At 37.6% G+C, this 144,179-nt stretch overlaps 6 protein-coding genes and 1 long non-coding RNA gene across 7 annotated transcripts; 5 read left to right on the plus strand and 2 right to left on the minus strand.

The window, feature by feature from the left end:
* Positions 1–27,717: 27,717 nt before the first annotated feature.
* eif3f (eukaryotic translation initiation factor 3, subunit F) lies at positions 27,718–32,383 on the plus strand. The gene is made up of 8 exons (XM_036557757.1): positions 27,718–27,858; positions 28,071–28,141; positions 29,785–29,864; positions 30,010–30,147; positions 30,264–30,355; positions 31,792–31,928; positions 32,071–32,184; positions 32,271–32,383. The coding sequence occupies exons 1-8, from the start codon at positions 27,747–27,749 to the stop codon at positions 32,346–32,348; spliced, it is 822 nt and encodes a 273-aa protein (XP_036413650.1). The 5' UTR covers positions 27,718–27,746; the 3' UTR covers positions 32,349–32,383.
* A 1,321-nt stretch (positions 32,384–33,704) lies between these two features.
* zgc:77880 (zf-DHHC domain-containing protein) lies at positions 33,705–45,049 on the plus strand. The gene is made up of 9 exons (XM_036557725.1): positions 33,705–33,844; positions 36,966–37,054; positions 38,552–38,625; positions 40,005–40,117; positions 40,256–40,317; positions 40,972–41,092; positions 42,217–42,289; positions 42,396–42,540; positions 43,614–45,049. Exons 1-9 carry the CDS (start codon positions 33,720–33,722, stop codon positions 43,703–43,705), a joined length of 894 nt encoding a protein of 297 aa, XP_036413618.1. The 5' UTR covers positions 33,705–33,719; the 3' UTR covers positions 43,706–45,049.
* A 1,155-nt stretch (positions 45,050–46,204) lies between these two features.
* Positions 46,205–56,933, plus strand: pip4p1b (phosphatidylinositol-4,5-bisphosphate 4-phosphatase 1b). Its single transcript, XM_036557380.1, has 7 exons — positions 46,205–46,449; positions 46,849–47,042; positions 48,636–48,742; positions 50,331–50,436; positions 52,012–52,064; positions 52,260–52,350; positions 54,469–56,933. Exons 1-7 carry the CDS (start codon positions 46,362–46,364, stop codon positions 54,610–54,612), a joined length of 783 nt encoding a protein of 260 aa, XP_036413273.1. The 5' UTR covers positions 46,205–46,361; the 3' UTR covers positions 54,613–56,933.
* Positions 56,934–59,858: 2,925 nt separating this feature from the next.
* LOC118798058 (FERM domain-containing protein 7) lies at positions 59,859–76,172 on the minus strand. Its single transcript, XM_036557379.1, has 12 exons — positions 76,047–76,172; positions 68,903–69,007; positions 68,063–68,105; positions 67,813–67,891; positions 67,382–67,479; positions 66,535–66,649; positions 64,525–64,672; positions 64,342–64,437; positions 63,000–63,163; positions 62,569–62,637; positions 62,368–62,443; positions 59,859–61,147 (listed from the first exon to the last, which is right to left on the minus strand). The coding sequence occupies exons 1-12, from the start codon at positions 76,170–76,172 to the stop codon at positions 60,122–60,124; spliced, it is 2,145 nt and encodes a 714-aa protein (XP_036413272.1). The 3' UTR covers positions 59,859–60,121.
* An 18,553-nt stretch (positions 76,173–94,725) lies between these two features.
* dachb (dachshund b) lies at positions 94,726–129,767 on the plus strand. The gene is made up of 11 exons (XM_036557744.1): positions 94,726–95,332; positions 102,431–102,549; positions 108,645–108,770; positions 118,271–118,440; positions 119,255–119,396; positions 120,256–120,309; positions 123,375–123,472; positions 124,332–124,479; positions 128,436–128,570; positions 128,669–128,746; positions 129,478–129,767. Exons 1-11 carry the CDS (start codon positions 94,896–94,898, stop codon positions 129,510–129,512), a joined length of 1,542 nt encoding a protein of 513 aa, XP_036413637.1. The 5' UTR covers positions 94,726–94,895; the 3' UTR covers positions 129,513–129,767.
* On the plus strand, positions 111,955–116,453 carry LOC118798316. Its single transcript, XR_005005991.1, has 5 exons — positions 111,955–113,618; positions 114,195–114,232; positions 114,933–115,108; positions 115,415–115,596; positions 115,797–116,453. It is a non-coding gene; the product is annotated as an uncharacterized LOC118798316 (long non-coding RNA).
* A 5,398-nt stretch (positions 129,768–135,165) lies between the features above and the next one.
* Positions 135,166–141,283, minus strand: cnpy3 (canopy FGF signaling regulator 3). The gene is made up of 6 exons (XM_036557692.1): positions 141,058–141,283; positions 140,593–140,719; positions 140,044–140,140; positions 139,174–139,296; positions 138,913–139,030; positions 135,166–136,917 (listed from the first exon to the last, which is right to left on the minus strand). Exons 1-6 carry the CDS (start codon positions 141,152–141,154, stop codon positions 136,679–136,681), a joined length of 801 nt encoding a protein of 266 aa, XP_036413585.1. The 5' UTR covers positions 141,155–141,283; the 3' UTR covers positions 135,166–136,678.
* Between the last annotated feature and the right edge of the window lie 2,896 nt (positions 141,284–144,179).

Here is a 144,179-nt window from a genome sequence, read left to right on the forward strand (position 1 = left end):
ATTGTTTTTTCATGTTTTGGTTGGAAAAAAAAATGGGTTAAAACTTTGAAACGCCCAACAGAAAATGATCCGGGTTTTTTTCTTCACAGTATGTAGGTAGATAAAAAACACGCTCGCACATTGGTTGGAACTTCAGGAGCTGGACTGAAGGCCTAATGCATTGGATTTACTACCAACATAGTTAGGAAATGACCAGTCATGTTTTGAATTATAATGGTGGGACCAATTTAGTGAGGAAAAAAATGTCACTCTAGGCCTTCTGGAAATCCTAGATACATCACTGACTGTGAATAGGAGTGGAATCCTAACAGGTTATTACAAATGGAAAACAGTGGCAGCTCAATGCCAGGGCTCTTGACTGAAAGAGTCACTGTATAGCTGCTACATACAAGGTCAAATTTATGTTAATATGTTCGTTACAAGATTCAAATAAAACACTCTTTTACATGGTTCAAATATCTGTGGTTAATTTTAGAAAAGCCAAGAATGTTCATGTGCACGTACACTAGTTTAGTGCTAACATAGTACTAGAATCTCATAGAAGCACAAAATTTAGCAGAAATTAGTATTGCTGTTTCGACAGTTAAGGCCCAAACTGAAGGTCTACCTCTAATAGTAATGGGTCACCTAATATATCCATAGAACATTAAAATTAGCTTATTTTATCAGCCACACCATAGACAGAAAATGGACCAAGATGAGAGACAAGCACTCCATGTGTAAATGCTGTTATAGTGTTTCCAGTCAGGTTTTCAAAACTTAAGCCAATGGGTTAGCGTGACACAGAGGTTCAGTAGCCATTATTTTGAATGGAGACACAATCGATCTGCAGGTAATGAGAAAACAAGCCTCTTTTAACTCAGGACGGGGGCTCGGAAAGGCAAAGCAGAGCTAATGTATACACTGTGGAGCTCATGGGAGACTGAACAAAAGAGAAAGTAAACAAACCACATCACAAGAACAGTGAAAAATGACAAACAGCAAGTTCTTAGATCTGACTCCATTGCTCACCACCTCTCTCTCTCTCTCTTTGTATAATTTTGATCATCAGCTGTGACTTTGTTTCATGCCATTTTTAAAAATTCTCCACAAGCTCCTGACGTCTAGCAATCAGTTCATTATATAGTTATCAAAGCTTGATCATCTAAAGCAGATTCCTTTCAAAAGCCACCCTGGAGATTAATTAGTTCCACATACGGCACTCTGCTTCCTTCCTCTGATTGAAAATCATACATTTTTTGATTTTATTTATGCTGCCTGCAGAAAAAAAATGATCCCAAACCATGCATATGCCCATTTATTCATTGTGTGTGCCCATTAATGGACCCCCGCATACATATACACGCACTCACTTTGCATAAGATTGTGTTCTGAAAATAAATAGTACTTGTAATTATAAGTATTGTAGGAACAAAGTAGCTGTATTTCATTTAAGCGAACACTCATAATAAAGATTGATATCACTTTGATGGGGACAGACTGTCAGGAATAGTCATTGAAACACATTATACTTAATAGCTTATCTGGAGTTTCGTAAAGCAACACAATAATAAAAGTAATACTCAGCCAAATCTGTATTATATTCATACGACTTGATTGTGAATGAAGTACCATCAGTCTGTTCACACGATGTGCTCCATATACCCTAAGATGCCAGTTTATTAGGCACAAATACCATACAGCTACACTCATCCGGTATATATCTACAACATACACTCTTAAAAAGGGTTCTTTGGAGCAATGACATAGCAGAACAAGTTTTAGTTCCCTAAATAACCTTTCAATTGATTTTTCTTTAATGAACCATTTTTGTCAATAAGATCTGCAAGTGAGTGGAGCCTTTTTAAAGTTTAAAGATAATGTAAAGTTTCTATACCAATAAAAGAGCCCCTGTCCTTTTTGGCTTGTATATATTTTTTTTACCTGAGGTCCATTTATAACATTTGTATGGTTTTACCCAGAACAGCCATCATTTATTTAGCATGACCTTCTTCCACCTCTCTTTATGCCTTAGTAATAAACAGGCTGTTACTGTGCCTGATATATGTAAATTACCCCTGCTCTGTTTGGCCTCCCTTTCTTGCACCTCACACGAAAAACAATCCAGGCTGAAACACTCATTATGTCTTCAATGTGAATGAGTGGGGCTAAATTTATATTTGAATTTTTGTAGGTTTGCCATTACTGTGTGAAGATTAGCTGGAAAGGACCACCACATGACCACCACTGGCCAGATGGAAATGATAGTGCTGTGCTGGTACGAGTGTATCAGGCACAGCAATGTTGCTGAGGTTATACCCAACACACATTGAACCCTGACAAATAATGCATGGACCAATATGAGCTACAGTCTCCAACTATACACCTACAAGGTGTACCAATGAAGTTGAGGTTTCTAATAAAGTGGCAGTAAGTGTACAACAGCAGGTGATGAGGCAGGAGTCCAGAAAGTAAAGATATAAAAGCTCTATTGTTCTTCCCAGCAGGGGAAATAGAGAATGTTTAAAGTGTCTGGCGTCTTATAAGTGACTCAGCGGGGTTCGTGTTGAGCTGAGGGAGAATGCCAGGAGGTATGCTACAGCAGGAAGAATTTGTCAAAGCTGCTTCACTCCTCTACACATCTCCTTAGAGAGACACAACACTGCTGCTGCAGCCTGGAGGCGGATCATCCTCACTAACTCTATGAGACAAACACATTTGCAAATAAACGTGCACACACCATCTTTGTTTTACTGTCAGGCTGTAAGTGCTATTAAAATCAAGTTCTTAGCAACAAGCACATGCATTCACATGTGAATGCGTGCTCCACTATGCACATATGCACAGTTAATGTATTAGACAGGTGCTTGGATAGTTACACTCCATTAAAGTTCAACATTCAGGACATGATGCACTAAGCCTTTGCAGCAGTTTCAGGTGCAAATCAGATGCGTTCTGCCTATGTGTTCTGCATGAAACCAGCGCACAAACCTAAGCATAGTTTATAGGCCAAAATGCACTTCTCTGGGTGGAGTGGAGATATTACACCTGCGGCTGATTACATATTCTGCTTGATTTACTAAAACTTGAGCAGCCAGTGGCAGTTGGTTTTGTGTTGATTTTCATGTGCTCTTTAAGATAGGCATGAATTTAAGCCAAGGTCTCAAAAGACATGTTGTCGAGAGACTTCCTTTAACAATGCCTCAAACACGTTTTACAATCAGAATTACACTGTTTTATCCCTTAGGATCAGATGTACTTATGTGAGAAGACTCACAAATTTATTTGTAAAATAAAATCCCTGTAGAATGTAAGGGCTGGAAACTTTTTCGGTTGTCTGCAGCTTGTTGATGGCTTCATTATTTGGCTTCACTGCCTCACTTAAAAGGGACCTATTATACTTTTCCTGTTTTTCCCTTTCTTTTAGTGTGTTGTATAGCTTTTTGTGCATGTACAGTCACAAAGTTTAAAGTACACTCCAGAGGAAGTAACTCTCTCCCATAGAAACTACTTTTCTCAGCTGCCTGAAATGCCTCATTGGGATTCCAGCCCTTTTCCTTTGTTACATGATAACATAATCTTGTAACAAAATCCTTATTGCCCACCTACCAGCAAGCTTGGTAGGCCTTCACACAATGCATAGCAACTACTGGAGACCGGGAAGCGCCTGTTCAGTTTTGTAGCTGTGTTGAGAAGACGCTGACCTGCCTTTCAGTATAGGGCTCTGGCTCAAACTGCCACTGGGCTCACTGGGAGGAGGGGCTTAAAGACACAGGAGCTCTGGATATTGCAGTTGCATCAAGGACAATTCTTCTCAGGCACACACATCTTACATGTACTTGGTTTTTAAAGCCGTAGAAAAAGAATCCATGCAAAACCTGCAACCGCTGGTTGTTTTAGTATATTGAGCAGAATATGTAATCAGCCACACGTCCAATGTCTCCAATTTTTTCCTGTGTTCCTCTCTCAAATGCATATTAGGCAAAAGGGTCTTAACTTTAACTGTAAGTTCATGTAAAGATGTTTTATTCCCAGTGGTTTTGGAGCATTTCTATTGCCCCACTCTAGAGGTTGTTACCTCTAGATGCTTCCATTTCACAAAAATAGCACTTATAGTTGACAGGGGCAGATCTAGCTGGACAGAAATTTCACAAACAGACTTGTGGCAGAGGTGGCAACCTATGACAGTGCCATGTTTAAAGTCACTGAGCTCATCAGCACAACTCATTCTACTGCCAGTGTTTGCCAAGACTGCATGGCTCTGTGCTTAATGTGATCCACCTGTTAGCAAGGGGTGTGGCTGAAACACCTAAACTCAATAATTAGGAGGTGTGTCCCAGTGCTTTTGTCCCTGTGGTGTACGATCCAGAGAGCTGAAATAACATTCTGTTGATAAATATTCTTTCATGTGTTGAAGGTGTGTCCCTCTGTCTAGCCCTTATGGTTGCTGCTATTGTCACAGGAAGTATCCGAATAACGCGCCTTTGAAAGTGCAAATTTACACTTTATTTTAAAAGGTGGACAAAAAAGCCATCCAAAACCGACCACTGCTGTCCAATATGTCCACCCATTTTCTGCACAACTCTTCATTTTTCCAAGCACATAGCTAATAAACTGTGCATTAAGACTCGCCCAACTCATAAAAATACAGTCAGAATGCATCCAATATGCACTTCAAACTGGCGCAACAGGTTTTTGGGCTGTTATGATTACAGTGTTTGCTTTTCTTTGATATATTCATTCAAGACATATCCTCTGGTAACATATATTTCGATCGAACCTAATGACCTTAGATATGTTTATACTGATTTTATATATCAATATTTACACAGATCAGGCATACCATTATGACCACCTCTTTGTTTCTATGTCATTATCCATTTTGTCAGCTCCACTTACTATATAGGTGCACTTTGTAGTTCTACAATTACAGTCCATCTGTTTCTCTGCATACTTTGTTAGCCCTCTTTTACCCCGTTCTTCAGTGGTCAGGACCCCCATGGACCCTCACAGAGCAGGTACTTTTTGGGTGGTGGATCATTCTCAGCACTGCAGTAACACTGATGTGGTGGTGGTGTGTTACTGTGTGTTGCACTGGTACGAGTCAGACACAGCAGTGCTGCTGGAGTTTTTAAACACCTCAGTGTCACTGCTGGACTGAGAATAGTCCACCAACCAATAATATTCAGCCAACAGTGTCCTGTGGGCAGCGTCCTGTAACCACTGATGAAGGACTAGAGGATGACCAACACAAACTGTGCAGCAGCAGATGAGCTATTGTCTCTGACTTTACATCTACAAGGTGGACTGACAAGGTAGGAGTGTCTAATAGAGTGGACAGTGAGTGGACACAGTGTTTAAAAACTCCAGCAGCACTGCTGTGTCTGATCCACTCGTACCAGCACAACACACACTAACACACACTAACACATCAGTGTTACTGCAGTGCTGAAGAACAGGGTAAAAGGGGACTAACAAAGTATGCAGAGAAACAGATGAACTACAGTCTGTAATTGTAGAACTATAAAGTGCACCTATATAGTAAGTAGAGCTGATAAAATGGACAATGAGCATAGAAACAAGGAGGTGGTCATATCGTTACGCCTGATCGGTATATATTGACATATTGAACTAATACTGACCCTTTTTACTAAACTCATGTTGCTAATATGTAGTTATATCTCTATATTTATTATTTTCATTTAATCTGTGTGAATATAAAAATATAACAGTGAGCATTGAGTTTATTTTTTTCCTCCTGGCTGATCACAGACCACAGGAGTGAGAACTTATTTATTAGCAGAGACAGCATCCTCATAGTCATAGCTCATAAATGTTGCATGTTGTTAGAGTCATTATCACAGCCATTTTGAGCTCCTTAATGACATCAGAATCCAATACACTTTCACTTTGGAGTGCATTGTTTGCAGTGGCATCTGGATAGTTTTCATGAAAAGAGAAACAAAGGAATAACTGTGCTTTTATGTAGAAGATTACCTTAAAGTAGAGTGTACTTGTAAATTGTAAAAGAAATAGGCTCTGAAGGCAGAATACGATAGAACAGAACGATGAAACAAAATATAACAAAATGGCTAAAATGATAAGGAAAATGGCTGTTCTTTCCTTTCATGTCTCTTTCAGCACTTCCTCTTGCCATTTTCTGAAATGCCCTCCAAATCCCACGTTACTGATCAGGATGAGTAGAAAATGCAAATTAAACAGAAACTTTTCATAACCAGGCTCTGCTTTGTGAATTTGTTGAACTTCAAAGGGAATCCTGTCTTATTTGTGGGATTCTCCAAGAAAACAAAGTGTAAAGAGATTTATGCAACTTCATATTCATATCTGTATATTTTAACAACTGTGCATTGTTAAAAAAAAAAAGGCTACTTGTTACATCAACCTGCTACAGCAGCTGTCAATGGCAGCTGATGCTTTGGTTACCAACCAGGGCTGGGTTTCCCAAAAGCATCTTAGCACAAAGATCATCTTAACTGGTAGAGACAGAGTTCAATGCGATACTCACTTTACCATCTAAGAATCATCTTTCCGCTAAGAAACTTAGCCCTGCATGTTACACGGGTAAAATCTTGGGCAATATATCGTCCTGCGGTGTACCAATATTGGTGACAAAATAATGCTGATCTGATGGTGGGCGAAACAATTGGTCATTGATTTAACAGAACTCACTGATAGTTGAATAGCTGCTGAACTAATTTAGTAGGGTTAGCTGCAGTGGCCTACCACTGTAAATTGCTCTGGGTTAGAGTGCCTGAGAAATGTTTGACATGATGACTTTGCCAACATTGAATTGATGGTTATGTCCGACATTGTTTCAATTAAAGTTTGCGATCTGGGTAGTTTTATGTCCATGATAACTTCCTCCTCCATAAAATGACAGCGTCCCTGTTGTAAAGACAGTAGAAATACATATTTACCCAGTGTTGGATAACTCTAACACAACTGAAAAGCAATTTTCACCTCTGATTTTGTGAATATTCCTAGCAAAAGCCCCCAGTACCTCAATAATTTTACTGGGGGCTTTTGCTATCAAATAAGCTGCAACCTTTCTAAAGATGTTCTAAAGAGAGTTAGTTCCAAAACAAAATATAACATTTGTTTGTTGGTCCTGATTTATACTTAAAAGCACCAACATCAAATCAATGAGATTTGTAAAATGTGCAAAAAAAGGTGGCAATGCAACATCTTTACATGTTTAAAGATTAGCTAATGCTAACGACTACAGTAAAGTCAAATCATCACCTTTATTTATACAGCAAATTTAAGGTCAACCAAAGTACTGTACAATAAAATCTAGTATATATTCAAACAATATAGAAGTAAAAATAATCAAATGAAATAAATGAATAATAAATGAATGAGTGAATAAAAAGATATGTTTCAATAAAAGACAAAAACACAGGTGATGAGATGAGACAGACCAACAAACAACAAGTTAGTAGACCTTAAATAGCCTGGGAGAAGATATATCTTTTTAAACTGGGTTTAAAAATGTCTAATGTGCATGAATGTCTTAACAAAAAGGGTAAGAAGGTTAGAAACATGCCATAAAAAGGTTTACAAATCAATAAATTTAAACCTGATTCCGTATCTGACTGGTAACCTGTGGAGGGAGGGACAAACTGCAGTACTTTCACATGTTGATGATAACCAACACACAAAACTGAACACAAACAAAACCTGATTAGACATATGACTAAAAATGGTCCTGTAGATGCTGGATCAAATTATGAATGCAATAATGAGGAAAGCAGTGAAAAAATTAAGTTAAAGATCGAGTCAATAGGCCACTTCAGTTACGCGACAGATCTGTCTAGTCACACATCAGAACCATATTTTAGCCTGACCTCGCACAATGACTGGAAGCTAATGACTACGTGCATGCAAGTCTCATACTTCCTGACAATCATACAAATGAGCCGCTGGCCTTGGGACTTGGGATGTTTTTTTAAGAACTGTTCAAAATATAAAACTGTAGAATTGGAGGTAGTTTCCTTTCATAAATCTGGTTAATGTTTACACTACTTTAAAGATTCCTTTTGGTGTCATTAGTTTTACACAGAACAAAACAGTCCAGTCCAAATAAGCTACGTAAGGCAAGACATTCGGCATTAAGAACCAGCACTTAGGAAGCACGGGTTCATCATCTTTTTTAATGCATCTGATACCATAATATACTTGAAAAATATTGTAATAATCAGTGCAGCCTAGTTTTAAGTAAAGAGTAAAGATAAAGTGTTTACACTAAGAAATGTTCACCATTTGATTAAACAGTGCAGTATAGCTAAAAGAATGGTGACTACCACTCTTGCCTTTCCTGTCACTGGCTGGTGAACCATAGGTTTCCCATACTGTGTTCATGATGAACAAACCATGAAGATCATGAAGCCCTCACATATGTAAACGTAGTAAGTACAAGACTTAGCATTCAACATAGACACCATGCATTTCCAATAGGCAGTCAGTGGTCCTTTGAAGTACTTTGAGCCTTGCTGCCTGGGAGCAGCAAGCCAGCTGGTGTGGTCATGGACACTGCAACGGTACTTCATCTCAGGCTTTCATACATTATAACAGCCATGCCATCAGCTATTGTATTGATGAAATAGAACATTGAAATGTACTGATGTAGTTCACTTAAAAATGAGAAGACAAAAATAACATTTAATAGGTTTAAAAAATAAAAGAATGCTCCTCCTTGCTGACCACAGGTTTGGATGTTTCAAGTACATGTGATTTCAACTTGGCTAAGCCTGTCCCTGTCCATACAGCCCTCCTCTCCATGGCCTTTCCACTGCTGAGCCAATATCAATTGAATTTGTAAGAATGTTGTAGCTGACCTCCTCTCATGGTTCTACATTGATGCTTATGAGTCATACGTGGAGGGGAATTTAATCCACCTGCCGCAATCACACAACTCCTTTTTGCTCCAGGTGCTCAAAAAATACAACACCGTCAGTAATATACATATGCACAGTTTCTAACTCAATTACTAAGGAGGACTGGTCTGCCAATGTTCCACTAGAGCTAGAGCACTACTCTTGAGTAATTTGCTGGAAAGACCAATATCCACAGCACTATATGCCAGCCAATAGTGTTACAAAAGGCACGTGAAGGTCACCTTGGAGTAATTTTGCAGGGAGCAACAAGTATGGAGTAGTTCAAAGTCTACACTGACCTATGTTTATGCAGCACACATTAAAATGTGCATTAATTAAAATTGTTAATAATCTAATTAAATGCAAGGGGGCACTTGAGAATTTCCATCCCCTTTTTGCTGAAACTCTCACTGCATTACTGAGATAAATTACTGTTTGTGCTGAAAATGCTTTCTTTTCAACTAGCCCAAGTTTCTGGATTGTCCATTATATCATAAAGAACAATTGACAGGTTGTAAGGAAAAGCCACACTGACATAAATTGTTGTTGCATTTTACACAAGCGCTTTTTTCTTGTCAAATGATGGAAACACATGGCTTCATTTCATTTTCATGAGAGTAGCCTCTTTCTTCTTCAAGCCACGTTGTAACCATTTCATTGGTGTAATGAAATGAACTTAGATATTTTTTATTAATATAATCAAATAAAATATTTTCCCCGTAACTCTGTTATCAGATTGACTAGGACACTGTTGGTTCTCTCTGTGTGAAATGTTGTGTGTCTGTGTTGAGTAACTAGCGAGCAAGGAGGGGTGAAATGGGTGGGGTGAGAACCCCCTGCTGTGAAAACAATCCACACTTCTTCACAAAGACGGCCATGGCAATATAAAATGGACATCATTCATTGAAAAGGGTTTCATCAATGCCAGGGTGGGTAATTGGGAGAAATGGGAGAATTCCCATTGGGCCGGTTTTGGGCCATTTGCTGCATATATAAACTCACTCATATTAATGTATAAACTAACTTATATAAAAACAAGACTATAAATGTTCTATCCAAGTGTGTATCTGTAGTAATTTAGGAGTTAAACCAGTGGTCTCACCTCAAGTTGTACAGCCCTTGTTAGCTGATTGTTTTTTGTAACTGTTCTCCTACAGTGGATAGAGATTAAATGAAACTGAAGTTAGCACTTACATTCAGACATCTGTTTGGGTGTTAGCGTGTAACTGCTGCACTATTTGAGGTGGAACAGAAAATCCAATAAGAAGCTAAGATCAGCCTTGAGAGATTATCAAATTAAGCGTGATGATGTGGTACTGGCTAACACAACAGACAGCACTCCACGGAGTTTATTACTGTTTTCACAGTTTTCATACATGAATCATATGAAGATGGACTGCAGCGGAAAGAACTAAGAAAACCAAGGTATGAGTTAAGGAGGATTAGGAGCAGTCCGAGCATGTGGGGAGTGAAAAATGTTGATAGGACATTAATTTAAGTTACTTAGCTTAACTTTAGTATTGATTGTAGCATATTGACTGTGATGATTATCACATTTAAGACAAAAACTTTTGTCTGTTTTTAATTCATCAACATCATTGAAGTAAATAATGCAAATGCTGAAAATGTTCAACTTAGGGACAAAAACAAGCCGAAGTATAATGAGAAGCATTGAAGAAGCATTTTATGGCTGCTGTGAAATTTCTTATACCCGAAGAAAACCTCCAAATGTATGCATTTCCAATTCAAGTCACTCTATTTCTAGATTCTTATTGTCTTTGCTATGGAAGTGCTTAGAGGGCATGCCAAATATAGCAGACATAATAAGACGGTACAATCAAATAATACTTTTGTAGCTTGTGTGACTTCTGAGCTGCTTAAATGAACAATAATAACATATTTAAGAGCAGGATGTCAGCATTGTTGCCTTTGTAAACTTGTGTATTTGTGTCTATAGGTTGCCAAAGAATAACTATTGTATTAGAATACTGTTTGGCAAGGAAAACTAGGATGGAGTCAATCAAGAAATGCAAATATATTAACACAGGCACTAAAATTATAGACCATAAATCATTAATTATGATCATCCATTACTCCTCATTACTGCTGAAGTCTTTAATTACACAGCACAAGAGCTGCAATCAGTTATACCAAAAGGCGACCAGGCTCTGTCATGAAAGTGGTACTGTTCTTTAAGTAACATTATCTCTCAGCATTATGATGAGGCTATTAAGCACTGACTGTAATACAAAGCAAACAAAATCTCATAAAAAAGCCTTTCAAGCCTTTGTTGTTGGCTTCTTATCAGAACAATTTTAGACATGCTCTGTTGTATTTTTTCATTACTCATTTCTGAGATGGAACACATGCTATCAAAAATAATTTGTTTTTTAACACCATTTAATGCTCAAGCTTGTTTAGTTACTGAGCACATCCAGCAATAAACAGAAAGATCTTTTATCTTACAGGCATTGCAGTGGTGCACTAAAAGCTCATGTAGAACATTAGTGTGGTTTTAATGAGGATGTTCTTTCCCGTGGAAAATTAAGTGCACTATTTTAGCTGATTATAAATGATGGTGTCAAAACCAGTAGGTACCCTGTATGAAGAGACTTCAGAATGAATTTGACTTGTTTAATTATGGATTAGACTTCAGCTGTGCAGTTAAGATAGTACACTCCTTCAATCTAGCAAGTGAAGGACTCACTCTGGCTAAATTGGAAAAATTGCGGTAAAATTTTACCACCAACATGCATACTTGCATCCTACAGTGGTGCTGCAGTAATCTCTAGAATGACATTTTTTGGTTTAAAAACAAGGAAAACCCCTTTTACAACAAAGGTGGGCTTTGGGGTGGGCCTTGAGATGGGCTTTGGGTGGGCTTTGGGGTGGGCTTCGGAGTTGTTTTTTTCGGGGGGCTGATTTTCGTTAGTTGGTGATTGATATCAGATAGCTAACAATACTGCTAAGAAGCTGAATATCTTATCATAGAACTCTAGTGACTGTTTTCAAATCATCATTATATTAAAGAGAACGGATTCCACAAATGACAGAAATGACTTGTCAGATGAACAAAACAACAAATTAAAAACTTAAGTTAGCAAGGTAGCTGTGTATCTAGATATCTTATGTGCCCACGAATGGCCCCCACTCTTGAGCTTCAAGCCACCGAAGAGTTAACGTAGTACCAGAAAATGATTAACAGCGAGCGGAAGAGATGTCCATTAACCTTTCCTGAACCGTTTCGCTTTCCATAGTTCCAGGGTTTCTAGCCGTTGATATCTGTTCAGTGAGTGCCCGTGCCCGAGAGTTGTAAAGGGAAACGTGAATCATATGCAACACCTGCAGCTTAATGGAGACTTGCAAGAATTCATACTTAATCAGTCCAACATCTTTATTACAAAGTAAGCTTAGATTAATTGAGTTATTTACAGTTGGTACGTAAGGCATATCGCAGCCTTTTGAGGTGGTGCTGGGGGTATTTAGGTCAGCACATGAGTGTGGTTATCTCCTTGCCCTAGCCTATGCTTTCATATTTATGAGTGCGGCACGAGTAGGGCATCATCGGGGACGGTAACGCTGTTTGACTGATTTGCATACTGTGACGTGTCTTCGTACTTCGGTACAAAGACACGTCATCTGCGCCTATAGCAGAGTTGAACCAGAGGGGCGCTGCAGAGGCGGAACTGACCCTGATAAAAATTATATTTTTATCATTTAGAAAGATGTGTCCACATTTTAAGCAAGGCTGGTACATTTTATTATTACAGAGCAGTGCATTTCAGCTGTTAATGAAAAAAAGGTCTTAGGGTGTAGTTACTCTTTAAGCTAGCAGTCAGGATTGATTGAGCGGCGCAGGGATTCCAAGTGTTTTTATGATCTATTTGCATATTTTATATGCTGTAATTTTGTAATTGCAGCAAATAACATATTAAATGTTAATTTTGCCCGGAATGGCTATTTAAAAACCGAAATCATAAAAGTATTCTTTCTTACATACTTACTTTGCCATTTTTCCCAAAACTGAAGGCCTAGCTTTTACTATGCTATATCATATACATTTGCTCTCCTGTTCTCTTATTTCTCCATGTAGTGTCAGTATTACATAGTAGTGGATGATACTACAGATGGATCACTTTCCCCTCTGCAGTGACCCTGAATCCAGCTGCCCCATTTGACTTCTTCTGAGAAGTGCTTGCATTTGCGGCAAAGTGTTTCAAGGCTAATGAGCAGTTTGTTGATATTGTGTCTGCCTGAAACTCTGAGTGTGTTTTGTCTGGCATTGACTTTCTAAGTTGTCATCCTAATTGAAGTAGGCCTTGTGCATCTACAATAGGGGCAACATCTGCTGGGTATCAGCCTGCGACAGCTGTGACAGGCACTTTTTGGGAGTTAATGAGGATCCATGTAAACTAATAAGAACTATATTCGCCTTTCATGTTGCTGTAAAAATGTCTAGAGGTTACAGCAGGTTTCCTGCTTCTACTTGCTAACAAGCTACTAGAATTCTGTGGGGATGCTAGCAGAAGTTAGCATTATAGTTGAGGTGGTTTTTTCCTCATGTTTTCACTTTGAGTCTTGACATTTAAGGCCCAAATTGAAACCGTGGTCTAGTAGTTTACTTCAGATAGTAGCCTACTGCCAGACTTTAATAACTAGCATTACTAGCATAACAGTATAAACAAGATATGCTCAGGCAAAAAGGCTCACATAATGTATACATTCTACAGTTTGATAGTTTGTGACAAGATACAGACCAGGCTCACGTTAATGCAAGACGATCTTGTAAAAACCATCGGATCATCAAGCACTATATGATCGTAAAAAGAATCAATTCTTTGAGAAATGAAATAATTCTAATTAAAAATAAGCTGAAAAACAGAGAAAAAGGCCTTAACATGATCTTATCTGAGGTGTGTCATAATGTTAAGATCACTTTGGAGTGTTTGAGTCAATTGTGCTCTGACATTATACAATGGTATTTGTTCCATTGGTGGAATATCCATGTAAGTAAGTACTCTGCCCCATGCCTTTACAGGATATTATGGGGCTCATGGTTGGACAGCAGATTAAAAGAAGCCTTTGCTATCATATTTTCATGACATCTGGGATTTTGAGGAGATACTGCATATTGACACCCTCAAAAGTAAACCAAAGCCAGGGTAAAGAATTCAGAGGCTGTTATCTAGACTGATAAATATCAACCAGTCACACAGACATATGACATTTAATATGCAAGATAGGCAGGCAGATTTTGACGGGCAGTATCAAACCTTCAAAATCTAGAAAGCTAATTAAAAAAACATGGTTGTCATACATATAAAATTTGGTATCTCGTCTCTGTAGATTTCAGCAGTGATGGCATGATGGTCCTAAACTTTACATGTCATTTGACTGGGGGTGTTTATAACTACTGCTCACATCTTGAGGTATACATATTATACATATTTTCACACTGAAGTTATAATAATACTTATAACTGTACCTGGCACCCATTGCACATTTTATATTACTTTGATTATTTTGTTTATTGTATATTTATTTTTTTCTTATATTTTATTAGAATATACACACCAAGATACATTCTTTGTACATCTACTACTTTGCAAAAAAGATTCTGATTCTGTTTCTTGTTTATATGCACATGGATAATGGATGCACATGGATTCTCCAATAGAGGGTAACCATCTGGGCCCCATTAAGTGGAAGCGTAGATTGGCCAAATGGTTTGTGTCTCTCTGCACTGTAGTATGATATTGCTCACTTCAGGTCTGCAGGCAAATGTTTTATTTGGCAGTCTGGCCCAAAACATGTCCACTACGGTTCCTATAGATAGCATATGGTGTAAAGCCTCCTAGTATATCTACATTTTCACTGGTGTGGGTCTCTGGATTTTTTTTTGCAGAGATTCTACATAAGATGTGTTCCTGAACACAAAAAAAGGATTCATTTTGGGGAATATTTCATTAGGCAAGAGTTTAAAATGAATTTAAAACTTTATAGACGGTTCTTCAAGGGGTCTTCAGTAAAGGCAATGGATCTATTTAGAACCATGAGTTCTATATTTCCTAAATGTTCTTTGCCTGGTGAAATGGCTCATCATATTGATGGAGAAAATGTTGTGTATGGTACTGTATATAACTTTTTTGAAAACAGTATATAACAGGTTCTGTATAGCACCAAAAAGGATTTTACTATTGCTGCAATGTTACACTTTGCTAAAAGAATTGGTGGTCTAGCACAGTGGTTCTCAAACCAGTCCCAGATGGACAACCAAATGGTCAAGATTTTTGCTCCAACCTAACTTGCAACACATAAGGATAGAGCAAAAACATGTACTGTCTGGGGGCCCTGAGGACTGGTTTGAGAACCACTGGTCTACCAAATGAATCTGTTGAATGTGAGAGTGCTCTAAAAACCAATTGAGGTTGGAGAGAAAATGGGAAAATCAGTGCTTCAAAAACATCTATACCTCAGAGATGCAAATATTTTATGTATAACAGTGTAGTGAAAATATAATCAGTTAAAGAACTGCTAAGGAACGAACATTAAAGCCACACAAACATAAAAAGTACACCTCAATGGAAAAGATCACATAAAAGAAAAAAATAGGATATGGGCTCTTTAAGCTCTTGTTCTTTGTTCAGTAAAACGTAAATTAGACACATAATTAATGATAATAATTCATGAGACATAGTTAATGATAATAATGAACTTGGAATCCATGAGTCACTTTGTCAATTGATGAAGGAGTCATTATCATATTAATACAATCTGCAGCTTCATGCACAAGAAATCTGCTTTGCTTACAAAAACAAAAAAGCTCTTATGCATGTCCAAATGGCTCTATTCTGACTCAGTTTATAGTCAGCCTTTGTTAGAGGTTCAGAGAGACCAATTTGAACCCATGAGCCAATGCAAGCAAGTGGACTGAGCCAAGGAGTAGCTTGGGGACTCTGTGCCATTAAAACTACATTACACTCCAATCTGTAAATCTCCAGGGATTCAGTGGGCTGTTGCTAGGCTGCCATTGAGAGTCTAAACAGAGGAGCAACACTTGCATGCTGCACACTGCAAATCTGTGCTCAGACAGCTAACCACAAAAAGTCATATGAGTTTGACACCCTCAGACTGACGTGTTGCCCTTTACAAAGGCGCTGGTAATTACAGCCTGTATTACACTATGAACTTTTATTTTGTTGTATAATACTGTTTTCGTATGGAAATTAAAAATAATGAGACGTTCAGCATCAATGGCTCTCAACATCCACTGCTATGGTCTGTGGAACGCTGCTGCTTGTGGCGGCAGAATTTTCTGTCGTGGCTCCTTAGAAAACAATGGAATATTTAGTTTGCCGTAGTCTGTCTACTGCAAAATGTGAATGCAGCATAACTTGCAGTCTATGAACTGTTCTCAATTCAGTATTTAGTATTACTTGTGAGCACATATTAGGGCCTTATTAAAGGGCCCGTATTTTGGAAAACTAACATTTTTTTGATGTAGGGTATTAACACTTTTTACACACAGTTTTAAAACATACTGGTTACTTCTCTCTCCATACAGCTGCAAAAACAGTCCATTTTGAATACACTGTTTCTGTGATGTCATGGAAAACCCTCTGATTCACACTGAAGTTATAACAAGTGTATCATCCCAGATAGCTTTTTGAGTGAGGCATGATACAGGGCAGCTAAAGGCACAGTACCAAACCAGCTTGTTTAATTGTAAGTGACAAAGAGTTGGAAAGTGGTCATGAAAAAATTAATTACAGCTGTTTTGGCAGATAAAGCCACACAAACATTAAAAGTACACCTCAGTGGAAAAGATCACATACATGAAAATGAGGATATGGGCTCAGATGACAGCATTTGATTCCTTCTTCTTTTACAGAACTCATGTATGGAAAACAAACTGACATATTAGTAAAATACTTTGAATAGGTATTGACATTTTGATGCAAACTGAATTACTGACACTTTAACACTGTAAATTGTTCTGTGCTTACCAAGATTTAAAATCTTAGATCTGGAAATATGAGATTAATTATCTTGTTTTAAAAGTCATTCACTAGTTTCTTTGAATTCATGGTATATTCTGAGTAATTTACTGGAAATTGAATAAAACTCTTGCTACAATAGCAAGAGTACTAAAATGTACTATTCTCATTACAAAAAAATAGTGTTTTAAGATTCAGTGACACAAACTCAAGTTCAATTCCTTGATGTTTTTTCATTCCCTGTTATCAGGTATAGTTTTATTTCACTCAGAAATATTTGTTCAAACAGTATAGCCTTTTTTGTTCTTCAGTGGTCCAATGTCATCTCTCTCTGTCCCTCTCTGACTCTCTCTCTCTCTCTCTCTCTCTCTCTCTCTCTCTGTTCAGTTGTCAATAAATGTTGACAGAAATTTCACTTGCTGTCCTGATGGTGATTTCAGTTAAAATAGTCTCCTGTTTTAAGATTAGATTAAGGACTATTTTTGAATGAGTTTAGGCCTACCTACTTCAAGATGATTGAACTTGTTTAAAGTAACAGCATAATCATTTATTTATTTACAGCATAATCATTTATTATTTTCTTGTTCCTTGGCCTTCATTTTTTCAGTGTGCTAAAATGAAAAATGTAAAAAACTGAATTAAGAATTATCTGCTAGTATTCAGTGTATTTCACTTTTTACTGTGGTGTAGCAAGTCCAGTCTCAAGTATTAGAGCCTATTCTTATTTCTAGACTTACTTCATTGAATATTTCTTGTCAAGTAAAATTATCTTACTGGGATAGATACTTCACTTGTAGTCATTTTCTCATGAAATTCACAATTTATTTCTTGTATTTTAGCCAACCTTTTTTGCAGTGTAGTCTGTAATTAGGAAGACTAAGGTGTCTCGATTCACTCACTAGTTCTGTATGTAGTGAATCAGTACATAGGAATTCAGGCACTGGCAGGTTTTGGCAGTATCTATTATAACGCTTTTTGCCATCTTGTCTGGCATTTTTTCAATATTGAAAAAACTAGTTCACTTCACATGGTTAATAAGTGAACACAGTGCACAATTTTCAAGCTATCATTCATGTCAAACCATCTATCGAACAATTGATAAATGTTAAATAGTGCTGCTAACTAGGAGAAAAGAGCTGGTTAGCATTAGCTTCACTACCATGCTAACAGCTCTGCCCACCACAGAACATGTTCCATTCTGGATAACTAAAGCACTGACACAAGTTTAGATTATTAAAATAATGACTACAATATAAGAGAGTGACATTGAGCAGCCGCTGACGGGACAGAAAGCAAAATTAAACTGTTCTGTGGAGATCTGTAACCTGATATGCTACCGTAATGTTAGCTTAGTGAGCAGCTATGGGCCTAGTGCCATCCTTTACAGTACAGGCCTGATTCTGAAAATTGGTGCTCTGTTGACAATTTAGATGATAAAAATGTTTGAGAGAGCAAAAGTAAAGGGACAGTAAGCCAAAATCAAACCTGTTTTGTGGTAGCTAACTGATACTAAATTAACACCCATTAGAGCACAATAGCACAAAGTCAAGTTAATGGTGTTGGAGTAAAATCTGAAATCGAATTGATTGTTCAGTGGTCCTAAGAAACACCCAGCAGCAGAGCAAACAAACAGACATCTCTCATTGTGCTTGTTTTGGCCACCAGAGGGGGGCTGGCTGCTGCCATCTACTAACCACTTCTACCACTTGCCCATCTAGTTTTAGACAATATTGCTGTGTAAAACTCAACCAAAGCTAGCAAGTGTCAAGTGAATCCACAACATCACCACAAATGTCTTTTCAAGACACGAGGTGACCCATGGATTAAAAGCAGGGCTGGGATTATGGGACTTAAATCAAACTAGCAGGTGATAGACAGGGTATCTGACTTGTATCGGCATACAAACTACTTGAATGCAGCTACCATTTGATCTACAAATAGTGTATAATTTTTTTTTAATTGTGTCACTTTTTCAGCCATCCATATATGACATATGGCATATGTTGATTGCAGCCATGTCTGATATAAATCTTTTATAGGACTGCTGTAATATATTTTCATGTTTGCTGACCATTTTCTTCATTCAGTGTTCCATAGTTTACCATAGCATATGTTAGTCTACTGTATTATTTTCTGACAGAGTTTACAAAGTTACTTAATTAATACCCACTTTTTTCAGTCAGCCTTCACCACAGGTTATTACAGTGCAAAAGCTGCCAAAAAAGCCCCACAGAAACCATTTAGTGTTTCTGTTGGTTCTTGATGGTTTTGCTATGTGCTAACCATGGTTCAGCAGCTGTAACTAAAACACAGTCGACTGATGACTAAACAGACATTCGGTTAACATTTCAGTAACAATATATCTGTAAAGATTTATGCTTAAAGTCCATAACTGAATATTTCTGAAGGGTGTTATGTGTCAAGCAAACCCTATCACTTAAGACATGGCATTAATTTAATCTCACACTCTTACACTTTACCTGCACTTAATGATTATTCTATTTCGGATCTACAAAAAAGACTTTAGATGTTGGGTTTGTTGAAAGAGAAAAAAGGCTTCAGTCTTTATTTAAACTCAGCACAAGACCTTGCTTAGCCATAAGGTCTCTGGAAACCAAATGTGAATACAATGTACAAAATTCCATGTTTTTTTACACTTTTCTCTTTTAATGTGTCATGACCTGTTTTGCCCATCATTAAATTCACTTTTTTGGACCCAATTAAATTCGACCCATTAAAAAGGTCAAGTTGTCTTATTTGTATCTGAATCAAGGGCAAGCTGCATCTTTGGTACCCAGCACCTTCCTTGGTGCTTATCAAACACCTGTTTATACAATTGCCTACTTGTGGCTTTAAGTTCAAAGGGTTCCTATGCCTATGTAATTTTCACATAACAGACTGTGATGATGTCAGTGGCCAGGACACATCACCAAGACTGTTTAAGACATTACACCTCAAAAGAGAGAGAGACTTTGTAAGACATGGTGGTACAGGGGCCTCTGTCCTCTTATAGGAGCTGGGTGACGTCACAGCTATCCTGTAGAGGGGGAGCAAAGCTGGAGTAAACCTGCAGAGAGAAAAGAGTGTTAATTAAAGCTATAGCTAAATGTGAATGTACTAATTGGTGTAGAAATGAGATGCTGTGCAGAATGTAAATAAAGATAGAATGCAATGATATGAAAATCGTGTGAACCCTATTTTTAATTGAAAACTGTACAAAGACAACATACCACATGTTGAAACTGAGAAACGGATGCTGGCTTTTGAACTGTGCATTGATAACAAGCCTGGTGGTGGTTTAGCCTGGATGATGCAGTGTCCATGATTTCCAAAAGGAATCTCAAATTTTGATTTATCTGACCCCAGGACACTTTTCTCCTTCACCTCAGGCCATCTTGAGATGAGAGTAGAGTTTAAACATGCATTTGGGGGTGCAGCGATGAACTGTGTTCAAAGACAATGGTTTTTGGAAGTGTTCCTGAGCCCATGCAGTGATTTCCATAAAAAATGGGCTTATACACTAATCAGGCATAACATTATGACCACCTCCTTGTTTCTACGCTCATTGTCCACTTTATCAGCTCCACTTACTATATAGGTGCACTTTGTAGTTCTACAATTACAGACCATCCATCTGTTTCTCTGCATACTTTGTTAGCCCCCTTTTACCCTCTTCTTCAGTGGTCAGGAGCCCATGGACCCTCACAGAGCAGGTACTATTTGGGTGGTGGATCATTCTCAGCACATGCTTAATTTGTGTTTTACTGAACAAACAGAACAAGAACTTAGTAAAGCTGCAGTATGTGTTCCTTTGAAAAAAGTGATACCATTTACCTTTTGATGTATATCATTCTCAATGTAGGGCGCTCACAGGATGAATCTATTCAGAGACACATAAATAGCCACACACACTAGAGACTATGCTTGATGTGTGACTTGATTGTGTGTGTGTGTTGCTGGGGTGGATGTGCAGGTGATCCTGCTTTGAACTAGCACAGCTGTAGCACAGCTGTGCACCTCAATTGGTCTAAGAGGACGCTTGGGAATATAGAGTGAGCTATCTTTGTGGAGTACCCCAAGATTCGATCTATCATATGAGATGTGGAGAAAGGAATAGACTTTTACAGTGTACAGTGATGGAGAGAAACATTTTTTACACTGGCAATTTAGCCTTAATGTTACCAAAAAACATGTTGCCGAATTGAAGCTGTAATAATATACTTCCCTGTATTGTCAGTACAGTAAGGATGGGACCTATCTTTTGGTGACTTAGCATGTCAGCAGCACTGCTTCATAATGCCTGGTGAAAATGCTCCTAATGAATAACTGTGTGACTTGTTTTGTCAATCTATGCTGCCTGGACAATTAGTGCAAATGCATTTCAGTATGCCTTGGGCACAAACCGAGCTCCCTTTTTTATTTTCTGTTTGCACTGAACTTGCTCCAATCTGCTAAAATGGAGTTGAATACCAGAGAAATATTTGATGCTTCCCTTCTTTGGATTCAATTTGCTTCACTGAATTTGTGTTCCCTGCACAAGAGGTGGGGGGACTTTTCAGCCATGCTAGCTTGCATTACATGCATGTACTAACAACAGGCGTCTTGTCACTGCACTGCTTCACACGTTTTCAGCTGTTCTCCTGTTTCTGGGAACTTGATCGAGTTTTGTGCCAAGCTAGAGAAGCACTCCAGGTGAATAATGGAATAAAACAGACAGCATGAGACCCACTGTATGTAACTATATGTGACAACACTGATGCAGTTCTCAGTACAATAGTTAACGCTATGCAAAACTGATGTTGAATCCATGGGTCCTGCTGACAGTTTCACACCCACTGGACAAGACACAGTCAAGGCAACAGACAATTTTGTTGCTGCCTCACCCCACCCTTTGGGATGTAGGCCTCGGGATTGTACAGACTCAGTCAGGCCAGGGCACAGGCAGCATTGAAATAGACCCAGCTGTTCACTTTAAAGAATTTTATTCAATTTAATTGTTGACCATAGGAAAATAACAGGTCCTATCACATACTTCATATTTGCAGGCTCAATGAGTTCCTAAAACACCAATATTCTCTGGCTATACATCTAAAGGGTGCTTATTTTATGCCCTCTTTACCACAGACAACCTTCCTAGGAGAAGCATGTCAGTTCAGTTCTTCTCTTCAGCTTTATTGCCCAAGGGTATTCACCAGATGTGTGCAGGCTGCATCAGGGCCCCTAAGAACATATAGCATAATAATTCTTCCCTCCCTGAAAGACCTTCATTCAAGGTAATAAATGATTGGGCAGCAGCTACTTGGTCATTGTCCTGGGTCTACAAGAGTAATTGTCACTTCTCATCACTCAGTGACCTCAAAACTGCTACCTGGGGCTACTTAAGCTTCACTCTAGGTAAGTCTCATTTGTCATGACACTTCTATTATCCACTGTACCTGTGAACTGGAAGAAAAACTCTTTTGCTGGCTCAGAAAATTCATTCATAGGACTATCTCTGGACCAAACCACTCTTATTACATGTCAGTGCATGGCCCCTCTAGTGCCATGACGATAAAAACAATTTCTTCTTGCCCATATGCCTCTGGGGTAAGTTTGATGCCATTAGAACGCATGAACATACTCTAGTTACTTAATGTTCATCTGGTATTTAAATAATTTCAGCACCACCATAGTACCATAACTCCACTGTGGCATAAAAATCATAAAGGTGGCACTAACCAGGATCATGTTGCTGCTGCTCGGAGCTGTAAGTGATGAACTGTGAGTTGTCTGACACTCAGGCATGTGAATCTCTTTTTAATGCAGGACATGTCTTTTGAAAATGTTTTTGACAGGTGTGCAGATAATTGGTGCAACCTGGTGTTAAATTCATATTAATGTTTACATGGCTGCTGTTTATATATATGGGATAACCCGTGGTGAAAAAGGCTTTGCTTAAGGGCGGACATGTGGTACCTACAGCTCATGAACTCACCTAAATGTATGCCATGGGCTTTGCCCTAGGGCTAGGACAAGAGTGTCAAATTCAGATCTTTTGGGGCTACAGCCCTGCAGACAATGTTTTTCATCTTCTAACACTATAAGTTCAACTCACAAATGCATTTTTCAGCTGAGGCAGAATGCTGAACTCTATAGTGGGCCTCCAGGACTGGAGTCTGAAGGCCATTGCTCACCAGACAAGCCATGCAGTGCCATATAGCATTGCATATCAGATGCAGTGTTGCAGTGAGAGCACTGATAAATATCAAGCTCAAGTTCAGTTTGCCCTCTTCTCATATAGATCTAATGGAGTAAACTTTTAAAATCATTTGGTGAACTCAACTTGTTTGGTGTTAACAAACTTCATACATTTATTGTTTTCAAGCTAAAAGATACAAGGTTAAAAAAGATTAGGCTAGTAATGTTATCTGAGCTAACAGATGATTAGCATTTGTCTGTTTATCTTAAACATTTTGTACTGACTGCCTTTCTCTGCATAAATTTCAAGCTTCAGGTCACCTAACATCAATTTATGTGGTCTTGTTCTGTTTAATTTTGTGCAGTAATAGCAAAATGCTAAATGGTACACTTTGGTGGTCAGAGAAATTGAGCAGTACTGGAAGTCACAGAGTGTTGAACCTAAATGTAGGCTTTGATGTGTGCAACTCCATTAAAAATAATTGTTTTAAATTTCTGGATTCTAATTCAGCCCCCTCGTTGTCTCAAGCAGGCCTCAAGTGGATCTCACAAAGGACTCTTATCTACTGATGATTACCTCAGCCAGCATGTAGGGAAGCTGCATGCATCATCTGTAAGCCTGCTATGTCTGCAATCAGTGGCTGTGGCATCATGCTATGGATCCATCTGGTATTTCTCTCTAAGGTCTTATGCCCACAATATGTAAATTGATGTATTGCTTTGGCTTCATGATCAGGACGTTTGACATTGCCTGTAATCTTCACCAGTGCACTTTAGTGCTTGTTGATATCTGCCAAACAGACCAATTACTGTTTGCTTCAGTTATAGAAATACAGAGAATCTTCTGCCACAACAAAGGCCTTTACACTGGGAGGTTGGTGGAGGTCATTTATGTCAGGTCTATCTCTTGTCACTCTGCCTGGATTACAGCACTGAAAAGTGTCTCTGATTGATGGTTTTTACAGCAGCTACTTGGTCATTGTCCTCCTTCTACAGAGTTAATGTCACTTCTCATCATGCAATGACCTCAGCACTGCTACCTGGGGCTATTTCAGCTTCAATCTAGGTAAAGTCCCATTTGTCATGACACTTGTATCAGTCATCCACTATACCTAGATATTTGTCATCTAGGTTCACAACCTCAGAGAGAATGGGCTGAAATTCGTTTTGAGGCTGTGAGCCATGAGGAACCTGGAAATCTTTGTGTTTACAGCAGAGGTGGTAAGTAACGAAGTACAAGTACTTTGTTAGTGTACTTAAGTAATTTTTTAAGTATCTGTATTTGAGCATTTCTGTCATTCAGTAATTATTTCTTTTAACTCACTATGTTTCAAAGGAAAAATCTGTACTTGTTACTTTACTTCTTACTTTAGTTGTAACAATCTATTTATTTATTTATTTTATGTATTTTGGGGTTATCGGGAGAGTCAGGAGAATTCCCAGTAAACTGGTAGAGTTTCAGGTCAGTTACTGCAAGTTAATGAATAAACTCACAGCACAAGAATCCTCGAACTGTTAATATTGCATCCAAATTTATATCTGTTGTGATGTAGGCAGCCCCTGTCTCGAGTGATACAGCCCCAGGACTGTAACTGAGACTCATACAGTGGATAGAGATTAAATGAAGCTGAAGTTAACTTAATTTCCCATTCCACTTTAAATAATCTAGCAGTTATGTTCAGACACCTGAACAGACGTTACTTCAGTGCATTGAGTCAAGACATAAATAGACCAATAAACATGTTTTATGTTTGCCGTGGCAATATGCTTTAGCCTACAATGACTAGATTAAGGTTTTTAAGATTGCTGTGTCGTTTTCCTTGTAATTACACATTAGCTCTGTGATGTCTTCATTTGGGTCTGCCCAGTTGCTACTGTTTTGTGGGGTGGAAGTGTTGGAATATGTAGAATGATGCATGCATGGCTGTTAGGAATAGGCTATAGCCAGATGCAATGACACTGCAGGACATTAGCACGCTTTGTGTGTGTGTAACTCCAGGTCTGAAAACAAGTCCCACTCCCGTCCTGGTCTTACTTAAAGGATTCATTTGGTCTGGTGTTCAGCCTTCACTGCTGAAGTAAAAACAGACTGTTTTTTCTTAGGAGATGTTGCAACAATATCCAGCTCAAATTCTTGTAAAGAAAATCTAATATGTAAACATGTTTAGGTGCTCAAGATGTGTGGATTTTTGTGGATGATGATGCATGCAGTTCTAGTATAAACCATTATGTACACACTGTTTGATTGATGTGCACCTCTAACTCTCAGTATAAAGATATCCTATTCCAAAAATTTAATTGGAGATGATTTTTAAAGATATACTTTTACTTTTTTACTTTACGTACAATTATAAATATGTACTTTTATACTTTTACTTGAGTACAAAATCTGTTATACTTCAACTTTTACTTCAATATTTTTTTTTACAAAAAAAGTACTTTTACCTAAGTAGTACTTACTCATCTTTCTTGAGGTCTTGAACAACTGTGTAAGGAAAGTATTGTCTTATATAGTTAATGTCCTGTCTATGTATACATTGTACAGCTGCCACTTCTTTATTACTTTGCAAAGACGGACACTGCCCTCTACTGGACTCCCATTCTTAATGTTATACAACAGCATACCACAAGCCACAACTAAATTTATTTTTTAGATTCAAACGTCACAAATCCATAGATTTTTCAAAAGTTAAACAATTAAATCAATAAGATCTGGACAAAGTCATTCAGAGTGGTTTAATGCAAAATGCGTCACTCTAGTGTCAGAACTGTTCAAAGCGGTGATGATTGAAAACAGACATCTGAAGCACTTACAGGGCAATCTGCATAATTCAGTTTTTAAGATGTAAATAAAGACATTCAGAGTGGTTTGATGTGAAACGACCCATTCTAAAAAACTTTTTGTGTGAGAATTGTTTAGTGGTGGGACTATTTAAGGACTATTTTGCTTGACAATGCCCTCTATGCACCTCTCCACCAAAAATGGATATAAAAATTAGGTTTCAGGCCAAAACCTTCTCTCAAAAGAAACATAAAACAATGTCATCAGGCATATGATTTTATGTAATAACGTTCCATGAGGGAGCTTTAGGAAGCATTCAAATCTTCAGATGCCCATCACCACCTCTGTAAACAGTAAACAGTTACTGACTCTATAGGTTTCTCTAGACCGGAACATTTCACACTGAACCACTCTGAATTACTTTATTTACATTTTAGCATTTGAATTATTGTGAGTGGAATTACCCTTTAATGTATCTAATAGCTACCTCACAGGAAGTTATTACATAAAATGTCCATTGTAAAATTTTGGCCAAAAACAAACATATATATATATATATATATATATATATATATATATATATATATATATATATATTTGTTGTAAACACAAGCAGGAGGAGGTACATGCAGCAAATTGTAAGGAAAAATAGTATCATAATAAAGCCTATTTAAAAACAAAAGTAGGTTCATTGGTTATTTTATAAAGTAAGAAAATGGCCATATTTGTAATGTAGACATTGTGACTCCTGGTTATCATCACTGTTGTAATGAAATCTGAATTGGTGAGTTTCTCTACAGTGCACCATTTCACATAAAACCACTCTGAATAGTAGTTCTGAGATATATACAGATTAGCCATAACAGTAAAAGCACCTCCTCGTTTCCACACTTACTGTCCATTTCATCAGCTTCACTGACCATAGAGGAGCACTTTGTAGTTCTAAAATACAAAAATACAGACTGTAGGCCATTTGTTTCTCTGCATACTTTGTTATTCCCCTTTTACCCTGTTCTTCAGTGGTCAGGACCCATACAGGACCACCACAGAGCAGGTATTATTTTAATGGTGGATCATTCTCAGCACTGCGGTAACACTGATGTTGTGGTGGTGTGTTAGTGTGTGTTGCGCTGGTACGAGTGGATCAGACACAGCAGTGCTGCTGGAGTTTTAAACACCTCAGTGTCACTGCTGGGCTGAGAATAGTCCTGTGGGCAGCATCCTGTGACCACTGATGAAGAACTAGAAGATGACCAACTGTGCAGCAACAGATGAGCTACTGTCTCTGACTTTACATCTACAAGGTGGACCAACAAGATACGAGTGTCTAATAGAGTGGACAGTTAGTGGTCAGTGTTTAAAAACTCCAGCAGCACTGCTGTGTCTGATCCACTCATAGCAGCACAACACACACTAACACATCACCACAATGCCAGTGATCCACAACCCAAATAATACCGCTATGTGGTGGTCCTGTGGATGTCATGACCATTAAAGAAAAGGTAAAAGGGGCTAACAAAGTATTCAGAGAAACAGATGGACTACAGTTTGTAAATGTTGAACTACAAAGTGCTCCTGTATGGTAAGTGGAGCTGATAAAATGGACAATGAGTGTAGAGACAAGGAGGTGGTTTTAGTGTTGGCTGCAGATCAACACTGTAAATCTGAGGTAGGTACTTTGTCACACATTCTGATTACAGTATACAAATATAGAATCTGGAAGCAGGTACGAATCAAACTGAACGAATTCGCATGGAGCAAAGCCTGCACTGCGAAGTCAGCCAAGCTGAACACACACGTACAGCTCCTGCTTGCCTGGTATAACGGTGTGTGACCACAGCGGGGCAGAAGTAGACTTATTGCGATATTTTTCTTCTGTTTCCCGACAGCACTCTCTCACTTCCTCTGCTAAAGATGGCGGTCCACGGCCCCGTTGTGAAAATCCACCCGGTGGTTCTGGCTTCTATTGTTGACTCTTACGAGCGGAGGAACGAAGGAGCCAGTCGTGTGATCGGCACATTATTAGGTGAGGTGTTTAATTTCGGGAGAGAATTTAGGGAGAAAGATGTTTGTTACAGAAACCTGCCTTTGTTCGTCTCCAGCGTGCTGTGCCGGCTAATGCTAGTGCGCATGTCTCCTGATTAGATGGCGCAAAGGGTCCTGACGCAGCGAGCATATGTAGAAATTCAGCGTTACTATTTTGACATCATAACGAGAAATATTTTTTTTTGTCCACAGGAACGATAGATAAACACTCTGTCGAGGTCACCAACTGCTTCTCTGTTCCTCACAATGAGTCAGAAGACGAGGTAAGAAAATATCGTAGGCTGGTGTAGATAATTTAGCCTTAGCCTTTTTGAGGGCTTAAACGGGGAAATCCACCGATTTCTCAAAACAGTCTGCATAAATCAATAATTAAGATGTAAACGAAGTCATTCAGAGTGGTCTGCTATGAAATGCTCCATTGTAGAAAAACTTCAGAATTGCTCACAGTGGTCGTGATAGGAACCAGATCTCTGAAGAGTTTGTCCCTAAAATCTGTCTCACAAAAAGTTATTACATGTGAAATGGTTATGAATACGCTGCCTGATGTCTGAGACACTTTTTTGTGATACCTTTGGCTTAAAAAGTATTTCAGTCCATTTATAGCAGGGGGTTACATGCAGAGTGTTGTAAGGCAAAATAGTCCTTAAAGAAAACTTATGATGTTCAGATTTATGACCGTTTTACCATCATCAACGTTGCATATAAAAACTTAGTAAACACAAGTAGGTTCATTGGTTGTTTTTGGTAATAAATACAACGGCTATGTTGTTGTAGACATCTTGGTCCCTTTTTCCGATCACCACTACTGTAAGAAAAAGGAGCCTCAAAGTTTTTCTGCAATTAACTATTTTATGTCAAACCATTCTGAATGACTTTGTTTACATGTCAAGGACTGAATTATTCAGAAATTTGAAAATTGGTGCAATTCCCTTTCAGTGTTATTCAATGCTTACCAGCCCTGCTCCTGGTATTCAGCCTTCCTTCATAATTCAGTTTCACCACACATCTAACATATTTAGACTGATGATTTGGATAAAGATTTGTTTAATGAGGGTTGAAAGTGAACTTTCCAGCAAGGTTGTTGCATCTCCAGGAGCATGGCTGGTAACCACTGCATTAATTGTAACGTTAATATTATTGTTGCATGTCAGACATAATGTCTTAAGTTTCACGTGTTCCTGTTGATGTCTGTATTGTAGACAGCCTGTCTCTTCCTCTAGCTGTGATCCCATTAGAGAGTGCTGCTTGCATTTCATTGTGCTGACATGGGCTTGGTTCCTGTGCTCATTTAACGGCAGAAACAGGAAACACAGGAGTGCACACACCTGCATGTCCACAGGAGCGTGTTATTACATATCCCACACTAATCCCAAAATAATAATAACCTTGCTATAGGTAATGTTACTTAGGGGCCCTTGAGCCACCAGAAAGAAAGTATGTACTCCTTAAACTGTTATTTTAGGAACCCTAGTCAGCTGTCTGAACCAGTTTTTCCTAATCAAATCAACTGTTCATCATTTTTCTGTCTTTGCATACAAGAGGTGTGCCAAAATAGAATGCCGCTCAGGGCCTGACTAGCCAAATGACCTAAATTTTTCACATTGTGAATTTAGAATTGTTTCTCCTCTGCCCGTTTAGGTACAAATTGAGTTGAAAAAAGTTGTTTTTTTATCGTATAGAATGGACACCTAATGTTTTCTGACCCAGAGGTTTGATTTGAAATTTAGAAAGTATTTACTGCCAGTAACTATGCGGTTGTTGCATGTGCCTAGTGGTATAGCTCAGTAGAGCAGGTATAATACTAAACTACAATGCTATGGCATTTAAAGACTGGATTTTAGACATACTAGTGTACAGTGATGGGTGATTTGTAAGGTCATGATTTTCTTCCTTTAAAATATTGTAGGTGGCAGTGGACATGGAGTTTGCAAAAAACATGTACGAACTTCATAAAAAGGTTTCACCCAGTGAAGTCATCATCGGCTGGTAGGTGGCTACTCAGTTTTTCCTAGTTTTATCATTTCAATAGCTTAATTTGTTCATTTCACTGTAGTATATTTAAATGTTTTGTCATATGGCTTTGCTTGCATTTTCTGTTTGTTTTGAGAGTGTTACATGTTCTGTCTTCCAGGTATGCTACAGGATATGACATCACAGAGCACTCTGTTCTAATCCATGAGTATTACAGTCGGGAAGCTCAGAACCCCATCCACCTCACTGTGGACACGGCACTGCAGAGCAACAAAATGAACATTCGTGCTTATGTCAGGTCAGCCTGCTTGCTCATTTGCTCTCCTACAGCTGAACTGCAGCATTGACTTCACTATTTTTTGCTTCTTGATTTTTCTTGATTTTGTTTTGCTGATTGATTATTTGATCTCTCAGTGCACAGATGGGTGTTCCAGGAAAGACTGTTGGCGTGATGTTCACACCCTTAACAGTAAAATATGTTTACTACGACACAGAGCGCATTGGAGGTTAGCCACTACTGCTTCTTGTACATGCATAGATTTTCAGAGGTTCTCAGTCAGGTCCATTCTGTCAACAAACACGTATGTTAAAAAAAGAGCAGCATAACTTTGCTTACATGGCTCAAATATTCAGAACATCATAGTTCTATTTAGGGTTCCTACAGACTTTAAAAAGATGGCTCTTCAACAGTTCTTTAGTGAAGAAAATGATTCCATATAGAACCATTAACACTCAAACAACCCTTTGCATGATTAAAGGGTTCTTTGCATCATGAAAGTTTCTTCTGATTGATGAAGAATGTGCTGTAGATGGTTTTATATAGCACCTTTTTGAAAAGGGTTCCATATAACACCAAAAAGTGTTCTTCTATTGATACAACCCTGACACTGTAACAACACCAAAAGGGTTCTGCTGTTATATAGAATCCTTTTTAAGTAGGTGCTGTATAGAACCATCTAGAGTGCATTCTCCATCAATCTAAAGAATGTTTTCACGATGCAAAGAACAGTTTAATTCAAGTTATTTAATGTTGTGTTTCTGCCAATATTGAGTCCAATCTCATGTACTCATAGATAATACAGCTACAAGTTGAATATATTTGTTATGCATAGCTTACTGCTTAAAATTGATGTTTTGTTTTTTGGGACTACTTTTCAAAATAACTTTTAAAGGTTGCACTAAGATCACTTCAATTTTAGCATGTGCATACATTTGGTGCTGCCTTTGAACTTGCATACTCTCATCATAACCTTTTTATAGTGTCTTGAGAAAGCTACTTTTGTATTTTAAGTTTCTATAGTGTCCTCCTTTTACCACCAAGTGTTTAAGCGTCAGGCACGCTTACACCTGTGGTTAGTTTAATAGTTTAGCTGTGTTTTTGATTAAGGTGATTAATACAGTTGAAGAAATTTCAAGTGGCTGCTGGAGAATTCTAATTTTCCACTTTAATGTAGGTCTACGCTGCAGAACGTTAAACCATTCTGCTTATGTCACCTCTGTGACTGTGGCATACATAGAGCATAATGTGGTAATATAGTCTAAACAAAGGATCAACATTTTACTTGGTTCAAAGTGCCCATATAATTTTTTTTTTTTTTTAATACAAGGTTGGTCTAGTATGTAACCTTCAAGGTTTTAAAATGTACATTTGACATACCAGTCCACACGGTCAGTACATGAAAACTAAGCCACAAAATGGCCCGTTTTGAATTTGCCATTTGTCAACAAATATCTGTCTTTTTAGCTTCAGCAGTTTGTTCCACCCATTCACACTGAAGTTATTATGAGTGTTTTAGCCTTTACTGCTTTTTGAGTGAACAACCGAACAGAGCTTATGTATGCAGTCTTAAAGGCACAGTAACAATAACAAACTGTAATTTTAAGGAATAAATTTTACATTATGTAGTTCTGTTTCTCATGTGTGATCTGTTTTGCCTCCTAGTTGATCTCCTACAAAGGACTCGTGCATCTCCCAGTCGCACCAATGGCTTGACCTCAGACTTGGCTCAGGTGGGAAGTGCAGCAGGACGCATACAGGAAATGCTAACCACAGTGCTCTCGTACATAGAAGATGTCCTGGTAAGTGTATTCGGAGTAGAAAATTGCTGGAGATTCTTGTTTAATTATTGGACAGTGCTGAGGCACTTTGTCAGTTCACTTACATTTTGTAAACAACAGTACTCCATTGTTGAATTTATTTGTCATGTGTCTCCATCCCCAGTCTGGCAAGGTGATGGCAGATAACAGCGTTGGGCGATACCTAATGGATCTGGTTAACAAAGTCCCCAAAATCTCTGCAGAGGACTTTGAGAGCATGCTGAACTCCAACATTAATGTGAGTGATTTAAGCTGTTTGCCTCTTGTTTGTGCACTTTTGGCATTTTAGTTTTACTTACGTTTTATTTATGATGTTTCTCACAGGACCTACTGATGGTGACATACCTGGCAAATCTCACCCAAGCTCAGATTGCTCTTAATGAAAAACTGGTCGTTCTGTGATTTGGAAAAATAAAGACATGTTTATCATTCCAATAGTATGTGTGTGTTTCAGTTGGCTTTGAAACCAGGTCAGAGATTTGCTGTTTTCCCAGGTGATCTGTGCTGTCCTAGTAGGTGGTGCATAGTGTTCTCTGGAGTCTGAACTCCAATTATAGCCATTTTACTTACCATCCAAAATGACCATTGAAGCTACATGTGTCTGTTTTATATGTAATGATGCTAAAATAGTGGTAAATACATACTTTTTGGGGACTGTTTTGACTTGTTGCATTCCGTGTGTTCTTTTATACCATGAATGGATAAAATGTTATCTCAAAACTATCATAAAACTGTTTTAGGTAACGTATTCACAACCATTTCATGTGGTAACTTTTTGTGAGGGAGCTTTTAGAGGCATTAAATGCTTCAGACTTCTGGTAACCATCACCACCGCTGTGAGATAATTTTCTCTGTAATGTGTCATTTCACATCAAACCACACTGAATGACTTTGACCTCTTGACAATTTGAATTATGCAGACATTTAGAAAAGTTTGTGGAATTACTGTTTAATGTGGCCTTTTCTCACTAAGCAGTCTGAATTGGGCCTAAACGTTCATTGTTTTTTAGGCATTTCTATGGCAAAATTCATAATGTTTATATGATCAAACTATTCTGGGTTAGAGCTATTGTCTTTAATTTCTCAGCAGACTCATTAAATGTCTTAAGCTGTGATTTTGGGACCCTAATTCCAGCAGTGCCAAGAGAGTGGAGCATGAACGCAAGATGATAAGGGAAGTCTCTGACAAATTTTTGCACAAATTTTATCCTGGAAAACTTTTTTGGGCTAAATTCAAAGATGATATGAGCATAAATAGTTCCTTTTGCACAACAAAACCAGAAACTGCACCGTACTGACCGTCATGCTAAAAAAAAGATGTCACCAAGGTTATCATTGAGAAAATCTATTCTGGCTTTATTTTGTTATATGAACATGTTCTGTTTGGTTACTTTAGATATGACAAGCGTGGAAATGCATATATATGAAAAACCTAAAACTTATTCTAGTTTAAGTTTCATGTACATAAATATTTTTCTACGTGAACCCGAAGAATATGTTAAAATCAGTTTTCTCTGTGACAGTGAGAAAACCAAAAAAATGTCAGTGGAACCATAAAATGTAATGTTTTTCTGATGCTCGAGGCCTTTTTTTTTATTTTATTTTATCTATCTCTTTGTTCTATATATATTTTATTATCACCCTGACATATGTATTTTGCGTTACTGTTTGTAACATCTGCAAATGATAAATATTTGAGAGAAAAAAGGAGAGAGAATCACATCACGCTGCCAGCCTCCCCGTGACGTCACCCGGAAGACAGGGGATCCGAAGATGGCGTCGTTTCGCTGCCGGCGAGACCCGTGCGGTTTCATTTGTCTTATTTTGACATATTTTAGCGTATTTTACGCCGACTACGTGGTTATTCAGTACGTGCTGATCCCCGCCTACTCCGGAAGGTAAGTCTCAGCGCTGGTGTGGTGTGTTAAAAGCGGTGTTGGGCTTCGTGAAGACGGTGAGAGCCGCGTTCATGACGACATCAGTTTATTTACTCCGGTTTTGTGAAAGCAAACCGCACTGCAGCATCGGGCTTCACTGGCTTCATTTACCCCCTAATATAATACGAACAAACTTCACTTTAGCTTGTCGCTAAAGCGCTGTTCCACGACTCCAAACAACACTCGCACTGCACGATACATCGTTTGTTTATAGCTACATCTGCCGATATTGCTGAATGATGCGATGCAGCTACTAGCCAAGAGTGAGAACCTGCAGGCACCTCTCGATCTGAGTCGGTTTCGATACAGGATGTAGTTATAAAACGATTTCAGCCTGCATTATGATTTTTTACTATATTTGTCAACAGGCTTTAGCTTAGTAGAGTCTGAATGTGCATACTTAAAATGTTGGTTCTTTAAGGGTTCTTTAGTAAAGGCAGTGATTCCATTTAGAACTATAAGTTCTAAACAGAAACATTTCGTGCTTAAATGGTTCTTTACATGGTGAAATGGTTCTTCAGGTTGATGGAGAATGTGTTGGATATGGTTCTATATGGAGCCAAAAATGGCTCTTCTATTGTTACAAGCTTGACATCGTAGCCACAGCAGAACCCTTTTTGGTGTTATATAGAACCATTTTCAAAAAGGTTCTATATAGAACTGTATGCAACACTTTCTCCATTAATCTGAAGAACAATTTCACCATGCAAAGAACTGTTTAAGCATGAAAAGTGCTTAGATCTCATGGTTCTAAATAAAACCATGGCCTTTACAAAAGAACCCTTGAAGAACCATCTTTTTAAGTGTGTAGTCGATTTACAAAACTACATTTTTATGTCATGTTGTATACAAAATAATTCATAGTGTTTATATTAATTATCCAAAATGTTAAGTACACATTAAATGTTTCAATAAAAAAACTAAACCTAAAACACACTAAAAGGGGTACCCAAACATAAAACGGTAATTTTCATGAGCCTTTTTGAAATATATTGCAAGGCTAAGCAATATAATAGTAATAAAATGGTATTTTATCCATATTGTTCAGTCTAGATTAAGATGTGATATTTTCTGAGGTGTACAGGGTAGCCTGGTCCATTACTCCCAAGTACAAGTTTTGTTATTTCAATGAAATAATGGCACAGCTAAAACAAAAGGAACTTTTCCAAAATACAGCTTGAGTAAATACACAGAAATAGCAGGTCAAACAACTACTTAAGAGGTAATTCCACTAAATTTTCTAAATTTCTGCATAATGAAATCGTTAAGATGTAGGCAAAGTGGTCTGACATGAGGGGTGTTTAAAGTCTAGCCCCAGGGCCAAATGCAGCCTGCAGACAGATTTTGATTGGCCCGTGGCTTCTGTTTAAGAGTGTCTCATAAGTGGCCCGCCAGCCAGTACAATACAATACTTAGTAGAGAAGAGGGCAGAGAAATGCTTGAATATGAATATACTTAATATGTTAGACGTGTTTTATTGTTACTCCTATTAAGCAATTTAAGTACTTGTTATAAGCACTTACTGATCCAAATTGCTCCGAGCAATCCAACAATAAAAGAAGCCTTGTGTGTCTTTTTACACTGATAGGAAACGTGGTGGCACACAGAAAGCTCTGATTGTATGCGATTAGATTGTGAAAATATAATATTTTGCATAAATTTTGAATGATATATGGGCTCTCGTGGCCTCACAGCAAAAAGGGCCTGGGTTCGATTCCCGGCCGGGCGACCGGGGTCCTTTCTGTGTGGAGTTTGCATGTTCTCCCTGTGTCTGCGTGGGTTTCCTCCGGGTACTCCGGTTTCCTCCCATAGTCCAAAAACATGCAGTCAGGCTGGTTGGACATGCTGAACTCACATGGTGTGAGTGTGTGTGTGAATGTGTGTGTCTGTCTGTCTGCCCTGTGATGGACTGGCGACCTGTCCAGGGTGTATCCTGCCTTCTGCCCAATGACGGCTGGGATAGGCTCCAGCACCCCACCGCGACCCAGAAGGATAAGCGGTTTAGATGATGTATGTATGTATATGGGCTTTTGGGTATTTTGACCTGGTACGATTAGGCCTTCTTTGAAAAAAGTTTGGACACCCCTGTTCTAGAGAAACAGAGTCTGAATAGTTAACAGTTGTGGTGGTAGGAATCATATATGGCTAATGCATCTAAAAGCTACTACAAGTAAATTATTACATAAAATGGTTATGATACAGCCTTCCGCCCAATGACAGCTGGGATAGGCTCCAGCACCCCACCGCGACCCAGAAGGATAAGCGGTTTGGATGATGGATGGATGGATGGTTATGATACACTGACTGATGCTTGAGACATTATGTGTTGATTATTTTGATATAATGTTTTGTACTAAATCATTTTTTAAATTCATTCAAAGTGGAAAGATACATGCAGGGTATTATAAGGCAAAATAGTCAAAATAGTTTTTTAAAGGGTTTTTTTTTTTTTAAGATTTATCTCTATTTTACCATTATCAACATTATATCCAAAACTCAAAGGATATGTGTAGGTTCACTTGTTGTTAAATAAAATGGAAATATTTGTGTTGGTTCCAGTTGGTCCCTGTCACCACCACTGTAAAGAAATCTCAGTTAGTATGTTTCTTCTACAGTGCTCCATTTCACATGAAACTAATATGAATGACTTTGTTTACATCTCAATGACTGAATTATGCTCATAATTGGTGGGCTTTCCCTTTGAGTACTATGTTCTCTATAGACCTGCTGTGGAACTTCTTAGTACATCCAGCATCTTCTATCATAGGAACTGAAGTTTGTTAGGAAGTTTTTCTAAATAAATGATAAACCTCAAAAGTCAGAGTGTGACTAATTGCAAAGCACTTTAGATGATGTCACAAATGTAACATAATGAAATTATACACAAAAAGGGAACTAGTAATTTCTTTGTTAATGACTATAGAGGACCTGAGTAAAAAGTAGATTACTTTTCTAACAAATGTGTTTGAGTACAAGTTTTAAAAGTTTTGTCATTTGAAAATACATTTTAAGTACAAATCTATCAGAATGTAACTTTTTCACATTTTGCATTAAACCTTTCTTCATCTCTTTTTGTCAACAGTATATGGTGCACTTTTCATGGATCAATATTTAATATTTTATTGTTACTGCTTCTGGCATGTCATTCAAAAGCAGTCTTCTCTGACCCAGGTGAGTGTGCTTAAGCCATAGCAAAGTATTTTGTATGATAGAAATTTTGTATTCTGCTGAAATCAGATTATAAGATCATAATCTTTGACACCACTCTGATGATCCTGGAAGCACCCTACTTCAGAATTGACATTCAGAAATGAACCAGATTAAACCAGTCAGGAAGGCTGCTGAAACCAAAGAAAGGAAAATCATATTAGTTTGTTTTCTGCTGCTCATTGTCAGAACACTTAGCTCTTCACTAGTCATCACTTTCCATTTTAACTTCTTTGAGTTTAGCAGTCTTCTGGATCTTATATTTTACATATATTCATCAACCATGCAATTCTGAGGACAAGTGGGTCAACCTTGCAGAAATTTGGGTTGTCTGATTTTTTTGCGTTTTATGCTATATGTTAAGACAGGGCCTGAATCTTAAATGGCTCCCTGCTCTCTATGCAGTGCATGACACTGGTCAGTAAGGCTTTTGCAGCCAAATGGTGCACTCAGTGTCCAACAGGGAGAGATTCAGCCTATGGCTAAATCCCAAATATATCTATTGGACATTTAATACACAATTTGGATTTAGAAGCCGTTATTTCAAGACCTATGCAGAAGTAGGGAGCCAATTGAGATTCATCCAGGGATAGTCCTGATCTCTTATTGGGCGTGGGATGTCATTATGCAGTGTCTTATGGGTAATCCGCCATTTTGGGAGGGTTATTCAGTCATTGAGGCTGGTTCCTACCTGCTTTGCTTGATTTTTACCTGATCTGTAGCCCTTGGAATGACTAAATTCACTGGCAGAGCTGGCTAGCATTTGGATTCACGTGGCTACCAGATTAGGCAAAATCAAGGACGTAGCCCTAGTCAGATAGCACATAGGAAGCATTGCCATCAGAGTGCTGATAAACATCAGGTTTATGCTCATTTTAGACTCATATAGATTCAATTAAATAAAAAATTTAAGTATGCAAATTATATGTACATAAAACATTAATGTAGTGAATTTATCGGGTTTTGTATCAGTACACTATTCACAAATTCACAGTTTTCCAGCTAAAAATGTTGTGAACATTTCACTGTAGTTCGCCTTTGAGCCAGTGTTGTCTTAAAATCTGTGAATGAAAGAGGAGGTAGCATATTTAGATAATTACTCCACTTTTTGTTTGGGAGTTTGTATGGATCCACCCCGTCAGTAAGGCTAATTTTATGCTTATAACATTGTTTGTCATTCCTCTGGATTTGGTTAAGATACACTGAAATACACTGAGTATTTGTTCATGTAAACAAGCAAACTAACCATGCCAATATAATGGAACAATCCCACAATGCTATGTTGATTCCCAAGCCCTACATAGATCAAATACCTATGGCCCTTTTCATGTGATAATTAAAAAAAAAAGAAGAAAAATACTCTTACAAAGCGTAGAACGATGCAAAGCCTAAAAATAGATGGATGTTTTTGTTTTTCTATGTATATTTGCCTAGATAAGTCAAGCACTGTGTGTTTTGCAGGTATGGTGCCTCTCCCTGAGACAGCCATCGACTTTTCAGACCTGAGGTCTCAATCCAACCGTATGAATGACAGGGTGAGCTTATATGTCAAACGATATTTCTTCAGCTTTTGTTCATATATGTTTTTGCACAGCCTTTGTTTAAGACTATTTTGTCAAATAGTCAATTACACTAAATGTAACAGAGCCCATGGTTTACTAATAAAAACTAATAAAAAAAATCTCCTGCCTGTCAGAGGGCATGAGTTATTTTTTCTTCCTTAGCTTGATTATTTTCCATGTTGTGATTATTATCCATTATCTCTGTTACTATCTCTTGATAAATATCTCAAGATGATTGTCTTGCCATAATTATGTCAATTATCTCAATATAATTATCTCAAGATCATTTTCACAGGGTGATTTCAGAATAATTATCTCAAAATTTTTAGAGAAAACTTAAGAGTATTCCCCACTCTGCCCTGTAGATGGCACCAATACACCGTTCCGGCTGCATTCAATTCACTGTTATCTCCCCAAGCCCATTGTCCATTTTTCATGGGTGCTGAGTTGTTGTGTATTCATGATTGGATTTATTTTAATGGAGGTTGACCTATAGCACTTTGAACTCTGTCTCAAATACAAAGATGTTGCTTGAGTGCTTATCAGCAGTTTTAACCAGAATGAACTCCAAACACTAGGGCCTGGTATCAGATGAACAGTGCTCCCCAAACAGCGTATTGCTGCTGTCCAGAGTGGGTGTAACACCCTTACATTTTCTTGAGAAAAATATCTTCAGATGAATATCCCAAGAAAATTGTCTTGAGATAATTATACGGAGAAGATAATTTTGAGACAAGTATTTTGAGAAAACTTTCTCAAGATAATTAACTTGAGAAAACCATTGAGAAAACTACTGAGAAACTGAGGCTAATGTAACTAACAAGTAGTGAAAACTGCTGTACACCAGTTAGCACTGTACAAACTGCCCGCAAGCTTCTCAAACAGCATCTGCTTGTTCAGTAAAACAGACTTATATGGCTTCTTGCCCTGTGTGACACTGCTGTCTACTAAAATAGAAGTTTGTTGCATAGCTAAAACTAGTAATAGCAGCCACCTTGATATCTGAGTGTTGTTCGCACTTTTGTCTGTTTTATACATAAAAATATGTCATATAGTGTCCGAAGTAAGTCTTTTTGAGATCAAGGCTGTTTGAGCTGGGAGGATTTAGGAATGCGTTTTTGCATAGTTCTATTTGGTGCGATATAGACTTCCAATACATATTAGCTACATTAGCTTTGGAACTTAAGAGCAAAACTAAAGAAGCACACATGGCTAATTGACTACTACTACTATTTATGGTAGGATGTTTAATTGGCTTTAAGCTGACTGTGTTTGTTGTGTTTAAGTTGTGAGTTTAGGGTTTGCTTTTAGGGTTTGTGGTGCAGGCTTCAAATTATCTGCTGTGTTAGCAGGGCTGCGAGGGCTGGACCGTATGCAGTCGCTGTGAAACATATCGCCCCCCCCGTGCACATCACTGCCGAGTGTGTCAGCGCTGCATCAGACGCATGGACCACCACTGCCCATGGTAAGTCTCCTGGCCACTCTCTGCAGTTATCTCCACATGATTGTTCCATATCCATGCTATCACATTACTATCTTTTTTTATTTTCTCATATTTCTACAATGTTAACTTGCCTGGGTTGTGTGTGTCACCAATTATTAGGATTAACAACTGTGTTGGGGAGCTCAACCAGAAATATTTCATCCAGTTTCTCTTCTATACTGGTGAGTGGAAAGAACCTGCTGAATGGGTCTGAATTGCGATCAGCTTAAATAATTCAGATCAGGCGATTATGTAATAATTGGACAGGTCTTCTGTTGAATGTTAGTTTACATTACTTCAGTAAAACTACATGATACTACATCTGACTACTCCTGACTACTAGCTAAGGCAACATAACATTCAGAATGTGCTGATCAAAACATATTATTATTATTATTATTATTATTATTCAGTGTAATTGAATTTAATAAAACTAATGAAATCAAGTTAATGAAATTGTCTGTATGCAGGTATTGCTAACTAATACAAATAAACTTTTTTGTTAATCGATATTTGTGTGTTCAGTGTTGTTGAAGCTAATAATTAATATCAACTAAATATCAGTGAAACTGTGGTATAATCACAAAATACACAAGCGTTACACTATTTCATCCTGGAAACGGAAATAGATTGTTGTCAGGCCACAGTTTAACATGCTTTTAAAGTGCTGGGTATTGCAGAGACTGTAATGGATTTGTGGATTCTGAGGAGCTAAAGTTAAGTCCCATATAGTTACTACACTCTTAGCAATGAGTAGCACTACTGTTGAAAACTGATGCAGTCTTGTCCTCTCTCTCATCCTCTCTTGTCCTCTCTCTCCCTCTCTTTCTCTCAAGGCATGGCCAGTCTGTACTCCATGGCACTAGTGGTGTCTGCATGGGTGTGGAGGATACGGAGTGAAAGAGAAGGGGATGGAGAAAAAGAAGGAGAAGAATCTCCCAGCAAGCATCTGATAGTGTAAGTATGAACAGAAAATCTGAAGAGGAGAATGATTCATGTTGATGCACTGAAATAAAAATTCCTGGCCAAAAGAAAAAACAAAATTTAAGATACATCTGGCTAAAAGAAAGGCCAAAACAAAGACCAAAAAAAGTTGATTTGGTTTTTATTTGCTTATTTGATAATAAAGAATGCTTATTTGCTGATAATGGAAGTATTATTATTATTGATAAAACCTGCTTTCAGTAGGAAAATAATGAGCTGACAATAAATAAAAACAGTTTACATGAAATAGACATAGTAAAATTATTATATAATTATTACAGTATGTAGGCTACAGAATGTAACATGAAATCCAACATTCTCGTCAGCAGAGAATGGACGCCATTGAAGGCAACTTTATTATATTTTAGTTATACTTTGCACTTTGGCACAAATACTGTGGCTACAGATGGCATTAGTGTGCTAGCAGGGACTTCCTTTCTGCTTCTGTTGTTCTGCTGTACATGCATATGGAGCAGGATGTCATGTTTTTAAGTGCTATCAAACTTGTAATGGAAACGCTCTAGGGCATTGAGTTACCTCTTGATACTTGACATGAACAGAGATTATAAATTGCTAATTGTCTAATTTTTATCATAGAAATAACTCCACATGCCTGACATTTTTCCCACTGTTGATCTGCTACTGCTCAAACATGTTTTTACTGGAAAAACAAAGCAAAACTATTTACTATTCTTAATTTTCATTAGCATTCAAATACCAAGTGTTAGATTATGACATTTTGTTGTAGTCCTAGTTAGTGTTTAATTTTTTTTTTTCTTTTTGGCCAAAATTTTTTATGTTTTACCTTCAGATGAAAACCTAAAGTGCCACTTTTGACCATTGTTGGCTGAAATGTTTCAGTGGTAGAAATTTCAGTGCATCACTAATAATAATTGTAAAAATTAATACATTGAAATACAGCTAATTAATACTTTTATTTCTATTTCTGTTTAACTTGATGCCACTGTAGAGAACAAAAAAAAGCTAAAAACATTTGTAAAACAAAAAGCACTCTACAGAACTAATGATATATACAGCACATCATTTCTATATAACTTTTATGTTGTTCTGCATCTGTTGTTTCTTCACTATGGCAGGGCACACTACATCATTCTGTTAGTGGAGTCCATTCTGTTTGGTGTTTTCGTCTTGGTGATATTTTATGACCAGGTGCGTATCTAACTTGATGGAAAGCACACACCTGCAATGCAGCAGTTTACTGTTGAAACGACAAAAGCAATGACTGGACACAGGCACTGTCTTGTTTTCCCTCCAGCTGGTGTCTATCATAACAGATGAGACACCCATTGAGCAGATGAAGAACAGACTGATGAAGGACAGACCCAACAGTGGACAGCTGACACACACCACACACACACGAAAGCCCAAAATTGCACTGCTTCGTGAAGTGTTCGGACGAGGTGAGTGTCTGTGGTCAAATGACTGATATTGACATTTTTTGCTATTTTATACACAATAATAACTTATACAGTGTGGATTCAAATATTACAAAACATATTTTTAGATGTTTAATTCAATATTTCAAGAACTATGTGAACAAGATGTGAGGAAAGGGATAAATTATTTGAGCTACTATGATTGTCTATTTCTGTTCATTTTTTGGTCGAGTTATCTGCATCAAGATTTGGTCTCCACTTTTAAATATAATGAATTCTGAATTTAATTATATTATAATACAGTATTCAGTGCTGTGGATTCAGTGCTGTGGGTCCATTCATTATCCCAAATGCATGTAACATTTCTATATTTTTATTTACAACTTTGTAGTGTCCTACTAATTACTTGAAATCTTTGAAGCTGTACAAGCCTAATCTATTACAATTACTTTATATATTTTATACATCAAATTTGTTTAATATTGTTATGAACATATTGTAAACATTCAAAGCGCAATTCCTGCTCATTTGGAATGAAAACTCAGAGCCACACAGGCCCTTTGCAGATACAACCCTGCTCTACACTGTCTGTCAGTAGAAAGGGACCATCATAGGACCACCGCTAGCTAAATATGTAGATTATTCTCAACACAGCAGTGACACTGACATGGTAGTGACATTTTGTGTGTGGTGTCAGTGGTCACCACAAGGCCACTGTTGGCTGGAATCTTTTGTTTGGTGGACTATTTTGAACCCATTAGTGACACTGAGGTGTGTTCAAACTTCAGCAACACTGCTGTGCCTGATACACTCATAACAAGCCACACTAACATGCCAGAACCATTTAGGTGTCACCCAAATAATGTGTGGTTGGTGGTGGTTCTGTGGTGGTGTCTTTCCATTGACAGATAGAGTCGAGGGTGGCTGATTTACCTGTGCAGCAACAGGCTATACTCAGTGATTGTAAACCTTAAAAAGTGTACCTAGATAGTAAGCGTTTCTGATAAAATGGCCAGTGAGTGAAGATACAAGGCAGGTGTATGTCACAAACTGTCAACTCTGTCTAGGTGTTTGTTAAATCTCTCCTGTGTTTGCAGGCTCTGTGCTGTGTTGGCTGTTCCCGCTCCACTCCTCTCCTCCCTCTGCTGGAGGAATAAGTTACTCAGCTGTACCTGATTATGATGTCTAGAGCTGATCATCATTACAGTGTTACATTATGGTTCAGGTGATGGACAGGTGACTGTGTTAATGAGCTCCAGCAAAGTGTTACATTGAAGAAGGATGGAGGAGCGTATGAAGGCTGATGTGTCTGAATTCTGGAACTTATCATAATCTGTGTACACGCCACTTATTCACACAGTGTGCTGAAGTGGTAAGCAGGAAATGTTGTTTCTGATTTTTTTTCTTTCTTTGAGTGTTTCTGCTAACTTGTCTCATTGGGATAGTATTGGCTTGTTTTTGCATTATTAATGCACTAATTAGCCGTAAAAAAAAAACATTGATTTATATGAATAACTGCTTACCTGGTTAAGGGGTAAGCTAACGCAGACTGGCCAGTTATCCACGTAGTAGGATGCCTTAGTCACAGTGAAGTCATCTGTCACAATGACATCTGGACTTGACACAGTTTCAGTGTGGAATCGAGTGGATTGGTTCTGATATCTGACACAAATGAAGAAGCCAGTATCTTATGTTCCTGTGTTTTACCTGATTTTGCTACATGGAAATGACTACCTTAAGATATGCATTGCTTCCCCAAATACAAAGCAGGCATATCTAGTTAGAAGGTAAATGCTGCTAGGTAAAAGAGCATGAGAACCATAAATATAGATGATATTGTGTTTTCATAGACTTCCACAGCATAAGCTGTAATCATGCACTGAAATGCAGTATAATTGCAGTTGACTGCACAATCAACTTTAGAGTAGTCAGTCATAACTGTGCAGTCACTGAATTGATGTGCAATACTTACAACTATGTGCACTCTGTGCTGGTCCTGGAGGCCTGTGGTACATTTGGCAGTACCTGTTGGGCCTTTAACACTAACCTGCTGAAGGCTTTACAAAATCTGACTTCATACATTTAGGCACATACAAACATACACATACAGGATGACATTGTTTGACTTACATTGAAGTGGTGTTTTTTTCTTTTTTTTCCTCCTCATGAACATATTATTGTTATTTATTCATACATTTTCATTTTGTGATGTTTTTTGTAGTAGTTGTTGTTTGGGTTTTTGAATGCATAGACTTTATATTATATATCATAACTGTACATAAAATATGTATTTTATAAACATACATTGCAGAGAAAATGTTGCAATATTTCCAGGGTACAGGCTTTGTTTCAGTTTTCTTTTTTTTTTATTTGTACTGAATTTGTTTTGCTGCTTGTTGACAGCTTGAGGGATGTGTGTACATAGCTAATGATGTCTGATGATAATGTTTACATTGATATTTATTGTAATTTCTCTGTGAAACTGTCTAAATGCTGCTCTGACTTGTGAAGTAAAAGACATCTTTTGACATGACTGTATTTTGCCTCTTTGAACGTTGAAATTTTTATTCTAATCAACAGTGGTAATAAAATCAGGCTCAGCAAACTGGCATAAAATGAAAAAATATTTCAGCTAATGGTTAAGCTAAAAAGTGAAAACTAAACAGGTATTCTGAGTGAATAAAAATTGCATTACCCCATTTAATAAACAGATTCAAAATGTTAAAACATTAAAAATTTATCTTAGGGAATGACAATTTTTTTAGCAAAGTGAACATGAAAGACATTTATTAAAAAAACATTTTATGAAGATTTAACCTTGACCTTTTCATTCAAAGAGAAAAATGATTCCAAGTCATTTTTACTTTTCACATTTAGACAAATCTGTACATGAAAGGGTCAAAACAACATGAAAACACTTTAACGATAAGCAATTAAGGACATATTAATCATTTAAGTAAAACTTAACCGCCAGTTTTACAGCTAGACCATTATAGCTGACAAATGAAAAAATAACATTCTAATGTATCTTTTATTAACAGTAGGCTTGTGTTTTCTGATTAAAACATTTTTCACCAGCTTTGTTGAATGTCATAATATGAGGGAGGACTACTGCAATGTGCTAAATGACAACATAAATATTTTTTAACTAAGAAAATAACATACATTACACTATGCAATAAACAAGTTTAAACTAATATTAGGTGATTTTGAATTTGTGACTTCACTATTTTAAGAAAAAATAAAAAAAACTGTAGAGTGAAGAACCCTGGTAGGCAGGGTAGGCAAATTAGAATTTGAAAACTTACTATATTGAGGCCTCAAATTAAATATTGACGACACAAATTAATATATTAACGCCTTAAATTACTATGCTGACGCCACACTTTGCTATATTGAGGCCACAAATGACTATTGACGCCACAATTTACTGTATGGCTACAAATTAAACATTGAGGCCACGAATTACTATATTTAGGCCACGAATTAATTTATTGAGGCCTAAAATTAACATTTCGAGGCCACAAGTTATGAGAAACTTAACTCATGGCCTGAAGGTATCAATTCGTAGACAACTCTTTTCCGATTTTTTTGCTTGTTCGCGAGGCTTCAGAAGGATCAACCCTCAAAAAACCTAACTGCTGAGGTCACCCAGTCACCCAGTGAGCGGCGGTGTCGCGGTCACGTGACCATGTTGTTATTTTTGTTCCTATTTCCTGCTGCCAGAATTCATGTGATCTCTGTGGCGCTTCCTGGAGTGTTGCATTTCGCTGTAGTCCGAGCATATTTCTCTCCAGTAGAAACGCCACGACCCTCGAAGAGACCCCGGCCGCATCGCCCACGGTATGGCGGACGGAGAGAGGTCGCCGTTGCTGTCAGATGTAAACGGGGCGAACGGGCTGTTAGCAGGAGATGAGCCGAAGAGACCCCACAGTGAGTAAGCGGTTAACTAGCTTAAGTGGACCGACCGTGGACAAAATGTGAAAAGAGGATGTGGGCAGCATGCGTGTTGACAGGGCAAAGTGTAGCGCCATGTGTTCCGGTGAATAATATGTGTTAAGAGTCAGGCTCAAACTACGCACCTGTGTCACTGTCCCAAAAGCCAGCAGAGCTAGGTTAACTGCTCACGTCACTCCCAGGCTTGTCTGTTCAGCCTGTTAGTTTCAGATACAGCCACTCTAAGCTCCTGTCTGTTCTGCTAAGCCTGTTTAGTAGTAATGTGCGTTGTTGTGAACTTTTATAATATTAAAAAATGTGGTCGGTGCACTTTTTAAGCCGCCTATCTTTCTCTGTGTCACTCTCTCCATCATCTCCCTCTCAACCGTCCCCAAGGTTTCCCAGCATTTTCCAATCCTCCACCACCACCTGGGTTGCTGGGTGAGGCCCCGCCACCGTACTCCCCGCTGGCCTCTCCTGATAGCAGCAGTGCCCCTGTCATCAGCTGCCGAGTGTGCCAGTCCCTCATCAGCGTGGAGGGCAAGATGCACCAACATGTAGTCAAGTGTGGCGTCTGCAGCGAGGCTACGGTGGGTGACCTTGCTCACCTTACTTTACCTTAAGATACATGGGCGTGTGTAATGACATTAAGGGCCAATCCATCGATTTTTCAGCGTTTCCACATAGGTGAATCATTGAGATGTGAATAAAAGTCATTCAGAGTGGTGTGATGTAAAATGCCACGTTCCAGAGAAACTTAACTAGTCAGAAGTATTTACAGCTGTGGTGACCAGAACCAGATGTCTAAAGAGTTTAATGCTTCTAAACAGAGCTACGGAGCTGTATTTATATGGTTATGAATATGCTGTCTTTTGCCCAAATCATTGCTTTAAGATAGATTTGAAAACATATTTTTTAAAATCCATTCTTGGTGGAGAGGTACATGCAGGGCGTTGTAATGCAAAATGGTCCCCAAAGAAAACATTTTTTTTTTACTTAAACAGTAGTTTATCACGGTCAACATTACATATAAAACCTTGTCATTTTAGAAAGTAAATAAAATGGCTATATTTTTGCATTGTAGACTTTGTGACCCTTGTATGTATGTATATCACCACCACTGTAAAGAAGTCCATTAGGTTTTCTTCAGTGCACCATTTTGAATCAAACCACTCTGAATGACTTTGTTTACATCTCAATCATTGAATTATGCTGAAATTAAAAATATCTGTTTTTTTATTTCCCTTTAAGGCAATTCCCTTTAAAGGAATACTACAGCATTTTAAATCCAGTCTTTATATGCTGCATCTGTAGCATACATTCGATTACCATAGATAAACATGGACATTCAAACACTAGCAATACAGGTCTTAGTATGAGACAGACATTATCAAATGGTCATATCTTACTTTTGAGCACATAATAGAAAACCACTTCCTGTTACTTTCACTTTCTCTTAGGTTTTCTTGTATTCACTTGTAATCAGGTAGGTGCCTGTGAGAACTTCTGCCATGCTCTGGTCCCATCTCTGATGAGGACATTTTACACACTTACAGCTTGCAGAAGAATTCATAAAAGTGTTTTGCATAAAAGTTTATTAACTAATGCAGAAACTGCCCTTTGACTTTCATTATAAGTGTGTTTTAAGTCAATGAGTTTTCTGTTCATTTATAAGTACATGTTAAAAGTAATCATCCATACACACGGATGTGGCAGATGAAGTTTAGATTAGAGTTTGAAAAACCCTGGAATATTTCATTAATTCAGGGGTGGAGAATTGTTTTGCCTTAAATTCTTCTGCATGTACCTCTCTGCTATGAATGGATTTTAAAAGATAGATTTTAGATCAAAACATTGTCTTACAACTATTGTATAATAATGTCTCAGGCATCAGACAGTGTACTAACTATTTTGTTTAGTTGCTGGTTCCTATTACCACCACTAATTCAGGAAGTTTCTGTACAATACAGTGTGAGCATTTTGCATCAGACTTCTCTGAATGACTTTATGTACAGCTTAATCATTCAATATAGAGAAATAGAGAAATTATGAAAAGCAGTGAAATTCTTCATATTTCTGTGAAGGTGGACATGCCATATTTTTAACAAATAATGGACACTGTTATTCTCAGTCAGATAGAGAGAACAATACTCAAGTATGCCTTTCTTTTTCCCTCCCACCAGCCTATAAAGAACGCCCCTGCTGGGAAGAAGTATGTGCGCTGTCCTTGCAACTGTCTCCTGATCTGCAAAGTCACCTCGCAGAGGATTGCCTGCCCTCGGCCTTACTGGTGAGGAAAAAAAAAGAGATTGGAAAAGTAGAAACAAAAGAGAGATGACGTTGTATCTTTCATTTAATTTAGCTATATTTAGCTAATTAAGCAATATTTGTTATCCTAATTATTATAGAGTTGTTCTCCATTATTACTTTAGCAGATGCTTAACATACTTCTGAAAATGTTTTAAGTTCACATCAAGTTCTTACATATTAGGGGTGGGAATCATTAGGCACCTCATGATTCGATTTGATTACGATTCAGAGGGCTGCGATGCGATTATAAAATGATTATCGATGCATCTCGATGCATCTTTCTTCTCTATACAGGATTTCTATCTTCCTACTGTCTGAGGACTTGGTAGTTTTAAAGCAAAGTATTTGTAATGATCCATAATGTAAATGTATTATGGAACATTACAAATACTTTGCTTTACATATCTAAAATATCTTTTATTAATAAATCAAATGGAAGTGATGTGGCAAGTGAACTAGAAGGCTCTCATTCAGAGACGCTGCTGCCACTCATCTGCGATAAAATGCGCTGTTACAGAGATTAAGACGAACATTTGGAGGACTATTCGCATTTATAAGCAGCGCGGTTGGTTAAATCTGCAATGAGAGACTGTCTTTCTTTAAAAAGCTGCGAAAATGAACTCGCTTCTCTTTCGAATTTTTCGAACGTTCCACCTTAAATGGTGCAGCAGTTACATTCGACGCCTAAGGCAGAATTTAAGGTGGACCGGGAAAATTAGAACGAGAAGCTGGCGAATGAGAAGCGACTTCAGCCTCGTAAAACAGCCGGATGCTGAGATATTTCACAAGAAACTCTTCTAGTTTTGAAGAAAAGTTTTCTGCCGGAGATGGGAGGAAAGTGGCTAACGCTAAAACTTAAAGCAGAGCAAAGTAAATCTGCACTCGTTTATATTGTTTAGTCTATACTAGGACATTAACACATACTGAGACATACTGGACATAACATGTTGTGGCTCCCAAGGTGATTTTACTTACAAAATGGCTCTTCTGAACATTTGTGCTGTGACTCCTGACCTAACCTGGCTTTCATGCAGAGGGAGCCGGTCGGATTTCTCGCTCATCCAGCAGTGTTTTTGTTATGTGCCGTCACAGACTGTCCGGGCGCTGCACTTACCCACTTCCTGTTCCGCCTTGCATTCCGTCAACATTACGTTATAAATTAAATATTTAGAAAATCGATTTTTGACATTAATGAATCGATTCAGAATCGTTCACGTCCGCATCGCGATGCATCTAAGAATCGAGTTTTTCCCTCACCCCTATTACATATAGTCCCTTCATTCTCCCAACAAATAAATAAGCACATTTGTAAACGTTGTATGTGAATTTAATATCCATTCACATCTTTACTGATGATTTTTATTCCAAAGTCCCTCTGATTTTTCACTACGGTGTATTTACATTGGCCAAAACTTTATTATTGTTGGGTATTGTAAAAATGTGCATAAATGACCATGTAAAGGAAAATAATTTGTAAAGCAAGATTAATGAGATTAATGGGAATTATGAGAGAAAACTGAGAATCAAGTCAGAATGTCTGTACTCACAAAACTGCGTGTCTGGCGCAGTAAGCGCATTATTAATTTAGGTCCTGTCCATCCTGGTGCAGGGAGTCCAACTCCCCAACCTACTGGAGCGAGAGTGTCCTGTGGCCACTGTGGAAACACCTTTCTGGTAATCATAATCATTATCTACTCTAATTATGTTGTTTTTAAATGTAAAAAAGCAAACACCATCACAGGCATTGTACCCTGTACCACTACAACCCCCTTCTGCCCATCCCCAAACCCATCCCACCCAAGTGAGAATAGAAAACAAGGAAAAGGAAGGAAGGGGAGAAAGTAGTAGTAGTAATAATAATAATAATACATTAATTAATAAAATTCTATCAAGTAAAATGAAAATATTATGGGGAACTGATAATAAAGGGGGAATGCCAAATGTTCTGGCCTTTTTCTGGGATTTTCACAAACAGTCTCTAGAGTTTACTCAGAATGGTACAATAAAAAAAACATCCAGTGAGCAGCAGGTCTGCAGATGAAAAAGCCTTGTTGATGAAAAGCATCTCAGAATGCACAAAATGTCAAACCATCAGGCAGCTGGGCTACAACAGCAGAAGACCACGTCGAGTTCCACTTCTGTCAGTCAAGAACAGAAAGCTATGGCTGCAGTGTGCACAGGCTCACCAAAACAGGACAGTTGAAGACTGGTAAAATTAGTCTGGTGTGATAAATCTTGATTCAGATGAGGTACACAGTTAGGGTCAGAATTTGGTATCAACAGCATGAATCCACTCATGCAACTTGCCTTGTGTCAACAGTCCAGGCTGGTGGATGTGGTGTAATGTTGTTTTTTTGGCATATTTTGGCTTCATTAATACCAATCAATCATTGGAATACCATAGCCTATTTGAGGATTGTTGCTGACCATGTGCATCCCTTGATGGCCACGATCAAGATGTCTTTTAATGGCTACTTCCAGCATGATATGAACCATATCACAAAGGAAAAGTAATCCCAAACTGGTTTCAGGAACATGATAATGTCATAGTGTTCTTCACTGGCCTTCTCATTCACCGGATCTGAATCCAGTAAAACACCTTTGGGATGTGGGAGAACAGGAGATTCACAGAATGAAAATGCACCTGAAAATTCTGCAGAAATTGCATGATGCAATCATGTCAGCAATGCCAGGAGAATGTGACCTGCCTGACTGCATTGTGCCAACTGTAAAGTTTAGTAGAGGAGGGATAATGCTATAGGGTTGTTTTTCAGGGGTGGGCCTAGGCCTCTTAGTTCAAGTAAAGGGAAATCTTAATGCTTCTGCATACCAAGACATTTTGGACAATTGTATGCTTTTAACTTTGTGGGAACAGTTTTGGGAAGGCCCTTTTCTGTTCCAGTGTGACTGTGCCCCACTGCACAAAGCAAGGTTCATAAAGTCATGGCTGGGTGAGTTTAGTGTGGAAGAACTTGACTGGTCCTCACAGAGCCCTGACCTCAACCCCATCAAACACCTTTGGGATGAACTAGAATGGAGATTGCGAGCCAGGCCCTCAGGCTTTTGCGCATAGGATGGATACTATGTTCAATACATTTTGAACTGGTGAACAAAAAAAACTAATTTATTTCTTCATTTCATTTTTTACTTACTAATGATTGAATTATGTATCTGTGATTGATATGACTAATAACTTGGTGTGGCAACATAAATTTAGTTTTACTCAAATCATATTCTTGTTTGTTTTAGTGGACAGAGTTTACAAACCGCACATTAGCCCGCTGTCCTCACTGCAGAAAAGTGTAAGTATAGATAAATTTTATGTTTTATGTGTCTGTTGTTGCTCTCTGTTACCTCTCTTGATCTCGTGTGAATGGTTACAATTACAAAGTTCATTAAATGACAAAACTTCTATATTTCAGTAATTAGTCTCATATAATAGACACCTAACATGAAGTATTGATCCCTTCTCATATCCTACTTCACCCCTTTTATAGCTCATCGATTGGCCAGAGGTACCCAAGGAGGCGGAGTTTGATCTGGTTTGTCTTGTGTTCGCTCTTCATCATTTCAACTGCTGGACTGATGGTGAGTGCTATGAAAATAAAAAGTGAAAAATTGGGTAGTCTTAAGTGTTTGCAACAATTTCAATGTAAAATGAGTCATATTTATCAAAGTTTACAATAGCCTGTATCTGGGATGTAAGAACTGTTTTTGCTTTTGACATTCTTCGACACAGTCATGTGGGTGAGGGGAAGGGATATAGATCAGCATTTTAGGATAAATGTTCACTATCTTGTTTAATTGCAGTTCACCAGTTCACAAAAAGTACAGTAAGCTCTACACCTAACTGCCCATTGATGAAGTTTGTTATTGTTATTTTAGTTGCCTACCACAGCATATTGAGTTGAAATTAAATAATGAATATGATTAATTTTAGGTTATTTCCATCCAAATCAGTTGAGCAGTGTAGGAATTACAGCGTTTTTTTATACATAGCCCCCCCATTTTTAGGGGCTCAAAAATTATTGGACAACTGTCCGCTTAGCTGTTTCATGGTCAGGGTTTGTTATTTTCTTATTTTTTGCCTGTAAGTGAGTGGAAGGTCTAGAATTGATTTCAAGTGTGGCATTTGCATTTGGAATCTGTTGTTCTCAATATGAAGTTTAACAAGCTTCCGGTGAAGCAAGCCATCATTGGACTGACAGTTCAAAACAAAACAGTCAGAGAGAGCAAAAACAATGGGTGGGGCCAAATCAACTATTTGGTACATTCTTAAAAAGAAAGAATGCACTGGTGAGTACAGAAACAGCAAAAAGCCCAGAAGATCATAGAAATCAGCTGTGTTGGATGACAAGAATTTTTTCCCTGGCGTATTTGGTTCAAAGTCAACAAACAAGAGAAGACTTCACCAGAGGGTTTACCACAAGATGTAAACCATTGGTAAGCTATAAAAACAGGAAGACCAGATTAGAGCTTGCCAAAAACATTTTAAAAGCCTGTACGGTTCTGGAACATCTTTTGGACAAATGAGACGAAGATCAGTTTGTACCAGAATGATGGGAAGAGATGAGAATGGTAAAGGATGGAGCTGCTCATGATCCAAAGCAAACCTCTTTATCTGGACGTAGTGTTACAGCATAGGTATGTATGGCTGCTATGGAACTGGTTCATTTGTATGTATTGATGATGTGACTGCTGACAAAAACAGCAGGATGAATTCTGAAGTGTGTAGCACTACTGTCTGTTCCATCTGAGCCGAATGCTTTAAAACTCATTGGACAGTGCTTCACAGTGCAGATGGATAAGGACTCGAAGCATACTGTGAAAGCAACCCAAGAATTTTAAGACAAAAAAGTGGAACATTCTGCAGTGGCCAGTCCAGTGCATTTCACTTACCAAGGAAGCATCAGCAGGGAAGAAACCCAGCTTCTGGTGATGTCTGTGAGTCCCAGACTTTGCGCTGTCATTGACTGCATCCAGATTTTTGATGGAAATACTCTCAAATTAAAGCTGAATGTCTGCACTTTGAGCTCATTCATTATTTAGTGTCAACACCAGTATGCTGTGGTAGAAAGGTAGGTAACTTTAATGTCCAAATTTATGGACTTAACTGTATCTTCGTTGTTGCATCAAAACACAACCTCACTCTCTCACATTAGTGTCTCATGCACAAAATTTTCTTAAGGGGCACAGATTCATAACTTCAGACCATGTATGATATTGCCCCAATGCTAAGCTAAGCAAGCCTAGATCAGATAAAAGCACAAGATAAAACATCTACCGTACACGTTTCAATATTGGTGTCAGAAAAGAAAAAGTGTAATCTCTAATAAAAACTAACAATGTAAGTGTAACACTTTAGTTTGTCACTTTCGCTTTAGAGTACATTCAAAGTGGTTAGCTTTATCCAGTAGAGTCATGGTGTGCTTTTCAGATTGTTTATTGAGTACCATCAAATGTCGTTTTATATGGAAGGAGCCATGTCGCCACATCCAAAGGGGTTGCTACTAGAATCTTTCATTGTCAGGAAAAAGTACAGCAGCTGCTGAGTAAGCGTGTTGTTATTACTTTTAATCGAAATATGGCTTAGTTACAGCCTTAAACCTAAGATCTAAAATATTTGGGGGACACATGTCCCTGTCACCTTGAATAGGCATTTTCATTTTCACACTCTCTCCCTCTCCCTCTCCTGTCTCTCTCTAGGCTGGTACATGGGTAAAAGCCCAACACAACCAGAGGCTCTACGTGCTCTGGGCTTTTTTCATTCTTCTAGTACTAATCAGCCTGGCCAGGGCTTTACACTGGGCTTGCCTGAAGATCAGCGAACCATTGCACAACTACTCATAAACAGAGAAACAGAGAGAGAGTAAGACAAATGAAGGATTATGGAAGGATGACAAATGATGGAAATTTTATTGTTTGAAATAATGGCATGTTTTGTGTTCAGCTTCCCCCTTTTTTAGGTGAGCATGGGGACAAATATTTAAAAAAAAAAAAAAACAGTTAAAAAGTGTAAAAGATTTTTTGTTGTGTTTATCGTGCAAACCTTCAACACATTGACAGATTTCCCATAATAGATTCTATAGTAATAGGTTCTATAGTTTCTGAAAACATGCCTGAGACATGAAACTACCTCTACCATGTTTCAGACATGCCTCGAAATGAATTTTGGTGTTTTTTTGTAACCTCCTCTATAGTTTTCCAAAGCCACAATTATCACTAATCATTATGTATAGCAGTGCGTTTTTCTTGTTTTCAATCTACTGCAAAGCAGTCCTGTATTTACCTTTGAAAGAAAATTTCAATTTGGAATTCTTCTATTTTTACATCCAAATTCCAAAGGCAGAAGCTTGTTGATACCTATGTTGAAGGTTCAATAAATTTATTTTGTGCAATATGCAAGAGGCATACATCAATACTAACTTTCAGCTGTAGAGTTGAAATGAGGGTAACAGGACACAAAAATGCCATTATTCCTAAACACCAAAGACTAATGTGACATTCTCTACTCTTGCCTAATATATGTCAAAGAAAGCAATTTGACTTTACTGTTGCAGTACATTTGTGGGACGCTATTATACTGTATCATCTCGCCTATTGCAAATTTACTAGTAGGACAAATTTTTATGTTGTTTATTTTGATAACACAGATGCCCCTTAAACCATGTCCTAAGAAACGTTCTAGCGTAGTTTTGAATGTCATGGTTTTATAATGGTACAGCCTTTAATATGAGGAATCTGTTGAATTAGGCAGAAAATAGGAATCGAAAGAAAAGCAAAGAAAAAAGCAGGTAGGAATTATTTCAGATGAACTATTAGTCTTACCCTTCTACAAATTTTAATGCAAAATCCCCATCTAATTATAGCCACAGTGAAACTGAAGCATATTAACATTACTTGAAAATAGAATTTGAGACAGTTGTTCTTGCATAGAAGGCCTTACATATAAGGCACTGCTCCCAAGCATTTTAAAGCATAAATAATCACTGTTTAATAGATACAAATATTACATTTTATATCCGAGGGTAAATAAACACAAAGACATACACTGCCTGTCAAAAATCTAGGGACACATTGTGTTTTTTTGAAAATCTTCAGCTTTTTTTTTTTTTTAGCATTTTTCAGTTGATGAAGAAAAAAATACCTGCAAAGAATTGTTTACTGACATTCAACAGATATTTATTAATAATTTGTTATTTTGCACTCATTTATGAGTATGAAGTAGAGATTGCCTAAATGATGATTAGACTGTGATCTTTAAAAAATGTTGCTAAAAGCATGCATTGAAAATCCTTTCCAAAGGTGAATAAATACCTGAAAGGGGTTGAGTGCTAAAGGGTGCTGGCCTCATAAAAAGGGAATAAAATGCCTGAGGTACTATTTGTAATGATTTGTAATGATATTATGTTATTTACATTTTGAAAAGATAGTTGTCCCCAAATTTTTGAGGGTAGAGTAAAAATGACAACAAATATGCAAATGTGCAAAATTGAATCTTAAGTTACCTTCTTTCTGGACCTTTTTTAATGAAGCACCAAAGCACATGTCACTTCTTACAATTAATCTGACATGGAAGTTGAATCACAGTGCCTATATTTATGTTTAATTCTCTGCTGTACTTGCAGTCAGTCTTAATGTGGCAGTGGCACAGACTGAGGTAATGATATTTAATGCTGTATGGTAACATGAAGTTCTTTCCTTTTTTATTCCATGTCTTAATACAGCACTGCAATTAATTTGCTGTGCAAAGTGAATATTCCTGGACTGTATAATCAAAATAATTCCATCAGTCAGCTAATCAGTCAGCATAGTCACTCCTACAACAACTGGACAACCACTTTCAATGTTTTTCTTTGAACTGGAACTTAATATTGTGTACACTACAGTCTCATATAGAAAATTAAACCTGTACCTTTTATTCTAAATGCAGAAACAACCAGTAGTTTTTTGTTTTTTGTTTTTTTGTTTTTTTTTTGGGATATAATTTGTTTACAGTGTGCAATTGTACTGTGTTGTGTTTTTTTTTTTTGTTAATAAAGATGCACTACGTTTTTGCTGTATAGCTAACACAATCCACTCTGCTCAGTGTTGATTTATTGTTGATTTGTTTTTGTACATTCCTTTGTGACTAAAAACTTTTAATAAACCCATTGCTCTGTTCTAAGAAATACACGAAAAGGAACCATTCTTTTGATTTACGCTGATGAGCCAAAACATTATAACCACTTGCCTCATATGCTGTTGTATCCACAAGACTCCACAAAGACCTCTGAAGGTGGCGTGTTGTATTTGAGACCAAGACGTTATCATCGGATCCTTAAGTCCTGTAAGTTGTGAGGTGGAGCCGCTGTGGATTAGACTTCCAGCACATCCTGCAAGCCAGGGCAACACCTTGAACTCTTCATGTTCCTCACTGCTGACCACGAGCACCCCGCAAGCCTTGCTGTTTTGGAGATGCTCTGACCTGGTCATCTGGCCCTTGTCAAAGTTGCTCTGGCATTTACACCTGTCCATTCCTCCCATATCCAACACCGCATCTAATATTTCTAAGTATATGCACATTCTGGGCACTTTTTCAAATAAGGACTTGAACTATGCATTAGCATTTTAACATTTGCATAAGATAATATCGATCTCTATCATTAGCTTGCATGCTTCAATGGGAGGAAGCAGTTGACATTTTGTGTAATAATATATTTATATACAGTTGAATGAAACGCAGATCAATAATCAGAAATCTTGTTTATTGACTATAAATAAATGCACGTGTGAGGGAAAAAAAGTACACTGTATTGCCAAAAGTATTCGCTCGTCTGCCTTCACATGCATATGAACTTGAGTGACATCCCATTCTTAATCCATAGGGTTTAATATGATGTCGGCCCACCCTTTGCAGCTATAACAGTTTCAACTCTTCTGGGAAGGCTTTCCACAAGGTTTAGGAGTGTGTTTATGGGAATTTTTGCCAATTCTTCCAGAAGCGCATTTGTAAGGTCAGACACTGTTGTTGGACGAGAAGGCCTGGCTTGCAGGTGAGTGAATGCTTTTGGCAATATAGTGTATATCTATCACTACAGAAAAACAGATATCAAGGAATAAAATACTCATTTGCAATTTTTATCACAAAATTCCAAATGTTTGATTGACGGATGGGTTATTCCACACCAACACATTGTGGATTTCCATGGAAGAATTAAAGCAAAAACATGTTCAAAATATGTAGTTCATGTAACCATGCAAAATTTCAAAACTGATCCCAAAGGTTTTTAGTTTAGAATTTTTTTTTTAGAATTTCTGTTTGTCTCAACAAATTCGAAATCATGTCTAAAATATTGAGTTCAACTGCTTACAGAATAACTGAACTAGGATTTGTTTATAAATACAACACAAAGAATTATTTTTCATTTGGGAGTTCATGTTAATAAATTCACACAGCAGATTAATACATTGAAAGTACATTACAAAATTTAAGTTCGTATATTTCTATCAAAACAGTTAATTATTCATCTGCATGCAGTATTTGAAGTCAGTGCAAAGTAGCATAATGTAACAACTAAATATCCATTTTACAAGCCTTTTTGACTATTTCGAAAAGGGACTATTTTCTTCATTTTTTTCCTGAATAAGGACCGTAAGGTCTCATTACCATATAAAAAATACAGATGTACAGATCTGTTTCATGGTTTAATAATATTTTGCAACAAAGTATAGGTAATATATTCTTCCATTTCTAGTTTTTGCATATTATTCACATTATCCAAGTAATTCTTTTATACATATGCAACATTTCAACTGCCCCTGGTCAAATAATATTTCCTAAGTGAAAATAACACATCCCTTCAGCGAACACACATATGCACACTGTATTGCACAATTACTGTTTATTTACTGAATTTAACATATTGGAAGAAATTTTTGTTCCCAATGTACTGAGCAAATAAATAGACATTGCTCACTAATGTTGTATATATTGCCATATTTGAGTTTGTTCTCTGTATAGGACTTTATTCATACAGCTGTACATTAATGGGACATACCTGTACTGATTAAAGCAGAAAGGAAAATAGGATTAGTTTCTTGAGAAAAATAGAATCAAAATATATGTTTAGTTGTGAAACCGTGTTGAATTTGTAGTGTAGCTTCAGATATTGCATACAGAAATTAATCATTCCTAGGTGTGATAGAAATGTAGGAGTATTACATACAATGTACAAGTATAATAATAAAATAAAGAAAATTGAAACCTGGCAAATATTAAATTTTAATTTTGATGCAAAAAAGTATACTCTCCATATATATATAAATACTTGGCATTGTTTTGAAATTTTGCACGGTTGCATAGATCAAATGAACAGTTTTGCTCAAATTATTACATGGACATCCATGATGCAACTTGCCAGGTCCAAGGTGGGTTGGCATAGACTAATCATAAGTTCAGCTTTTCAATAAGTCACATTAGTTACTGTACATTACTGGCTCAATGCTGCAGGAGGGCTGTACTCATACTCTCTGGTTTGATTAACCTTATGTAGTTTTTTAAATTTGATGTATCTTGAATAAAACTAAGGACTGATCACTCTGAAAAAATCCTTTTCCTTTCAATTCCCCTAACAATGCAATAAAAAAAAGAGTTCAGGTTTGCTTTTAAAGTTGAGTTTCAATCTAATTTCAGTCACAAACAAAAACAATCATTGTGTTACATTGTCCCCAAGCATATTAATATTCAGATTATAATCAGATTATGGCAATATTCAGATAAGGCACATGTGATCAAACACCCGATCTTGTCTTCTGAATATACAGCATTGCTTCCGTTGCAGTAAAAAGTAAATTGTTATAAAAGCTTGATAGTCCAACATAATGATGTCAATATATTTAAATAAGAGCCCAGTTTTATCATAGATATTCATTTGTTGTATATAATTCAGTCAATATGATTTTACTGTTCACTGTCATTTTGGAGATGCAGTAAGAGCAGGGCACATGGAATAATACCACTCTTTTACTCAGCTTAGTCCTAATACTGGCACTAAAATGCACCCACACCTCTTGTGGGGAAAGGAGAGAGTGCTTCCAATACAAGACAGTCACTTGCAAAACAAATAACTAGAAACATAAGATGAGGCAGAAATTGCTGACATAATCTTTTACACATGGTTTGTACATACAAGCAGAAAATGATACTGAAATTATACGATTCCAGACATTTTAGAAATCATGGTGACTGGATTTGTTGAGAACAGGCTAGGCCTATTGACTATTGCCCAAGAAAATATTATCAGAATATTATCTTACTCTGACTATAGTTCAATAACTATGTGCAAGTTGTGAAAGTAAGTTGCCCTAACGAGTAGAGCTACAGTTTCATTACCTTGACAGAAGTGAGGGCACTGTTCTCCCCCTCACTCTGATTGTCCACATCTTCGTCCTCCTCCCCTTCTTCCTCATCTAGTTGCAGGCTTCCAGAAGAGAAGCGCATGCGTGCTAGTGGGCCGGAATGTACCACTTTGCCCAGAGCAGGGCAGTAATAGGGATAGAAGGGGTCAGAGTCTGAATCGCTGTAATTCCCTGTGCCAAGTACACACAAAGAGGTGGGCCTTTCTGGCAAGGGGGTGGTGCTTAGAGGGAGGTAGGTGGGTCTAGAAGGAACCTGGTGACGTGAAAGATGAGGATAATACCCCAGAGGCCGGAACTCTGAAGCATGGGCCGCAGCAGAGGAAGCAAGTGTAGGTCTCTGGAATTTCACGTTTGGTTGGCTTGAGGCTCGACGAGGTAATCCAGTTTGAAAGGTGGAGTCATCACTGTAGTGCCCTGCTTCCGTCCTTCCCGTGTTGAGCCTTCTGTTCAAGCCCACCCCCTCATCTCCTCCTGATAGGGGGTATGGCCTTGATCCGGCCAATCCCAGTCCAGAAAGACGGAGCCTCTCTAGATGATGCTGCCGTCGTGGTGGTGAAAGAGAAGAAGCAGGTGAAGAAGAGTGGCCTGTCTGCCTGGACAAATGCTTCAGAGGAGTGAGGCTCTGATGAGCTTGTGTTAGGCGGTCCAGAGAAGAAGAAGTGTGGTCTTGAAGCAGGTATGGGTAAGCTGGAAGAGGAAATGTTGGCAGGACTGGGTGGAATTGCAGATGGGGGCTGTTGGGATACAGGAGGACCAGGTGCTGAGCGCTGGGGGACTGGCGTCTCTTTGCCCGCGGTCTTTGGGACCCCCTGCCTCGACGCTCCACTCCCGAAGTGGACAATGAACGCAGCTTCGGAGATGCAGACTTGCTTGAGAAGGCAGGGTTTCTTGACAAGGGCCGTGATCTCTCAAGCTCATCAGAAAACACATCCATGTGGTGCTCAGAAACAGCAAAGTGGGGAAATGGATAGGCCTGCTCATAGAGCTGCAGAAACACACATAAAGGTCCTTAGACAAATATATATATATATATATATATATATATATATATATATATATATATATATATATGTATATATATATATATATATATCAAAGGGTTGTCAACACTCAAACTGGAGACTCAAGGACTATTGTTACGGTGATACGCTTCTAACAGTAGTCACTGGTTTTCATAGATCTATTTGTCATTTGTTACTCTGATAGACCTCTAAAAGTAGTCAGGAACAGTCACTGTAACACTAACACTGTAACACTGCTACTGGCCAGTAACTGACTTTTTCATTGATCTAATTTGTTACTCTGACAGGCCTCTAACAGTAGTTATCAGTTATCATTGGTTAATCTAAATACTTCTGTCCAGTGCCAGGCTCATCTATTTTCTTTTTTCTGAATTTTGACTAACAAAATTACAAAAAGATGGTTGAGATTCTTTGTGGTTTTAATTTTTAAAAAACAATGGGAATAAAACTAGACTAACATATATTAAAAGGAACATTGTAACATTTTTAGTGTTAGAATGTGCTGTGACCATGAAGGATCTGAACCCATTTCCTTCTCTTTCACTTATATACAATTGCATGTGAAAGTTTAGACACCCCTGATTTTGTTGATTTTTTGTTGAGTGCAAAGAAGTTAATGCTACTTCTGCATGGAACAAACTTAAATATGACAAATTTCTACAAATTTTAATGTACAATTACTATTTTTTGCTGAATTTAACATAGAAACATCAGAAAAAATAAACAAGTCTGTTCCATGCAGAGGTGACGTTAACTTCTATTCATGTGTATTTTGACTAGGAGTGCCCAAAGTTTTGTATACAACTGTAGGTCTTATATGGATAGCAAGCCACACCCAAGTATGCATTTGGTTTTTATGCGTTTGGCAGAAGCTCTTATTTGAATCAACTTACAATTTTAAGCATGTTACTGTGGTAGGCAAATGCAGGGTTGGATGCAGACTTTTACTTCCCAATATGTTACATCAATTGCTTTTAGCCACTTTTCACTCTAAACCAACAGAAAACCAGCTGACTTGAAATTCTCTTATAATATAACAATTATAATATAATATAACAGATGTAGTGCCAGTTTAACAGCTATGCAGCCCCAGATGTCCCAGATTACTGTTGGAAGGAGTTGGCAAACCTACACATATGTAAAATGTAAAAGCTTGTTTCCACAGTTGCCATTCATGTCATACCTGTTTGGAAACGTCGGTGAGTAAGTCAGGGGATGATTTGCATTGCCTAGATTTGTGGTCAGATTTGCAGTGTGGTCTGAAAATGACATAACAAACATAGAGGAAAGGCACACATTCATTATTATACTAAACTAACAAAGGCTTTGCTGAAATCAGGCTTTGCAAATAGATGCCATAGTCAAACAATACTGTACTGCTTACCTCTCAAACGGTAAGTGTTTGTGATCTCCAGTTCCTACACATTCTAGGAGCTGCTTCTGTGTCCTGCCACTGAAGCAAACCAAGTATTCTTGAGAAGACAAGCTTACTTGAAAAAGAGTGAAAAACTTTCCTCACAGCTTTTAAATTAAAGAGAGCAAAGGACATCAACATAAAAAATATGAGTATTTTGTTTTATGTCTTATAGTTCATTTAGCCACTAACAAGGCCAGTTATGTTCTTTTCGATTCCCGGCCATGTGATCTCACAACAATAAGGTCATTGCTTAGATGGTTCTTTAAGTGATCAATGTGTAGACCACTAGGGGGCCTGCATGAAGAGGCTACAGATTTCAACACCTCACTTAATGTTGAAATATGAAAAATATAATATGTTACCTTGTTTTTTTTCTCTTTTGTTCTCTTTTACTGTACCTGTATCTGAAGCTGGATCCCTTGCTGGAGAGGAGGGACTTTTGATGTGGCTTGGGCTCTTCAGCCAGACGGAAGAAAGCATGGTATTCCACACACATCTTCCAGAAGGTTTTGCAAACGTCTCTACTCGCCATGGTGAACTCAACCATGTCCCTCCGTGAAGGCTGTGACACAGAGACAAATATTCACACCGAATTGAGATTATTTCGATGTCATAGAAAGTTACTTAACATCAACGGACCCACTGGTGGGTCCAGACTTTGGTATCATCATATAAATCATTTTGGTTTTTTCCATGTACCAAATAATAAGGGATGTGGATGCTGATGAACAATTGAAACTGTATTCTGTATATAAAACACACTACTGTGGAATCTAGGTATGGTTAAAATACATTATTTATATCATCATAAAGAGAATGAGGTTAGAATTATTAAACCTAAGTGCAGATGCTTTCAGACAGGTGTACTGCATGATATACTTAAGCAGTTAACATCCTGGCATGCTTTGTGGCATGTATAAAATGCTGAACAGGCTCTGTTCACCTTGAATTTGGATCATAATGGAAAGAGGAAAAGATCTAAGAGACTTTGAAAGAGGTTCATTATTAGGTCATGGATGGAAGGAGCTTTAGTGACAAAGACTGCTCAGCTGACTAGTAGTGTTTAAACAGAAACATTCACTAAAGTGACATCTCCATTCACATATATGGGAAAAACATGAGTATATAGGGCTGAAATTATGGTCAAAAGCATACATTCAGTGACTGTGATGCTCACGTAATTGTAAGCAGATCAGTGGTGCAAAAACCATAAATACTGGTCTACAGAAATGTGGAAAAAATATATTGTTATATGAGTCATATTCTCCACAAGTGGATGAATGGTATGCTGTGCACCAAGAGAATGGTACAGGTCTGAATGCTTGACCCCAACAGTGGAGGAATTGGGGCAGTGGCTCTGTTATGCTGTGAGGGGGCATTTTTGCTGGCATGGTTTGGGTCCACTTTGAGTCTCTGTAGAGAGAAGGGTCACTGCAAATAAATAAAAGGTCATCTGATCACCTTTATCCTATCATGAAACATTGCTATCCTGATAGGAGTGGTCCCTTTCAGGATAACAGTGACCCCCTCCACAGGGCTCAAGGGTTCCCTGATGGTTTGATTAGCATAAAAATGATGTAAATCAAATGCTATGGCCTTTGCATTCACCAGATTTCAATCAAATGCCTCTAGGAGATGTTGGACTGTCCTGTTGGACAGAGCTCTGTACCACCATCATGAAAACATCAACTGAGGGAATATCTTTTGGAAAAATGAAAAACATATCCCTTTGACTCTTACCCCAGCCTCAGTGTGAAGTTTGATAAGGAAGTGTCTCCTCTTGAAGCTCAGCTTGCGGATCTTGGCCCAGCTGAAGGTATTGATCTTTGTGTTACCCTAGTCAAATTGCAATAGTAAGCAGCAGCTCCAGCTTTGGAAAAAAATGGATGATCTCAGTGACGAGTAATTATTTATGCTTTTTACCTGAAACACAAGTACACCCATGTGAGTGACAGCCAGATTGATCCTCATGCCTTCCCCGTCGTGGGCAGGATGTGGTCGAATGCCATACATGTCCAGCTTCCGCGCAACTTCCAGCAAATGCACATCCGACTGGGCAGGAGTGTGACCTCTGGTCATGAAAACAGAATCATTCCTTTCAATAGCTCCAAGTTTGTTACTTTGTACATAAAATATCTCTTCAGGTTGCAGCCCAGCCTCTAGGTATGATCATATTCCTGATCCCTCTAACATTTAAATGTATCATTCTAATATACAGAGTATATTATGATACTGGCCAAACTTCAGACTTCTCTTAAAATTATAATGGCCCAAAGGGAGGAAGTGATATGTAAGGGGAAGGTAAATTTGCATATAGCACACATTGGACTAAGCAGACACTTTCAGTCAGGGATGTCTAATCTTATCTGCAAATGGCCAGTGTGGCTTTTATTTCAACCAAGCTGAAGCACACCAGATTTAACTCCTCAAAGCTGGTCTCAGTTTTCAAACAGTTGATCATGTGTTCTCTTGCTTTGTTAAAGTGAAAACCTGAGGCCACACTGTCTCTTATAAGATTGGACACTCCTTTATTTCCTTGAAGTGGTATTTCCAAGTATTTATCTGTACAACAGAAGTACTCAAAGTCTGGCCCCAGGGCCAAATGCAGTGTACAGACAGATTTCAATTGTCCCATGGCTTCTGTTTTAAAGTGTGTTAAAATTGGCCCGACAGCCTGTACGCTGCAGTTTTTCCTTTCACCTGATGGTGGCAGCAGCAGCATAAATTACAGTTTAATGCACCTCATTATGGTAACGAAGTTTACTAAAGTTTAAGAGTCTTTCTTCTCTGATTTGACCTGCAATTTCATTTACTTAATGACATTTAGTCAAGACTACAGCTATAAAGCACAAACTTAAGAACACAAACTTGAGAACTGGCGATTTTGGCGAGATTGAAATTTGAATTTTTTTTTTCATCAAGAGCCACAGCAAATGCGTGTGATTCATATTTCAACAGACTATAATGAATTTAATATAAATAAACATGAAACAAAGAATGGGCATTACAATAAATATTCAGGAGAGAAACTACTGCAGGTACCCAAGTTTTTGGCCCTCAGGTATTCTGACCATGGTATGATCCAGCCCGCTTTGAAAACAGTTTGGACAACCCTGCTGTAAGAGGTCATGGTAAATCTATCCCAAATGTTTGTTCCTGTATAAAAATTGAAGTACTTTTGGTCCTCTGTATTTGAATCCATTTTTGGTTTCTTAGAACAAACAGCTAGCGCTTGTGCAAAATTAGCAATCTTTGAAATTGTCCCTGACACGTGCAACTGGACAGCAGTACAGTCTTACTGTTTGGTTTTTCTTACCCTGTTTGGCATAATACTGCTTAAGATGAAGCATCCTAAACTACTAGCCTTGAAACACTGGGTCCAAAATAGCCCTCGGTTTGTAAAATTGGAAAAAATAAAATACTTCTTAAGAAGCTCCACAGAGAAGCAGTCAAAGATATGGGGTCTTTTGTGCTATATGAACGAGGACATACATGTATACCACCTTTAATAATTAACTGTAAGCTTTTGCCTCATTTATTTGTACATAGTATACAATCGTATGCAAAAGTTTGAACAGCTCTGGTCAAATTTCATGTTCTGATGATTTTCCAAGTGAAAATATGTTAACACATCCTCTACAGGAAACAAACATATGTCCCAAATCTTAGTGAACAATTTCTATTTATTTGCAGTTTAACAAATTAGACAAAAAATAAACAGAAATCTTAAAATGCAAAATGTGCCATAGCTGTTGCAAATACTTGCCTTCTCTCAAGATTTCCTTCTCATGAGGGTTTTTCCTGCCACTCTTGTCCCTTACTTTGCTCAATAGTGGTCTGGATGTGAATTTCTGGAAAGCTTCACACTTTTACCTCCAGAACACACACAGCGATCAGAGTATCTGCTTTGCTTGTGAAAGTGGTAATGTGTACCTGTGTTTCTTATGAAAGCGAATGATCTTATGGTCCAGGTACTCCTGGTTTGGCACATATTGCTTGTTCTCTAAGTGATGAGCATCCAATTCTTCATCATAATCCCCAATTTCTGCTGCAAAGACAAAAGAGAGAAAAGGGAGAGAGAGAGAGAGAGAGGGAGGGACAGAATATAAAACAGTGTAGTCTTCAAAACTAACCCTATTATTATTTAAAATATTTTAAATGAACCACAAATTCTTGAATGACATTTAAGTTAGCGTTAATGAACTTCCTGAGCGCTGCTACTCTATGATTTTGTTCAGCTCTGCTTCGCTTCACCAGACAGAGAATGAAAGGGACCTTACTATTTCATTTTTTATGTATTTTTAATTGGTATTTCAAAACAATGGGCATTATTCGCCAAGTGTTCTTAAGAAGAAATTTCTTCTGTAAACCCACTTGTGCAGTTTTCACAAAGATTCTGACATTCACCAGTGTTCTCTTATTTGAGATTTGTTCTTATGTAAGAACAGAATCTACACACACTCAAGAGTACAAAGGTGTGAACAATTCTTGAACAAATTTAAAATTGTGAACAAATTTAAGAAAAATGGAAGATATTGGTGAATAAGGGCCAATCTGAGGCACCCAGCAAATGACATCAATTGCATTTACTGTTTCCATCAATAAACACCATGTGACACCAATATCATTACAGACAATATATCTTCCATCACTATTATAACTGCTGTTATAAAGAACTGGGGAAATGCTGTCCTTTGCTTTATTGTACCTATACGGGCCAAAACCTGACTTAGCCCAAGTTGGAATTCAGCCTGATAGTAAAAGTGAATAAATAGCTTACCTTGCAATATATGAGAGACCAGCAGTGCAGCACTATTGTCATTACATGTGAGGCTCCCATTAGATAAATCCTGTTTTATCTGAAGGGCAAATAGATACCTACAGGAAAGTACAAGAATTAGCAGATACATGCCTCCCCTGGAAGCTCTGCAATATAACAATCAAATGATTTGTGTTTCTCAACCCTGTTCCTGCAGGCCCACAGCTCTGCACATTTTTGTGCTTTTTCTGCTTTAACACACCCACTTTAACTCAATAATCAGCTGCTAATGGGGTAATTAGTTGCATCAGGTGTGCTGGGAGCAGAGAAAACACTAAAAAGTGCAGGGCAGTGGGCCTCCAGGACCAGGGTTGAGAAACACTGCATTAGACGTCATATATAAACATCAAATATCCATCTTCATGAAAAGACCCCCCCACACACACATGTACCTGGTCAAGCTTTTCTGCAACTGGCCTGGGTCCGGTGGGAAGAACTTCACAATAAAACGGAATGCCGGATCACTGGTGTCTAACAGGATCAGACAGAAAGTTACCTAAACCTCACAAAGTGACCAATACCTAATTACCACTGCCCATAATATCTCCTCATAATTTTTCCTTTTTCAGCCTCAGGTTTCCAGTTCAATTTATTTTATTATTTAATTTGGGAGCACATAGACAAAACATACAGCATACTCACTCTTGATCTGTTTAGCCAGTGGCTTCAGAAGTTCCAGCCACACCTAAAAGGATAAATAAGTCAAATAAAAATTAAATCTATTTTTTTTCCTGTGTCAACTATATAGTCTTGACAGTTGATCTGTATGTTGAACACTTTCCACTATGTTATGGCTGAAAATGTAAAAATGTATGTAAAAATTGTTGTGATGAAACTGCACTACAGGTAATGACAACAAATAGGGCCACCTTAATATCTAGGATTATAGAACATGGGTGAATACAGGCCTTTTGTTATGATTTTGGTCCAGTCATGTATAGCACTTTGCAAGTTTTTTTTATTTCCTATCTAAGCAATAAGCCTAAGCAATAAATTAGGCTCAACTGAACAATAACATTTCATAATAAGCCTTTGTGTATGTAAGTACAACTGCTATGATAATGCTGTGTCTGCTCCTATGGGGTTTGCAATGATATTTTGGCACCAAGCTGTACACATGGAGTACATTCACTTCACACACTGGGTTTATTATCATTTATGGCAGTTTTAACTTTAACACACTTGTGAGGTATCTAAAGGAAAATATTTAGTGAGTCCTTCAGTAAATATTTCAAGTTAAAATCAATGCTAATTTGTATTGCAAATATACTGTACGTATATTCATGAAATCCTGCTGCTATGGGTTTCCTCTCTTTCAGTGAGGAACGCTAATGGTGTCGAATGCCCCCTAGTGGAGAAGCTTCATCCCACTACATGTCTATTTCTGATTATTAAATTCATATTAGTCACACTAACAAGAGTGGTAGTGAAGAAGCTGATTCCAAGTGGGCATTCATTCTGTGGTCATATGGATCAACTCACATAGCTGCCGTTGTGGTGACGGAATTCCAGGCCAAAGTATTCTTTCTCCAAGAGCTTTAGGTGACCACAGACCTTATTGAAGAAATCACAGCCCAGGATCTTTTGCTGCAGGACAGTCAGGCATGGAACATGGAGAGGTCAAACATCTTTACATTTGCAGCAAGTAAAACTAAACAACAACGACAACACTCCTGCTACAACTACATCAGTCATAAAGAAAAATAAAAATGGAAAATGGAACAAAAATAATGCCAATGGCAATGGTTTTTAATCCTGGTCCTGGAGAACCACCATCCTGCATGTTGTAATATTCTCACTGCTCTGAAGAGCTTGTTTCTAAGTTCTTTAGTTTCTTTTATATTACATATAAATAATTATACACAAAATCCTGATGTAATCCGAGTAGTAAAGCGTTGATCTTTGGTCTTTGATCTTTCTCACAAAACCAAGTCAGCAGTGACTGCCCACACAAAATCAAATGTGACGCTCAACCCCCTTTTAAATATAGGGTTGTTATCTGATGAGTGTGTGTACTTGTTTGTGTGTGTGTATGTGTGTGTGTGTGTGAGGGAGAGAGAGAGAGAGGAAACATTCCTGAACCCTATATTTACTGTCACAGTATGGAATAGAACATTGATATTATCTTGTCACAGACGAAATTAGAGATGAGGATGGAAAAAAAGAGTTTGGAGCGAGAAGAACTAGAATAAGGTCAGTTGAAGGAGGAATAAAACTAAAGTACAGTGCATAGAATGAATATAGAGTATTCACAGAGTATGACAAACGAAAAAGACAACAAAATCAAAGTGGATGACAGATGAAACAGTAAAAAGTGTTGATGTCAGCTACACAGAGGGATTTCAAATATAAGATGAAGTCAGGCCCTGAGATTATTTCCAAAAAAGAAAGCCTCTGATTGCATCAAAAATATTTCAAGATTCTGAAGAAAAGTGGTTGAAGTGCTGTCAAAATTATCCCAAATTATAAGTGGTAGGATAAGCTTATTGCTTTATTCTACCGCTTGTACGCCTAGTTTTAGACAATATTGCTGTGTAAAACTTGACCAGAAGCCAGCAAGTGTCAAATCCGAGTCCACATCAACCCCAAATGTCTTTTCAAGACATGAGGTGATCCAGGGATTAAAAGCAAGGGTGTGGTTACAGGACCGAATCATACTACCAGGTGATAGGTAGGTTATTTGATTTGTATAGGCATATAATCAACTTGAATGTAGGCTACTATACCACAAATAGCACATCATGTTTTTTAAACTTCATATGGTAGGTTACTATATGATTTTCTCACATGGTTTACAAAGTTACTTAGTTAGTCCTTTATTTTATCAGTCAGTCTTCACAATAGTTTATTACAGTACTACAGTTACCATGGTCAAAATACATGAAACCAGAACTGTCCCCCCTTTTTTATTTCATAGATAAAAAAATTGGATATTTTAATGATACATTGACTGCTGAACTGTAAATGAAATGTTTTCATTTCAGAAATCTGGTCACCTTATTCTTAACATCTCCAGTTGTTTTAAATTTCTTAATTATTGCCCTGACAGTGGACATGAGCATGTTCTTGTAGCCATTTCCTGATTCATGCAGCTTAACAGCCTTTTGTTGTACATCATTGCTGTATTCTCAGGTCTTTCTCATAATGATGGATGGGTGAGGGAATATGGCCTGTGTTTTATCTCATATATATTCCCCAGTGAATCCGGATGTCATGTCTGACCACTAAGTGTTCCTAATAACTCAGGAGAACTTAAAAACATTAAATATGAATGGGAATATACAGTACAGTTCACTCTTAAGAATTTCTAGGTGAGCCAACAATTGTGGCATGAATTGAAAATTTTTAATAACAATATAGACAGACACTACTGTGCAAAACACAATGCAGGCAACTTACAACCTTAGCATAGGCTAAGAAGTCGCTGAACGGATAAACAATTGGTTCTTGGCTGCTGCATAATGATCGTATTTGCATATTCCATCCCACATAGCAATTGGATTATAGTCCGATAAACCAGAGAAGCATTTGCCTACCATGTGTAAATGCTTGTGTCTAAAATCTTATCAGGATACAGTCCAGATACTAGTCACATTAAGTGACCAGGTGTAAATGGGGGCTTTGACTGTGTTGATCACATATTGTCATGTCAAGAATCAAGTCCACCCTGTGAAAAGTTAAGACTTTTTCAGCATGTTTGGACATACAGATATGTAGTCTTCATTTAAACAGTGTTGATAGATAAAGGTGATAATTTAACAAGTGATACTTAAAATTAACATTTTTGTCATCTTTTATATAATTGAAATAAACTGAAACACAATTTTCTTATGTGGAAAAAGTAAGTATACCCCATTTATATATTTCAGTTAATTTGGTCTGGTCTGGTTTGCTCTTTGTTGTTGGAGTTTGGGGTGTCATCAAGCATAAATCTAAAGAGCTGTTTGAGGCCTTCAGGAAGGAGCTTGTAGTTGCCTATAAGTCTGAGAATGGGTTATAGAAGTATTTCCAAAATCTTACAAATGAATCCCTCCACTGTCTGGAAGATCGTCTGCAAGTAAAGATTTAGAACCACTGCCAATATGTCCAAGTCAGGCTGCCCCAGCAAATTTAAACCAAGAGTAGAATGTAAGATGCTCAAAAGAAGTCTTTAAAAACCCCAGAATTTCATCAAAGGATCTACAGGTAGCTGCAGTGCATACATCTACCTTTAGAACAAGACTGCACAAATGTGAACTATATGGGAGGTGCACCAGGAGGAAGTATTTGGTGTCTAAAAAGAACATCTGGAAAAGACTAATGTTTGCTAATCAATATCTAGGCAAAGACCAGGACTCTGGAACATTGCACCATGGGCAGATGAGTCAAAGATAGAGTTGTTTGGCCACAGTACCAAAGACATTTTTGTGTACTTAAGTAAGTTTTTTTTTATACTTTTAAATAAATGATTGCAAAGGCAAATTTCTTTTGTATTTTGTTCTATTATGTAACATTTATCCATACATACTGTGTAGCTGATGATCAAATACTGATATGCCTACACATGTCCCAAAAAAGAGAAACTTATTGATGCTTTATTGATAATGGGGTGTACTTACTTCTTCACATCACTGTAAAATGATGTACTGTCCCTAGGAAAATGGGTATACCAGAAGTTCCCATACTTCTAATGGTGAACCTCTATAGCAGTTAAGAAATATGACAAAAACTGGCAACAAGCATGAAAGAGCTTGAAGAGATGTACAAATGTAATATGTCTTTATATAGATGCGGAAGAAGACATTTGTGAACATATTGGATGGCAAATAAAACAAATGGTTCATTGGCCAAATTAAGCTTAAACACTCCCTCAAAGCCCAGATACTCAAACTGAATCTTATTTTGAACATATTATAAAGGAGTCAGTCAGTTCATTGGCAAGAGAAAATTATGCTTGGAAAAAAAAAGAAGACAAGATATTGACTTCTTTATATCACTACTCAAAGCTCTAGTAACTCACTAATCATTAATTAAAATTGCTACACACTTTTGGCCTCTTTTTCTATCTTTGGCCACTTTAATCATTCCATCTCAGTGGTCTTGTAAAAGGAATTCTGCCACTGGCTTTGGTTAAAAAACAAAGGTGCTGTCAAATAATGCATCTGAGCATGCTAAACTGACCCATTTCCCTAGATGTATTGTTGTTGTCTTGCACTGGACATGACATAACATCTCACACATTTCTCCAGGGCTGTGCATTATCTGACACTGTTATTAATAATGCAAGCAGTCTGATGTGAGGCAGTCTTCTAACCTACAAGTAGTATACTATTAATAAGTTAATGTGTGAAGAGCACAGTGAACATTTATTACACACTGGCTGAACGTCACAGCCATAGAGAAAACATTCTATGTAATAATGTGTGTACAAACTTTTATTAATGCTGTCCTGAGAAAAACAAGTATCTCTGAAAAGGCAAATTTAAAGGAGAAGGCAAAAATGTTCCTTACTTGTGATGTAAGTTTATGTAATGTTTGCACGATGCCAGGTGGTGTGGTATGTGCTTCCATTACTTGTTATGGAAGCACATAGCAGCATCATAGCATCAGTGCAAAACTTAAGACAACTGCATAATCTGATTGGTGGTTCAACAGTCACGTTAAAGCTACAACAGTTAGTACCTTAAAGTTTGATTTGTACTCGACTATTAGCTCATGACTATACAAGCAGCTGGCAGCTTCAGTTTCATTAAAACTGGAAGTAAACACTGTTATCACTCCAACTGAGAGCTATACACTAAATGACACTAAATAATATCAGTTTCTTTTTTTACAGAAAAATTATACAAAGTATACACTACTGCACAGACTTCAATCATATATGATGTAGATTTAAACATTATAAACCTGACACTGAAGGGTAGTTTTATAGGATTAAATATATATTACAATGACTATTTACACTCAATACATGCCAAGTTAAGTGCTTTCAGGTTGGACAATCATTTTTAAAAAAGACAAGGCATTCTGGAGATTTTTTTCTACATTTATCTGCAACCAGTTTCATATAATTCCAAACTTTTGAATGACAGTGAACACACTGAACTTTTACTGAAATGCTTTCAAACAGAGGTTCTGAAACCTTGTCTTGTGTTTGCTCTTTAGTAAAGACAATGGTTCTTTATAGAACCATGAACACTCAAAGAACCGTTTGCATGCTTAAAGGATACTTTGCGTTGTGTAATAGTTCTTCAAATAGATGCAAAATGTGCTGTGTATGGCTCTATATAGAACCTTTTTCAAAAGGGCTCTATATAGCACCAAAAAGGGTTCTGTTGTTACAAGCTCAGCATTGTAACATGCCTTTTTTTGTGCTATATAGAACCCTTTTGAAAAAGGTTCCATATAGAGCCATATATAACACATTTTCCAACAACTTGAAGAACCATTTTGCGATGCAAAGAACGCTTTAAGCATGCAAACAGTTCTTTGGGTGTTCCTGATTCTATATTGGCATGTTATGATGTCAAGCTAGCAACAATAGCAGAATCCTTTCTGTTGCTATGTAGCACCACTTTTAAAAAGGTTCTACATAGAACCATATACAACAGATTCTCCATCAGTGTTCATGGTTCTATATAAACATTGTCTTTACTAAAGAACCCTTGAAGATCTTTTTTTAAAGTGTACCTCAAGGTTCTGTTTTAGGCCCTGTTTTATTTTCCCTGTTCATGTTTACCTCTGGGTTCTATATTCCAGAAATATGAATTTTCTTTTCACCGTTGTTATTCAGAGATATATAATAGTTATTTTTTCCACTTAAACCTTTTATTTGTAATTTATTATTATATACTTTTAAGCTCTCACAGAAAACATAATAGAGTAATGGACAGAAGATTCCATTCCTTCCTTCTCTCCTCCCAAAATAAAGCTCGTACAATGGTGCCAGTACCAGGAAAAATTTGTATTTGTTGGATGGTAAATAGAGGCAGTTCTCTCACAACTGATTTTACTCCATATTGAAAAAAAGCTTGCCCTCCCCCCACAAAAAAAGAAAAAAATATATGTCATCTGCCTTTCATCTTCTCCTTCTCTCTGTTCCTCCCTACTCATTTGCTAATTGCTTCTTTTGCCTGAGGAGGCAGAGAAGGGCTGACATAGAATCTGGAACAGGGCCAGGCTGAGCCTGTGTCCAGCGCAGGCCTGGATATTTACCCCTATTCAAACACATGCCTAATGGCAACTCTCTCTCTCTCTCTCTCTCCCTCTCTGTCTCTTTCTCTCTTTCTCTGTTGCTCTCCCCCTTTCTTCTCAGCCTCTCTAACAATTACAGCAAGGCTTTTTTTTCTGTCATGTCCCTCTATCTCTGTGTAGATGCGAAACATAGGCATCTTACTGCACACACACTCTCAGGTACATGTACATACACACGCACACACCACCCCCTGTGGATAATGGGAGACGTAATGCCACTATTTTACAAGGAAAACACAGCTGAGCCTAAACTGAGCTCGGTATACAAACACACACACAAACTCTGAGACTGATGCACACACAAACACACATTTTTAGTTGGACAGTGCAACACCTCAGGCTTAGCTCCATGAGAGCTTCCTTAAAGTATATTTGGCAAGATACACTTTGTTCTGTTCAGGAACCTGACCTCACATTTAAATATTGTGGCATCTGACAAATATGTAAAAAAGGTTATTGTTGCACATATTTCTAACAGGAAATAAATAAATAAATAAATGAATGAATAAATAAATACTATATTATTACTACTTTCACTCTCAGAAAAAGGTACTAAACTGGATACTAAACCCCAAAAAAATTTAGTAAAACCCTTTTATTTTCTGAGAAAGAAAGAAACAAACAAAGAAAGCAAGCAAGAAAGAAAGAATTAATGAATAAGGAGAGTTTCATTTTGATGTATGACGTCATACACAAAACTGCAGTGCTGGAATAACTGCTGAATTAACAGCGTTCATTGGTTTATAACTGGACATTAATGAACGTTGTATATGTTCATTCGGCACGGTTGGTGTTAAAGGTGAATTCCACCAATTTTTGCTAAATGTCTGCACAATTGAATGGTTAACATGCCCATAAAGTCATTCAGAGAGGATTGGTGTGAAATGCTTCGTTCTAGAGAAACTTACCGAGCCAGAATTCTCCACAGTGGTGGGGAAAGGAACCAGACGTCTGAGGTTTAATGCCTCTAAAAGCTCCCTCACGGAACGTTATTAAATAAAATGAGACATTATTTTGTGATAGTTTGGTCTAAAATGTATTGATCAATTTATTTTAATGGTGGCGGGATACAAGAAGAGTGCAAAATAGTCCTAAAAGAAAGCTGGTGGTTTTGGATAATAAATAAAATGATTACATTTGCATTGTAGACACCAGGATCCCTGGTTCCTATCACCACCACTGTAAAGCAAACTGAGTCGGTAATTTTCTCTACGAACAAAGCATTTCACAAAAAAAAAAATGAATGCCTGTGTTATATCTCAACCACTGAACTATGCAGAAATTTTGAAATGTAGGTGGAATTCCCCTTTAATAATGACACAGTGGGAACATTCCTGTGCATAATCAAAAGCGTAAGGAGAAATTCAGGGAGAATATGAGTAGTTTTTTGTACCTCGACCTCAAAAACCCGCTCGCTGTCATCCAGGAAGATGACCCGCAGCCGCGCTTTCCCCTCTCTCGCCTTCTGACGCTGAGCGCTCCGTTTGGCCGTCTTGAGCAGCTCGAACTTGTCCCCCATTTCATTGATAATAAAGCCAGTAAAGCTTCACTCACTGAAAGCATCAGTCCTGTGGAGTCATTATTCCCAGTTAGATCCGCGCAGGAGTTGCGCGTGCCCGCGTCATGAGGAAGACCCACACACACACATCCTTCTGCTGGGCACGAATCCATTTCAGTCCTTATGGTGCTTCATAGGGCTGACGAAGAAACCAAGGAAGTTTCCATGTGATGCGTGAGAATTGATATGTTCTCTAAATCTCAGCAGCGGATCTGTCAGCTGGCTTTGCTTCTGTGTTATTAGCTCGTGCGCATGGGCCAGAGGTGCCCGGGGCCACGATGCCCATACCATTCTGTTTTAACACCCCCCTTACCCCTTCCCAACCTACAGTAAACTACAGAGGTAAGTCAGTGTGTTGAAAAATAGCACATAGCACATTACAGTGCACTTACAGGGGAATTCCATCACTTTTTTTTAAATTCCTGCATAATTTAATCACTGAGATGCAAAGTCATACAGAGTGGTTTGAGACTGTTCATTGAAGAGAAATCTGGATTTCTTTATGGTGGTGGTGATAGGAACCAGTGGTTGTGATGTGTACAATGCAAACCCTGCTGAAAAACCCATAGAAACCACTAAGTGTTTCTGTTGGTCCCTAATGTGTTGTGTGATGTTTTAGCTTTTTTAATGGGTCGATATTACAATGTAAAGGATCCTAACGGTTTAAAAGGTGACCAGTGGCTGATTCCAAATGCATTTGATGATTTCCTAATGGGATCTGAAGGTGTTCTACAGGAAACTGGTGGTGTCTTTTAGAAACCATTAAGCGAATTCCAATTACAAAGAGTTTTAATCCTATTTGTTTCTGATAGTACGTTTTCATAAATTTATTCATACTGAAAACCACCAGGGAACCTACATGTCTTTTGAGTTTTTATATGTAATGTTGACAGTAAAATGCTGTTAAATCTATCTTGGTGGACTATTTTGCCTCCATGAATGTATTTTAAAAAAAAATACATCGTAGACCAAATCTGATCTCGAATCTGTTGTAAAACAGTGTTAGGCATCAGACAGTATATTCATAGCCATTTCATGTAATAACTCCCTGTGATGTAGCTTTCAGAGACATGAAACGCTTCAGACGTCTGGGTCCTATCACCACCGCTGTGAACAATTGTAACTCAACAAAGTTTCTCTAGAATGGAATGTTTCACATCAAACCAGTCTGAATGACTTTGCTTACATCTTCAAGATTAAATAATGCAGAGAATGAAAAAAGTCAGTAGAATTCACCTTTAAAATGCTAGCTTTAGATGAAGCTCAGCCTTGGACTGATCATAGTTAAGAAGGATTTGAGATTAAAGCCAAAAAATGTCTTCTCTCTAGGCCCTCAGGCTTTGTCTGCTGTGCAAACTTGCAGAGCATTCATCAAGAGTCAAGGGGTTTGTTTGTTACATTAATTGCATGATTAAATGAGAAAATAATCTATTTTGTAATCTCATGTATATGTAAATATTTGTTTGTCTAAAGGCTTTCAAGAAGGCTAGTCAAAAATAGCCATAATATGGACAAAAATATTACCAATAGTACCAGCCATCCTGAAACTTGAATTTTTAAAAATTGGTTTAACCTTACCCCTTTAAGGACCCCTGCCTTCACTCAAAAATGTGTTTTTTAAACAGTTAAGTTCCCTTGGGTGGTTTATTAAGGTAGACTGATATTTGTATCAAATGCTACATAGCAGCTTAGTTTTGTAAGTCACAAATGAGCTTGAACCGATCACAGTCCACTATACTAATATAAGCTAATAAAAAGATGTTTCAGGCGCCCTCCAGAGCTGCAGTTGGTGGCATGAGTCCAGCAACCGAGCCCCGAGCGCCAACGACAACCTTCGAAAGTGGCATGACCACATGATGCCACCCCAGCATCAGCTGACTCTCATTAAGGGCAGTGCCACCAGGGTCAAACAGCTGTGCCACTAGATGCAAGCACTACAACCAGCATTCGCTTAGTGACAAGGCCTAACACAACAAGGCTTTACACACAACCACACAGGCTCATTTCGGCTCACTGAAGCCTCACTCACACAAGTTTAAAGAATAAAAACTCAAAACTGAGCGGGTAAATCTGTGTTTGTGTGTGTGGAGCTGTTAGCTTAAGCTAGTTTTAATTCATATGTTTGTTAGCACCAGAAGCTAACAATAGAGTAGTGCAAAGGTTAAATCACCAGTATTGGCTCACTAATGCTGCTCTGAGGCAAGTTTAGAGGATGAAGTAAAAATCTGAGTGAGTAACATCAAGACAGGATATTTCTGATAATTATAGTTATAGTGGGAGTTTCACTGCTGCTCTTTCTCTCTTCTAACACAGAGACAGTGTGCATGGTAGTAGGGGCATGCTTTAGAAACGTGGCAGCAAGGGGCGTTTACAATTGGCATAATCGTGCCTGTTCATAGATCTTAGCATTCTTAATAAGTGGTGAGTTGTGGGACACACCTATGCCACTTTTACTAGTTCCTCAGCCATAACAATATAAAAACGTTTTGTTATTTTAATTCATAACTTCAAGGATACTTCAAAAAGCAAACTCAGACTGCAAACTTGTTTTTCTGATCTCTGCTTTAAATAACTAGTGAGTGTACGCGAGGTCAAAGCAATGAAACAAAACAAACAAATAAATTAATTAACTAATGAATTTTAAAAAAACCTGTCATATTGTAGTATTTCTACAAAACTTCTTTCTTTCCTGTTAAAATGCAGACAGCACATCACCGAACTTACAGCTTCTCACCTCAAGGTGGTGCTATTTCATAAGGAAAAAGAGCAGCGGCTGAAATCTAAACCTTACAAATTCTGTATTAGCAGCATAAGCTTCATCGGTTTGGGGCCATCCATTTACCCCTTATGGCACCAACTGATTGAAAAAAGCATTTAAAAAGGTAAAACTGCCAACAGTATCCTATATATATATATATATATATATATATATATATATATATATATATATATATGTATATATATATATATATAGGGCAGGAAACACCCTGATCTCCTATAATGCTTAATGAGACAGGAGAACACATGGCAAACAATATGAGACCATTCCTCCACTCAGAACTGTGGACTCTCCTCTTCAGCTCATTCCACAGGTTTTCTAAGGGTTATTGGTCAAGGAAATGGGGTGGCCCTGGCAAAACCTTACTTCTTTGTGTCCACACCAAACTCACCTCTGGTGTTTGTTGCCAAAAACCTCTATTTTGGTCTCTTCTGATAATAGAACACAGTCCTACTGAAAGTTCCAGTAACATTTGGCACGCTGTAGGATGTTGAAGTTGCTGGTCCTTGACAGCAGAGGCTTTCTTCTGGCAACCCCCCTAAGCAATATGTGGTTATATAGGTGGTGTTTCATTGTAGTTTGGGAGATGTTGTGACCCCAAAACCAACTAATGTCTGCAATTCTCCTTCTGCGATTCTTTCCATTCTGTCCATTCAAACCATCCTCTTTGTGTGGGGGGGTATAGACATACGTCCTTTTACTGGCAGATTCCTAACATCTCCAGTTGTTTTAAACTGCTTAGTTATTGCTCTGATAGTGGGAATGGGCAATTTCAGCTGTTTAGCTATTTGCTTTTAGCCATTTCCTGATTTGTGCAGCTTAACAACCTTTCGTCACACATCATTGCTGTGTTCTCTGGTCTTTCTCATAACAATAGATGACTGAGAGCATTTGGCCTGTGTTTCATCTCATGGATATTCCCCAGTGAATCAGGAAGTCATGGCTGACGATTTAAGTGGTCTTAACAGTTCAGGTGAACTTAAAAACAGATTTCACTCTTAAGAATTTCTAGGGTTGCTAATAATTGTGGCACACGTAGATTTGAGAAAAATATTTTTCATAACAAGATTTAGTTTTTTCTTTCAATCATTATATCTTAAATAAAGGTTTTTATTTTAGAGTGGACAGGTACGTGAAGGTCATTGTAATGCAAATTAGTAAAGAAAATGTATTTTTTTCAGATTTACCACTATTTTACCACCATCAACTTCACTGCTCATTTGGATAGCAAATAAAATGGCTGTATTTGTTACATAGACATTTCAAACCCTGGTTGCCATCACCACCACTGTAAAGAAAGCTAAGACCATTACACATCATCTCAACAATTAAATTATGCATTCTATTCATTGGAAGCAACATTATCAGGTTGAACTGAGAAATTAATTCAAGATTTAGTTCAAATATATACTTAGTCAAGGTTGTAGTTGTTTTTTGGGCATGGCAAGTGAATGTAGATACATTTGCAAACTAGGCCGTTATGGATCTCCTATATTCATGATTAGCGCATATTGTAGATAGGATTAACTACCTCTTTTTTCCATCTTCACCTTTTATGCTCTTGCCATTTTCCTCGGCAGGTGAGCGTCTCTTGCTTTGTTAGAGTGGAGTGTAGTCTCTGGTAACAGGAGGAGGTGTGTGTTCTGCTCACCAGCTGCTGTTCCATCACGTATCATCGCGCCTGTTTGATTTTCCGTGCAGAGAATTGTTTGCACCTGTCTGAGTTCTTTTTTTCTCTCTTTATAGTGCATTCTAAGCCAGATGTGTGTGTTTGTGTGCAGATGTAAGTAAGCTATGAGTAACTCCATCTGTTGGTCTAAAATTTAACCTACAAAGGTACAACTGGAAAAGTTTGTTGTGTTTCACAGAAAAAAGGATCTTTGCAAGAAAATTATGTTGTTTGTGTTTGTGTGTGCTGGGAGACCAATACTTTTTCCTTTACAATAGGAGCCAAGGAAAGATAAAACAAGACCCAGGAAAACTCCCTTTCCACATGAAATGCACAGGAGGAGATTCTGTAAGATGAAAGCTTCCAAGGAACAAAAGTAGAAATTCCTTGCACTCTTATAGATGAAGCAGTTCACTCCTTCCTCATCCATCAGGTTTCTGTGAACAGATTTGGAACAATATATATCATTGTATATTGTGATTTTAATATGAGAGTGACAGGTTATGTAAAAAATGAACAATGAACATACTGCCAGAAACATACTGCAAATATTCAGTACTGGACTGTAAGACATTTCATTTATCTCACAGTTTCTTCGGTCCCCTTCTTTTCTCACTGTGGTTTGCTTCTGTCACTGTTGCCCGATCAATGTCACTAACAAGGGCAAACCTATAGCTTATTAAAAGCATCAGCAATATTAAATTAAATTCTGTATTCATTTATGAAGGAAGTGAGTAGAAGAGTGAGAGATAGAGCGTATCCCATTATCCACACTAAATTACCTTCAGGATGTGTTTTATTCTGTGAAACATATGGATTATCCAATCATTTTTAATTATTTAAGCTCTTCTTTCTATTGTCTTTGAAACACAATTGGATTATATGGCATACTTAAAGAGATGACACACTGAAAGCAACTGTTTTGAATGTGCCATTATGCACATAGCTTAAGGCATTTATCTCTGTCTCTTCCAAATGGATATTTCTACTTTGTTTCTGAGGGTCATTCTCCTGAATTTTGGGCCTGTTTCATAATAGAAACTGTGTCAGACATTGTTAGACAAATAGAATAACCTACACATTACTTTAATTTCCTCTAAAACCTAGCTCAGCAGTGATGAACCAGCAGAACTCAGAGATTTAATCTCAATCTTGCTCGTCTACTCCAGCATTTTTCAATTAATCTATATCTGCTGCAGCTATCTGTATCATTAATTACTATGAACAATAATTTCATTGTGTTACCCTGTATTTACACAAGAACTGAAAACCAATTGACTCATGAGTAATAGAAGCAAATAGGCAGTTGCTAAATTCCTTGAACAAATGCATAAAATACACAATGCAAATTCAACACCAAAACTTTTAAACATGACACTCAAACAACACAGGTCTTAGGATAAGCCAGACAAGAGAATGTCTTAGCAAAGTTGTTCTTATGACAAGCTCTAAAAAAGAACTCAACCATTGCTTCAATACAAACACTGATGTTCCTGCTAAAGCCTGAGTAGACTGATAAATCATTGCGATGACCAGTTATTAATCTGTGTTACTGAGCTCTGCTAAAGCCTGAGTAGACTTATAAATCAATATGATGACCAGTTGTTAATCTCAGTATTGCTAAACTCTTCTAAAGCCTGAATAGACTGATGTGATGAGTCAGTTATTCCCTTGAGAGATGATGGACAGTCTCAGTAGTGGACATATTCAAGACTGATAAGCTTAGCACTGGTGCTGTACTTTACTGATGTTGTACTCATGCATGCATTTCGTGTTATACAGATGCCATTAACTGAAAATCACATACAGTAGGTGGATTATGGGAGCAGCAGTGGACTGAAGCTGGTGATATAATATCGCTAAAATAATGTTGAGAATGTTGAGAGTTTGTGGAGGAGGATAAATAAGGGTATTAGATTGAAGCTTGTTTAAATATATCAGAGAATTTACAGAATTTTCGAAATGTCCTCTTTTTCAAAGAGATATTCAGTTTTGTGTATACTGTGAGTTTCTTACACACACACTTAAAAAAGAAGGTACTTAAAGGGTTCTTTAGGAAAGGCAATGGTTCTATTTAGAACCATAAGTTCTATATTTAACCATTTTGTGCTTAAATGGTTCTTTTGCATGGTGAAATGGTTATACAGATTGGTGGAGAATGTGCTGTATATGGTTCTATATGGAACCTTTTTAAAAATGGTACTATATAGCACTAAAAAGGATTTTTCTATTGCTTGACATTGTAACAATAGAGGTGCTATTTAGAGCGATTTTCCAAAAGATGCAGCACATTCTCTGCCAATCTGCAGAACCATTTCACCTTGCAGTGATCCATTTAAGCATAAAATGGTTCTATATAGAACTCAATAGAACCATTGTTTTTAATAAAAAACCCTTGAAGAACCATTTTTAAGTGTGCAATTGATATTCAGACATGGGCAAAAAAAATGTGGTTAAAGATGTTCTCAAATGATTTAGCCATCTATATCATTGTATTCATGTCACTTGGGAATCTTGAAGATTAAAAGTAAACGGCAAAACATTATATTCACTCAAATATTACTGATATACACTGATATACTAGATTGTCAGTTTGAACTATCGGATCATTTATAATCAAAGTAAGTTGTTTTAACCTGTCTAGACCTAAAAGCAATCATGGAGGTAAATACTCTCTTCCACAACTTGTTACTTAACCCAGACCATTCTGATTTCAACAATACTCTTAAAAATAAGATTGCCAGTTTCTTTGGAGAAATTCCATAGGAGAACCAATATTTGTTCCGTGAAGAATCTTTCAATGTTCTTTAAAGAACAACAAAAAGTGTAAGCAGGGGTGCGCAAACATTAGCATATAGCTAGATGGATAGCCAGACAGCTAGCTAGATAGATAGATAGACAGGTAGATAGATAATCATTGCATGAAGTACAAGTACCAAAGCAACAAACAGTTTAGTCTTTGCTTTTACTAGAACCTGCAAAGTGGCATAGTACAACAATCAGGGACATAAAGTGCAGTGCAATACACACAGAAAGTGTGCAAAATACACATTTCAACATGTACAAAATAAATAACGAATATAATACACAGTAAACAGTGAATATGAACAGGAGTGAGAAGTAAATCATGAATTAATGTTCATTATAAATTATTTAAACCAACATTTTAGTGCATGTACAGTCAAAAGTATGAATCCAGACCTTGATTGCAGTTTCCTTTCTCGGGTTTTGCACTGGTAGGTATCACACTAGGTGGCTGATCAGATACATCAACAGTTCCACCAGCAGTGAATACAAAATACAGGATAGAAACTGGATTCAAGAACCTCTTTTATAAAGAGTGTAACCAAATAGTTCGGCAAGTGCTAGAGATGCTTGATGATGGGAAGCTGAACACCGATAATGGTGCCGAGTTGTTTTCAACATCCGCTTCAGGGCCTTCTAATCAGAGACAGAGCAGCTACCATACAACATAGTCAGGATATTCTCAATGCTGCAGCAGTAAAAGTAATGTAAAGGTTCTCTACCTATTAAAGTGTATTCCTAGAACCATACATCCAAGCCAAGAGCCATTTAGGAACTTTTATTTTTAAGTGGATCTTTAAAAACCATCTATTCTCATAGAAATGTTTTTCAACACGTTCTGTCACTAAGGTAACCACTATAAACCAGCCTTAAAATATGCTTTGAACAGTGTGTGGAATGTCTAGCAGCCATCTTCTTACTTTGGTGTCATCCCAAAACATTCTTCATTCTTTTGCCATCTACTGGCACTTCATGTTCAGTCATGATTATGTCAGACACTGCTTGTACCAACTGCATTACTGCAATACTATCAAACACTGAAAAATTCAACATCAAATTTAAATACCTAAGTAAGCTTACGTTTTCCAAATCTAGCTGATGTCTAAATGTACACATTAGCTTCTGTACGCAATATAGCAGCTTCTTGATTAGTCTTGATCAGTCCATTGTGGTCAATAATATACTTCCAGCATCTTACAAATCTGATGTAAGCCACAAACACAATTTGCTTGTAATTTAAAAGAGGGTATCAAAAAAAGTATTGTTCAATATCATAGTGAAGGCCTTGGTTAAACTAGACTAATGCTAAAGAAAGTTAAACTAGACTAATGCTGACTTTTAATACTTAAAATTGAAATATGTTCTTGTGTAAATGCCCTTAGACATGCAAAGACATTATTATGCTTTTCACTCATTTGCTAAATGATATTTAACACGAAGCTGGCTGTGAATATTTTCCACTGTTTTCATGGAGAGGAAAAAACAGGGCTAACATTTGCCTGCCCATCAAACCTGGAGAAGCGCTTGAAGTAAAAGGCAAGTCAAAAGCGATACAAAAGTGATTTAAAGTCTACTGCACACAGCACACATTCGCAGTGACGCCAATGGTCAACACATCTTGCCAGGAAAACCAGAGGGATGGAAGAAGACAGTGAAGGAATGATTGGTCTCACAATAAAGAAGAGAATATCTCCATCTCATGGGAAACATAAAAGAGAGAAGTGGAAATATGGCAGTGGAAACCTGCTGCGGTTCAACATGTGGAAGATCTTGAAGGAAAAATGGTGGACATAAATGCAGAAGTAGAGGTAGAAAGGGGGAAAAAATCTAAAGTTTCCTATTTCTGTCTGTATTCTGTAAACAATGTTTTCTACTGTCTCTTTGCATGTAATTTAAATGTCACAATTATACACACCAAGCCATCATTGTAACAATAGAAAAAAACATTTTGGTGTTATATAGAACCCTTTTCAAAAAGGTTCAATATAGAACCATATACAACTCATTCTCCATCAGTCTGAAGAAGCATTTCACCATGCAAAGAACCATTTAAGCATGAAAGACACTATATCGTATATCTATAAAGTGATGAAGCCATGAAGTTGCTTAGCAGTAGGGGCAGCAGTACACTCACTGCTCAACCTCAAACTCTGCCTACGAGCACAGCCATTGGCTTGTGAGCTGGTGCATTAATTGGGCTGTGCTCAATGTACATTACATGGAAATGAGGTACAGGTAGGCTAGCACTTGATTTAACTCACTGAAGCAGATTCATCATTTGTGCTCAAATATCCAGATGTTCCGCACCAGACAAAAGTGTCATGAATTAGACGCAGAGTAGTTTGTATGTCATCATATGTTTTTCTAGGCAACTTTGATGAATAAAGGCCATGTCCATTATTTCCATGATCAATCTGAAAGGTTGACTCATCAGACCACAGCACACGTTTCCACTGCACATCAGTCAATTTCAGGTGTTCTCGAGCCCAAAGAATCTGGCAGCGTTTCTGGACACAGTTGACATAAGACTTCCACTGTGCATGCTACAGTCCTAACTTGCATTTGTAGATGCAGTGACAGTTGGTATTTTTTGACAGCGTTTTTTTCCAAAGGATTCTCAAGCCCATGCAGTAAAATCCATCACAGAAGCATGCCAGTTTTTTATGCAGTGCTGTCTGAGGGGTCAACGGTCATGGGTAGTCAGTTGTGTTTTTTGCCCTTGTCTTTTAGAGATTTTTTCAAGTTTCCCTGAATCTTTTGGTTATATTGACTGTTGAGGGAGAAATACCTACAAACCGTAATATCCCTGTTTGAGGAACGTTATTTTGAAGCAGCTGGACTATTTGTTGACTTATTGGAACATGTTACAGGCATCAATTTCAGAATGAAAGTTTATTACAAAAAAAAGAAAGTTGATAAGATAAAAACACATCTTGTCTTTGCACTCTTTTTGCTGAAATAAGTCAAATCCTACTGTCCCAACTTGTTTGAAACTGGGTTTGTAAATTGGTACAGTGATTTAAGCAACTACTAACTGGCAACAACTAAAACTGCAGAGAAAATACTGTAAAAATCAATAATAAGTCAAGAGAACTGCATAAATTGTTCTCATGGGTTCCTCCAAGTTTTCTCTCCCAAAAGAAAAAAGATTTCACCTAACCTCAGTTCCTCAAAGGCAACAGTGCTCATATGTGGCATCCACAGCTTTCTTTTATCCTAGCCCTCTAGTTTTTTCCCAACCATGTTTACTCTTGGCTAACTTTAGGCCCGTATTTCTGATTTGTAACAACAGGCCTGAAATTGCATGAAACAATGGGTGCAGATTTGCTTCTGTCTAGTGACTAGACTCACTTAATTTCTTTACTTATAATACTTATTACTTTTATTGCTGTTATTTTATTTGCTATCCGTTCTCAACCAGAGGAGGAAAAGTTCCCCTTTAGAGATTTCGTACCTTGCCACTGTTGCCCTTGGCTTGCTCACTGGGGCTTGGATCCAGATTTTTGTAAAGCTGCTCTGTGATGGGGTGGCACGGTGGTGCAGTGGGTAGTGCAGTCGCCTTACTGCAAGAAAGGGTTCGGTTCCGTGACTGGGGTCCTTTCAGTTTGGAGTTATGTGCATATTCTTTGTGTCTGTATGTATTTACTCTGGGTGCTCCTGTTTCCTTCCACAATCCAAAGACATGTATTTAGGTCAACTGGAGATGCTAAACTGCCCCTAGCTGTGAATGTATGTCTGTGTGCCTGCCCTGTGATGGATTGGTGTCCTGTCCAGGGTAGTTTCCTGGTTTTCGCCCAATGACCACTGGGATAGGCTCTAGCACCCCCCGCAACCCAGGAGGATGAGCAGCTTAGATTTTGTGTGTGGAAACAAGCAGCTACACACTAGTCCCTTTGCAAATGATGCCAAATTTTGCTCATATATTTTGCTCACATAATTTACATGGAGCTGGCCATAATTTATGCAAATAAAAGTAAAGCAATCAGCAGGCTCGTAAGGCATAGGTTGTCCTCCTTAAAAAAATCCACTCTATCCACCTATTTACACAAGCATAACACGTCTCCCCATTCCTTTGTTCTTGACTTTGTCAATCAGGGTAATAAAAGTCTACAACAATGCAAATGATTATACATTATTTATAGCCAGTTGGATCACAGGGATCCCAGAAAGATACAGTGCTTTTTCAAGTAATTTGCACTATAACCATCGCAAATGCTGTCAGATTTACAGCAAGTTAGGAGAGAAGAGGATCAGGCAAAACCAAAAAAAGCAGACAGAAAAAAAAGGTTTCAAGCAAGTGCTTGGACGCAGCCTGTGTTATGCAGTGTTTTCTGTTGTCACATGATAACGTGAATATAATGCTAGCCAGCCAACAGCTAAATGGTATATGGCAGTAGGGTAGGAAAGACGTCAGCACATCAAAACACCTTTTTTAATGCAAGAAATAATAAGTTTTGAGATCCACTACATTATTATTTTGTCATCTTTGCCATAGTACTAAGACCTTTATATTTAATTTCTTCATATTTCTCCATATACACCACACATTTCACATATTTTTTTTTATCAATCTATTGTTCGTTTACATTCAGTAATGATATGAAACTTGGCCTCATTTCAAATGTGATCAGTCCACCATGTAACTTTAGAAACTTTTTACAGGATCCTTTACCGATGAAGCCCAAGGGGCCAATGCAAAACCAATTTCTCAATCGATTAAATGAGAAAGTCCACACAGGAGTTGTTATACTGGAGGTATATTAAATGCAGGCCTGGCCTTTCATATTTTTACCTACTAAAAACATCTTCCTAGTGCTTCAGCGCACCCCCCCTCCCCCACACCCCCAATTTAAAGCAGTCTAGAGCCAGAACTGACGGTAAGTATTCACTTGAAACGCACCTTCAGTCTAATAATCATGCTATCTGTTGCAAATAATACACAAACAAATAAGAAATTGAAAGGAGAAATTCAGTTATTCTCTAATAAACTTTGCTTGCTGTTAAATGCAAATATAGTGTAAGTCTTGGCATAGTTGTGACCATTTTGTAATTATGTTAAAGTTACTCAGTGATGGCCTACACAGTCTAACATTAATGTTTTTTAATGTGTGTGAAGGGCAAATTGGAGGTATCGGTATTGAGATAATACTAAATCTAGAATATTAATTGTCATAAAACAAAGTCAAAGAAAGATATGCAATATATCACTTTTCACTTCCCATATCATTATACTTATGATGTACAGAGCACATAAAAGGGGGAATGACCAATCTAGTTAAGCACTATAAATTGGATTACTGTGGATTAAGCCTTTGTCGTGTTATCCAATATGTCTTTTTATAATTGCATTTCATAGTCAAATGCAAATATAGGTCAAAGTGCCCTTAAACTGATTCCCATAGTCTTCTTCTCTTCACTCTTTTGTCTTTGTAGTTCCAAGAAGCCGAATAGAGACATGACCCTCTGGGACCAGAGTTGGAGAGTCCTGTTCTATATTTTCACTGTTAATACTTTTTAAAGCAGGGAGCTGGGAAAACGAGAAGTGGAGGGAATGGACATTCCACTTTGTAAAATTCCTGGATCTAAACTCTAGAAAATTTACAAGTAAGAGTAGAGACCTTAGACTATTTTGTATTTGATAATAATTTGGTGTCTTTAAAGTAAATGCTTTTTTTTTTTTAATTTTCTACATAAACAAAGATTGTTAAATGGAAACAAAGTCAGCGAAGTGGTTTGATGTGAAATGTGTCATTCTAAAGAAATTTACTGAGTTTAAATTCTTCTAAGCCATGGGCCGAGCCTCGAAAACGTTCATTTCATTGATCCCTGGTGAGGAACTATCACTTTTTTTGTATTCACATCTAAAATATTTTTGTTACCACAGGAAAAAATGTTGGCAAAAAAGATTCGTACAGGCAAAATGCCAGGACAGCTATACAGAGAGCTCCGATCAGAGAGAGGAAGCTTACCAATCAGATTAGTGTTTGAGGCAGGACAAAACCAGAGCCTAAACGTGATCACACATGGAACTCTGAAAAATATGGCAAAAACACATTTTACTGTTAAGTTATATTTATTATCTTTCTGATCTTGAAGAATTGCAAAAGATAGGCTGCAAAGGAATTCATATGAAGTATCATAATGTCTGTCCTTATACATGTAAAGTCTTCTAAACACATCTGTGACCTGCTTTTCTCATGCTACTCACCTTGTCTACTGCAGTGACAGCAGCAGAGAGAGATAAGGACAGCATATAGAATTTCCTAATTAACTGCTTAATTCTGTTCATATATGTTTGTATGCATTTGTTAGTACATGAAGAGTGACATATATCCATATTTATGAGAATCTTCAGTTCACAGGTAGTGTTTCTTATTGTAATTAGTTTATTGTTCTTCGGCTGATCATGCAAACAACACTGTAGAAAGTGGAAAAGAGCAAGTTGATTTTAAGGGTTTTGAGGGTTGAACTGATATAAACTACCACCTAAATTGATACCACATTAAATATTTTAGGTTAAAGTGACAAACCATTTTTTCCAAAGAATGAAAAAATCATTACATCAGAGATACATTAAAAACAGAATGGTATATCTTTATTGTATACAAACAAATTAAGTAAAGAAAAAAGTCACAGATACTCTAAATGCTTAGTCTAGGTGTGCATTATTTGGCCACATGTTCTCATCCAGATCACACCTGATGTCCTGTCTCACTTATACACATACAAATAATCACTTGCTTATTATGTTATGGGCCCATTATGAACCATGCATTGTGAACAAAATAACTCCAGAAGTGACCCCTTTTTTATAGATGTTTTTTATAGATAGATTTACACTTGGGTAGGATTTCAGCTCAGATGGGAATTTTATTTGAATTGATAAATAAGACAAACTAACACACAGGAGGAGAGAGAAGACATTTGGAGAAACAGGTTTGTATTTAGCATGACAATATTTCTACTCACACGTTACCTATTAAACGTGACTTCTTTTTATGCTTCAATAAGAAAACTGTGAGATTAGTAATGTAAGCTGCACATCAGTGACACCAGTTTAGCTTCTACTCAGTGTTATGGTTCCAACCCATGAGCTTTAAGAAACTCATACAAACCCAGGAGGATAAGTGGCCAGGCTGTGTGTCTAACCAGATTAACCCTCTAGTCTAGTGGAAATCAGATCTTAGTCACATTAGGGCAAAAAATCGAATTTGTGCCACTTCAACCTGGTAATGTGAATGTAGCCTCTGATCTGATGTTTTCAGAGCTGTGAAAAGCCTTATTGCTCAAATTCGAATTTTTGCTCAGGTCCGATATCTCCAACATGATGATTCACATCATCCTAATCAGTAACGTCACGTGAATTAATCGTGTGCGTCATGATCAGCAAACAAACTAAGGAGCACAACAAGCCTTTTTGCTGTGAAGATGATTATAACTCCGAACAGCTCTCAGCTGTTCATTATTAGAGTGAGACGAAGGCGAAAAATGTGAGATGAATTTCTTTTCCACCATTTACAGGTTTTAACTGCTGCTCGACGCTGCTGCCGCCCTCGGTACGCTGAACGCCAGCGCATGCGCAGTGGAAAAAGGCGCATGAGTTCCGGTCTGAGTGTCCTCATTAAGGTCGCATGGCCAAGAATCGGATACGCATCCGATCTAGGACCAAATATGACAGATTTGAATCAGATTTGAATCAGATCTGAAGAGGGTCTGACCCCTCCCAATTAAGACTTAGACCCCCCACAAAAGGAGCAAAAACGACAGTTTGAGGGAGGTTGAAACATTTATATATCCTGCTTACCTATGTCAGACACCCCTAAAGTGGATCATACCATTTCTTAACCTAGATGTTAGTTAGCCGTCTTTTTTCCCTGCCTCATTCCCATCTTTGCAGTGGCTCGCATACCCATTATACTGTATGCTCCAGTGCTGTTGTTCCGCAGGCCAGTAGATACTGTAGGTTAATGCAAGTAGCTAGTGTCAGGACCAAGGGCTATCCCCTTCAACCCCAGGCCTCCAACATAATATTATGAATAAAAAGAAATCTTTAAATACCAGCTAAACACTTTCACTAATATCTGTTCTAAGTTCTCAAAAGATGTCAAAAAGGAAAGAGTCTTCAGACGCTGAGTTGTGGAAGAGGGAAAAAATCTTCTTCTTTATTTCAGCATCAGGTGGCACAGGGTCTCAAGAGACCCAACTGCACAAATACAGTGTTTCAGACAACAGCTTATATACCATTTATCTAGGGTAATTTGATATCCCCCCACCTCACTTCTCAAATTTTGATATTAGCTCATTCTCTAATAGGTGCATCTCTTCGTCCATCAATTTGGCATGATGAGCTCACTCCTAAAAACTGGTTTCAACAGGTTTTTAACAGTCTGCTTTACCTTTCAAGGTCAACTTGCCCCTCTCTTCACTGGGTCAGTAAGTACACACAGGCCTCTCTGTGAAACCAGGGGCTTTCCAGTGTCTAGAATCTCCTATGCCTAAGATTAAGGCCTACCCTTTGTGAGAGAATTAATATTCTCTGTTAGCCAATACTACTTATTTGGTTATTGATTACAATACCTAAACTATTTGATTACTGATTAAGGGAATATGTATTCAAAATCCTGTCACTAGCTAGCTTGTTTAATACACTTTCTTACCCTCAGACTTTCTGAATTAGATTATGTTAAGTGTCTGTGGATGAATGTTAACGTTAGCTAGCTAGTTTCTAACTTTTGTTGGAAGTTACATCTCAGCTAACTAACGAAGCTAATGTGTGCCTTACCTAGCATTAGCTGACTAATGTTAGCTAGCTGATAGCTCGCCCTTTCATTTCCAGTGTTGGCTTCGTATTTCATTACCAATATAAAATGTCATACACTATACACACATCTAATGTCCGCTAACACTGGAGCTCAATCATGAGCAGTGAGGCAACGTAGGATTAGTTGATGTAGAGAAATGGTTTGACATCAATATAGAGTATATAGAATATAGAGAGAAAATATTTCATTTTAATAGTCTTCTGTGTAGCTGTGGTGGTGGTGTAGTTAACTTAGTACTTTGCCTTTCAAATATAGCTTTTATAATAGGCATTCTATTTGTTTACACTAAAGAATTCAGGGGTTTTACCTGGCTAAGTAGTTGAATTAATGTTAAACTCCATGTGTGCTGAAGGTGAGTAATTGTATTAGTTCAAATGTATAACTACTTATACTCAGATTAGATTTTATTTACAGAGTCAACATGAGCAAGAGGAGAAAAGATATACAGCACTTTTTGGTGCTAAAAAAAGAGTAAGTTGTAACTTGTAAGAATTAGGACATAGAGATGTAGCCCTTATTCTCCGTGATTGTTATGCGGGCTTAATACTGTGCAGGATAGTATAGATGATGGTGAGTTTTACATTTATGTGCTGTTGTATTAAGGGAGCAGAGGGGAGGTTAGAATGACAGTCAGAAGGCAGGAGGGGGTCAGGACAGTGAGCAGGCAGGATCTGCTAGCGAAGAGATGAGTTTTGTTGTGTGTGGGGGTCTGACTTGCTGGCAGTTTTGCTCTACAAACTACAAATGTTTTTGCTCTACTGACTACAAATGTTTTTGTGATACGCGCTAATGAGCTGGTGGATTTATCACCATCTACAGACTGCAGATATAATGTTAGACAAGCAGAGACTGTAAGGATAGTAAGACTTCAGTTCACTGAAGCATGCACCTAAACTGCACTGGGCTACCTTTATGCCCTGGAGAAAAAGTTGACCCCCCCCCCATGAATTGTCATGATATAATTCACAGTCTGCCTCTGACTGAGCTCTGGAGTTATGTAAGGCCCTGTGACCCAGATAGCAAGAGGATAGTGGGCCACTTTTGGCCTGCTGATGGCAAAGCTAGCGGCCCACTGGCTTTTTGTTCAGTGTTGTCCAGGCAGCCCACAGGTGATTAAGCCAAGTTTTAGACAAAATGCCACTTTTCATTGCTTATTTTGCACTCACAGTCCAACTTACTTATTTCTCCTAATAGCAAAACCATAAATAAAGCCAATTATACAGCTGTAACCAATCTAGCACAGTATTAGCAACATTTCCAACAAAATCATAATCAGGGGAAATATCAATTTTTATGATGAAAAATAAGGATGCATAGAATAAGTACATATTTTTTTGTACTCGCCGATACCAAGTCCGATACCAAACTGAGTAACCTACTTAGAATTAAGTAGTTGTTAGCTTCCTTCTTGCCAGCTTCTTTTTTCAAATTTTCTGGTCTACCTTAAACAGTCCTGTAGTTACATTCTGGTGTCTGAGCAGCGACAGTAGACAGTAACACGCTGTACTGAGCAGAAGCTCTGAAAGCAGCTCGGCTAACACTGTACGTTGAAGCTAAAAGCAGGCAGTGATGTACATGTATGACAATACAGTCTCTCTACAGTGTATTTTACAAAAAAAAAATCACGGTATTAATGTTCATACCTTGCTATTCTATTCATTCAAACAGAGTAAGAAGAGCTCTGCTGAGTTCAGGCAAATAATTACTCTCTTTACAATTTAAATTCAGCAGCCAGTTCATTGTAAAATATTTCCTCAGCTCTGACCGTGATTTCTGCATTTCACTGTCATATTAATTCCCAGTTACCCTTTTTCCTTTATGATGTTTAGAATGTTTTGTAATGTTAGATTTAGGTTATGTGTTCTCTGGCATTTATTGCATTAGGATCATTTTTCTATAAATTCTGATGCAGGTGGGTGCGCAGGTGGAGAGGGAGACATGAGGTGAGTAGAGAACGAGTTGTTAGAGAGAAAAAAAGCTTCAGTTATGTGGCCGACAACAGCTGGAAAATAAAGCACCATGACTTGTGTGAAAGCAGTGCCTCTTTTAATAGCGGTGAGCGCTGCAGTAATGTCTCTCCTTCTTGTGTGTGCATAAAGGCACAAACAAGTCCAGTTTAGCTTTGTTTCTATCATGTTTATCATGTTTGTATCATTTGTATCATGTATGTGAAGTATCAACGAAAAATTAATGCATTCTTTTATATACAAATGTTTACAAACTTTTGCTCAGATGCGCCATATTAACCCATTCATTTTGGACTCGCTCGGGAGCGCCCTCTAGCCTTTGAGAACCTCGGAGCATATTACAGAGCGGCGGTTTTCTCTGCACGTTCTCTGGTTGTAGTGCATACTCAGCAGCCAGCCGTCTACCGGTTGGACAGTTCTTAGCCAATCTTAGTACGGGAGGCGGGGTTTGACGGAATACGAGTGGGGAAAAATAGCGCAGAGCACGCGCACAACAGAGGGAGGTCTACATTCTTATATGTCTCTTTACGGTTCAGTGCAAACAAGCGAGAGTTAAAAAATGGAGAAAAGATAGAGCAAAGGAACGTATGCCAAATGTCCGAGGCTGAAAGACTCTCCAAAAGGGCGTCTGTGATGTAAAGCATGGACGTCCCCTCAACTCCTCCGCTGATCTCTCCGGGTTCTACTCTCTCCGCGAGGCAGTTTGGGACAGACCCGTTTAGCTTCAGCCCGCCCGCTTCTCCTCCGCGAGCGCCCACTGGCTCGCTGAGCGGCTCGACGGTGGCGAACGAATGCAGACTGGTGGAAGTGCGCGGGCTGAAGGTGGCGTCGTTCCGCGTGGACGGACAGGAGCTGATCTGCCTCCCGCAGGTGTTCGAGCTCTTCCTGAAGCACCTGGTCGGTGGGCTGCACACCGTCTACACCAAGCTGAAGCGGCTGCGCGCGCGCCCCGTGGTCTGCACCGTGGAGCAGGTGCGCGTGCTGCGCGGGGTGGGCGCCATCCAGCCCGGGGTCAACCGCTGCAAACTCATCTCGAGGAGGGATTTCGAGGCGCTCTATAACGACTGTACCAGCGCGAGGTGAGCACACTGTTCAGTATGATCGCTATAGAAGTATGTAAAAGTCTTTTTTTCATTCTTTTTTAAGGTTTAGCACGCTTCGTAACAATGTACACTCTTAAAAAATAAGATGGCCCTTCAAGGGTTGTTTAGTAAAGGCAGTGGTTTTATTTAGAACCATGAGTTCTATATAGAATAATTTCATGCTGAAATGGTTCTTCAGGTTGGTGGAGTATGCATTGTATATGGTTGTATATAGTACCAAAAAGGGTTCTGTTGTTAGAAGCTTGACATCGTAACAATAGCAGAACACTTTATATAGAACCATTTTCAAAAAGCTTGTATATAGAACCATATACAACACATTCTTCATCAATCTAAAGAATAATTTCACCACGTGAAGAGCCATTTACGCATGAAATGGTTCTGTGTAGCTCTGATGGTTCTAGATAGAACTGTTGCCATTACTAGAGAACCCTTATGAAACCAGCTTTTTCAAGAGTGTAGACATTCGTGTGGAGAAATGAGAAGGTAACGTCTCTGAGATGTTTACCTTCCTTTTTAAAGTTCTCATTTTTTAAACTTATTAAGTACTCAAAAAAACAATTTTGCAAAATGCTGCCTCAACCTAATTATGTGTATCAATATGGTTGATTAACGTAGTCATTTTAAAAACTGTATAAAAGTGCTGTTAGTCAGTGTTGTTATGTATGTTTTGAACCCTGGTCTTTGGATTAACTGTTTTAAACTGGATGCTCAACAAAATTACCAGTGCTGAATAAAGTCTTAGTGTTCTTTTTGTGTTAATTTGGACTTGCTTCAACACCGTAGAGCCTGCTGGGTACTTATTAAAGGGTAATTCCACCATTGTTTTTTCAAAATTTCTGAATAATTCGGTCCTTAAGTCCTTAAGTCAGTCCTTAAGAGGTAAACAGTCATTCAGAGTGGTCTGATGTGAAACGGTTAATTGTAGAGAAACTGGAACCAGGGGTCGCCATGTATACAACACAAATTTAGCCATTTTATTTACTATCCAAAATCACCAGTGGACCTACACGTGTTTTCTGAATTTTTTAAAATGTAAAATTTGATGAAGGTAGGCATAAATCTGAAAATATAAGTTTTCTTTGGGGACTATTTTGCAATGCAACACCATTAATGAATTAAAATAAATAGATTAAAATGTATTTTAAGCCATTATTGCAAAATGATCATTAAACAAGGTGTCAGATATCAGGTCATAACTATTTCGTGTTATTACTTGTGAGGGAGCGTTCAGAAGCATTAAAGTCTTTAGATGTCTGGTTCCTTTCTCCTCAACTGTGAACAGTTCTGATTCAGTAAGTTTCTCTAGAATGGAGTTTTTGGCATTAAACCACTTTGAATGACTTTGTTTACATCTCAGCCATTTATTCGTAGAATAAAAAAACAAAAAATTAACGGAGTCCCCATTTAAAGCCTCTAACAGCTACACCACAAAAAGAAGTTATTCAATGAAAGGGTTATTAATACGCTGCCTGATGCCTGAGACATTGTTTTATGGATAGTTTTGAATTATAGCCTAAAGCATATTTTGAAAGGCCATTCATGGTGGAGAGGTACATACGTGACATTGTACAACAAAATAGTCCGCAAAGAAAACTTTTTTTTTTTCCTAAGATTTTATACTGTTTTTACTATTTTCAACATTACTGCTTGACACATGTAGGTTTACTGCATTTCATTTTGGATAGCATATAAAATAGCTGTGTTTGCTTTGCTTCCTATCACCACCATTGTAAAGAAATTGTAAAGTCATGAGGCTTCTCTACAATGTGCCATTTTACTTCAAAGCACTTTGAATGACTTCATTTATCTCTCAGCAATTGAATTATACTGAAAAAAATTTCCATTTTGCAATGATTCATCATAATGTTGACCCTCACCAGACCTTTGGTGAAGCATGTGTTCAGTGGAACCAAGATTGTTGAAATGATGACAAAAGGTTGTTGTGCTTTGTTTCTGAATGGCAGTAATAGTGATATTTAAAATCATATGTTTGAGCCAAGTCTAGTCTCAACAAATCTTCGGTGGCTTTATAGCCAGTGGGGTAGAGAATGGCAGACCCCTCTGTGCTGACCAGACTAGCAGGGGAGATTGCAGGGCCCATTTGTAAGCTGATTCTGCAGTTTAAATGTCTGGTTATTTAAGAAAAAAACAAGATGAAAGTTCAACAACTTTTCTGCTTGTTTACTGTGCATCATCTATGGGAAAGTGAAGTTCTGAAAATGCTTTGCTAGCTCTTGCCAAAAGATAAGCATGCAAGTCGCCTGGCTATCATCTCACTTAAAAGACACATACATCCAAAATAAAAAAAAATTGGCAGTTAACAACTAGCAGTGTATTTGCATTTTCACTTTTCTGAAAAACATCTGAATAATGCTGAAATTTCATCTTTGTCAATTATTAGATGTGGCCATTGATCAAGTAGAGCTAAACAGACTTAAGAGAGTTACACAGATGGTTCGGCAATTTCTGCATAATTAAATCATTAAGATGTAAAGAAAGTCATTCAGAGTTGTTTGGTGGTGATGGAAACCAGACGCAGAAGCGTTTAATGCCCCTAAAATCTAGCTCACAGAAAGTTATTACATGAGAGAATTCCGAAAATTCTGTCTGATGCCTGAAATGTTGTTTTACGATAATTTCAAGATAAAGTTTTGGCCTAAAACATACATTTTTTTTGTGGCGGAATCGTTTTTGACAGTAAATAAAACTGCTATATTTGAGCTGTAGACATTTTATGAGGATGTACCATTTGGTTGAGTTTACATTTTTTCAGCATTTTCTTTGTCACTTAACAGTGTCGGCTACCCAGTTTGAATGCCGCTCACTCTAATGTTCTTTACCTCTTTAATTATGTAGATCAGATGAGTTAGATCAGATGGAACTAAGCAGGTTGAGCAGACCTCCAAGAGCAGGTGGAGTCTCCACTTCTCAAGTTTGAGAATCTCATATTATTCAGCTGCACTCTCTCTAGGTGTTAAATTGGGCCGACACCTTATATCCAAACCATGGACTATTTAGGAACCATTTTTAGGATTTATTTTTCTTACAGTTCTTTAATTGGAACAATAATAATAATAATTATAATGATATTTAAACTGGTATAGAACCTTTTACATTTACAAAAACTGTTCTTTAAATTGTTCATGCCAGGATCTATGTATAGAGGTATTGTTTGTCCTGAGACGCACCAAATATTTTGTGATATGATATTAGAAAAAAGGGGGAGACGAGAGCAAAAGGAATGTCGCCACTTTTCAGCTCCTACAGAGAGAGGTGTCTAGAAAAGGCTTCAGTCTTAGTAGAAAGTGCTTAAACATCTGTAATTTGCAGAGAAATGTGATCTCTTACGTAAAGGTTCTGATGGGTAAATAATAATAATAATGACATTTTGTTTATTATTATTATCAATAGGTTATGAGGAAGTCAGGGAAGCCAAAGTTACACAAGTTGTTACATACATTAAATAAGAGATGGAAACGTCAAATACAACTTTTGGATAAACGTATTGGTAACTCGAACCTTAAGTGAGAACTGTTTTTTTTGTAGGAAATGCTGTCATATAAAGCACTTTTATAGTTAAGTGAGTTTTGGGGAAACAAGCTGCTGGACAGTAAAACATCAGTTTTTTTAAATATATTTTCTTTTATTGAGGTACTGTACCACTGCCAGAAACACAGGGTGGCATACATTCAAGATGCCATACACCCCCAACTTTTGGTTCCATTGGAAACCAAAAGTTGGGGGTGTATGGCATCACTCCAAAGAATGGCTCTTTGAGTGCTTAGAGCAGATGGATCTCACAGGAAGATGACATGTCCTGTTTCTGCAGTGTGGTAACGAGCACTCTGATTAGCCATTGCTCTTGCGACTCTGGTTCCTCTATGGGGAAGCAGATATTTTTCTCCTCTTGGCCACAAAATAATTCACTTGAAATTTATTCACAGGTTTTATAAAAACTGCCAGACAGCCTCAGCTCCTTATAGCCAAGTCTGTAAAACAGTTGATACAGATCTACATATGTTGAGGATACATCCCCAGTCACTATTTTTTTTCAAATCTTGCAGCATGATGGACATTTATCTTTCTGCTTGCTGAGAGAGATACATGTTTTTCCTGTTCTACAGCAGCTGTCTGTTTTATATCACAGAATAATTATTGCCAATTATTCCTGATGCTGAAGGTTTATATAATTTTAGATGGTCTTCTGAAATTACATTTAATAAACAGATGTTCCGATTAGCATTAACCTTACTAGAAACCATGCTAATGGATTAGCGTACAAGGTAGGTAATAAGTGCTTCTTGTAAATTGATTTGGGAAAGTTATTCTACTGTTAACAGCCATGCACACCTCACATTGTTGTAAAATAAAACCAGAAACGATGGTAAATTGGTTGGATAATTTTTGTTGAATTTTTGTCTTGTGGAAGTTGGAGTTTCTGGACTTGGAGATTAGCATGTTTACGATTACCTGGGCATGAATTGAACGCAGTAGTGCCAGAATTTTGCTTTGAGTCAATTAATAAGTTGTAAATTGCATGTGACTTGTACTGCTTCTCAGTGAGCTGCATCAGATGACGTTGCAGTCGTGGAGCCTGGTCCTCGTATCAGGCTGAGAATCTGCGGGTAAAAGCTGCTACTGATAGCATGAAATTCCAGTAGCGTCTGATGGTCGTAGTTGTACACACAATTTTTTTTGAAGCACATATAGGAGAAATTACAAAAGAAATTCAGAACCATTTAGCACTGTTTGCCAAGCCCAGAAAAGCGCTCTCGTGCTTACACTTACGTACCATCTGTTTCTCTATACATTATTCATTTCTGTTTTTGCACAATAACAGAATTTAAAATTTACTTCAGTTGTTAAAGTTAGGGAAAACAAGTACTTAGACATGTTTGTTTTTGTTATTTAATACGCATACAGTTCAAATTTACACAAAAAAGGACATATTCATAAGCATAAACCAAGAGAGATTTTAAAAACTGAAAAAGGTCTTTAGACAAATAAATAACTCTAGTATTTAGTTGTAAAGCTGTTGGCAAATCCTACATCTGTGCTAAGAAGTCATTAGCTTTTTTTGCAAGATTGTGTTTCAGTTGAGGCCTTGGGAGTTGAAACATCCATCCTCTCCTCTTTTTTTGCTGATAAGGTTATATTCTCCTCTAATATGTCACAGTAAATCGCTCCATTCATGTGTGCATGACTTGTAATGCCCCAGTATTGTTTGCAGAGAAGCGTGACCCCGTATCATGATGCTCTCACCTCTATACTCCACTCCGGGCATGCAGTTCTTGGGATCATGCACACAAAACTTCATTCTCCAAATATGATGAGCTGAATTAGAGAGAGTTCTGTTTCGTCTGTCGAAAGAGTACTATTGTTCTAAGAGGGTTCTGCTTTCTGTAAATATTAGATACATATCTCGGTGTCTTTTTTAACAGAGAAGATTTGTGTGGGGTGCAGTTCGTTGCCTATGGTTCTCTGTGTAACTGTTGTTCCAGTGTGGAGGTTGTCCTGCAACTCTTTGCAAGTGACTACTGGCTTTTCTCCTACCCTCCTTATCATTAGACTGAGTGCTTATATAGCATATAGCATAGCATATCTTGTGATAAAATTACTGAAAGAAAAGTGTGTGTATACATATATATATATATATATAATATAAAATACTGTAAATTCTTTGCTTTTTTGTACGCATTTAGTAGGTGCTTTTTTTTCTCTCATCCTCTTGCTCATGCATTCACGCTGCCGTTTAGGAATTCTGCTTGTGTTCTCCTGTCCATTTGCAAGGTGTCATCCTTGACTCTGCTGACTTGGCACTTCTGTTCCGCCCCAGGGACTCTCACACGGTTGTTTATTGGATTGCCATGGTGTCCTCTGTTTGTCAAAGGAGAGGACAGAGAGAGGAAGGCAGGCTGAAAATGTGAATAAGTAGGGGATGTGTTATCGTGCATGATGGAGGAGAGCAGAGTGCAGGAGGGAGTGAGAGAGAGTATCCTTGCTGTGATCAGAAAGAGCAATCTATGCAACATTATTTTAAATACAACTCTCTGACAGCCAGTGTGTAGGAGGACAGTCAAACATTGCTATTGAGTATGTTTAGATGTACAAAATAGTTAACTGCGTTTGGTAATAATTCACCCAACACAATTACATGCATTTTGATAAAAGGAGAACTCCAGGTGTACATTAGTCAGATGTACATGAGTACACTTGTTCAAGCTTCATGCCAAAAAAATGGATATTCTTGTCTTCTTTGGCAAAAAAACAAGCCTGGAAATTCATTTATAGACAATCACTGCATTTAAAAAATCGCTATTAGGTATTTTCCCCCAATCATTCAAACCTGTCCAAATATATTCCGAACTGTTGCACCTTGGAGTCTTTAATTACCCTTTGTACATGACGAATAGGTCTACAAGGTCATGGCCTGTTTCTCATTTTGGTGGTCGAAGAGGTGCTCACTCACCAACTTCATGGCCTCTAATGTAAGAGCGAGCTTTGGTGAAGACTACATCAGTGTGGACTCAGCAGCAGCTTCTTGCCCAAAATCCTTTTTGATACAGACTAGGTCCAGTCATGGTGGATGGTTTTATTTACAGCTGCTTGACCAGCATGGCAGAAAAATTTTAATGTTCACGTGTGAGTTACTATGCAGTTGTTTATTAATTTCACTTGTCCTTCAGATGCATTATGCTTGTACTCTGTACCATTGTGTTCAAGTAAATTGGCTAATTTAAACAATCAAGTATGATTGAGTATTAAGGGTCTCTCAGAAATATTCATGTTTTGAAGGCTGCTCCTGTTCCTGATGACTGAACATGTACAGAAAATGGTACTAGCACCTCCAAACTTGTATTCCTTTTGAAATGGATGCGGAATTTTTGTCTCTCAAAAGCCATCATGGTCATGGATGCAAAGGTGTGGTTCTAACTGTTTGTTTAAGCCATGGTACATGAACACTTAAATACCAAAATCTCATATATTGTCAGGTTAAACCACAGCAGGTCAAGAACAACCCAGATTCATCACCTTTGCACCTAACAGTCTCTGTGTTTGCACCCATTGCAGCTCTCGCCCAGGCCGGCCCCCGAAACGCTCTTATAGAACCAACATGCAGGACAGTTCAGGACAGCTTCTGCACCATGGAGCTCCTGGCCTACTCCCCCCAGCCTTCCTGTCACCAAGAGGTAATACTGCAGTTAATGCCTGATGTGCAAGGTATCATGCACTACAATGCATATTCCCTTTTTGAATGAGGGAAAATGTTCTAATTCTTTTTGTTAATTTTTTATTTTCACCTTTATTGCACCTTTGTTTTCACCTTTATTGACCACTTAGCAAGCCAGCCTAGAAAGGCATTTTTGCTTACTTCCTGACTGACTGACAAAATTGGTTAAAACACGCATGTGTGAGGAGTGTAGTTAGCCCTCAGTAGATGGCTGTAATGCACCCTAAGTTAGCCTGCCAAATGCCCCTCGTCTAATGGAAGAAGACTCAGGCGCTGGTTTCTCATGGTGCTCAGCGTTAGGTAAACTTGCGTTTCATGTTGGTGCGTGTCATTGCTTGAGGGAACTAATGGCTCATTGTCAGCTCTTTTGACCAATTGAGCATGTTACATCGGCATTAGCCGAGAGCGAGTTGCTGGAAACAAAAGTAAAAGGAACACATTGGCCAACTTGGAAGACATAGTCACTAGATAAGGGCATTTGTTATTCTAGTGTTCAAAGCTAAATGTAAAATAGTTAAATATGAACAAGAAAAAATAATATTTTTAATTATTTATCTACAACGGCACACAAAGTGCTAAAGTGACACACAAGTAAACGGGGAGAGTAGCCTCACTGTTTGATATTTAAGTGAGCTTTTAAGAAATGGTAGTTAATACTGCATTCCCTGTTTAAACTAGGCCAGAGCAAAATGGATCTTTAGCGTCTTCGGCTCTTTTTAACGGCAAACAGAACTGAGCTCCGGTGCTGTAGTCTTATGGAAATATAAGTTTCATAATAAAATGTTTGTGAAACCCCTTTAACTATTCAGTGTAGAAAAAAAAAACATGGCAAGAAATAACCTTTAACCTTGTCCCCTTGAAATTCTTTTCGCTGTCGGACGTGTAAATGGTCCTACTTGTCTTGCTTTACCACCTGGTGCGTACTAGTTGGTTCATTTCTGCTATTTTATGTTTTAACTCGGTAAATAGTTGTTTCAGTTTAATTATGCCTGCACTAGTAGCCTGTTATTAATTCTGTAAAATCTGAAGTAATTTGAAGCAGATGGCAGATGATCCAAGCAGATAAAAGGACAGGAACAGTTGTTGATGTCAAACGTATGGCATCATTGATTGGAACATTTCATTTTGGTAATTTAAAGGCTTTGGTTTTCTTTCAGAAAGGAATCAGAAGCTATTTTGATGTAATATTGATGCCAATTGATTACTTAAAAATAGCTTTTAATCACATTTTCTTGATATTTCATGATGGAGGCATTGGCTGAATTCATTTAGAATGAGGATTAGATACTTAGAAAGTGATGTAAAAAAATGTAAAGTAATGAGCATTGTGAGATTGTGAGACTTTTCCCTGGAAGTAAAAAGTAAAGTGACCCCATTACGGTTGGAAAGAAGTAGTAATAGAAGTAGAACAGTTTTGTGTTCTTGGAGTAGATTGTGTGTCTACAGAAAAACTTTTGAATTTTTTTCATTCATATGTTTGTGAGCTGGTTGACTTCCCTGTGGGGTATGTTAGTCGATTGCAGCCCCAAGCACTTAATTGGCTTGACTGTAAAATTGCTCATGCAGTCTGACTACCTCAGGGAAGAAGCTGTTGCAGAGTCTGTTGGTGGTGGAACTGATGCACAGGCACCTTCAGTCAGATGGCACAAGGGATTAGAGTCCAGGAGAGGGGTGAGAGGGCTTGTCCATGGTGCTGGCTGTCTTGCGAATGCACTGTTTATGATAAAGGGTAAAGACTCCCCAGTGATCTTCTCAGCTGTCCTCACAATCTGCTGTAGGGTCCTGTAGGGTCTCCTTATTTTTGTTAGGCTTATGTTGAGACCTATGCATGCCCTACACACATGCAAGTGGCATTTGATGCTGCAGCTGTTGGTGACAGCTGTTTAATGAAATGGGAATCATTCACTCATGCAGAATACAGCACATCAGCTAGGCAGATAGGTTGCCTTGTTAGTGGTGCTTGGCATCAGTGGTACTGTTGTTTGCGAACTACACTAGATTTCATAGTGTGTATTAGCTGTGTATTGCACAGAAGGCTTTATAGCAATGTCTTGCCTTACTATCAAAAACAGTTTCTATTCTGTAGCTTCTGGAACAGTTCTTTTGTCCTGTCATTCACAAGGATTTCTATCTTTTAGACGACTGTGAAGCAGCCTGTGAGTACTCTCATGGTTGTGTGGAGGTCAGCATTAAAGATGTTTCAGCTGTAGTTTCTCATGGCTTTGAAGGCACCCTTGATCTGCTTCATTGTGAAGTGTGAAGGACATCTTTTGATGGTTCAGTAATATTCCTGCTTTCAAGACACAGGGCAATTCAGCTTGTAGAAAGTGATTCTACTGCTTGGCTCAAAGCAAATGCTATGACATGCATGTGGGACTGATGGTTTGAAACTTTTGTCCAAGAAAAATATGCACTTTTTTGAATATATAAATGTAGTTTATGTAAACGGTGTTGGGAACACGGTACAGGGAAGGTGTTACAGAAATGTGATTATTTTTTCCTTTAGCGAAGTATTATAATACGAACTCATTTCCAAAAATGTTAGGGTGCTGTGCAGAATGTATATAAAAATAGAATGCAATGATATGCAAATGATGTAAATCATATTTTTAAAGGAAACTACAAAGACAACATATCAAATGTTGAAGTTCAGAAATGTGATTGTTTTTTGAAAAAAATATGCCCATTTTGAATTTGATGCCAGCAACACGTTCCAAAAATGATGGGATGGGGACATGTTTACCACTGTGTTTTATCACCTCTTCTTTAACAACACTCTGTAAGCGTTTGGGAACTGAGGAGATCAACTGCTGTAGTTTTGAAAGTGAAATGTTTTCCCATTCTTGTTTGATATAGGATTTCAGCTTCTCAACAGGTTGGGGGCTCATTTGTCGTATTTTCCATTACATAATGTGCCAAATATTTTCAGTGGTGACAGGTCTGGACTGCAGGCAGGGCAGTTTAGCACCTGGACTCTTTTAATATGGTGCAATGCTGCTGTGATACATGCAGAATGTGGTCAAGGCCTTCCCTGAAAAAGATGTCATCTGGATGGCAGCATATGTTAGCATTAATGGTGCCTTCACAGATGTGCATGTCACCCATACCATGTGCACTAATGCACCCCTATACCATCATGAATACTGGCTTTTGAACTGTGTACTGATAACAAGCTGAGTGGTCTTTAGCCCGGAGGACACAGTGTCCATGATTTCCAAAAAGAATTTCAAATGTCAATTCATCAGACCACAGAGCACTTTTCCCACTTCCCCTTAGTCCATTTTAAATGAGCTCAGGCCCAGAGAAGGTGGCAGCATTTCTGGATCCTGTTTATATGTGGTTTCTTCTTTGCGTTTTAGAGTTTAACATGCATTTGTGGATGCAGTGACGAACTGTTTTCACAGACAGTGTTTTTCAGAAGTGTTTCTGAGCCCATGCAATGATTTCCTGTACAGAATCATGTTTGCTTTAATGGAGTGCCTCCTGAGGGCCCGAAGATCATGGCCAGCAAATACTGGTTTTTGGCTTTGTCCCTTGCATACAGAGATTTCTCCAAATTCTCTGAATCTTTAAATGTTATGTACCATAGATGATGAAAAGCAGACGTTCTTTGCCGTTTTATGTTGAAATATGTTATTCTTGAATTATTTGCTCATGCGGTCTTTCACAGAATGGTGAACCCCTCCTCATCTTTATTTCTGAAAGACTCAGCCTCTCTGGGATGCTTTTTTTATACCCAATCATGGTACTGACATGCTGCCAACAACTTTAGCAGCCTTTTGTTGCCCCTGTCCCACCTTTTTTGGAACGTGTTGTTGGCAAGTTCAAAATGTGCAAATATTTATTGTTTATTGAAAAAATTTCTCAGTTTCAACATTTGAATGTTGTCTTTATACTATTTTCAATGAAATATTGGGTTTAAATGATTTGCACATCATTGCATTATGTTTTTATTTACATTTTGCCCAGCATCACAACTTTTTTAGAAAATGTTATTGTACATATTGAACATATTACACTTACTCACTTATTAAGAATTTTGTTACTTGCATTAATAATATGGCATAGAGCAATATTAATTTCATATGATGCTTTTAAAAAGATAAATATTCCCTACATAGCCACTTGACGGCTGAATCACGAAACCCATTATCTCAGTTCAATAGTAGCCATGAATTCAGTTTTTTTCCATCCTAATTCAGTCTAACATGGCTGATGGTAACAGGAATGTAACAGTTGTCATTACCAAATATGTTTTATAGATTACCAAAATCTGTTTTCTCTTCGCTTTACTCTCTTGGCCTTGCTGTTAGAAAGGGTCTTGATATCCTGTTTTTCATGTGATGTATTAGGTTTCCTGTGCCCATAACAGGGTAAATAGGTTTCAGTAACAGAGTTTCACACAACTTTTTTTAAATATCTTTAAGCTTCTATATTTGTATGTATTCTTTGAAAATTAATGGTGGAAGAAAAAGACACTCTCATGGTTAGCACAGACGTGCTTGGGGATCTTCTGAACTGTCGCAGCTTTTTCACTGTTCACTACAAGGGGCTATGTTAGTCTTATAGAAAAACAGTCTGGTAAAGAAGGAAAAAAATCCGTTCACAGATGGATGCAGTGCTGAAGGGCCTGCATGTGATTATCAGCAACTCCACTTCTAGCACTGGGTGCGATGTGTGCAATTAATGCAAATCCCACAACGATGGCAGTCATTGTTGATGCAGTGCATCACCATTGATCTGTGATTTTTCTGTACCTTAGAAAGCTACAGTCTTTTGACAGTGTTCTTCCAGTCTTTTTAGTCTTTAGTTAGGCTTAACGTTAGCCTGCATCTTTTAAGTGAACTACTGCACTCTTAATATTGACACTCTTAATGAATCATGACATTTGGCATATCGCCATGCCAAAGAAATTTAACCAAACTACATCCAGCCTCCCACCAATCCCACCTATCACTGGGCAAAATTGATTAGCAAGCTCAAAGACCCTCCCAGATACCATGTTTCACTCGGAAACACCTCATAGTATGGAACAAAATTACTATGATTGTCAATTCACATTGACTTCAAGGTGATATTTTGATGCTAGTTTTACTGGTAGAGCTTTTCAAGCTGCATTCAGAGTAAACATCCTCAAATAACACTGATGGATGACTTTTCCCCTATTGGCTACTTGTGCAGCAAAGTTTTGGTTTATATATCTGAGCTAGCATTTTCCCGGGCTCTAGAAGGCTAAGGATCTCTTGAAAAAGGTTTGTATGGAAAAGGCGTCATGATGTACTAAAAGGCTAGCGTTCAGTGAGAGCTGATCTTTCGTCCTTTCATTTCTATCAACATGTTTCTTTCCTGGAAGAATACACTGATGTTGCGTGTTGGGGGAAGGTGACCTTGTCAAAAGACATCAATCAGCGGGTAGACATGTTTAAACTTTGAGAGAGCGCAGAGGGTTGTCCCTACGGACACAGAAAGAGCAGTTTTCATGTCTATCATTAAACTGTTGTTTCTAATCAATACCACTGTGGGGGTATCCAAGGCAACCAAGGATGGGTGCTTGGTTTGGCTAACTGTTCTTATGGTAGTGAAGAGTGAGAAGATAATGATTGACAAATGATTTCTAAGGATGGATGATAATAATACTACTGTATTCAATAATACTGACACAACTGTACAAGTAAAGTGCATCAAAGGAACCTAATGACATGATCAGTACAGTTTAGCAAACTAGCCATGCTTGGCTGGTTAATGTCTCACTGTGTTTGTGAGGCCTGTCAAGAAGCCTCATAGAGTCTTCTGAAGGAAGAAAGTGATTTGTGACAAAGAAAGCTCATACCAGACCGTCTGTAAACAAATCAATGACGACCTTGAGTTGTAAAATGGTCAGAAATGGCCACTTCCCTGGCTGTTAATGAAATATTTAGATCACACACTGCAGACAGTGACATAGATTGCTTGTTGAAGAAACTTTCCTGCAAGATAATAATGAACAAATATGGAAAATTGTCCTGTGAACACTGCCTGTACTTTCTCTATGGTGTGTATGTGTATTAATTGTAGGTCTTACAGCCGCAGCAATGGCTGAAACAATGAAGTTACAGAAGATGAAGATGATGATAAACCTACATAAAAGCACTAATGAAAACGGCACACAGTCTGACCCACGGGAGCTCAACTCAAAAACAGGTACGCACACATATGTCATGCTGTTACTTGGTGCTAACCAAATCTATCCAGCATGTTGTAAAAAAGTTACAAGCCAACCTGCAATTGTGATAAATGCAAGTAACCAGCTAGCATTTGAGACGTGGCTTAATGGAGAGTGCTTTCAGAGTATTTGAAATACTAAATACTAAGTATTTAACAGAGTAAGTTTAACAAAAAGTTGGCTTTGTGTACTGTTTTCACTTCATGTTTTAATTGCACAACAACATATTTGTGTAGCATCAAGGCTAACATCCAATTCTTTATTTTTATAATTTCTTCTCTTTTTTCCAAATAGAGTGCTATTTGTTCAGTTTGCTTAGTTTGCTCTATTTGCTTAGTTGTTCTTATTACCTGACCTGTCCCTGTCGTAGGGTAGGTAATGGCTGGAGGAATCTGAAAATCATTGGTTCAGCATCATCTCCATTCCTTTATCATTCCATCAACATCAAATTAATGTCCAAATATTTGCATTTGGATAAATATTAAACCAATAATCGCCATGTACCACCAGAGCTGTCAGTATCAATTATATTACTATTCAAGCAATCTACTGATAATCTTTTTATCCAAAGGGCCAAACAATAAAAATGAATTTAGCTCAACACGCAAAGCCTTTCAAGTTTTCTAAAATGCTTTACTGGAAAATCCTAAACTAGGAAATCTTTTTGAAAACTTGGTAACACTTTCTATGAATGTCACCTTTGTAAGCATCTATAAACACATTCATAACATGTTATAATGCATTCATAAGACATTATGAACATAGCTATAAATATTTATAAAAATGCACTATACGTTATAGCCATGTTTATTGTGCATTATGAATTGTTAACATAATACATTATAAGTACTGATCATAACAAATGATAAGAGCTCATAAGTCGTATTTGTCCGCTCTAAGTAAAGTGAAGCATACTGTACTAAAGCCTCCTCCAGTGTCAAGAGTGAGGCCTCAAGTTGAAGTATTTACTGAAGGATTTACTGAAACACTAAAACATACACAGTAAAGCACATTACAGGCTTCAAATGTCAGAGTTTAAACTAGTGCTGCCATCAGTGTTTTGCACAATGCGGGAAAGTCAATGTACACCAGTGTTTGTCTTTAGGCTCTACAAGCTGGGACTGACTTCTTTGGCACTGACATTATAACATGTTATTAACACTATTTATAATGCATTATATTAACAATTCATAATATATAATAAACATGGCTATAAAGTGTAATTCAGTGTAACCTTACAAAGGTGACATTCATAGAAAGTGTTACCGAAAACGTTTTTAAAACAAGCAGTAACACTTCAATGAAGTTTACAAGGCTACATGACACCTACATAAGCCTTTCATGACAACTAACTTAAACCTGAATAACCATTTATCAGTTGTCATAATTACTGAGTTGAAATATCATTAAATTTTTTTGTGACCAACTTTTTATGGCATTTTTCATTATGTTTTACAACAAGGGTGGGGAAAGGTAAGGGGTAGGGGAAGGCAGTACGGTGACATTTTTAGGAATAAACACAAATCAGAAATAAAGCAAAGACAATACATAAACAACACAACTAAACATCACATAATTTAATTGTAAACTAAAATTCTTGAATAGAGTCATATAATTTCTCCCAGTTTCTTATTGTTGACTGTTTTGGCTCGTTAAGCTTTGCTGTAAGATATTCCATCCGAACTATATTTTGAAAACTAGATATCCAGAATTTCATAGCTGAAAGCTGTGGGGCAATCCAAAGTCGCAAGACAGTTTTCTTGGTGACTCTAAAACCTGCCATCAGCATCCTTTGTTGAATCGAAGAAAACTGAAGAGCTGAGTGTGCTTTGTTATTAGTAATACATATTTCATAATTCTAAGAAGGCTTCTCCCAAGAAGGAGTGCATAGAAAAATAAAAATAAACAATAACAACAGCAACAAAAAATAAAAAATTGAAAAATACCAAACAAACAAATATAATAAAAATAATGAATGTATACATATTTGACTTTTACATTTATGCATAGAGTGAATTAAAATTTATGAATGATAACTATTATTTGATGGTTTTGGGGTATGTTGGGGTGTAATCTTTATACAGCAATTCAGCCATAAAGCTAGGTGAACAGAGCACTGTTACACTTAGAGTTATCATTTTATCAGGATATTTAATGCTTTATATGTCAGTATAGTACACCATGTGCAACTCCAGGAGGAGGACAGACTCTTGGGGCAGGGGTCTCACCTCTTTCCCTCTCTTTTTCCCTCTCCGCTCCTTTTAAAGATGCCCACACTGGCGTTGCCAAACCTGCATGAGCTGGCTCTCGTTAAGGGCAGCCTGAGCCAGGAGAGAAAGACAGGGCTTGTTGCTCTGCCTCCCCATCATCTCTAAAAGTCAAAAGTGTAGTTGTGTCCCTGTTACAGTGCAGGACGTAGTGCTCAGGGGCTCCTCTCAGGGCTTTTTTGGATTGCGTCCTCACGTTTACGCTTAGGATTCGGGCGCTTTCTTATGTTGCCCCCTGTGGCACTCAGTGGTGTTTGGGCGCTGTCCTCCCACTGCTTACCACAGCTCTCGTTGGCGCCCAGGACTCAGGTGCCTGGCATAGTCAATATTAAAACACATTATCATTAACAGGAATAATAAGGTTGTGTATTTTCTGATACATTCTTTGTTCTGATCTTAGTTTGATCCACATGCTCTGAATATTTTTTAAAAGTTCCTCAATAATGATAGATCTGTTAATAATTAAGAAGAAAAGAGTTGAAAATTAAGAAGAAAAAAGAAAATGGAAACTAAAAACGTTACACCATAAGTCAACAAATGAACACGGTGCAGTAAAAAGTGTTCTTTCTGTTTTTTTTTTCTTTTCATTAACTGCATATTAAAACATTCATGGCTGTGTGTCCCAACACATAGCATTACTGACTAAAACTAAATGAAACAGTACATTTTGGCTTTAATTAATAAGTACTAAAAAGTAAGGCAGCACAAAAGTACTATTTTAATAAAATTTGACAGAAATTGGCTTCTAATGAAAGCAACTGAGAAAAACCTAATGTCGAAAATGGACATACAAAGAGAACGATCAGAAAGATGATGTACATCCCAGCAACATCATACTCAGCTGTCACTGTGTCTTAAGATGTCTTAAGATGTCTTGACAGTATTTATAAGATGTCTTGAGACATTTTTTTATGCCAAGACGTCTCAAGAACGTCTTAAGACGTATGAGTGAAGACACTGTCTTTGTCTTGAGACATGAAAGTTAACGTCTTAAGACAAAGAAGTAATTATTTTGTGTGTCTTGAAGACGAGGCATGACTTAAGACATCACTTTGTCTTAAGACATAGAGATGTTGTGTCTTAAGACAGTTCAGTTGAGACCAAAGAGTGGTCCATTACAAAAGGTCCTGTGGTATGAGTGTGGTATTCCTGTGATACTGCCAAACTGAAAATTACTACTGAGGATTACCACAGCACTGCCCAATGTACTTTATAATGAGAATATAACTATATAAGAGAGAATTTAAGTATGTCCTCAAGAAACAGCCTGCTGTAATCTTATGGTTTTTGTGTGATATTACTAAAAGAACATTCACTAAGGTTTTTCTTGCTGTACTTTTGTGATTCTTTTTTTTTGTATGTTTTGTTTTTTGATTATTGCAGAAATGTGTTTACAGTGGCAAAATAGCAAAAGAAAAAATCAGTTCTTAAACCATTTACCTTACCTTAAAATGTTTAAACTCATTTCCTTATATCATTGAAGTTCATGGTAGAATAACTTTTAATTTGTAACATTTACCAAAGGAGATAATCACAGTCAGTCACAGCCTTTTGCTCATTTGCAGAAAACATGCTATGATTAAAACAACATTGATCTATTTTCAAATGTACAACTGTAACCAGAGACAACAAGCTAGGAACCAAGATAAAACAACTTTGAGCTAATAGGAAGTAAATGTACTTAACAGCTAACCTGAGTACTTTAGAGATCTCATACCACCAAAACTTAATGCAGAAAAAGCCCTTGGTTCACTCTCTTCAACATCTACACTTCTGTTTATTTTCTTAAGCAGATCAGGGCTGCCCAAAGTTAGACTTTTAATTTGTATAACTTTCCAAATTATTATCTCCAGTATTTGGAAAACACGAACAATAATAAACAAATGTATTTGAGTAGTAATATATAAAGACCTGTATTGTTTCACCACGTAAAATTACATAATAAACAGATTTTTGTTTAAATGTCCAACTTCATACTTTGACTTTAATATATTAAGACATGGCCTCCAGTGATGCTGTATGATAATGCTGTACAGCTGTCTTATGTATTTCAAGGGTTTACAGTTTTCTATTCTGTGTCTAGATTAAAAAAACAAACAAACAAAAACAAAGCAGCACAGTTCATTCAGCACAGCAGAGCCGTGCGAACCAGAAAAAAAAGGATCTATGGGAGGACAAACAAAAGACTGGCGGGAGTTTAGACCAATCAGAGCGCGGGACTCCGCCGCTTGGACGTTCGGTTTTGAAGCGCGAGCGCTCTCCGCCGTTCCTCCGTTTAAAGCCAAACGCGGCCGTTACAGCCGTTACAGTGAGCGGGTCTCTCAGGTCGCTACCGCGGGCAGTTTATCGAGTTTGTTTAGCGAGTGTTAAACCTGATAAGACTCTCTTACACTCCTTACTAAGACAGCGCCGCCTGCCGGGTGACGCTTTCAGCTCCCAGAAACGAGGATTTTCAGCTGCGTAGCTGACTAACGATAACTACTGACTGGACCGAGTGGAGTGGAGACTGGTTTTACGACTGGAGTCCCGACTGCAGCGGTCAGAGTCTGCTTTTAAAAGGTGAGTAGTGACCGAATGAGATGAGCAGCCTCACTGACAGTCAGCTGGCGTAAACTTTTGTTTCTGTATTTCTGGGTTGATCTGCCGAGTGAAGACACCGGCGGTAGGTTAGCGTATGTAGTTAGCTAGCTAGCGGCTAAGCGGCGTGTCTGTTTACGCCTCGCGGCTGCGTCAGATCTCGCTTAGCACGCACTCCAAATGAAAGACTGCCTCAGAAATAAATCTAAGACTGAACATAGTGCAGCAGGGTCAGCACACTGATCACAGTGCAGCAGGGTCAGCACACTGAACAATACAACAATGAAACTGAACATAGTCCGTCAGTCTGTGTGGTTCAGAGAGGGTAGTAATAATTTTAATTTGTTCAGTTACATTTACTCTAGTAACGTCTTGGTGGATTTGTACTTTCTAGAGTATTTTTAAAATGTATTATCTGTGCTTTAGATTAATAATCTATGTTTTACTCGGCTACATTTATTAGTAATATATAATGACCAGTTTGTTTTGTGTTTTTCATTGTTATGCCTTACTGTTGTTGTTTTGCTGCATTTACCTCATGTGTCTGTTTTGTTTTAGATGTTTCTCATCAGAAATCATCTGAAGCTGAGCAACTGGTGAGACTCAAGTTTTAATTTTTTAAATGAAACTATAAGAATGTCAGACAGATGTTTAGATTTGGTGGGTATTTCAAACAAATATAATTCATGAAGTATTTATGGTAATACAGAAGAGCAGAATGTTTAGGTAAAGCCGGGTTACAGTATTCAAATATCTGCGCTTTGTTCATTCAATTTATTAATATGTTATTTGCCATTACAGCTGTGTTCAAAATATCGATATGGCAATATCACCAACACTGTGTCAATATTTATGAATTTACTTCTTCACAGTGCTTTAATGTGTAATACTGCAAGTCTCAGAGCCCTACAATTTATAGCAGAGTTCAGAGTTCAGCTCTTATTAATAATCATTTCATGTAATAATTCTCTGTGAGAGATTAGAGGCATTGAACTCTTCAAACATCTGGTTCTTGTCACTGCCACTATGAACAACTCTGACTCTGTAAGTTTTTCCACAGTGGAACATTTTGTATCAAACTATTTTTTTGCATCTTAATGATGAAATTGTGCTTAAAAATCATGTAATTCTCCTTTAACACAGCTTTTAACAGATACAGATATCAGTACTAAGCTCACATCTGCCTCAATAGCAAATGATCATTTCTGTCACGTGTTGACTGAGGCATGTTAGAGGATGAAAACAATAGAATTGTGAATTATCTAATCAACTTTGTTGTTTTCAATCCTTCCCAAGGAACATTCTCTCTTTGGGCCTCATCCAGTATGGTGGCAGTCCATATCATTTTCAACACTTAACTGTGCTCTTACGCAAGTGGCCTCATCCTGATGCTTCTTTCATTACACTGAACATCATTGTCTGAACATCAGCTATGCGTGTGAGCTGGGTGCCACACTGGAGTTCATGCATAGGTATTATTTAAAGCCTTGTCACATTTCTTTGTGTACTAAATGCCTGAGTTGATTTTAGATGAGTAAAATTATGTATACTGTACATTATATTCTACTTATAAAGGGAATATATAATGCTTTCCCTTTTATTTACTGTGTTATGTAGCTTTTTGTGCATGTAAGATACAAAGCTGAAAGTATATGCCAGAGGGAGAAACTCTTTCCCACAGAAACCACTTTTCTCAGTCTGCCTGAGTTCCCCAGCCCTTTTCCTTTGTTACAAGATGATGTAATCCCATATCACAATCCTTATTGCCCACCTACCAGCGAGCTTGGCACACCCTCACACAACGCAACGCATCTACCGGAGCCCGTGTATTGGCGGAACCGCTCTGGTGCTTGATCAGTCAGAGCCAAGTGAGCGAGCTAACTAATCTGAGCATACTGGGCTCATCAGGAAGGAGGGGCTTAAAGACACTGGATCTCTAACAGAGCGTTTCAGACAGAGGGTGAGTAAACAATTACAGTATGAGAAAAATAATGTGTTTCTGGAACACTGAAGCATGTAAATGTATTATAGTCGACCCCCAAAATAAATTTATGAACATTAGAAATTAGCATAACAGGTCCCATTTAAATTCAGCCTGCTTGTGTATGCAGATCCAAAAGTAATTTCAAATTTATTGTCTTAAAATTGATTTTTTAACAGATGCATTTTCCTCATATCTCTGACAAAGAAGACCAACACTGAGAAAAAACAGAGGAAGAAGCGATGGGCTGTGAATCTGACAGTTCTCTCACTCATCACGGATTTAACTCTGAAAGGAGAGATCGGTAACATTAGCAGTGCAATATCAGTAATGTTAGTGTTCAGGCATTACGGCATGGACATATGCACACTGAGTTATCTGTGTCCTGTTTCCTGTGTCCACATATGTCCACAGCTTGACTCTATTCCAGCTACCAGCACATCTGAGTCTGGTATTAATTGTTTGACAGTTGATCATTATCTGGCTCAGGTATGTTATGAGTACTGCTGGGGTTCAGACCTCTGTATTACTCTGTTGGTCAGTTTTTCTTTTTAGTCCATATTAATTTGTCTTAAAATTGTTTCCTATCATTTATAATTGTTCATAGTACTATGTTGTTAATAACCTCAGCATAACTTATATACGGAATAACAGCAGACCTTAAAATCAGATTCATTGGTTTGTGGAACTGTGTATTTATTGCAGTATATTTCAGATTTCTACACAAAGTCAGTTAACATGTTTTTCTCTTTCTGTAGAACATATCAAGTGTGATGACGCTATTGTACTGTGCATATACACAGTTGTAAAAACAATAAACAATAACTGTAATTATATTTTTTGAAAGCTATGTGGGTGCTTTTTCATGGACTATGCTTTGGATTGCGGAGTAAATTATTTGAATGTGGAAGTATTCTGAATTTTTAACAGATTAACAAGGAAATACAAAACTGTAAAATAGTGATTTTCCATACCCCTTTAAATTACTTTACTGTAATTTATGCATACTTATTATTGTTCTTGTTCTCCTTATTATTATTATTTTAAAAGTTGATAAAATGATACCTTCATTAAAAAATGAAGCAACTGTAAAATAGTCTGTAAAAAAATGTATTTAACACATTTTACCACATTTTTAAAACATTAAGGGTTAATTACTATAAAAAGGTATTTAAAAGCACTGAATTAAATTTTTAAATTTTGCTGCAACACTGTATTACAAAATAGTTGCATAAGAGTCTTCCCTCATACTACCACCATGTTGAAGGCATGGTATGAACTCACAAATAAACTTTCATCATATCACTGATTCCTGATGCTTTTCTAATGCAACAGAAACATTTAAAGGAGAATTCCACATTTTTCTAAACTTGGCATAATTCTGTCATTGCGATGTAAACAAAATCATTTAGTGGTTTCATATAAAATGGCTTATTGTAGAGAAAGCTACAGACTGGGAACCATGTGCCTATTATTATTATTATTATTATTATTACTTTTGTTGTTAAATTTGTTCTGAAATGTATAAATGTAGTATGTACTAATGTATGTAATGTTTGTATGTTTATAAAATGATATGCAATATATTATATAAATGATACCATTATGCATCCTACATAGAACAAAAAAATGGAAAAAAATAATTACTATAATTTTAGCTATAAATAATGTTACATTTTAAAATTCCCTTAAAATATTTAAAAGTAAAAGATTTATTTAAAAAAATGTAGGTAAAATTTAAAAATACGTATTATACATCCTACATCTTGAGACGTCTTGAGATGTTATTATTGCCAAGACATCTTAAGATCCGTGTCTATAGACACGTCTTAAAGACATGTCTTCATGTCTTAAGACATGCCTCAAGATGTCCTAAGACGTCTTCATAATGTGTCTTTAGACATGTCTTAAGACATCTCAAGACATGGTGATGGCTGGGTATGATCAGCATGAAGGTTGACCTTCATTGCATTGAAGGGGAAATCTATGCATTATTAAACATGATAGTAGAAACCTGTCAGTGCTTGCTGGTATCAGAAACATATGTCCATTGTCTGTGCCTTTGCATCTGTACCTGTGTGTGAAAATGAGCCTGCATAATGTTTCATTCTGATTTATAAGCACTTTTTTCTTCCTTTTCTTCTCTTTGTGATGTTGCTCTAACCTGTGATATAACTGTCACTCATGGCAAAAAATCTGATTATGCAGGCAGAGTTGTGTTTTGAGAAATGTTTTGGTGTGAAATTAACCTCCTTTATTAACTCTGCTATCTTTTTTGTGACTGAACTCACATTTTCTCTTTTATCCTAAGCTTGTTGACTGCCACTATTCCGCCACGGCCATCATATTTCGCGTGTAGTTAGTAGCAGTTCTGTGTGAAGTTTTGTGTGATTTGCCTCAGAAAATTGAACTTTGCCAGTAAAACGAATGAGGCTAATGTACAGTTGTATTGTACAAACTGCATTAATAAGTTATTGCACACTTGTCTCAAATAGACATGTTAAAATTTGGCATAGTAAAATCAACTATTTGTAATAAAAAATGAAGATTGTATTTAGCAACTGACAACAGCTAAAGCATGATTCCTTGTGATATTATGGATTTTAGTAGTTTGATTCGGGACAGGTTGACAATATTTTTCTCTCTTTATCAGTTTCAGATCTACCATTCAAGATGATTCCTCACCCCCTGCTTCCTGTTAACCTCCCTCGGACCTCTGTTGCCTTGGTGATGAACCAGATGAATCATTTGAAGACATTAGCCAATGTGGTCAGCAGTGCACGGGTGCACAGTCCAAGCACCAGACAAATCTCTGTTATCAAGGTAGGGCACACGCATTGCTGCAGTGGTGTCATAGACATCAGCTTGTTAGACATTAGGCAAGCCACCATTACACACTATAGGGACTCGCAGTATAGTACAATGTTTTGTTTCTCTGTGCAAATATTTATATTGTGATTACATTGCTACATATTGCAGTTGTGGTACCATCAAAGCACCCACCGAAACGGTCAGATGGAACTGTGATCTGGGTCAAGATACTCACAGTACACAGAAAAAAAAGACACTGAGATTGATTTAGAGGGCTCATTTGCTGATTGCAGCCTTCTGCGATGTTACTGTGGCAAATATTGTGCAGCTCTAACAGAAACATACATTGGAAGAAGTGCTGCTACTTTTCACTAGATTACGCTCCAGTCTGTATATGCTTTATTATCAGTTGCTTATGGTTTTACAACTGCTCAGCATCTGATTGTGCTGTGATCAGAATATATACAATAGAAAGTTGAAAGTAGTGTTGATGACCTGCTTTCCTAAGAACAGCACCTCTCATAAGGCACTACTTCAACCAAAAAACATTGGAATATTTTATACTAAGTTTATACTAAATTTTAATTTTGTTTACATTTTTGATTCAATTTATTTTTTTGAAGTTGAAATGTTTTTTCATTAATAGAAAGTTTTGTCCGAACATGGGTGCACAGTGTTTCCTCTGCTAGATTAGACCTGTTTTAGCATGTATGATCATTAGTTGCCTTTGCTCAATCAGGTGTTTTCTTTCAGATGTGGTCTGTACTCTTGTCTACCAGGCCCTGAGCTGTCTAAGCTTAAACCACACTCTTTTTTCTTTCAACAGCAGGAGTGTGCTGAAGACAGTCCATCTCTGACATCCACTGTGGATGGAATGGCCATGTCCAAAGCTGATTATTCACAGAAACAGAGGAGCAGCCCGCCCAGCAGCCCAAAGCATGCTAATGTATATTCTCCACTAAGTGGGTGTGAGTCTGCCATTATTAACTAACTGGCATGTAAAAATACATCTGAAAGTGGCAGTTCAACTGCATCGATTTTAGAATGTTAGCAGGCACATGCACAGACAAGCTCAGTGAATAGAGCTCTTTGATCAGTTTGAGTTCCATGAGCTTCATCACTCTTAGGCACCCCCTCTGGTGCAGTACTGTTTATGTGAGACAGTATGGCCCTCTTGAAGAGACCACAGTTATAACTTACACATTCTCAGCAGTTAGAAAGTGTATTGAATAACACCCCAGCCCTGTACGCTGAAGGTTGGGTTTCCTACATGGGCAGAAATGTGAATATTTGAGGTAAGATTTTGAAAAAACTCATAACACTATGTTTACCATGAAACATGAATAGACTCTGTGTATAAGACTGTCTGCCATATGCCGTAAAATGATTTGAATTGAATTCACACGCAGGTTGCCCTTATTTCCCCTTGATCGCCTGCCCCCAAAATAAGTGCCTGTGCACGAGTGTGAATGTTTGAGTCAATTACAGTTGATTATAACAATATTAAATTAAGTATGTGCTAAAAGTGGCACGATAACTCTTTTTCCGATACTGCTGCTACCGATATCAAAGCCCTGAGTATTGGCCGATACCAATCCAATTTTTTAAAATAAAAAGCTTTAGCTGCGAAGCTTTAAATTGAGCTATTTTTCCACAGAAAATACAGTAGAGCAAGGTGAAATAAATAAATGTGTCCTTTCTGATTCTTATCAAGAAAATCAAATTGAATCTCCTGAAGAAGAATCCTGAAGGTACTGTATTTACACCCTTAATAAACTGACACACACACACACTCTTCTGTCTCTAACTACTTGTGTTTCTTCACAGCTCTGGAGCAGAGAGAGCGGGAATCGGGTTGCATCAGATTTCCCAAGGACACAGGTATGCACAGCCATTCTGTAAGCTGAGATCTATATTTAAATGCTTTAGTACGTTAGGTTAATAGATTTTTTTATTTGTTGTCTCTAGACTTGGTTGTTGTATCTCAAATATCCTAATGGTAAGAGAGGTGAGCCAGTAGGATCAATAACAACTTTGAAAGACCTGGTAGACCACCAACAATGGCACCATCAGATGAACAGTGCTTACAGCATTCATTTTTGAGAGACAGGAAACAATCAATCTGTGTTCCTAGTTCAGGTCTGAAAAAAATCCACTGGTTTTTCTGTTAACTCTTGCACTATGACAAGACAACTCAGCATTATGGGTCTAAAAGAATGTGTAGCTGTCAAGAAGCTGTTACTGAGAAAAGGGAACACAAGAAAGAAGAAAGTTTGCCAATCAAACAAAAAAACTGCTGGTGTTCTCAGAACAATGGACTGGCCACCCCTGAGCCAAGATCTTAACATTAGTGAATGTGTTTGGATCATGAGAAGCATAAAATGCAGCTAACTTCTAAGACTGAACTTTTAGTCTTAGTTTTCAGATTTCTTTGAAAAACCTGAGATCAAGTCTCCTGAAAAGAATGGAAGCTGTAATAAAGGCTGAGTGGACACACTACAAACTAGACATACTAGATATTTATTTGTTGAGGCATCTTTGTAATTTTCTGTTAATTTTGTGTTTTCTATTTTTTCCTGATTTTTAAAATATAACTGTGTAATGGTATATGTTGTAATGTATAATAGTGGCTGTTTTGAGTGGAAATTGAGGGGTGATGAAGGGTGGTCTTTGATTTTGCACAGTATTTCTAGGTTGACACAAAGCTACAAATTTGATACATTGTTTAAATTTTATGAAGTATTTTTTCATGAGTACAGTCCAGTCAGACAACTTAAAGTCTGAAGACTACCTGCTAAACCAGAGGAAGAGATGACAAAACAACCCATGAGATAAATCATAGCCTCTAATCCCTGATGGATTATTAAACATGGAGACTGTGATGTTTTTGCCAGGAGCTTAGAGGCAATGTTGAGAAGTCGTCTAGGAAAAAGTTGTTCTCCCAAGGGAAAATCCATGGGAAAATCTTCTGGAGAGTCAAGATGGTAATGCCATGGCTCAGTGAAAAATAATCAGGAGAGGTCATATGCAGGATGACAGGAGGGCCTGACTGGGTGGTGATTTGGTGTGTGTGGCGTCACACCAGTAGTGTGAAACTAAAAAATGTTGTGATATGAAAGTAAGGAACTGATGTGTGGGCCCTCATACAGACAAGAATTAAATAAAAATGTATTTACATGAACTTGTTTAGCTTAATTTTGCATATTTATGTTTTACTATAGTTTGAAATGTGTATGTGTTGTTTTTAGTACATATCATATATTTATTACAAAAACCGAACCAAAGTTCATAACATTTTACAGTGAACTAAATGGTCACTTGGTGTCTTCAAGCTCAGTTACCCTTTAGGGAGTTTAAAACAGCAGATCCATGAGAACAGATATTCCCAGAGATGAGAGAGAGAAAAATACAGAGAGATTAATGAAATAAATTAGTGTTTTTATACAGGAAAATACAAGGAAATATTAATTTTGTTTAGTCCACAGTCAGGGATTTGGCCCATTGTCCTGCCATATGATGATGATCATGTATATCAGCGAACATTTCCTTATTGATTAACCTAGACTGACCTTGTGCTAAGTAGCACGTAGTCCATCAATACCACTGTGTCCCTTGTCAAGGTGTTTATCTTCGTTTTATGAGATTTTGAGACACTTGAGGTGTTTTTGTTTGTCATAGAATGTCATAGAAATGCTATACAATAATACACTGCAGTATTTCTTACATTATGGGTTGCGACCCTGTTGGACTCACAAGCATGTTTCAACAGGGTCACCACACGATGGGGAATGTATGGCAGTACGTTTGCGCAAGTTTTATTGTGGCGATTTAAAGAGCTCATTTTTACGCTTGAAAGAAAATGCAGGTTACGTTTTGAAAATGCACATGTGCATATTAATGCAAAGTCTGAAGGTCACTGCAGCGCTGCATAAAATGCTGACCAATCAGAGTTCCATTATTCCCATAATTAATTCTGCCAGCAAGGCAATATAAACTGAGCCTTCATCTCCATTAACTTTGGCAACTTTGTTGCCATTACTTGTTGAATACATTTGTTATTTCCACCCATCTTCTTCACATCGGAGTTAATATTCTCAGCATTGCATCTCCAACCAGTCAAAACACGTGAAACTATGAAGCTAATATTGTTGACAGAATAAATAGGAAGTAGGCAGGGGGAGCTGGCGCCAGTCAGGCAATTTCTAAGACTGTTCAATTGTGTATCTTTTGGTCAAAAACCAATATACTACCAACAACTTAAATGCAACAATTTGTAAAGGTGTTTAAAAACTCCAGCAGCACTGCTGTGTCTGATCCACTCAGACCAGCACAACACACACTAACACATCACCACCACCAGCTCAGTGTTACTGCAGTGCTGAGAAGGATCCACCACCCAAATAGTGCCTGCTCTGTGAGGGTCCATGGGGGTCCTGACCACTGAAGAACAGGGTAAAAGGGGGCTAACGAAGTATGCAGAGAAACAGATGTACTACAGTCTGTAATTGTAGAACTACATAGTGCACCTATATAGTAAGTGGAGCTGATAAAATGGACAATGAGCGTAGAAACAATGAGGTGGTCATAATGTTATGCCTAATCAGTGTACGTTTTTCAGTTACGGAACAAAATGTTGATACCTTATTGTATTCATAGCATATTCAAGATCTCCCAAAAGCACCGTCATAAGATGAAGTGGATATAGTAGATATATAGTGGATATATTCTATTGTCATACTTTATTTTGCTCAAAAAAACAAAGACAGTAAGCCTTTGCACCTGCATTTTCTCTGCCCTGGTGCTCTGAAGAGGGAGATTTTCTTGGGTGAATTTCCTCTTATGTTTTAATGTAAAATTATATGCATATTTGCATAACCCAGAAGAGGAAAATTAATGGTATTGTGAACAATCTTAACTTTCCTCTCTCTCCATCTTTCTATCTTTAGTTGAGAAACGCCCAGCTCAAGCCTTGGTCCCCGGATTCCCTGCTGCGTTCCTGTACACTGATGGCTCGTCTGTGGAGACGCTTCTTACAAATGTTCAGGTGACAGACAAGCTCATTTGGAAGCACTTGTAGAGGACCATCAAGGCTTTCAGAGCAGGTTGCTCTGAAAAAAAGGTTTAGTTTTAGTTTCCAGTTAACCACCAGGATAATTAGGAATGAAATCAACCAATCATGTTTTGATTTATAATGGGTGGGATCAGGTTTGTGGGGGAAAACATCCCTCTAGGCTGTCTAGAAGTCTGACTGAGAGTATGAGTGGTAGCCTGACGTTTTATTCAGAATGAACACACTTCCAGCTTTATGTCAGGGCTCTGAAAGTGTCAAGTTTGATGCAGTTTGTAAACACTGTTCACTCTTAAAACATACTGTTCACTCCCACACAGGCCATATAGGGAAACTAAGCTGCAAAAATAGCTTGTTATAAATTCATTGTTTCTTTGTTGTCACAAGAACCAACTCCTTTACATGTATCCATCTACCCAGTCAGCATTTTAGGCCCTCCCATTTACACTGAAGTTATAAGGAGGGAAACAGAATGTTTAGTTTCAAGGAATAAAGACAGAATAAAAAATGGTAATGTAAAAATGAATTATGGCTGTTTTTGCTGCATAAAACTACACAAATGTTATGTATGGATATTAGGGGGAAAAATAAAATGCAAGTAAAGAGCATTTTATGGGCCTGTTAGTATATCTATTACAAGCTTGGCAAATTGGCGTTAGCTTAGCACTAACATACATATTAAAATTCTGTAAGGTGCGAGCAGAATTTATCATTATTTTAAAATTAGCATTTTTTTTTCTTGAGCAGAAGGCCTACCTCTGATTCGTCTTGGTTCTTTACTGGAAAAACTGAAGAAAAATGCATCTGCATTGTCTTGTATGTGTGTGTGTTTCAGGGCTTGCTGAAGGTGGCCCTGGAGAATGCCCGGCTGCAGGAGAAGCAGCTCCAGCAGGAGAGGAGAGAGCTGAAGATGGAGCTCTATAGAGAACGGGAGATAAGAGAGAGCCTGGAGAGACAGCTCACCACTGAACTGCACAGTCGAGGTGTGCATGTGTTAGAGCTTTAACCAGGCCTGAAATTTTGGTATGAACCCAAATACTGTTTGACAAACGTGTCTGGGCCTGATCTGAGCCTGACCACATAGCTGAACAAAACTTCACAACTTATACACATAATAACAGATAACAGCTGTTAAGTTACTATTAAACTTGAACAAACTTACTCGTCAGTTAGTGCCTTTAAACAGCATCCCAAATTTTTGCTTTTTTATGGATGAACTTCGTATACACTGTTTAAAAATATGAAATGTTTTTAATAATATAAAACCAGTTTGGTCTCAAATAAATTTATAAAATGGTTCTAATCATGGACAACTAATATATTGCTGCTGTCAGAACAAAACCTCGTATCTCCAAAATGTTAACTTTACAGGAGATAGAAAAACATCTTAATTTTGTATGGAAGTTAATGGAATTTTTCCAATTTTTTCCAAGCTTTTTTGGAGCATTTCTGTTGGTCCGTTCATCAAGAAGTTTTGAAAGGTCAGCTGGCATTTTCAAATTCTGGAAAAAAAAAAAAAGTACAAAACAACAAAAATGGAGATAGAAGTTTGTTCCAACAGCAAAGATATATGTGTGTGTATACACACACACGCACACACAATCAATCTATCTATCTATCTATCTATATATATATATATATATATATATATATATATATATATATATATATATCTATCTATATATATATATATATATATATATATATATATATATATATATATACACACATCTGTTTCTCTGCATACTTTGTTAGCCCCATTTTACCTTGTTCTTCAGTGGTCAGGACCCCAAGGGTCCTGAGTGGTGGATCATTCTCAGCACTGCAGTAACACTGACTTAGTGGTGGTGTTTTAGTTTGTGTTGTGCTGGTACGAGTGGATCAGACACAGCAGTGCTGCTGGAGTTTTTAAACACCTCAGTGTCACTGCTGGACTGAGAATAGTCCACCAATCAAAAATATCCAGCCAACAGTGTCCTGTGGGCAGCGTCCTGTGACCACTGATGAAGGACTAGAGGATGACCAACACAAACTGTGCAGCAGCAGATGAGCAATCGTCTCTGACTTTACATCTACAAGGTGGACTGACAAGGTAGGAGTGTCTAATAGAGTGGACAGTGAGTGGACAGAGTGTTTAAAAACTCCAGCAGCACGGCTGTGTCTGATTCACTCGTACCAGCGCAACACACACTAACACACCACCACCAGCTCAGTGTTACTGCAGTGCTGAGAAGGATCCACCACCCAAATAGTACCTGCTCTGTGAGGGTCCATGGGGGTCCTGACCACTGAAGAAAAGGTAAAAGGTAAAAGGGGGCTAACAAATTACGCAGAGAAACAGATGGACTACAGTCTGTAATTGTAGAACTACAAAGTGCACCTATATGGTAAGTGGAGCTGATAAAATGGACAATAAGTATAGAAACAAGGAGGTGGTCATAATGTTATACCTGAGCGGTGTGTGTGTGTGTGTGTGTGTGTGTGTGTGCGTGTCGATTTTCTGAATTTTTATTTGTAACGTTATGTTGACCGAACGCAAAGAGCGGAACTTTAGCTATAGTCGCCTTTCTCCCATCTCCACCAGAAAACTTTTCCTCAAAAGTTTCTTGTGAAATGTCTCTCAACGTTCCACTGTTTTGTGAAGCTGAAGTCAGCTTCTCATTCTCCAGCTTCTTGTTCGAATTTTCTCGTTCAACCTTAAATTCTGCCTGAGGTGCCAGAATGTAAATGCGACACCATTTAAGGTAGAATGGGACAATTTGAAAAAGATATATATTTATATTGTGTGTTTGTGTGTATATTTGACCAGGGTCCCTTCTCCTTGAATGGAGAGAGACCAAAAAACTTGAAACTCAAGGCCAAATTACTGTTTCAAAAACATATTTAAAATCGCTGGCAAACTCTGACGAAAAAACATAAATAGTTTGTAGTGTTTGGCTCAAAAACACACGCAAATGTGTTTTTTCGGGTTGTTCTGGCTACTTCTCTTACACTGCTCTCGGCAAGGGAGAAGACTTTTTCATCCAGCAGCTTAGTCAATAGGCAGATTGGCTCTTTATATTGAAGGTCGGGACTTCCTCCGCAAACAGAAGCAATGTTCAGTGTTACGAGCTTTCCCATTCATATTTTAACCAGTAACCTCTCGTCCTCTGTAACCTATTTGTCAAAACTTGAGTTGAATAACAAAAAAATTGCAAACAGATAATTTACAGTATATAACAACTCAAAGTCCTTGAAATACTGAGATAAACATTTAAAAAAAGATTTAAATTTACAGTAAATTATTATTCTATAAATATAATGCTAATTGTATAAATATAACAAGTTACTAGAAACTTAGTGTTGGCTAATGTGCTGTTCTCATGTGGCTTTATGGACCTTGGTGGATTCCAGTACCAACAACAGAAGTGACTTGAGCATTCCAGATTACAGTTGTTCAATGTAAAGAAAAAGGCAGGAAGAAAAACTAAGCTGGGATAAATGCAAGGCCCATACTTTCATGGAAAAGAAGAATGAAAACATTGTGAAAATATTAAAGAAATACCATTCACTACCCCAGTTCATATGGTCCATATATAGAAACTATACTGCAAAGACAGCCTGTTTTGAATTCATTGTTTATGTGATGTCATTTACAATTATCCACCTATTCAGCCTACAGCAGTTTAGCTGCACCCTTTAACATTGAAGTTGTAAGCAGTGTTTCACCTTTGAGTGCTTGAATGAATCACAATACAGGGCAACCAATCAGAACAGAGCTCATTTATCTTGTATCAATCTTAAGTACTATTCAGTCAGTTGTGGTTTTACATGGGGAGGTGGGTAAGTTTACCACAGGGCATCCGTAATGTTTATGACCACGCAAGATGATAAATTTTAGTATAAATGACAGAGATGGATCCGTGACATCTTTACCTCAGAAAAGAGTTGAAACTATGTCAAAACATTTAATTTAGCCATTGTGTAGTTTACTCCATTTGTCATGCTGTCTTAAGTTAATGCACTGTGTCATTAGCTTAGGAATTCACAGCCAACAGTCAGTACCCCACCACATACACTGTTGTTTAACATGCTTTAATGTTAAAAGTGTTGTACACTTGAGGCAGGACAATATATATCAGCTTGATTTTAGCCACAGAGAACACAGTATGGAGTGCCTCCATACTTAATAAACTCCTTTTCCACAGAACATATAGCATTTTTATAAACATGTCGATTAATAGAGGATTAATATAATCTGAGGTTATTTCTACGGCTTATTCTATAGAAGGAAAAAGAGGCCAGAATTTTTACTGGCATAAAAATGACTGACATGATGCATTCAGATGGGACCAAAATCACTGACATGTCTAAAATCACTGAGAAACGCTGGTAAAAATTAAATTTCCCCACCACCTTATGTAAAACTAGTCCCATCTGAGCAGGGCTTTAAAGGCATAGTAACAAAACCAGTCTGTTTAATTATAAGAGTAAAGAGAGGCTGGAAAATGGTTGTGTAAAAATGAAATATGAGTATTATTTATCAAATATCATTTTTAATACATAAAACCACACAAATATAAAATAAAATAATGGGCTATGAGAAACCTCAGTGTACACTTTTAACCTTAGCTTAACAAATATTAAAATTAAAAAATGTGTGAGTTTGAGGAGGGACATATCATAATTAATAGTAATTACTAATATATATCATTAACTATTCATGTGTGTATGTCTTCAGAGAAAATTGATGGGTTGTTTAGACTTCTGCACAGATTAGTGTTTTCCCTCACTTAATACAATCGTGAAAGCCTTGCTAATTAGCTGAAGAATTGAATTAGGTGTTTTAAATCAGGTGGAAGGCTAATCTCTGCAGAGCTTTGCCTCACCAGGACTGAAGTCTGACACCCCTGGTTTAAATGGTCATTCAACTAATCTTTATTACACATCTCTTTACCAGTCACCATTCAGCGGCGTCTAAGGAAAGAGAAGAAGGCGAAAAGGAGACTGCAGGAGGCCCTGCAGTTTGAGTGTAAGAGAAGAGAGCAGGTGGAGCAGGCCTTACAGCACACTGCCTCACACATATTCACACATGGTGAGAGACACACACTTCCACACTCACTGATAAAGAGAAAACAGTTTTATTAAGTAGACTAAATGTGATCTGTTAATATAGATGTATTTATGTTAAAGCAGATAACAGAGAAGGAGTTGGTCTGAATGTGGAAGTGGAGCACAACAGAGCCCCAGAAGAGAACAGCACATTACAAGGTAGCATGCAAAGCACTGAATGACTGATTCATTGGCCATATAAAAGATATACATTCAGCAAAATAGCAGTTCAAGAAAAATGTTGAAAAATGAAAAGCTATCAACATTCTCTTGTGTTTGAATACAGTCACAGGGGACACATAATAATGAGAGACATAACAGATGGAGAGTCAGTGTTATGTAAATGAAAAGCACCTTTATGTTGAGGGAAGAACAATCATTTCTATTTAAAGATATCCTATGAAAAACTCCAAGTAAACAATGACATGCTTATAATCTCATTTTCACCCCAACAGACAGTCTCTGCATTGTTATACATATATAAAGCACTAAACCATCTTCTTAGACTATCAGTAATCAGTAGTCAAGTAATGTAAGTTAGAGTAGCTAGAGTTTAATAGCTTCTAGCTAACCAGCTTAAAAGCTAACAGTTTGAAATTTTAGATATCTAAAAGGTTTGGTTGTTTTTTTTAATGAATATATTATATTAGTTTCAGTCTATAGTCTTGTAAAGTAGTCAGGGCCCCGAACAAGTTCTAGTTCTGTGCTTTTTCAGAATACTGTTTTGTAACATAAGGCCTACATACAGCCTATGTGAATGTTTTTCAGTTTGTTTTTACAGGTTTGAGAACTTTAACACTTGCAAACAACCCTGAAAACAATATTTTGATTAATGTTACATTTTATTTCTAGCGCTACTTTCAGTTTTCTCTTGTACTTGTGTTTTGCAGAGAGAAAAGTATTTACAAAGACAGGAATGTACTGAGGAATGAAGACGCAGTAGTGAAAAGTGGCTGTCCTCTACACATTATTTGGACAATTCACATCTGTACATCACAAATTCAGGAGAAGATTAATTATTGGCCTTGAAATGATTTACCAGATAAAATGCTAAAACACATATTCTTCTTTGAAACTGAAGGCAATGTTTTTTTTAAATGTTGCAGTACGTTTTTGTTTGTTTATTTTTCCATGAAGGAAACTTCTGATGTCTTACTATCTGAAGCTTCTTCTAATTAAACTCTTCTGCTCAACTCATTGTTTTATTTAAGAATGTCATTTATTTAAAGATTTTTCTGTTCTTTTAACTTCAGAATTCCCACTGAATGGAGTATTTTGTGATCTTTTAGTAATTTTGATTCTGTCATGTCATGGGCCTTCAACAAAACGGAAAGGAACCAATTCCATGACAACTGACTGAACTGACTCGTCTCTCCATTGTACGTTAATTCAAGCACCTTTTTTAGCTGATAAATGTAGTATTATCTTAACACAATTTCCATTATCCAGTTATTTATACAACTACATATTAAAGAAAATGCAGAATATAATATTTACTTGGCCTTTTTATTTTTAATGAAACCTGATTTTAGAGTGTCAGGATACAGAATGGACAAACGTTTTGTTTCTTATCAGGCAATTGTGTTTTAGAGCTGGTAGTGGAGGTTTTGGACAACCCTGGCCAAATTACATAATTTTTGCAAAGTGAAAGGAATTAAACACCTTCTGTAGCAAACGGTTTTGAGATTTATTGAATGTGAAAAATAAATAAAATACGTTTTAATAAGTTTTTAGTAAGTTTTAATGGAAAATATTGTCAATTGTCACTACCGAAATAGTCACTACTGAAACATTTGGTAAAGTTTCAGTAGTGTTATGATTGTTTTGTTAGTGACAAATTAGAGCATTCTTTTTTTTTCTGAATGTTTATTTAGAGGGCTATAAAGCTGACCGAGGCTGTTTGACAACAATCATTTATTTTAATAAAATAAACATAATCTACAGGATTATTCAAAGCAAAGTTTTCTGTCTAAAGTTCAAGTCAGTTAAAAGTCTGAAATGAGTTTTAAACTCTGATTTTGAAACAATTCAATAAAATGATACATATATGCACATGTACTGACGTTTTATTGATGTTAATTAAAACAGGGTTTCTCAACCTTTTCCACCCCAAGGCCAACTACAGAGCATAGCAGCCCACAGAAAAATTAAAATCAACTTTAAATATTTCTAAATGCACTTTTGTTTTTGTTTTCTTAAATGTTGAAACTGAAAACCTGAGAATCAGGACGTGAAAAAGATCAGATTGTTAATTTCAGTTGAATCACAGAAACCAAACTTTGCTGTTGTGTTAAAAAGATAACATGTTAAATGTATATTTTCAGAGATTATAAAAAAGGGGAAAAAGCAAAAAGAATAGAAATGTACAAGGTAGGTGTGGACTGTTATTTGGATCTGCAGTACATCACGTTTTCACTGAAAATGCTGCACTGCTTTTGGTCTCGAGATTTCTTTTTAGTTGTGATTCATTTGAAATAGCCAAACCACACTCACAGGGGTACTAGATTGTGTTGTCACAATCAACAATAACAATGAACCTTACTTGATATCTTCTGCTTTACGATTGGTGTATCAATTTCAACCACTGAGGTCGCTGATGCTCGACCAAAATACGTTCCGATCCATGAACCAAAATCAAATGCATGTCTTCACTTGTTTTATTTTACAGCAGCTCGTGGTGCAGAAACGATATGAGAGTCTGTAAAGAGTCAGACATAAAAACAGATTTTGCTGACGATACAGCACCAATGTGCTGCTAGAAAAGGAGGAAAGCAAGCTAAGTTGATTAATTACCTGTTCATATAATGCGTTCCCACCAGCACTGAAATGAACCATTTGGAAGTGGACTGAGACCTGTGATTTTTGGTGGACCACAGTTCAGCTGTCTGCTGTAGTATTCACAGATGTCAAAACAGACCACACAGAACAAAGTAGAGTGTGAAAGCACCCTGAGAAACTTCTCCATCTCTGCCTCTGTGCCTCTCTGCATCTTGCGCCTGTGACTGCATCGTCTCAAACTGATAATATTTGTTTAGGATATTCCTGCAATGTTTTTATTTGTACGTCTATTAATTTTCATATTGGTTATAATTTGAAAATGTTTGATTCCTCGATTCTTAAGTAAAATTTTTTTCTCCACTTATGTTTTTATGATTTTAAAGTGATGTTACTGACCCACTACAAACTACTGCCTCCTCAGAGTACAGGCCTGAGGACCACTGCAGGATGCTTTGCAGCCCACAGGTTGTGAGTGCCTGAATTAACACATTAATATTAACAAAGGCCAACTAAGTCCAGTGACACTGACACTAGAGTTTGGACAACAACATTTAAATCTGTGGTAATTTGGGAAGAATACGGTTACTTTTATCTTGTATGAATCAGCTAGTCTAATCCCTTTTTGTAATCCCAATACAGAACATCCTCTGTTTGTAAGCTCACCTAGCTAGCTTGAACATTGCTGTTAGTGAGGATCCTGCTGTCCAACTGCCTGCTTCAACTAACAAGTTTTTGAATATTTTTACAAGCTCAACCAACAATTAGTTGGTTCATTTCCTCACAGATCATTATTGAGATCATTGATTATTGAAACAACCAGTAGCCTTTTTTAATGTTCCTCTGCCCTGACAGACACCCTAAATTCTCTCCACTATAAAGGTGAAGTGTTAGAATGCAAAAGTTAAATATGTGAACAACTAAATTACTCAAATATCATACAGCGGCTTGTGTTTAACAGTGATTGGGACTGTAGTATATATGGCCTTTTCCCTTCTTCATATTTGTGGAATTCCCAGTGGGACAAAAGCTCCCACTGGGAATAGTCTGTGATGACATGCAGCCTTTCTTTGGATTCCGAATTTAGGATCCCTGTCTAAAAACAGACAGTTTCCTGAAAGAAGACATCATGGGAACAGACTGCAGTTATAAAAAAATACCAAAGTTTAAGATGACAAAATAGAGAGAAAAATAGAACAAATTGTCACCCTCCTTTATTCTGTCCTTTAATGGAAAGAGACCACCAGAAAACCTCAAGTTTGGTTGAACCATTCTCAGCATAGCGGTGCCACTGCTAGGGTATCTGTCCAACAGTGACCACTCTGCCCAAAAACAGAGCACCGATGAAAGGCTAGAGCATCTCATCCACAATGGGCCAGTGTGGCTGCAGGTTGTCATTCCAATCAAGCCGAATCACACCTGATTTCACTTGTTTAATTAGATGGTATCAGTCTTCAAACAGTTGATTAGTTATTTGAGGTGTGCTGCTTGGTTGAAATGGAGATCTGTAGCCACTTTGGCCCTTTGTTGAAAAGACTGAGGCGCCCTGGCGTAGATCTTATCGCGACAGACATAAATTCTCATGACAAACATTAATTGATTAAAGATGAAATACAATCTCACTGCACACAGTGTTGAAAAACCCCAGCAACACTGGTGTGACTGATACATTCATACCAACCCAACACACTAGTATTCCACTAGCAAGTCAATGTAATGTGACTGGACCACAACTCAAACATTATCTGGCAGCTTTTGTCTTGGGATGGTCCCCTACCCTTTTGGCTAAGTTGTGCAACAATAAATGGGCCTGTATAATAAATTTAAATAAAAAAAAAATTCTGCATAATTTGTATTTATTTTCTGAATTTAACATTTTGGAACAAATGAGACATACACTATTAAATGTGCTGTAACTTTTGCACAGGCCACATTTTATGCTTTATTTTTTTCCAAGATGTTGAATAAACAGTAGTTGTGCATGAAAATGTGCAGAAGTGTAGAAGTTGTGTTCGCTTATTTTACAAAATGTAATTTGGCCAAGGGGACCCAAACAATTTGCATATGGCTGTATAAAATGCACATGTATAGTAGGTGTTACTGATAAAATGGTCAATGAGGGTAGGTAAGACACCAAAATACACAAGGTACGTAATAAACTCTCTGATGAGCATAATTCATGATTTTAAAGTAGTTTGCTGTCTCAGGTGATTTATAAAGCCATTTTAGCCCCCAAATAAAGACACAGAATATGGGAAATATAAAATAGCCTATATAAAAAGATCTGGATTTGAAGAGGAGAGCTTTGGAAACGGTAACACTAACACACTGACACAAAATTATTTTTATTTGTATTTATATTTACACTATTTAGATTTAAGAAAAAAACACTGTGGTAAATCATGTCTGTTATGCTTTGTATACATTATATTTCTATGTTGTGACAATATTCTGTATTACTTAACACACAAATGGTTATGCTTTCTCTGTTTGTAAAGAGCTTACAGGCTACAATCATCAACAGATTGTGTGTCTAGCTGTGTGCAGTAACCCTTCGAGTCCAGCAGTTAAAATGTCAGCTTAAAGTCCTTGATGAAATGTTGTCACAGGCAATTGTGCTTTAGGATGTCCAGAAATCAGCAGTGATGTATTCTGCTGGTTTTCCATCTTTCTACTTTAAGAGATCATAAACTTTATTACACATTTCCAGAAGCTGCTCCAGACAGCATTTTCTTGGTAGGCAAGTGTGGTTCCCTTTCTCAGCCCAGGCGCTGCTATAGGTGGAATGGAAACTAAAGACGTTATTCAGATTGATGCTGTACAAGAACCACTTTTGGTTCAATAAAGACCTTTTTAAGGTATGATTCTTCAAAGTATGATATAGGGCCAAATGTGTCATAAAGAGTAAGGGATATATTTCAAAATATATGCACACGTGTATCAAATATTGTGTGATATATGAATCATACATATATGTCTGGTAGGTGGGTGAACACGAATAATATGTGGATAATTTATCTTACATATCTATATACTAAATTATTTAAAAATATTTTCAGTTATTTCATATTTAAATGATTCTATTGCATAGTTTACAATGTGCATGTTTTTAATGTTTTTTCTTCCACATACTTTAATTAGGAATACTTCACCAACCAAAAATATCCAGCCAACAGAGTCCTGTGGGCAGCATCCTATTACCACTGATGAAGGACTAGAGGATGACCAACACAAACTGTGCACCAACAGATGAGCTTCCTCTCCATCTGCAAAGTGGACCAACTAGAACTGCCTAATAGAGTGGACAGTGAGTGGACACAGTCCACTGCTGTGTCAGATCCACTGGTACCAGTGCAACAAACACTAACACACACACAACATACATATATATATATATATGTATATATGTGTGTATATATATATATATATATATATATATATATATATATATATATATATATATATATATATATATATATATATATACACACACATACATACATGCATACATATACACACACATACATATGAAACCAAAGCATGTGTACAACAAATGTAGATAGTTAATTTAAAAGTCTTAAAGATTATAATGTTTTTTATTATCCAATCAACAGCTACAACTTTAATTGCATATCAAAAACACAAGCAGTCCGTAAGGTTCTTAAAGGTTGCACATAGCAGAATGACCTGCATACTGCAATACTGCAGCACACACACACACACACACACAGACATACACACACAACCTGACTGTATTCTGTGTTTAGGAGTAGCAGCTGTTGACTTTAGAAAGCACAGTAAACAGAAACATATATTTAAAAAAGCAGGGGTAAATAAACCATCTTTGAAAAAGAATTTACCATGTAACACTGACTGACTTTTAAGTCTCAAATTGTGATGATTTTCAATTTCCACCATTAATAGTGCACAATACAGAGATGAGGAAGAAGGAGATTAAACCTCATCAATACTGTCTAAAATACAATAAGCTACACTAAAACTTCAAATTTGAGACTGGGATGGCAAGATGCTCAAAGGACTTTAGAAAACATAAAGCAAAAACATCTAAAATCAAATTCACATTATAAGGAACTTATTGCAACCTAACACACATGAATGCATGAATAAATTATGAAGAGAATTTATTCACTGAAATGCTTTATCCTTCAATTAAAATGCAGAACAATGTAGACATCACTGAGATCTAGGTTTCTCTGCGAAATTGTGACCAATAATATTAGAACAAGTCAAGTTTTTTCCCCATTTAAAATACAACACATTCTATTTTTTTTTTTAACCTAAAACTCTAATGTATCTTGAAGAGAGTTAATCAATTTCTACATAATTACATTGTCAAGATGTAAACAAAATCAATTCTAGAGAAACTAAAGTCAGATTTGATCATAGCAGGGGTAATATGAATAAGATGTCTGAAGCATTGAATGCCTCTAAAAGCTGCCTCACATAATGTTATTATATGAAGTGGTTACAAATGTTACTTGATGCCTCAGACATTGTTTGAAAGGAAGCTTTTGGCCTAAAAAAAGTATTCATGGCAGAGAGGTCTATGCAGAATAAAAATAGTACCCAAAACAGTAAAACAGTACCCAAACTACTGGTTTTGCCTTTATCAACATTACATATAAAACACTCATGTGTAGGCTCACTAAGACGTGTAGGTTCACTGGTCATTTTGGAATTTGAATAAATTGACTATATTTGAATTGTAGACATTGTGGCTTCTGGTTCAGCACCACTGTAAAGGAATTTGAATCAGTGTTTCTCTACAATCCACCACTCCACATGAAATCACTCAATGACTTGTTTACGTGATTGAATTATGCAGGTATTTTGAAAAATCTATGGAAAACCCTTTCAATTGAAGTGAAAAGAGATACTTCTGCAGATCGTAAAGACTGTGACTGGCCAAATGTGAAACTTCTTGACTAAAGGTTCCCTCAACTGAGACAGCAGAGAGAAAGATGGAGAGAAGTGAAAAAATATTCAAACAAACCACCACTGCCTTACTGCACCTCATAGTTTTAAACACAATCTGTGGCCACTGATACACTCTTATAGTAAAGGTGCCGAAAATGGTTCTTTGGAGTGATGCCATAGAAGAACCACTTTTGGTTCCCTAAAGAACTTTTAATGAATGATTCGCTGCCAAAACTGGAAGCTTTTTTTTCTAGAGAAAAGCATTACTGCAAAGAACTCTCTTTGGCACTTTGTTTTTTAAGAGTGGGCATTTTAATGGGAAGGCGAGAAGGTAGGACCAAATGAAAAAATAACATTGATGTTCAGATATTCTACAGGTCAGAGTTCAGTTTTCCCCTGAATGTCCTCGTCTGATGTGTGTCCATCCTCCTCTTTTTTCAGCTTGTCACTATTTTCACCAGACAGCTTACTCTTTTTCTTCTTCTTCTTTACCTTCTTCTCCTTTTTCTGGCCATCTTCACTATTTTTGGCCTTCTTTTTGCTCTTCTTTTTCTTTTTGTCTTCTGCAATGGCTGCAGTGTCTCCTTTCTTCCCAACCCAACTTTCTTGCAGACAAGCTTCAAGTGAAGAAAAAAAATATAATTATTTGTATATGAGGGTTAAACCACCTACAAGTTTTTTTCCCCAACCATTTCCCTCCTAGATTTGTTGATACTATATACCTGAACACCTATGTGACCTTCTTGTAACCAGCTTCTGTACATATGTTTACATATCATTGCTGTGGACAAAACCTTGCATCTCCATCTTTGTGTTTAATTTTTCATGTTTTAAAATAATTTAAAAATGGCAGTTGCCCTTTATGTTGTGTCAAAACCACGAAGAAATGGACCAACAGAAATGGTTCAATATTACTTGGAAAAGGTTTATTTCTCCATTAACTTCCATTAAAAGTTAAGAATGTTTTTCCTTGTCCTATAAAGTTACCATTTAGAGATACAAGGTTTTGTTCTGACAGATGAATGCTATCATTTATTAATTCAGTCATTGTGTGATGGGTTTACCTTGTCATTTACTCATTTAAGGTCATTTTTTGGTTTCAGTGTTGACTTTGTATGCTAATGAGCACTGCTCTCTTTGGCTGTCTTGATAGAGTGGGCAGGGTAGGGGTGTGGTCATTGTGCAGAGGTAGAAAGCTGGTAATGTATGTTTGCATCAGGCTAATGGTGGTTAAAATGTTCATTTCATAGCAACCTTTCTACACAGACATCTGAATAGACATCTTGTAATACACATTCAGGTATCATATTCCATACTTTGGACTCCTGAATGGTAGACACGATGACAAGTACCTCACATGAAGCAGTTTTTCTTTGCATCTATGCCTGCTTTTAAGAAAATTTTGACCATTTGCCAATTTGCAACAGTGAAGTTGACATCTGTGTGATTAATTAGATATGTCACTTATTAGGATTTGGCTGATCCATCCATCCATCGTCTAAACCGCTTATCCTTCTGGGTCGCAGTGGGGTGCTGGAGCCTATCCCAGCTGTCATTAGGCGGAAGGCAGGATACACCCTGGACAGGTCGCCAGTCCATCGCAGGGCAGACAGACAGACATACACATTCACACACACACCTAGGGGCAATTTTAGCATGTCCAATTGGCCTGACTGCATGTTTTTGGACTATGGGAGGAAACCGGAGTACCCGGAGGAAACCCACGGAGACACGGGGAGAACATGCAAACTCCACACAGAAACGACCCTGGTCACCCGGCCGGGAATCGAACCCAGGCCATTCTTGCTGTGAGGCGACAGCGCTACCTACTGCGCCACCGTGCCGCCCGATTTGGCTGATATTTCAAATAAAGACTGATACAAATTTAGGAAACTGAAAGTACTGATAACAGACTCTATCGGCCAATTTAATTTTACAAGGCAAAAAAATTAAACAGATTTTAGTTAAACAGTGCTTTACTGATACATATTATTGTTACTTATCAACTATAAATTGTCATATTTCTTAAACCAAACAGCAGAAACTCAGAGTCTTGAATAACGCAAAGCAAAATTCTTAGTGTTTTTTTGTTTTTTTTTTGTTATCGTAACCATAATACTGCAGGATCTCAATATTACACATTATGGGTTGAGCCATAAGCAAGCAGACAAGACAAGCAGAGAATAGGATACCAAATGAGCTAGCTGGCGCAGGGCAACTTGAGAAAAACCCTGACAGCAACTGGCTAGTTTAAATACTTTTGGCAGCACTGACTGCCATCTGTCATTAGAATTAGCCTGTATTATTCAGTTAAATACAGGAACAACATGAATGGGAGTGGGTTGGGTGTGCGGTTTCTATGTGATTGAAAAAGACCATTGTTAGATATATGAGAAAAGAGGACAACTATGGAAGTACAAACTGGCTTGTTCTCAAGTCTTCATGCACAAGCTGAGCACTGCCTAACCTTGAAACTTTGGCCTTGCTTCTGAATGCTGCTGATATAGCCTTTTAAAAGAACAGAAAATGTCCAATTGTTTAATTTGTGCTCCTGTCCTTTTTTAAAATGTTATGTCTGTAAATTCAAATGTGAACTATGTACTGTAACTTACATGTGTCTTGTCCTTTCAGGACATGTTTCTCGCACAGGTGTGTCATCAGGTCTTCTTCCTGGCTACCTTTATACCAGTCTTCAATAACCTCTTCATACTGCTCAATCATCACATCACACTAAATGAGATAGAAAACATGAGATACCAAGAAATAGATGATCAGAAAGAGCATCAAACTACTCAGCATGTACATGCACAACCAAACAGCAGATACAGAAATTTGGTTACATTCAATTAAAGATGTCTTTGTTTCACACATACCTGTTTCTTGAGATCAGATACTTCAGCACTTGTCTCATTCCACAGCTCATAAGGAATGTCCATGACAACCTTCACGCCTTTATGGACCAGGTTATGCAAGGTGGAAAATGTCTCAGACATACCCTATGCACAGAGAAAGAGCAGCTAAAGCTGAACATCAAACTCAACATTAGTCCATTAGGGCCCACCTTAGGCATATAAATTTACACAGTGCACACTTCATTATGTAGTTAGCTAAACATCTAAACAAAGGATGACTGACTACTTCAAAATCTAGAAATCTAAGTTTAATGATGTACTCCATTTTCATATGGGTAAGGGTAAAATGAGTTAACTGTATGGCTGCATGATGTTGACATGTGACCGAACTGTGATTAACTGAACCATACCATGACATATTTCTGACTGTATGTGAGAGGCTCTCTGAGTCAGCTTTTTATTTTTGTTCAGTGGCAGGTGGGTTAATGATATTATTTGTTAATTTTATTTTTCCACCACCAGCTGGGGCATGGTGATTTTCCTTCAATACAATGACATATTTCTGGGTAAAACAAATTATTAGCATTTTCACTTGATGTTGGGGGTGGCTGTAGTGGGAGGTGAAACATGATATTATTGGTTAATATTATTTTCCTCCACCCACTGGTGTATGGTGACATAATCAAAACTCAGAAGACATTTTAGCAGCAGGAGAAGTCACTACTCCAACGGGAAAACAGGAATTTTGTCTTTTCAATGTTATGGTAATGTTATGATAATGACCAGGGGCAGAGAGAAGTCTGCTGCAGTTGATTAGGACATGGTATACTGTTGACAGAGCCCTAAGGTTTAGAAGCCCAACTATGATTTAGAGCAAAGATTGCCTCCCACCTTTGCAAAGCGATTGCTGCCATCTCTTTCCTTGTGTAGATTGTACTGCAAAATCCTTGAACAAACGCTCTCCATCACCTCTATAAACCGAATATCACTAAAGACAAACATAGACACACAAAACTCAGGTCTTGCTCTTCAATGCATACTATTTCAGATTTTTGTTTATTCTCCTAATAGTATACAATAAGCACAAATTGTTGAAGAGGAATTCCACCGATTTTACAAAATGTCTGCAGTGGTTGGGAAATAAACATGATGGTTCATTTGCAGAGAAAGTTACTGATTCAGGTTTCTTTATAATGATAGTGATAGGAACCAGGATTCACGATGTCTACAAAACAAATACAGCCATTTTATTGACAATCCAAAACCACCAGTGAACCTATCTGGTTCCTATCACTGTAAATAATTTTGACTGTGCAAGTTTATCTAGAACAGAGTATTTTACACCAAATCACTCTAAATTATTTTGTTTATATCTTACCCATCTAATAATGGAGAAATTTTGAAAATCGGTGTTTCTTTTAAGGAAAATCTCACACTTACGATTTCACGTATTTGATTGGAGGTGCTCCTTTATTGTCCAAGAAACGGTAGTTGGTATCAATAACTGCTTTTGTCTTGCCTGTTTCCTCAAACGCAGATTTCATTTCAATGCTCAGAAACTTGCACACTGGTGGCAAAAGAAATGCAACAGGGAACATTAGGCAGACTTCACGACTGATATAAATAACTCGCATCTTCCGTTATAGCAGAAACCCTTCTAGTCTTCATGAGGTAAACTGTGGTCCCACTTCTGCTTTTGAAAAACGTTCCTGTCAATTACTGAACCTCCTCCTCCCCACACCAGGCTCACATATTTAACATATTCACTCACTGACGAAGGAGACTGTAGCCGATAATACTCATAATCTCCACAGCATTTCAGAAAAACGACACGACACGGCTGTACTGATGAGGTTTTCGGTGAAACAGGTGCGGTGAGTGAATGGTGAAACATGAGAAACCTACCTTCACATTTATTCGGTAAATGCACCCACTCATCGTCTTCGCCTGTTTTGGCCTGTGCACTCACGAAAACCAATGCAATAAGCATTAACGCTCTCATTTCAGAATGACTGGCTTCGATTTAAATAAAAAAAAAATGCATAAACAATTTCTGCTTAAAACACGGTAAAGGAGCACGCTACCGCTAGCTTTTAACCAGCCTCCGTTTCTGCATGTTTCACTTCCGCAGCAGGTATTACCAAAGCAGACCGCCTACAAGAATGACCAATCAGAGCCGCCGAAGTGGCAGTGGCGATCCAATGGAAAAGAGGGGGAGGAGCTGTGAGCGGCCTCTGTATATGTGCCTGCGTCCAAAGGATCTGCGGCTTGTTAAAGGGCAATTCCACCAATCTTTCTAAGTTTCTAAATAATTCACTCAGAGTGGTAAAAAGTCATTCAGAGTGGTTTGATGTGAAATGGTTTATTGTAGAGAAACTTGTAGAGAAACTACACTCTGATTTATTTACAGTGGTGTTGGTAGGAACCAGGGGTCGCCATGTCTACAACACAAATATAAATACAAACATAAATACAAATACAAACCATCAGTGAACCTACACATGTCTTCTAAGTTTAATGTTGATGATAAACATTAAACTTAGAATACAATAGTGGTAAATTTGAGAAAAAAAGAGTTTTCTTTTGTAGTTAACAGAAGGCTGTGAACAGCTCCAGCTCATTTAGTTTTTAGTACTGATGTGAAATATGGTTAATCAGTGAAAGAAACAATTTGTTGTCTGGTTTTACTTATTTCTGTTGGTGGTTGTTAAAATGTGCAAGTGCTGTCTCTGCAGGGAGAAAGTTCCTAGTTCAGTCACCACTACATGCACCACATGCTATTGAGATGGGTAATGTTTAGCAATGACATATAACTGGTCATGTTTTATCCATCAGCTGAACTAATCTATAATATGCAAAAGTAAACTAGTGATGCAGCCTGCAACAGAATAGCTAGGATCGTATGGTCCATGGTGCAACAGAAACTGATGGGCCTCCCCATACAAGAAATACTTTCAATGAGCAAAAAAATAACAGTGTCATTTGCCTGTTTACTTGCTGTTAATGCTCTGTATGTGTGCCACTCCATCCAACAGCATCTAATTAAACCAAATGTTTACGTTAGACTACCTATTTTAGATTTTAATATTAAATTTAAAATTATAAATGATAAATATATCCTGTTGCAGGTTGTGAAGGATCAGTTTTAAAATGTTACCACTGATAAGCAGGAGATAAACAGATGTCAAGGCTGTCTGTGTAGTGCTGATGGAAATTGACTGGGGAGGTATGTTGTTAGGCCTTCTGCTTAGGTCCACAGCTTACTTCTGAAGTAATTCGGTAGAATATATAATCAAGTACATGCAGACTTCCTATTGGCTGTCTTAGGTGTTCTGCTTAGGCCCACAGTATGAACTTCTTTTCACTGTATCCATAGTTTAGTTTCAAAATAAAGGTTTGGCTGAAAAGCATTGAACTACTGGTAAGGCAGCATGGTCTCCCATCCAGTCACTGACCTGGACCAGCCCTACTTAGCTTAACAGCTTAGGCAAGCCCAAGGGTTCCCAGCCCCATAGAGCCACAGGTTGAGGCAGGATTCCAGTATTGGCCATTTAAAGTATCCCACCACTCTATTAGGACTGAATAGAGGCTGATTTTTTTTTTAATTCTTCATTTAAATTGAAAGTTATTTTCATTTCAAAGTAAAGGTTAGGTTCATAACCTGATTGTAACTTCTAATGTCAGTTAGTTTTTAATACAAGCCCTGACCAAGCCCCACACTGCTAAGTTTCTGACATGAGACCAGACCAAGGGTTCTCATAGATTTGTACACACTGGCTGAAGCTGGAAGCCTATACATGACTTCTGAAGTAATTTGGTAGAATATATAATCAAGTACATGCAGACTTCCTATTGGCTGTCTTAGGTGTTCTGCTTAGGCCCACAGCATGAACTTCTTTTCACTGTATCCATAGTTTAGTTTCAAAATAAAGGTTTGGCTATACAGCATTGAACTACTGGTAAGGCAGCATGGTCTCCTATCCAGTCACTGACCTGGACCAGCCCTGCTTAGCTTGATAGATCAGTCAAGCCCAAGGGTTCCCAGCCCCATAGAGCCACAGTTTGGGGCTGGCTTCCAGTATTGGCCATTTAAAGTATCCCACCACTCTATTAGGACTGAATAGAGGCTGACTTTTTTTTTAATTCTTCATTTAAATTGAAAGTTATTTTCATTTCAAAGTAAAGGTTAGGTTCATAACCTGATTGTAACTTCTAATGTCAGTTAGTTTTTAATACAAGCCCTGACCAAGCCCCACACTGCTAAGTTTCTGACATGAGACCAGACCAAGGGTTCTCATAGATTTGTACACACTGGCTGAAGCTGGAAGCCTATACATGACTTCTGAAGTAATTTGGTAGAATATATAATCAAGTACATGCAGACTTCCTATTGGCTGTCTTAGGTGTTCTGCTTAGGCCCACAGTATGAACTTCTTTTCACTGTATCCATAGTTTAGTTTCAAAATAAAGGTTTGGCTGAAAAGCATTGAACTACTGGAAAGGCAGCATGGTCTCCCATCCGGTCACTGACCTGGACCAGCCCTGCTTAGCTTAATAGATCAGTCCAGCCCAAGGGTTCCCAGCCCCATAGAGCCACAGCTTGAGGCTGGCTTCCAGTGTCGGCCATTTAAAGTATCCCACCACTCTATTAGGACTGAATAGAGGCTGACTTTTTTTTTAATTCTTCATTTAAATTGAAAGTTATTTTCATTTCAAAGTAAAGGTTAGGTTCATAACCTGATTGTAACTTCTAATGTCAGTTAGTTTTTAATACAAGCCCTGACCAAGCCCCACACTGCTAAGTTTCTGACATGAGACCAGACCAAGGGTTCTCATAGATTTGTACACACTGGCTGAAGCTGGAAGCCTATACATGACTTCTGAAGTAATTCGGTAGAATATATAATCAAGTACATGCAGACTTCCTATTGGCTGTCTTAGGTGTTCTGCTTAGGCCCACAGCATGAACTTCTTTTCACTGTATCCATAGTTTAGTTTCAAAATAAAGGTTTGGCTGAAAAGCATTG

This window comes from Colossoma macropomum, unplaced genomic scaffold (assembly GCF_904425465.1).
Source record: "Colossoma macropomum unplaced genomic scaffold, Colossoma_macropomum, whole genome shotgun sequence".
Lineage (NCBI taxonomy): Eukaryota > Metazoa > Chordata > Actinopteri > Characiformes > Serrasalmidae > Colossoma > Colossoma macropomum.

What these genes read in the sequence shown, in the direction of transcription:
- eif3f (XM_036557757.1), top strand. Translation starts at nt 27,747, where the DNA reads ATGGCGGTCCACGGCCCCGTTGTGAAAATCCACCCGGTGGTTCTGGCT. An exon ending in ACAATGAGTCAGAAGACGAG is followed by an intron (nt 28,142 to 29,784) that starts GTAAGAAAATAT and finishes AAAATATTGTAG; the next exon opens with GTGGCAGTGGACATGGAGTT. An exon ending in TGCTGAACTCCAACATTAAT is followed by an intron (nt 32,185 to 32,270) that starts GTGAGTGATTTA and finishes TGTTTCTCACAG; the next exon opens with GACCTACTGATGGTGACATA.
- zgc:77880 (XM_036557725.1), top strand. Translation starts at nt 33,720, where the DNA reads ATGGCGTCGTTTCGCTGCCGGCGAGACCCGTGCGGTTTCATTTGTCTT. An exon ending in CCAACCGTATGAATGACAGG is followed by an intron (nt 38,626 to 40,004) that starts GTGAGCTTATAT and finishes CTGTGTTAGCAG; the next exon opens with GGCTGCGAGGGCTGGACCGT. An exon ending in CCAGTTTCTCTTCTATACTG is followed by an intron (nt 40,318 to 40,971) that starts GTGAGTGGAAAG and finishes CTTTCTCTCAAG; the next exon opens with GCATGGCCAGTCTGTACTCC.
- pip4p1b (XM_036557380.1), top strand. Translation starts at nt 46,362, where the DNA reads ATGGCGGACGGAGAGAGGTCGCCGTTGCTGTCAGATGTAAACGGGGCG. An exon ending in ACTGTGGAAACACCTTTCTG is followed by an intron (nt 50,437 to 52,011) that starts GTAATCATAATC and finishes TGTTTGTTTTAG; the next exon opens with TGGACAGAGTTTACAAACCG. An exon ending in TTTCAACTGCTGGACTGATG is followed by an intron (nt 52,351 to 54,468) that starts GTGAGTGCTATG and finishes GTCTCTCTCTAG; the next exon opens with GCTGGTACATGGGTAAAAGC.
- LOC118798058 (XM_036557379.1), bottom strand. Translation starts at nt 76,172, where the DNA reads ATGGGGGACAAGTTCGAGCTGCTCAAGACGGCCAAACGGAGCGCTCAG. An exon ending in TTGCAGAAAAGCTTGACCAG is followed by an intron (nt 67,480 to 67,812) that starts GTACATGTGTGT and finishes ACTTTCCTGTAG; the next exon opens with GTATCTATTTGCCCTTCAGA. An exon ending in AAACACTTACCGTTTGAGAG is followed by an intron (nt 62,444 to 62,568) that starts GTAAGCAGTACA and finishes TGTCATTTTCAG; the next exon opens with ACCACACTGCAAATCTGACC.
- dachb (XM_036557744.1), top strand. Translation starts at nt 94,896, where the DNA reads ATGGACGTCCCCTCAACTCCTCCGCTGATCTCTCCGGGTTCTACTCTC. An exon ending in AGCCTTCCTGTCACCAAGAG is followed by an intron (nt 102,550 to 108,644) that starts GTAATACTGCAG and finishes TATTAATTGTAG; the next exon opens with GTCTTACAGCCGCAGCAATG. An exon ending in GACAAATCTCTGTTATCAAG is followed by an intron (nt 118,441 to 119,254) that starts GTAGGGCACACG and finishes TTCTTTCAACAG; the next exon opens with CAGGAGTGTGCTGAAGACAG.
- cnpy3 (XM_036557692.1), bottom strand. Translation starts at nt 141,154, where the DNA reads ATGAGAGCGTTAATGCTTATTGCATTGGTTTTCGTGAGTGCACAGGCC. An exon ending in CCAATCAAATACGTGAAATC is followed by an intron (nt 140,141 to 140,592) that starts GTAAGTGTGAGA and finishes GTTTGTCTTTAG; the next exon opens with TGATATTCGGTTTATAGAGG. An exon ending in TATCTGATCTCAAGAAACAG is followed by an intron (nt 139,031 to 139,173) that starts GTATGTGTGAAA and finishes TATCTCATTTAG; the next exon opens with TGTGATGTGATGATTGAGCA.